Source organism: Eleutherodactylus coqui, chromosome 11 (assembly GCF_035609145.1).
Source record: "Eleutherodactylus coqui strain aEleCoq1 chromosome 11, aEleCoq1.hap1, whole genome shotgun sequence".
In the NCBI taxonomy this organism is placed as follows: domain Eukaryota; kingdom Metazoa; phylum Chordata; class Amphibia; order Anura; family Eleutherodactylidae; genus Eleutherodactylus; species Eleutherodactylus coqui.
Window position 1 is genome coordinate 49,906,023 of NC_089847.1, and position 144,179 is coordinate 50,050,201.

Sequence of the window (144,179 nt, forward strand, 5' to 3'; positions counted from 1 at the left end):
GGGTTAAACATGGAGGAACTCCCAGGTTCTTGCGGGATAAAAAGGGAGGAGGAACTCCCAAATCCCACTGGGTTAAACATGGAGGAACTCCCAGGTCCTTCCGGGATAAAAATGGAGAAAGAACTCCCAAATCCCAGCGGGATATTTATGGTGGAGGAACCATCAGATCCCAGCAACATCAACATGGAGGAGGAACTCCCAGAGCGAAAAACCTGGGCGAGGATTACTAGGTTTATGGGGAGGTGCTGCACTTCTATCCAAGAAGAGAGAAGTGTCGAAAAACTCCCAGAACCCAGTGGGTTAAACATGGAGGAACTCCCAGGTTCTTGCGGGATAAAAAGGGAGGAGGAACTCCCTAATCCCACTGGGTTAAACATGGAGGAACTCCCAGGTTCTTGCGGGATAAAAATGGAGGAGGAACTCCAAAATCCCAGCGGGATAATTATGGAGGAGGAACCTTCAGATCCCAGCATCATCAACATGGAGGAGGAACTCCCAGAGCCCAGTATGATCAAAATAGAGGACAGCAAAGGTAGGATATCATGTACCTTCTCATATAATAGAAAACTATGGTTTTAGTTACAGCCCCCCATTGTTACTGCCAATCATAGATTAATTGATATATTTGGCAAGTTGTATATATTCAAAAAGCAATTAGCTGCCAGGGGTAGTTTTGTACAGCTAGGGACCCCCGGTGGCAACAATCCTTGTGGTGGCATTTAGTTTTTAGATATTTTTATGAAGGATAGAGTAAAATGTTTGTTAACATACATATAATTAGCTGCCAGGGTTAGTTTTGTGCAAGTAGGGCAACACAGTGAAACCAATCCTTGTTGTGGCACTTAGTTTTTATATGTTTTTATGAAGGATAAATTAGAATTTTAAAGTTAACATATGCAGCTGTGGTTTTGGGCTTGCCAGGAGATCTGTCCTTCTTTAACATTTTAGTAAAACTGCCAATGCATGGACTTATACCAATGTAGATGTAGGGGGGTGGGCACAGTACAGCTTATTTATGTAGAATTATATGGCAACTACCATTCCCATACATGGCTGTCCAGGAATATTTGAGTCCATCAGAGCATGAGCTGCTCTTACATGGCAATCACACTTGATGCCCTAATAGGACATATAGACAGGAGTAGTTTTCAAAAAGCATCCCTTTAAAATACAAGTACTTTGGTGAGGTCTTCTTTTCTGAAGTTCTCAAAACATGTATTCCATCATTCCTTAGTTATATCTCCTTTATTACCCATAATGTATAAAGGTTTTTAGGTTTTAAAATGTGACTTTTTATCCTATTTTTATAGACACGTCCTTTACAGCTAAAGTGTTAGCTGAAGTAAAGGTAGAAAATGTGGAGGAAAATCATAACATTCCTACCGACAATGACCTGATCCACAGCCAGGATTATCTGTACATCCAGTACCATACTAGTCAGCAGGAAATACTGGCAGAGTACAATCAATATATTTATTATGATGAGATCCAGATCACAGAGGATCTGCACATCCAGGACTATATTAGTCAGCAGGAAATACTGACAGAGTACAATGAATATATTTATGACCAGATCCAGATCACAGAGGATCTGCACATCCAGGACTATACTAGTCAGCAGGAAATACTGACAGATTACAATGAATATATTTATGACCAGATCCAGATCCCAGAGGATCTGCACATCCAGGACTATACTAGTCAGCAAGAAATACTGACAGATAACAATGAATATATTTATGACCAGATCCAGATCCCAGAGGATCTGCACATCCAGGACTATACTAGTCAGCAGGAAATACTGACAGAGTACAATGAATATACTTATGACCAGATCCAGATCACAGAGGATCTGCACATCCAGGACTATACTAGTCAGCAAGAAATACTGACAGATTACAATGAATATATTTATGACCAGATCCAGATCCCAGAGGATCTGCACATCCAGGACTATACTAGTCAGCAGGAAATACTGACAGAGTACAATGAATATACTTATGACCAGATCCAGATCACAGAGGATCTGCACATCCAGGACTATGATACAGAGGATGAAGAAAAACAGCATGGGGAAGAACCGGAGTGTAAAGGAAAAAAAGAGATACAAGAGGAGCTCTACATATCCATCCCAGATATCCTCTACAAACATAAAGCCTTTCAGAGTGGCAGTAGCCATGATGAGGAACCCTCCACAAGCATGGAGAAACGTGTGCAACCTGACGAGAAAACACTTTCCACAGTACCCCTAACATTAGAGTGTTTTACATTCCATCAAGCACTGGGAGAAGGGGGCTTTGCAAAAGTCTTCTTGGCAAGTGATAAAATCCGCAAAGAATGTGTTGCCATTAAAGTGTTAAGCAAATGTTTGTTCATAGAGGATGAGCACAGTTTCGTAGAGCGCAAAATCTTAGAACTATCTCACGAAAGCCCATACCTGATTCATGGCCTGGCCGCCTTCCACACAGAAAAAATGATGTACTACGTATTGGAATTGGCCACCAAAGGGGACATTTTTAATTTTATTTTTGGCAAGAATGTGTTTCCTGATAACCCCACAATAACATTCATTATGGCAGAAGTGATCTGTGGCACTCAGTTCCTGCACAAGAAAAACATCATACATCGGGACCTGAAGCCAGAAAACGTACTTGTGACCGCAGACGGCCATATAAAAATAACAGACTTTGGCCTGTCTTTAATGAGTGTGTATGAGAGGACCAAAGCAGAATTTGGAGGCACACCTGGATATATGGCCCCAGAAATGGTGAGGAAGCAGGAACATGGACGAGGGGCAGATTATTTTGCCATAGGTGTGATTCTGTATAACCTGTTCACAATGAAGTCCCCTTTTCCTGGAGATGATGATGAAGTTCAGCACTCCGTCCTCCACCATACTCCACTCTACCCAGAGTACCTGACTCCTGAAACAGTGGACATTTTACAAGGGCTGCTGTGTAAGGATCAGGACTATCGGCTAGGAGTAATAGGAGACATTAAGAAGCATCCATTTTTTTCTGACATCAAGTGGGAAGATGTGGAAGCCAGAAGAATGGAACCACCAGCATTCATGACAGAAGATTTTGTTGACCTGAATATGGATCAAACTCTGGACTACATGGAAATGCCAGACATTGAAATACCTGAAGACCAGAAAATATTCACAGAGTTCAGCTTTGTATGTCCAGATTGGTCACAAGACTATCATCCCGTCAACAATGAGGCCACTCAATAAGTGGTCAACAAGCAAAGCTGGTTGACGACCTACTCAAACCAGCAAAGACAATGAAATCCCATCCATATTCTCCTTTTTTTTTTTACATCCATATTCTCCTACTACTTTCCACAAACCCTGCCCCCACTAACATTAAACCAGACTTTCCTATATACCGGACCTGACAGCCCTATTGAACATCCACCACCTAACATCCACATAAATTTGACCTCAGATGACCCAGGGACTCATTCTGATCGCCATATTTGGGGTCAGGGAGGAATTTTTTCCCCTAATAAGAGGGCAAACCAACAATCCTCAGGGGTTTTTCGCCTCCCTCTGGGTCAACATAGCAAGTAATTGCAGGTTGAAATCAAAGGGCTTCTTTCAACCTTACTTGCTATGTAAGCATCTGACATCTCATCTACAAGGTGGTGATGACTACAGAAGGAAGCTGCTAATGAAGGAAGCAGTTCCTTTTCCCATCTGACTTGACAAACAGAGGGCCCAAAGGCTGAATATGGAGTGTTGTAGGATTCCAGGAAAGCGACACCTCTGTGTGATCCAGGCCCGGCTTTCCAAAACACCACAAGAGTAAGCCAAGGCCTGAATAGCAGAATCATCAGCTCATTTCTATTTGCTGTATGATAATAACATCTTTCATGCATTGATAATAAATGTATAAAAACATCTATACAATCTATACAGAATTTGTCTTCATTATTCCCACATACAGTACAAGATGTTTGGCTGGAATTGGTACTGGAGTAAGAGGCGTTATCAACCAAGGAGCTGGCAACAAATATAATTCTTGCTCATAGAGGTGTCACAATTGCCATTTCAGTTCCAGAACTACTAAAGTCATACTATGTATGGCAGCATTACAGGACCCTACCTTGTTCTAATTAACAGCATGCATCCCATTAAATGTTCTCATTTGATGCCGCCTTCTTAATCCGTTTAGGACCAGCCACAGTAAATTTACCGTGGCTGGTCCTGGGCTTAGAGCACTGCCGATAGTAAAATTACGGCGGTGCTTTAAGTCTCCTGGCTCTGCAATCAGTTGTGACAGCTGATAACCCAGAGCAAAAGGCAGGAGGGGTTTTTAACGTCCGAAACAAATAGAGGAACCTATTCCTATACTTTATTTTAGTGGAAATATAAAAATAATTTTAAAAAAATTATAAATGTTAAAAAAATCATTTTTTTTTAGCTTTTTACCCCCAATAAGACTAAAAAACAGATAAAAAAGTCAGTGAAAAAGATATAAAAAATAGTCCTATATGTCACGGAAAAAAAACGCAGCAAAAATTATTTTGGTAGCTAAAGGAAAAAAAATAGAGCAGTAAAACCCCCACATGGGTAAAATCCCTAAAAAGTGTCTGGTCCTTAAGGTACAAAACAACCTTGTCCTTAAGGGGTTAAATGGGTCATACCACAATACACTTATCACCTATCCAAAGTCTCACAGGTGAGACCACCACCATTTCCAAGAAAGGAGGTTTGGTGACCCACTCTTCTTGTCACTGTGGGCTCGTTGCAACCATCCGCAGGGACAGAAGATTAAATGGAGCAGTGGTCGCACATGCGCGGTTCCATTCATTTCAATGGGGCTGATGAAAACCACTGAGTACATAGCGCTCGGCTATCTTCAGCAGTCCATTGAAAATGAATTAACAGTCCCCGGCATCTGCGAGCAGTGCTCCCTTTCAATCTTCTCACTTGCGCAGTGAACCCGCATAAGGAAGAGAGAAGAGCACAAGACAGAGGCAGATACAAGAGACAGGCACATAGACAGACCTCAAAATTCAATATATTTTTACCATTGCTTATTAAATACAGGTTTGTCACACTTCAAAATTTGGTTCAACTTTTCATTCTCCTCTATCACGTCTTCAACTCTTGCTTTGAAATTTTCATTTCCTCCTAATCATGAAGGGGAGATAAAAAAGATATAAGAAAATAAACTAAAAGCTGAAGTAACACACAAGATGCAATGCTGCAGAGACGCACTTCCCTAAGGGCAGTACGGTTGTTTCCATGTGGCATGAGCTGCAAGTTGCAGCAAACTGCTAGGGTTTAGCGGCTAGCACAGATACTGCTTATTAAAGCCCTTAAAACTTGCTGTTCACTTCTGGGATGAGCGGCTGCAACTGCACCATCTGAGAATATATCTTGAGGGTTGAGTTTACCATGGCGGTCTAGTACTGCTCCGCAAAACTTTAAGACAATTTGCATGTCCAAAATTTATTCTCCCCTCCCCCAATTGCCATTTCTTGGTAGTCGTGCTGCATGAAATACGGCATTGTCATCACTAACTACACAATAAGCGCTGCAATGAAGTCCCAGTGCCGCCCTGGAGAGGGAGCACAGCTGGCTAATGATAGCCAAACTCCTGCTCTAAAAGCAGGGATCTGAGGAACATCTGATCCCAGCAACTTAAAGGGAATCTGTCACCTACTATTAGCCTTATGAGATAAGCTTATGGGCTAAAAGTAGGTGACCTGCTGAGTCCGGGGAAGTAAGCGTCATACTTACCTGCCCCATCATTCCCCAAGTGTCAGCGCTGTAAGCTTCCACTCAGTGCATTGAATGGTGCTGCTATGTAGTCTGCCCATTCTAATTTTACAACAGGCGGACTACTTAGCGTGCCGCTCAATGCACCAAGTGGTGGTTTCCAGCACTCATACCAGGGTAATGATGGGGCAGGCAGGTATAACCCTTACATCCCCAGACTCAGCCGCTCACCTACATTTAGCTCAAAAGCTTAGCTCATAGGGCTAAAAGTAGGTGACAGAGTCTCTTTAACTTCTTGATGGCCACTGTCAAGAGAGGCTCTTGCATGATCAAACGGAAACTCTAACGAGGGACTCCAGTGACACAATCATGCAGGAAGCCCTAGGAGCCTTGAAAGGCCCTCGTGGTCTCTGTACACTAAGGGCTCATTCATATGCGCGTATCTAGTTTTAATCCTTCAATATGCAAGGTGTCACTGACCAAAACTGTGCATATTCCCTGCCTATGGCATCTTTTGCTAGTGTATTCATTGCGCTTTTCACACGCATAAAAAAAGAAGCAAAATGTCCCATTTTTTTATGCAAAAATATCCAGTGAATGAGCGTGTATCATGTGCAGTCACTGCGTATTTACATAATCCCATTGGTTTTAATGGGCAATTTTGGTCCATAATAACTACCAAAATAGGATATACGGTTTAGTTTTTTACGCCCCCGAAAAACACCTGTCTGCAAACACCAATACAAATAAATGGGGTTTCTGCTCTCCATATTACATGAGTAAAAAAATACAAGCGTAATACAGATTGCAAGTACGCCCGTGTGAATGAGCTCTTCGCCAGCTCTTTGGGCATACTAAGTGTTGTCTTAAGAACAGTCTGTGTCATAGTGACGCAGACCATAATGCATACAGTCACCGTGGCAGAAACAAACATTCCTTAATGAAATACACCTCACCGAAAGGAACTTATTAAAATATAACGTTTATTAGATATACATTAAAATTGGCGTATCTACATGTATTATTTATTAGGTGACCACAAGTCACTGATTGTGATAGAGAGTATTCGGTCTCAGTTAAGATAACAAAAGTACTAGTCCCTTCCTGTTCACCCATATCATTTGCTAATACAAGTAAGTACTGGGTATATTCAGGATACCATTATATCTGATCTAGTTTATCAGCAGATGAAACAAGGACATCAATAATCCATTCTGCTGATTGCTCTTCAGGCCTCCCTCACACAGGGCGTTTGCAGAAACGCAGCGTTTTTCAACGCTGCGTTACTGCAGATTCCGCCCCGTTTCAGCAGCGCTGGCATACTTTATGCCAGCGTTTCGGCTGCGTTTTCAGCTCGGCTGAAAACGCAGCCAAGAATGCTGAAAATAAAAAAAAAAGTAATACTCACCTAGCCGCTGCAGTCCGGGTCACGGCCGCTGGTCTCTGCCGCTGATCCGGGCTTCCTCGGCACTCCCAAGTCTATTGACGGAGGCCAGGTTTGAGAACCCGGCCTCTGGCAATAGAGTGCTGTGATTGGTTATCGGTGCTGGCTCGATGCCCAATCACAGCCCATCATTGACTGTCTCAGCCAATCAGGGCTTGCTGGCGCTGATTGGCTGAAACAGTCAATGAAGGGCTGTGATTGAGCATCGAGCGTGCCGATAACCAATCACAGCACTCTATAGCCGGAGGCGGGGTTCTCAAACCTGCCCTCCAGCAATAGACTTGGGAGAGTTGGAGAAGCCCGAATCAGCGGCAGAGACCCGGACTGCAGCGGCTAGGTGAATATTAACTTTCTTCTTTTCTGTCTACCTAGCTGGGGCAGATTTTCGGGGTAGGGCTTCTATTGCAAGCCCTCACCCCGAAAATCGGCGAGCGGTTAACGCTGCCAAAAATGCGGCACCAAGTGTTGCCGCGTTTTCAGCAGTGCTAAAACCGCTGCCCATTCATTTCAATGGGCGACGCAGGGCTGAAAACGCCCAAAAATAGAACTTGCATCGCTGTCAAAGCGCAGCGTTGCAAGGCGCTGCGTTTTCAGCCCTGTGTGAGCAGCCCCATTGAAATTAATGGGAGTGTTGTACAGCGTTTAGCGCTGGGCTGAAAAGGCAGCGCTAAACGCTGCACAAAACGCCCTGTGTGAGGGAGGTCTCAGGGTGCATTCACACGAACGTATATCGGCTCGGTTTTCACGCCGAGACGATATACGTTGTCCTTGTGTGCAGCATCCCCCGGGGGGGATGGGAGAGCCAGGAGCAGGAACTTAGCTCCTGCCCCCTCTCTGCCTCCTCTCCACCCCTGTGCACTATTTGCAATGGGGAGAGGCGGGGCAGGGGCAGGGCTAATTCTCTGAACTTAGCCCCGCCCCGCCCCACCTCCTTTCATTGCAAATAGTGTAGAGGGGCGGAGAGGAGGCAGAGAGGGGGCGGGAGCTCAGTTCCTGCTCCTGGCTCTTCCACCCCCCCCCCCCCCTGCACATGAGGAGGACGTATATCGGCTCGGTGTGAAAACCGAACTGATATACATTCGTGTGAATGCACCCTCACTCTGGAGCTTAATACCATTTAAACACTATGCTCTTCTCTTAGGTGCTTCAATACCATTCAGACATTATTTAGGTAGCTCTTCACTTAGGAGCCTGGTATATTTGCCTAGTAGCTCTTTACTTAGGAGCTTGATGTATCCGCCTATACATAGAGATAGCATGTAGCCTTTGCGGGTATGATAGATGTGTCAGAGATGATAAGTCTACCTTAAAACAGGGTTTAAATACCCATGTCTCTGTCTCCGCCCCCTCACCTGTGGGCTCGTGTCCTCCCTCCAATGAGAGACCAGCTCCACTAAACACCTCCTGCCGCAGTCTTAAGATGATCAGCAGAACCACGCATGCGCACTCGCTATGTATTAATACGGTGCCAGGCATTGGCCTCTTATGCTGAAGTCTCGCGATGATCGACAAGACCGCACATGCACACTCGCTAAATTGGTCTATGGCGCACAGCAACTATCACTATATACACAGGGTAGCGCTACAGGACACATGGCTGAGGCAACCACACAGCGTGATTCTGGACACACGTCTGTGTGGAAGCATTATGGTTAGAAGGCAATCCTGTACTACCCCTAGGGGCAGATCATATATAATATCCTGATGCGAGACCAGGCCATAAAACTGTTGCTTATGTAAAAGCAAACATGGTAAGGCATAGGTGTAGAACATGCTGTCATTATAGGGACATAAGTTTTACAGGTGCTGCAATAACAGGTCCAAGTCGATTTAACATAATAGAATTGAAATGGATTCCAACTCCATTTAAACTTTTAATATCCTTTACTTCTTACAATAGTAAAATATTTTTAATTTTTAGCCTTCTAGTGGGAATTCAACTTGCAATCGTTTGATCGCTTATACCAGGGGTCCCCAACTCCAGTCCTCAAGGACCACCAACGGGTCATGTTTTCAGGATATTCTATGATGAGTACACCTGTGGCAATGTCTGAGGCACTAACAATAATTACATCACCTGTGCAATTCTGAGGAAATCCTGAAATAATGACCTGTTGCCGGTCCCTGAGGACTGGAGTTGGGGAACACAGGCTTATACCATATACTGCGGTACCTTAGTAAGAGAGAAAAAAAACAACTAAAAATAAGTTTTAAAAAATGTAACTATTGTAAGAATTAACCCCTTGAGTGGCACGCCCGGAAATTTTCCGGGACGAGCTCCACTGCTCATAGTGACATAGCCCGGAAGATTTCCGGGCTATGTATCACTATGGGAGCTGCAGAGCACAATGCCACAAGCTGTGACAGTGTGCTCTGCCTGCACAGTCCCACAGAGAACAAAGCAAGGGCTTTGGAAAACCAGCAGAAGATATTGCCGGCATATCGGCAACCTCCTGCTTTGTTTACAGGTTGCCATAGAGACCATCGGCTTGTCAGAAGCAAGCCGTTGGTCTCTGTGGCAGGGAGAGCTGGTTGTTAGCTGTCAGAGGACAGCTAGGTACTAGCTCTTACAGCAGAGATCAGAGAAAACCTCCGATCTCTGCTGTGTTAACCCTTTACATGCTGCAGTCTATGTGACTGCAGCATGTAAAGGGCTGTCACTGCAGCATGTAAAGGGCTGTCACCATCGGACCCCCGGAATGTGATCAGGGGGTTCTGATGGGTCCCTGTGGAAGTCCCCTAAAGGGACAAAAAAAAAAAAAAAAGTTAAAAGAAAAAAAAAATGTTAAAAAATTATTTAAAAAAAAATTATAAAAACACTTGTCTCCCTTTACTTTGTAAAAAATCAAAACTACAATCACACATGTGGTATCCGTGCATCGTAATGACCCAGAGAAGGAAGTTAATACATTATTTAACCCCTTAATGACATGGCCCCTTTTTTTCTTTTTTCCCCATTTCTTTTTTTCCTCCCTCCTGTTTAAAAAATCACAACTTGTCCCGCAAACAACAAGCCCTTATATGGCCATGTCAATGGAAAAATGAAAAAGTTATGGCTCTTGAGACGCAACTGCAAAATTAGTTGAAATTCAATGAGTAGACCATTTTAAAAAACCTGCCCTGGTGGGCACGACAGGGTGGTAAGAAACCCGCCACTCAAGGGGTTAAAGGACATTAACAATTTTTTGTACAAAAACCTTTCCCTCTATTATATATAAGAAAAGCAGCTGCAAAAAACTGAGATTGAAAAAAAAAGAGAAATGATTTATAACAACAAAAGTTTATGATATTTCTGCAGGAAATCTATTAAGGCATGCCGCGATCCCCCGGCTACCATGACAGCAAGACGACATCTCGTGATCTAATTATGAAGGGCCGTTTGGGACCTGCAATCGCTAATTGGGAAATTTAAATGCTGCTGTCAGAATATAAAGCAGCAAACAGAGGGTTAACAGCCGTGGTCAGTGTGAGCTTCAGCTTCAGTCATGTATGAAGCAGGCTTGGCTCTCGAGCCTGCAGAATATTAACCCGGTCCACATAAGGTGTACGCCCTGAGACATGAAGTGGTTAAAAGAGTACCTGTCATGTCCTCGCATCAGTGGGGCCAAATGCAGAACTTTACAGCCGCAGCCCTGTTAACTCCACAAATGCTGATCTTGTATTGACACTCACCCCTGTTGCCTCATAGATATTCTTCTTAGATTTGGCTTCCGATGCGCTCAATGTGTCAAGTGGGCGGTCTACATGGCTTACTGTTAATAAAATCAAACCACACCCTTCAACATCAAGTGGTAGAGACCGCCCACCTGACACATTCACAGCGCATGGAGATAAATCTAAGAAATACCTGTACTGGGGAATGTGGGTAAATAAACAGAAATACATTTTTAGGGTCAGCATGGCCGCACAGCTCAGTATCTGGATAAAAGCAATTGCATGAAAGTAAATAAACAGTCATAAAAAGTAAAAGTTTTAGCTCCTCCCATGGATCGGATCCATGAGCTGAACCTACCTGCGTCGGAAGAAGAGCTATATTTCGACAGCGGCGACTCTACGGAGTCGACAGCAGTACGGAGGTTGAAGTAGGGGTTGGGGCAGCAGGGCCAAGTAGTGCCGTGCCTCCCACTATGTGGAATTCCACAGCTTTATTTTCACCCGAAATACCCCAATTTACAGCAACTCTAGGCATTAATGTGAATGTTACTAATTTGGCCAGCCTAAATTTTTTTACCTTTATTAGTGACAACGTTCTGGACTTGTCCTGGAGGCAGGGTACTTCCCGCAACAGGGTGTAAACTTATGTCCTGGGGATAGTGCGAGATCAGAAGAGATCTCAAGCTATTCAGCAGTGGGAGTCGGCTGTCACTGTTAGCGGGGCTTCTGCTGCTGTTAACCCCTTTCCCTGTCATGATCTATGTAGATCGCGGCGTGGAAAAGCTTCACAGAGGGAGCGCGCTCCCTCTGTTATGTTATCGGGCTCTCGAGATGTAATTGCAGAAAGCTCGGCTGGTTGCTATGGTAACAGAATGCCACCTATAGGCATCCTGTATTACCCCTGCCTATGATCGCTGTAATAATCATTGAATGGCTGTGATTGGTTCATCGAGCGCTGGCTCTGATTGGCTTTACGGAAGTGCTGGGGAGCTTCAGGGGAAAAGACACGCAGGAGATTACAGCGCCTCTTAGGTGATGTATTATTATTATTCTTTTGTGTTTTTGATGCAGCTAGGGCTCATTTTAGGGCTTTGACAGGAGGATTTCCTGCTGTAAAAGTTGCATCGCACCATACAAAAAGCGTGTTTTGTTCAATACAATAGAAAGGAAGGTTCCATAGGGAAACATGGGCTACAAAAAAATAGAGAGAGAGCATGCCGCAATTTTGTAGTCTTGTAATGTCGCAGGCTACAAAATATCAAAGGAAAGAATGTTGCATTGCGACAAATTCGCGCAATAAAGTCACGAGTCTGGATGCGGCCCTAAACTACAGTATCATAAATACACATCAGCTCTGTAGACTTCAACACTTTCCAATCCACTGTCTGACGTCCAAAGACATTCTGATTAAAGGCTGTACAGCTCCGATGTCAGAAGACGTCCGGCAGGGCATTCTTACTGTAGATTACTGGCCACTCTGTTGTCGGGGGGCTCTCCAGCATATCACATATCACAGTACTGGTTCTAGCCAGCAGATGGCGCCATTGTATAATGGCAGAAAGAGAAAGCCCCCTAGGAAATCCTGAATCTAAAATTGGATTGAAAAGGGTTAAAGCCCCAGGGTCTTGAAGTGTGACAGTTCACAGCTATTGGAAGTAGCCAAGGGGCTGCAGCTGTAAGGGGGACGAAAGAGGGAGGGGGCGCGTGATGTGCGGCCCCCAATCACGCAATCACTATTATTCAATGGATAATGGCGATCTCATGAAAGTGGATCCGATCTATTCATCTATGGCCTCCGCAAACTCTTGCGGACCTGCCGCTGGCTTCTGCGCATGCATGTCACTGGCAAAATGTCAGGCGCATGCGTAGAAACTGTGAAAGCCATGGAAATTTGAAATCTCCCTTCTCCCAAAGCCTGGAGATTTCAGGGCGGGATATGGTATCCAGTCACGTGATCATGTAAATGTTAAAGTTCACCTCCCATCACGGATCTGATCCATGAGGGATAAAATTACTTACCTAAGGCCCCCGGATTTGTCCCCCAGTGGGTTATTTATCCACAGACCTTTATCTGGCTTCTGCCCATCAGAAAAATGGCGGATATAAGTAGATTTAACCCCTGAAGCAGTAAGCGGGGTGCGGTGAGCAGTCCACGGTCATGTGATCGTCCTTATTCTTTGGTATTATCCATATGTAAAATTTATACATTACTAGCGTACCCGTCGCGCGTTGCTGCGAAGACTCTGCAAATCTAGCCCACACACTTGCAGCGATTGTCCTTGTGCTCTGTTGATGGTCAATGCAAAAGCGAGTCGCACCGGAAACGGTAAACGTCTGAATTCAAATGGCATATCTGTTGGGATAATTGGAATCCGTGGCAACAGGACATTTTCCCCTTGAATTTCCTATTCAAAATTGTAGCTACGATGACATTGTTCATCATCTTTTTCACTGAAAGTCTTGTACCGTTGCAAAGTCGTGGTGGATGGATGTTTCGGAGAAGAATGATAGGCATGCCTATTTTCAATGTTAAAATGTGCGGTGGCATACCTGGAAAATCGAGTGAATTCAAGAATTCCGTTGGGTAATTGACAGCTTCATCTTGATTCATCACAGTATCGATGGACTTATACGTTGTCGCTTCGCCTGGTATTCCGTTTTGAATGCTGAAATTGATGGCATTGACATCGTTGTTGGTAGCTGCTAATATAGCTCGTGCGCTGAGCCACTGATGATTTTGGTAATTCCGCGCAATATTTGGGAACACCTTTTGGATCAATTCGTCTTTGGTTGATGTCATCTTTCCAAAGTTTGTTGGCAATGTGATACATTGTGTAGATCTGTCGATAGGCATTTTCCCATTTCCAATATCCAGCAATTGTTTTGCGAAGCGTTCGGCGGATGCATCATTTTGTAGTTGAACACGCATATTGGTTTTCAAAGTCAATTTCTTTACATGTCGCCATAGAACTGACAGCCTTAATGACATCACAATGCAGCTTTATAGAACATGTTGGGGCATGTTCAAAGGCGTCCGATGTTGATGACATCAGTGATGACATCACAATAGCAGGTGGCTTACTTATTCGATCTACGTGGGGGGGGGTCGTAACTTTCGACGACGCTCGCGCGCCATTTATCGTAGGATAGTTGTACTATGCCTATAATCTTCCCAGGAGTGTACTCAACAACTTCCCAAAGTTTCATGGCGATCGGATGAATGGTGTAGTAGCGCATAAAGGACAAACAGACAGACACGCACGCAGACAGACATACATTCATTTTTATATATATAGATAACTATATATAAAAAATTATTTAGATCGCTACCTGCAATGCCTACATAATTTACAATAAGCCCCCGGGAATGCTTACTCTCCTGCAGTTCCAGGAGCAGCTTGTTGAGTGCCTTCTGTTTGAGACCACCGCACCTCAGCAAGGATACGAGACTGAGGAGTTGCAAAGGGTTACAGAGCGCCACTTTTTACACTCCATCCCTGCCACCATCAAGAAATTTTAAAAAAAAGGAGAAAAACAAAACAAAAAAAAGGCAAAATTTACATGTTTTCTCTCTCTGCTCTCAGAGAAAAAAAAAAAAGTTTTACAAATACATTATATGTATAAAAAATGGTACAAATAAAATCTACTGGAATTTGAACTTCATGTAAAGTCAATGCGTGCTAGTAAATTACAACTCACCTTAACTGCCAGGATCACAATATCCTTCTCAGTAATTGTATCTTCATATGTGGGTAACAAAGCTGACAAATATTTCATCTCCTGCTGCAAAGAAATACATGAGTTACTAAAAGCTAATTGGATTAAAATGTGCCAAATCTTACTTTTTGTGTCAGCCCCCTGGTAAAATATGGAGTTAAAGGGAACCTGTAATCACTTAGAAGCAGTATAAAAAGTCCGGCTGAGGTACGAGAAAGTGCTTTTTATACTTACTGTCCCTGGAAACTGGCACTCAATCTGCAATGGGCTCATCTCTGCAATTAGCGGGTGCATGCACACTCTTCTTTAGTGATGTGGGCACGCACTGACATCAGTGACATTGAGTCCAATGCGCAGACCGAGTGCCAGTTTCCAGGTCCAACAGCAAGGGAATCGGTTTCTTACCACCCTGTCGTGCCCACCAGGGCCGATCATTTAATTTCAACTAATTTTACAGTCGCATTACAAGAGCCATAACTTTTTCATTTTTCCATTTACTCGGCCATATGAGGGCTTGTTGTTTGCAGGACAAGTTGTACTTTTTGATGGCATCGTTTTTGGGTACATATAATGTATTGTATAACGGTTGTAAAAAAATATGTTGGGAGTAGAGATGAGCGAGCACCAAATTACTCAGGTGCTCGTTGCTCGAGTCGAACTTCCCGCGATGCTCGAGAGCTCGTTTCGAGTAACGAACCCCATTGAAGTCAATGGGGGACTCGAGCATTTTTGAATATGAGCGATACTCCGGATAGGTCTTCACTTGGGAAAAACCAGAAAACATCCAAAAGTCATGGAAACACTACAGAAACAGATAGGGCAGGGCTGGGGCAGCATGCAGGGCTACCTCTCAGACTCCCAGGTCCCCCTATTAAGCCACAATAGGGGCAAGAGTCGCCCCCCCCCCCCCAACAATCTTTACTTCGGACAAACCCTCTTTAGCAAGGCACATGTCTTCCTTGGCCCAAACTAGTGTCTCCGATAACTGTGGTAACACGAGAGAAAATACATGATGCGCATTGCTAATCCCCTGACCCCAAGCAGGAGGAGGAGGTGGCCTTACAGGGCCAAGAAACCATGACCAGGACCCGCTGTAGCCTGTGTGGGAAGTATGTGAGCTGGCGCTTGGTCAGGCTCGGCAGCAGCAAACACCTTGTGTGACCCAAGGTGCCTCGACTGACATAGCAATGGGAAAATCCATGTGCCCACACACTATTCATTCTGTGTAGGTGTCGGATAGCTCAATCGACACCGCAAGGGGAAAGCCATCTGCACTCTGCAGCCTACCCAAGTCAGTCAGTGTATTTGTGGCAGGCAGGTCAAACACCGGTATGGGAAGTCTTTGTGCACCCACAGCATAGGCGAGCTGAAGGAACCCAAAGACAGTAATAAACATGTAGAAATCACAGTGCCCAAACATGGCAGACTTGCACTGCGCCGAGGACATAGGACTCTGCACACACCCTCAGCAATAGTGGGCATAGAGCGGACTCCGATGCTAGTACAGCTGTGAACGTCTCATTAATGCAGTAACGCTGCTCTTCTTTGGCCGAAACCAGTGTCTCAGATAACTGTGGTAACACGGGAGAAAATAAATGATGCCCAGTGCAGATCCCCTGAACAGGATCTCTTCTCTCTGCAGAAACCGTTGTGTCTACTGAAATGCCAAGAACAGGAAAGTAGCACAGATGTTCACAGGATTAGTGGGGATCCCAGCAAACCTGTTCCAATGAGACAAAATGATCTAAACCCCTGTAAGGCATTGTCCCACGAATAAACATTTCATTTCTGTGATAGATCCAGGAAAACGTGATATTTTTCCATGTGCAATTAATCATGTAAAACAAATGCTCCTGCGTCTAGAGCATTCTTGTTATGGCGCCCCTGCTGTGCTGTTGATTTACTGTAAGACATTAACTAGAGATGAGCGAATATACTCGTTTCGAGTAATTACTCGATCGAGCACCGCGATTTTCGTGTACTTCCGTACTCGGGTGAAAAGATTCGGGGGGCTCCGGGGGACGGGGAAAGACGTGATAGATCACATCATTTCTGTGATAGATCCAGGAAAACGTGACATTTTTCCATGTGCAATCAATCATTTAAAACAAATGCTCCTGCGTCTAGAGCATTCTTGTTATGGGGCCCCTGCTGTTCTGTTGATTTACTGTAAGACCATAACCTAATGGGTCTAGTTTTGGTGAAAAGCTGTTTCTTGTGCGATTGTCTAATTGGTCAACTTGCACAAAAGCAGGACTCACTCTGTCATCGGTGTACAAAAGAATGTAAGACAGCGCTAGTAAGTAGTGTCATCTTGATCAGGCAGTAAGTAATATAGTAATAAAGTAATATAAAGTAATATAACCACCCTCTTTCCCGTTCCCCTCAGATTCCTTGACAGTATTTTGTCCCAGAACTGACAAACTATTCCAATTAAAAGAAATGTTCTGTTTGTGTTACTATTGTGGGACAACTTACTCCATGATGGAAAAAAATACATCCATGGGAGGGCAATCTTATGATCTGTTCACAATTACGATTTGGGGGCTTGGAGTCACTGCTGTCAATACAATGAGATCTGTAACAAAGACTGGTGCTGCATGCAGTCCTATTCTGGCCATCAAAATGACGCAATGTTGGAATCCATCGTATGGAGAGTGTGACGTAGAACCACTGCTTCCATTAACAGTGACAGAGGTGTGACCAGAGCATAAGGGGTACATTCACAAATAGTGGTTGAGGTATGGTTAAAGCCGCATCTGAAAAAATACACGAGGTTTTATAATGTGGTTATTGGAAACACGTTTATTCTTTTTACAATTGAAAACATAACATAAATATGGCTCACCTGTAAAAAACCATGCGGCTAATTACCATCTCATAGAAGCACGGCAAGACCGTATATGGTTTTTCAAATGCAGCTTTTACTGCACCTGAACAGCTATCTATGAATCTACCTTTAAATAGGCTGTGCCAAGTAATAAAGTTATCCCTTATACACAGGGGGTAATACATGGGTGAGAGTTTTATATTGGTGGGGGTCTAACTGTTGGAACCCTCACCGATCTAGCTAGCTGCAGATCAGGAACATGGAGGGCTACTTCCCTGTAATCCTTTGTGTCTAGTTGCTTTTAATAAAGTTCAAGTTTCTCCTGAACTACTGCAAAAATACACACAGCAGATGTATCACTGCAATCAGTGTGACTGTCATTAACTTATACTGCTGTGATAGGGCTGTGAGAAGATGGTGATAGATTATTTTTAAAGGAACATAATTGTGATAGGTGTTAGACAGTGAAGTTGTTTTGTGTGTGGAGTGTTTTGTGAATCATACACTCAGTTCGCTTTTTTATTGGAGCGGGCACATAGTTATTCGGTCAATAAACCTAATTGATGAGGATGAAAATGATAACTAATGCCAACCTGCTGGACTTTTTCACTGCTTATACTTCAGCTTCAAGGATCTTGTTGTCACCAAAATGGCGGACGCATGCGCAAAAGCCGCAGATTGCCAGGGTACTTTGAAATCTCCCCGCTCCTGGCTACCAAGCATAGCCAAAAGCCTGATTTCACGGGAGGCCACAGTACGTGGTCCCTGGTCACCTGATCGCCACTATCCAATGGATAACGGCGATCACGTAAAAGTAAAAAAGGAGTTAAAAATTCATCTCCTGTCACAGATTCCAATCCGTGAGAGGAGGTGAAATTACTTACCTTAGGCTTTTGGCTATGTCCTCCAATGAAACCTTCATCTGTGGACTTTTATCATGTGCCTGTTGGCAAAATGGTGGACATAATCATAGAAGCTGGGGAGGGCCCATGAAATTTAAAATCTCCTCGCTTTTAGCTACTTAAGGTAGCTGAGAGCCTGGAACATTGACCGAGGCCCATGGTGAGCTGTCTCTAGGCACGTGATTGCCATTATCCAATGGATAATGACGAATACGTAAAAGTAAAAAAAAGAGTTGAAGTTTTATACTTTCGGTTTGGGCCCTGTTGTGCATCCATACATAAGATTAGAGCAACAATGGGTATGTTTCTGAACACAGGACAAACAGTGGTATCCATTTTGGGGTAAAAGTCTTCATTCATATGTGTGATGTACAAAAAAAAACAACTTGTTTTTAAAATAACATAATTGCCCAAAAAAATGAAAATCATATTTTTTTCTTTCTGCTTTGCTTAAATTCATTCAAAAACTGTGGGGTCAAAATGGGCAGTACACCCCTAGATGAATTTGTTACGGGTTCTAGCTTTCAAAATTGGGTCATTTGTGGGCATTCTCAATCGTTTTGACCGCTCAAGGGCTCTACAAGTGTGCTATAGGGCCTAAAAGGCCTTCAAGCAAAATCTCTGTTCTGAAAGCCACCGGCTGCTCCTTTCATTTTGGGCTCCGTTGTGCACCCAGACAAAATTCGGGCCATTGTGGGTATGTTTCTGAACACAGGACAAACAGGGGTATCCATTTTGGGGTGTAAATCCTCATTTCTCTGTTTTCGCTATAGGAAAAAAATATATCTTTTTAAAATGACATATTTGCAAAAATATGAAATTAAATTTTTTTTCTCATCTAAAATTCCTTAACTCCTTAAAAAAAAAACTGCGGGGTCACAATACTCATGACACCCCTTAGTGAATATATTAAGGGGTGTAGTCAGGCATAACTTAAACCTCCTGAGCCCCAAGGCAAAACCTGTAACAGGGGACCCAACTATAATGCTTTATTCATAGTATTGGGCTCCCTACATGGAGAAAAGAGGCCTTATGGGCTACCTAAGGCTCTGTCACTGAGGCACAAAACAGGCTTCATCACTAAGGGGTTAAACATGGGGTAAAAAGGGCTAAATGAAGGGAAAATGAAGTTTTGCTCACCATCATGCTGTAAGAGTTGGCCATTGACTTTGTATTACACTTGCTGTCCTGCTCCTGGCAGTGCCCACATGATCAGAGAGCCTTAACTGCATGGCACAGGCATGGATAGTTGATCATGTTGAGCTGCTGAAAACTTATATACATTATATATGTATGCACATACGAGTAGGTATGTTGGGGCATGTTCCTCAAGACAGATGATGACATCACAATGGCTGCTGACATCACAAAGGCAGTGCACTAAGTGACATCACAATGGCACGAGCCTTCTTATACTGGTGCACGGCTTAGAATCCTTGCATTCACTTGCTGCAGCCAGCAGAGAATAAGTGAGAGCGACTATCCTTACGGATTTCTAGACTTTCAAATTTTTTGTCTTTGTGATAAAATGAAGGCAAAAAAGAAGACAAACCATTTACTGGAAGAAGCTGATATGATCAAGCAGATTCCAGATGAGAACCGGTTCTTAGCACGCCTGCGAAAAACCTGGGCGAGGATTACTAGGTTTATGAGGAGCTGCTGCACTTCTATCCAAGAAGAGAGAAGTGTCGAAAAACTCCCAGAACCCAGTGGGTTAAACATGGAGGAACTCCCACGTCCTTGCTGGATAAAAATGAAGGAGGAATTCCTAAATCCCAGCGGGATAATTATGGAGGAGGAACCTTCAGATCCCAGCATCATCAACATGGAGGAGGAACTCCCAGAGCCCAGTATGATCAAAATAGAGGACAGCAAAGGTAGGATATCATGTACCTTTTCATATAATAGAAAGCTATGGTTTTAGTTACAGCCCCCCATTGTTATTGTCAATCATAGATCAATCGATATATTTGGCAAGTTGTATATATTCAAAAAGCAATTAGCTGCCAGGGGTAGTTTTGTACAGCTAGGGCCCCACATTGGTAACAATCCTTCTGGTGGCATTTAGTTTTTAGATATTTTTATGAAGGATAGAGTAAAATGTTTATGTTAACATACATATAATTAGCTGCCAGGGTTAGTTTTGTGCAGGTAGGGCAACGCAATGAAAACAATCCTTGTGGTGGCACTTAGTTTTTATATGTTTTTATGAAGGATAAATTAGAATTTTTAAGTTAACATATGCAGCTGTGGTTTTGGGCTTGCCGGGAGATCTGTCATTTTTTTAACATCTTAGTAAAACTGCCAATGCATGGACTTATACCAATGTGGGAGATGTAGGGTGGGCACAATAAATCTTATTTATGTAGTACTAGCGTACCCGTCGCGCGTTGCTGCGAAGACTCTCCAAATCTAGCCCACACACTTGCAGCGAATGTCCTTGTGCTCTGTTGATGGTCATTGCAAAAGCGAGTCGCACCGGAAACGGTAAACGTTTGAATTCAAATGGCATATCTGTTGGGATAATTGGAATCCGTGGCAACAGGACATCTTCCCCCTTGAATTTCCCATTCAAAATTGTGGCTACGATGACATTGTTCATCATCTTTTTCACTGAAAGTCTTGTACCGTTGCAAAGTCGTGGTGGATGGATGTTTCGGAGAAGAATGATAGGCACGCCTATTTTCAATGTTAAAATATGCGGTGGCATACCTGGAAAATCGAGTGAATTCAAGAATTCCGTTGGGTAATTGACAGCTTCATCTTGATTCATCACAGTATCGATGGACTTATACGTTGTCGCTTCGCCTGGTATTCCGTGTTGAATGCTGAAATTGATGGCATTGACATAGTTGTTGGTAGCTGCTAATATAGCTCGTGCGCTGAGCCACTGATGATTTTGGTAATTCCGCGCAATATTTGGGAACACCTTTTGGATCAATTCGTCTTTGGTTGATGTCATCTTTCCAAAGTTTGTTGGCAATGTGATACATTGTGTAGATCTGTCGATAGGCATTTTCCCATTTCCAATATCCAGCAATTGTTTTGCGAAGCGTTTGGCGGATGCATCATTTTGTAGTTGAACACGCATATTGGTTTTCAAAGTCAATTTCTTTACATGTCGCCATAGAACTGACAGCCTTAATGACATCACAATGCAGCTTTATAGAACATGTTGGGGCATGTTCAAGGGCGTCCGATGTTGATGACATCAGTGATGACATCACAATAGCAGGTGGCTTACTTATTCGATCTACGTGGGGGGTCGTAACTTTCGACGACGCTCGCGCGCCATTTATCGTAGGATAGTTGTACTATGCCTATAATCTTCCCAGGAGTGTACTCAACAACTTCCCAAAGTTTCATGGCGATCGGATGAATGGTGTAGTAGCGCATAAAGGACAAACAGACAGACACGCACGCAGACAGACATACATTCATTTTTATATATATAGATTATATGGCAACCACCATTCACATACATGGCTATCCAGGAACATTTGGGTCCATCAGAGCATGAGCTGCTCTTAGATGGCAACCACACTTGATGCCCTAATAGGACATATAGACAGGAGTAGTTTTTGAAAAGCATCCCCTTAAAATACAAGTACTTTGGTGAGGTCTTCTTTTCTCAAGTTCTCAAAACATGTATTCCATCTTTCCTTAGTTATATCTCCTTTATTTCTCATAATGTATAAAGGTTTTTAGGTTTTAAAATGTGACTTTTTATCCTATTTTTATAGACACGTTCTTTACAGCTAAAGTGTCAGCTGAAGTAAAGGTAGAAAATGTTGAGCAAAATCCTAACATTCCTACCAACAATGAAGAAGCAGAAGTAATGGTGACAGACAGGTTTGTGGAACAGGAAATTGAAGCAGAACACCAACGTCTTCTTGACCCGATCCACAGCCAGGAAGATCTGTACATCCAGTACTATACTAGTCAGCAGGAAATACTGACAGAGTACGATCCATATATTTATGATGAGATCCAGATCACAGAAGATCTGCACATCCAGGACTATGATACAGAGGATGAGGAAGAACTGGACTGTATAGTAGAAGATGATGAAGAAATAAAAATCAAGGAAGATGGAGAGGATGGACTGGAGAAATCAGACAACACTAAGGAAAGCCAGAGCGCTTCATGTGAAATGCCAGGGCCCAGTCACATCAGCAATAGAGGTAGGAGATCGAGAAGTAACTGGGAATGTTCATGGGAACTTTTTATAAATTTTTCAGATCATATGGTCTACAACCATAGAAACACATAGGTATGGGCAAGAGCTGCAGACATAAGATGGTATTTAGGTCTTTATTTAAGGTTTTACACGTTAGTGAATATAATGTATGTAGGTTGTATATTCCATGATCTGACTACGTATAAATATGTGTTGCTATGTGATAGTAATGAAGACTCTAATAATTGTTACACATATTGCTCCTTTGTTTCCTACAAACAGACAATAAATCATCTAAAGGCAAGGAAAATGAGAACAATAAAGGGGAAGAAAACAGCATTACCATCAATGAACAGAGAGAAGAGTGTGCATCTAAGCAGATGTCAAGCAGTAGGAGCAGTTTTCTAGAAGAGGAGATGCCAGAGGAGCTCTACAAATCCAGCAAAGCCATCCTCTACAAACAGAAAGCCTTTCAGAGTGGCAGTAGCCATGATGAGGAACCCTCCACAAGCGTGGAGAAACTTGTGCAACCTGGCGAGAAAACACTTTCCATAGTACCCCTAACATTAGAGTGTTTTACATTCCATCAAGCACTGGGAGAAGGGGGCTTTGCAAAAGTCTTCTTGGCAAGTGATAAAATCCGCAAAGAATGTGTTGCCATTAAAGTGTTAAGCAAATGTTTGTTCATAGAGGATGAGCAGAATTTTGTAGAGCGCAAAATTTTAGAACTATCACACGAAAGTCCATACCTGATTCATGGCCTGGCCGCCTTCCACACAGAAAAAATGATGTACTATGTATTGGAATTGGCCACCAAAGGGGATCTTTTTAATTTTTTTGTGTGCAAGAATGCGTTTCCTGATACCCCCACAATACAGTTTATTATGGCAGAAGTGATCTGTGGCACTCAGTTCCTGCACAAGAAAAACATCATACATCGGGACCTGAAGCCAGAAAACGTACTTGTGACCGCAGACGGTCATATAAAAATAACAGACTTTGGCCTTTCTGTAATGGGTGTGTATGAGAGGACCCAAGAAGATTCTAGAGGAACACCTGGATATATGGCCCCAGAAATGGTGAGGAACCAGGAACATGGACGGGGGGCAGATTATTTTGCCATAGGTGTGATTCTGTATAACCTGGCCACAATTCAGTACCCTTTTCCTGGAGATGACGATGTCACAGAAGTTCAGCACTCCGTCCTCCACTATACTCCACTCTACCCAGAGTACCTGACTCCTGAAACAGTGGACATATTACAAGGGCTGCTGTGTAAGGATCAGGACTATCGGCTAGGAGTAATAGGAGACATTAAGAAGCATCCATTTTTTTCCAACATCAATTGGGAAGATGTGGAAGCCAGAAGAATGGAACCACCAGCATTCATGACAGAAGATTTTGTTGACCTGAATATGGATCAAACTCTGGACTACATGGAAATGCCAGACATTGAAATACCTGAAGACCAGAAAATATTCACAGAGTTCAGCTTTGTATGTCCAGATTGGTCACAAGACTATCATCCCGTCAACAATGAGGCCACTCAATAAGTGGTCAATAAGCAAAGCTGTGTGATCCAGACCCGGCTTTCCAAAAACACCACAAGAGTAAGCCAAGGCCTGAAGAGTGGAATCATCAGCTCATTTCTATTCGCTGTATGATAATAACATCTTTCATGCATTGATAATAAATGTATAAAAACATCTATACAATCTATACAGAATTTGTCTTCATTATTCCCACATACAGTACGAGATGTTTGGTTGGAATTGGTACTGAAGTAAGAGGCGTTATCAACCAAGGAGCTGGCAACAAACATAATTCTCGCTCATAGAGGTGTCACAATTGTCATTTCAGTTCCAGAACTACTAAAGTCATACTATGTATGGCAGCATTACAGGACCCTACCTTGTTCTAATTAACAGCATGCATCCCAATAAATGTTCTCATTTGATGCCACCTTCTTAAATGGGTCGTACCACAATACACTTATCACATATCCAAAGGCTTACAGCTGAGACCACCACCATTTCCAAGAAAGGAGGTTTGGTGACCCACTCTTTTAGTCACTGTGGGCTCGTTGCAGCCATCCTCAGGGACAAAAGATTAAATGGAGCAGTGGTTGCACATGCGCGGCTCCATTTATTTTATTCGGGCTGATGAAAACCACTGAGTACATAGCGCTCGGCTATCATGAATAAACAGCCCCGGGCATCTGCGAGCAGTGCTCCCTTTCAATCTTCTCACTGTGTGGGTACGCAGTGAACCCGCATAAGGAAGAGAGAAGAACACGAGACAGAGGCAGATACAAGAGAGACAGGCACATAGACAGACCTCAAAATTCAATATATTTTTACCATTGCTTATTGGATACAGGTTTGTCACACTTCAAAATTTGGTGCACCTTTTCATTCTCCTGTATCACGTCTTCAACTCTTGCTTTGAAATTTTCATTTTTTCCTAATCATGAAGGGGAGATAAAAAAGAAATAAGAAAATAAACTAAAAGCTGAAGTAACACACAAGATGCAATGCTGAAGAGACGCACTTCCCTAAGGGCAGTACGGTTGTTTCCACGTGGCATAAGCTGCAAGTTGCAGCAAACTGCTAGGGTTTAGCGGCTAGCACAGATATTGCTTATTAAAGCCTCAAAACTGCAGCAATTTGTGGTAAAACCACACGTGGCTCTTGCTGCTCACTTCAGGGATGAGCGGCTGCAACTGCACCATCTGAGAATATGTCTTGAGGGTTGAGTTTACCATGGCGGTCTATTACTGCCCCGCAAAACTTTAAGAAAATTTGCATGTCCAAAATTTATTCTCCCCTCCCCCAATTGCCATTTCTTGGTAGTGGTGCTGTATGAAATACGGCATTGTCATCACTAACTACACAATAAGCGCTGCGATGAAGTTCCAGTGCCGCCCTGGAGAGGGAGCACAGCTGGCTAATGATAGCCAAACTCCTGCTCTAAAGGCAGGGATCTGAGGAACGTCTGATCCCAGCAACTTAAAGGGAATCTGTCACCTACTATTAGCCTTATGAGATAAGCTTATGGGCTAAAGGTAGGTGACCTGCTGAGTCCGGGGAAGTAAGTGTCATACTTACCTGCCCCATCATTCACCCAGTGTCAGTGCTGTAAGCTTCCACTCAGTGCATTGAATGGTGCTGCTATGTAGTCTGCCTATTCTAATTTTACAACGGGCGGATTACTTAGCGTGCCGCTCAAATGCACCAAGTGGTGGTTTCAATACCACCAATGGTGCTTCAATACCATTCAGACATTATTTAGGTAGCTCTTCACTTAGGAGCCTGGTATATTTGCCTAGTAGCTCTTTACTTAGGAGCTTGATGTATTCGCCTATACATAGAGATAGCATGTAGCCTTTGCGGCCGTGATAGATGTGTCAGAGATGGTAAGTCTACCTTACAACGGGGTTTAAATACCCATGTCTCCGCCCCCTCACCTGTGGGCTTGTGTCCTCCCTCCAATGAGAGACAAGCTCTGCTAAATACCTCCTGCCAAAGTCTCGCGATGATCAGCAGGACCACGCATGCGCACTCACTATGTACGACTACGGTGCTAGGCATTGGTCTCTTATGCTGAAATCTAGCGATGATCGATGAGACCGCACGTGCACTGGCTAAGTTGGTCTACGGCGCATGTCAGCTATCCCTATATACACAGGGTAGCGCAACAGGACGCGTTTCCAAGGCAACCACACAGCGTGATTCTGGACACACGTCTGCGTGGAAGCATTACAGTTAGAAGGCATCCTGTACTACCCCTAGGGGCAGATCATACATAATATCCTGATGCGAGACCAGGCCATAAAAACTGTTGCTTATATAAAAGCAAGCATGGTAAGGCATAGGTGTAGAACATGCTGTCATTATAGAGACATAAGTTATACAGGTGCTGCAATAACAGGTCCAAGTCGATTTAACATCATGAGGATTGAAATGGATTCTAACTAGAGATGAGCGAACGTACTCGGTAAGGACGATTTCGCAATCGAGCTCCGCGATTTTCGAGTACTTCACTACTCGGGTGAAAAGTACTCGGGTGCGCTGTGGGGCGGGGGGTTGCAGGTGTACTCATCATAGGATATCCTGAAAACATGACCCGTTGGTGGTCCCTGAGAACTAGAGTTGGGGACCCCTGGTATAAGCGATCAAACGATTGCAAGTTGAATTCCCACTAGAAGGCTAAAAGTTAAAAATATTTTACTATTGTAAGAAGTAAAGGATATTAAAAGTTTAAATAAGGTTAGAATTAGAGATGAGCAAACGTACGCAGTAAGGGCGATTTCGCAATCGAGCACCGCGATTTTCGAGTACTTCACTACTCGGGTGAAAAGTACTCGGGTGCGCTGTGGGTGAGTGGGGGGTTGCAGCGGGGAGTGGGGGGGAGAGGGAGAGAGAGAGGGCTCCCCCCTGTTCCCCGCTGCAACCCCCCACTCACCCACAGCGCACCCGAGTACTTTTCACCCGAGTAGTGAAGTACTCGAAAATCGCGGTGCTCGATTGCGAAATCGCCCTTACTGCGTACGTTTGCTCATCTCTAATTCTAACCTTATTTAAACTTTTAATATCCTTTACTTCTTACAATAGTAAAATATTTTTAACTTTTAGCCTTCTAGTGGGAATTCAACTTGCAATCGTTTGATCGCTTATACCAGGGGTCCCCAACTCTAGTTCTCAGGGACCACCAACGGGTCATGTTTTCAGGATATCCTATGATGAGTACACCTGTGGCAATGTCTGAGGCACTAACAATAATTACATCACCTGTGCAATTCTGAGGAAATCCTGAAATAATGACCTGTTGCCGGTCCCTGAGGACTGGAGTTGGGGAACACAGGCTTATACCATATACTGCGGTACCTTAGTAAGAGAGAAAAAAACAACTAAAAATAAGTTTAAAAAATGTAACTATTGTAACAATTAAAGGATATTAACAATTTTTTGTACAAAAACCTTTCCCTCTCTTATATATAAGAAAAGCAGCTGCAAAAAACTGAGATTGAAAAAAAAAGAGAAATGCTTTATAACAACAAAAGTTTATGATATTTCTGCAGAAAATCTATTAAGGCATGCCGCAATCCCCCGGCTACCATGACAGCAAGACGACATCTCGCGATCTAATTATGAAGGGCGTTTGGGACCTCCAATCGCCAATTGGGAAATATAAATGCTGCTGTCAGAAGGGTTCATGAAGGGTCGCTCATGTCAGACAAATCTAATCAGTTTCTACGATGAAGTAAGCTCTAGGCTGGACCTGGGAGAGTCTATGGATCTTGTATATCTGGACTTCTCTAAAGCATTTGACACCGTGTCGCATAATAGGCTAATATACAAAATGAGACGGCTCAGATTGGGTGAAAATGTGTGTAATTGGTAAAGAATTGGCTCAATGATAGAAAGTAGAGGGTGGTGATAAATGGTTCGTACTCTGATTTGGCCACCGTTGATAGTAGGGTGCCACAGGGTTCAGTATTAGGCCCAATTCTGTTTAATATATTTATTAACGACCTGATAGAGGGACTGCACAGCAAAATATCAATATTTGCAGATGACACAAAATTATACAATATAATTTATGCAACGGACAACAATGTACGGCTACAAACAGACCTAGATAAGCTGGGGGCTAGGGCAGAAAAATGGCAAATGAAATTCAATGTTGATAAATGTAAGGTTATGCACATGGGCAGCAAGAATGGATGTTACCAATATACACTTAATGGGGTACCGCTAGGGAAAAGTGATATGGAAAAAGACCTCAGGGTACTAGTGGATAATAGACTAAACTGGAGTAACCAATGCCAGTCAGCTGCTGCAAAAGCTAATAAAGACTTGGGGTGCATTAACCCCTTAATGACATGGCCTATTTTGAGCTTAAGGACCAAGCCTTATTTTTCAAATCTGACATCTGTCACTTTCTGTGCTAATAACTTTTGAATGCTTTTACTTATCAAGGTGATTCTGAGATTGTTTTTTCGTGACATATTGTACTTTATGTTAGTGTAAAAATTTCATCAATAAATTTTGTCCTTATTAGGAAAAAAAATCCAAATTTACTGAAAATTTGGAAAAATTCACAATTTTCAAACTTTGAATTGTTTTCTTTGTAAGATAGAAAGTCAAACACCACAACATAGTTATTAAAGGGGTTGTCCCGCGCCGAAACGGGTTGTTTTTTTTTTCAACCCCCCCCCCGTTCGGCGCGAGACAACCCCGATGCAGGGAAGTAAAGAAAGTTTACCGGAGCGCTTACCTTAATCCCCGCGCTCCGGTGACTTCAATACTTACCGCTGAAGATGGCCGCCGGGATCCTCTGTCTTCGTGGACCGCAGCTCTTCTGTGCGGTCCACTGCCGATTCCAGCCTCCTGATTGGCTGGAATCGGCACGTGACGGGGCGGAGCTACACGGAGCCGCTCTCTGGCACGAGCGGCTCCATAGAAGACTGCTGAAGACCCGGACTGCGCAAGCGCGGCTAATTTGGCCATCGGAGGCCAAAAATTAGTCGGCTCCATGGGAACGAGGACGCCAGCAACGGAGCAGGTAAGTAAAAAACTTTTTATAACTTCTGTATGGCTCATAATTAATGCACAATGTACATTACAAAGTGCATTATTATGGCCATGCAGAAGTGTATAGACCCACTTGCTGCCTCGGGACAACCCCTTTAATTAAAATTTCCCATAGGCCTACTTTACACAGCAATCATTTTTTAAGTGTTATTTTACTTTTTGCAGACTCCACAAAGTATATAAATTTAGCAGTAATTTTTCACATTTACTAGCAAATTTCAAAATCTAAATTTTTTAAGGACCAATGCAGTTCAGACATAGTTTTGCCGAGCCGGTATATCAGAATCCCCCATGAATTGCCCCATTTTAAAATCAGCACCCTTCAAAGTATTCAAAATGGCATTTAGAACGTTTATTAACCCTTTAGATGTTTTACAGGAATTAAAGGAAAGTGCATCAAAAATTAGAACAGTTCCTTTTTTCTACTGATTTTCAATATAAAACCTTTTTTTTTATATAAAACAGTAGGAGTTAGCAAAGAAACAAAACTTGGAATGTATTACCCAGATTCCACAGTTTTTAGAAATGCCCCATATGTGGACGTAGCCTGTTGTATGGGCACATGGTAGGTCTCAGAAGGAAAGCAGCGCTTCTTGTCTTTTTGAATGCAGATTTGGCAGGAATAATTTTCAGACCCCATGTAGTGTTTGCAGTGCCCCTGAGGTAGCAGTACATTTGAAACCCCCAATAACTGACCCCATTTTAGAAACTACACCCCTCAGGGAATTTATTAAGGGGTGTAGTGAGCGGTTTGAACCCACAGATGTTTGAGGAATTTTTTTTAACAGTTTGAGTTCAATACGAAAAAATCCAATTTTTCACATAATGTTTAGCTTTAGGCCCAGATTTTCATTTTTCACCAGTGGCAGAAGGAAAAACATACCCCATGATGGTTACCCAGTTGCTCTCGAACACGGAAATGCCCCATATGTGGACGTAGCCTGTTGTATGGGCACATGGCAGGACTCAGAAGGATAGGAGCGCTTCTTGGCTTTTTGAATGCAGATTTTGCTGGAATAATTTTCAGACCCCATGCAGTGTTTACAGTGCCCCTGAGGTACCAGTGCATTTGAAACCCCCAACAACTGACCCCATTTTGGAAACTACACCCCTCAGGGAATTTTTTAAGGGGTGTAGTGAGCGGTTTGAACCCACAGGTATTTGAGGAATTTTTTTAACAGTTTAAGTTCAATACAAAAAAATCACATTTTTCACATAATGTTCAGCTTTAGGGTGCCTGCACACGAACGGAATTTCCAGCGCGTTATTTTAGGCACATTATCTGCCCCAGACCGCAGCCAATATACTCCTATGAGGATCCGCAGTTGTCTCCAGACGGACGGATTTGTATCGCATTTTTTCACGCGCGTGAAAAAATCTGCGACCTGTTCTAATTTGAGTCGGATTCTGCGCGTGAAGCCTCCAATACAAGTGAATGGGTGCGTTTTTTCACTAAGTACATCCGCAGTGCAGCTGCAGATGGAGTCACTGGTTGCTATGACTACAGGAAGTAGGCATGGTAGGAGGCGTCCCAACACACAGCACAGAGCTTCACAGGCAAATTTGTAGAGGGAGATAGGTAGTATTTCTTGCCAATGCAGGATGTAAGAATGCAAAATCTGTAGTAATGAATTCCTCTTGTGAATTTTTTTGCAGTGACTGAAATAAAGTCACGCTGGAGAAGCGCCTGAAAAAAGTTATATGGATCAACCATGCCCACAAAGACATCTGCTCACCGGGTGAAAGCATGTTGCCAGAATAATTTAACGGTGCTCGCACAAGCAAGAGGGACAAAACGGAGTCTGGGTGTTGGTTTTTAAGCTGTTTTCCAAGGAATGGGCAGTTCTCTAGGGGTTGGGTTTACAATAAAGGGTGTCTGCTGGTTTTTCTGCGCGTTTTTTTCCGCAACACATCCGCGTATATCCGCGCGTGATTTTTCACGCATCCGCACCTATCCGCAAGCACATTTAGGTACCATACGCGCGTGAAAATCCGCTAGCGGAATCCGGAACGCTCGTGTGCAGGCGGCCTTAGGCCCAGATTTATATTTTTTACCAGTGGCAGAAGGAAAAAACATACCCCATGATGCGTTACCCAGTTGCTCTCGAACACGGAAATGCCCCATATGTGGACGTAGCCTGTTGTATGGGCACATGGCAGGACTCAGAAGGATAGGAGCGCTTCTTGGCTTTTTGAATGCAGATTTTGCTGGAATAATTTTCAGACCCCATGTAGTGTTTACAGTGCCCCTGAGGTACCAGTGCATTTGAAACCCCCAACAACTGACCCCATTTTGGAAACTACACCCCTCAGGGAATTTTTTAAGGGGTGTAGTGAGCGGTTTGAACCCACAGGTATTTGAGGAATTTTTTTAAGAGTTTGAGTTCAATACAAAAAAATCACATTTTTCACATAATGTTCAGCTTTAGGCCCAGATTTATATTTTTTACCAGTGGCAGAAGGAAAAAACGTACCCCATGATGCGTTACCCAGTTGCTCTCGAACACGGAAATGCCCCATATGTGGACGTAGCCTGTTGTATGGGCACATGGCAGGACTCAGAAGGATAGGAGCGCTTCTTGGCTTTTTGAATGCAGATTTTGCTGGAATAATTTTCAGACCCCATGTAGTGTTTACAGTGCCCCTGAGGTACCAGTGCATTTGAAACCCCCAACAACTGACCCCATTTTGGAAACTACACCCCTCAGGGAATTTTTTAAGGGGTGTAGTGAGCGGTTTGAACCCACAGGTATTTGAGGAATTTTTTTTAACAATTTGAGTTGAGAACGAAAAATTCACATTTTTCCAATAATGTTCAGCTTTAGGCCCAGATTTTCATTTTTCACCAGGGGCAGAAGGAGAAAACATAGTCCATAATGCATTACCCAATTACTCTCGAGCACGGAAATGCCCCATATGTGGATGTAAACTGTTGTTTGGGCACATGGCAGGGCTCAGAAAGAAAGGAGCGCTTTTTTTGAATGCAGATTTTGCTGGAATAATTTTCAGACACCGTGTAGTGTTTGCAGTGCCCCTGAGGTACCAGTGCATTTGAGACCCCCAACAACTGACCCCATTTTGGAAACTACACCCCTCAGGGAATTTTTTAAGGGGTGTAGTGAGCGGTTTGAACCCACAGGTATTTGAGGAATTTTTTTTAACAATTTGAGTTGAGAACGAAAAATTCACATTTTTCCAATAATGTTCAGCTTTAGGCCCAGATTTTCATTTTTCACCAGGGGCAGAAGGAGAAAACATAGTCCATAATGCATTACCCAATTACTCTCGAGCACGGAAATGCCCCATATGTGGATGTAAACTGTTGTTTGGGCACATGGCAGGGCTCAGAAAGAAAGGAGCGCTTTTTTTGAATGCAGATTTTGCTGGAATAATTTTCAGACACCGTGTAGTGTTTGCAGTGCCCCTGAGGTACCAGTGCATTTGAGACCCCCAACAACTGACCCCATTTTGGAAACTACACCCCTCAGGGAATTTTTTAAGGGGTGTAGTGAGCGGTTTGAACCCACAGGTATTTGAGGAATTTTTTTTAACAATTTGAGTTGAGAACGAAAAATTCACATTTTTCCAATAATGCTCAGTTTAGGCCCAGATTTTTATTTTTTACCAGGGGCAGAAGGAGAAAACGAAACCCATGATGTTACCCAACAGGGAAATGCCCCATATGTGAATCTAAACTGTTTTTAGGGCGCAGGGCTCAGAAGGGAAGGACTTAGCATGTGGCTTTATGTACAAGCTGTGCAAAGTACATCAGGGTAAAACGTCAGGGCAATAAAAAAATTAAAATTTCAGGGACGTGTGGTAGATCTTAAAACACTCATTTATACAGAGGCCGGGTTGTGTGGGGCACGTTTCACACTGGTATATGGTGTCTTTTCTTATTCCCTGTTTGTAGCACACTCTGCACCTCTTTTGGGTCCTTCCCTTTGTCGCAGTGGAGGGAATTTCACTGAGAAAATGCTGCCCTGGTACAATTCTTGTGGCCTCGCTTCCAGAAGTACTGGGCCTCTCCCCCACCTCCTGGTCCCCAAATATTAGGTCCTTGATAACTTCCTCTTGAAATTCAAGGAATGTCCCCCTGTGGCCTGCACCTCGGAACAGCACGTAGGCATTATACAGTGCCATCTGTACGAGGTGCACGGCCACTTTTTTGTACCACACCCGTGTTTTCCGCATGGCTCTATAGGGCTCCAGTACCTGGTCTGATAGATCGACCCCTCCCATGTACTTATTATAGTCGAGGACGCAGTCTGGTTTGGGGGTCTCTGCACTGGTACCTCGTACTGGGCAGGGGGTACTGCTGTGGCCGTGTATTGTTGTCAACATAAGGACATCCCTCTTGTCCTTATATTTAACGCACAATACATTGTCGCTGCATTGGGCCCTGCTCTCACCCCTTCTGAGCAGTTGCCCAAGCAGCGTCTTAGGGAGGCTTTTTTGATTTTTCCGAACAGTGCCACATGCCACTGTTCCTCTGGAAGCGAGGCACTGAAACAGGGGGACACTGGTATAAAAGTTATCCAGGTACAGATGGTAACCCTGGTCTAATAGTGGGTGCACCAGTTCCCACACTATTTTCCCTGTTACTCCCAGCACGGGGGGGCATTCTGGGGGCTCAATTTTAGTGTCCTTCCCCTCGTAAATACGGAACTTGTGGCTGTACCCTGATGTACTTTCGCACAGCTTGTACAACTTCACACCATACCGTGCCCGCTTACTGGGCAGGTACTGGCGGAATTTTAGCCTCCCCTTGAAGTGTACCAGGGACTCGTCTACTGCAATGTTTATCTGTGGGGCATACGCCTGGGCAAACTTGGCGTTAAAATGGTCTATTACGGGCCTGATCTTATACAACCGATCGTAATTGGGGTGATCGCTGGGGGGGCACAGCTGGTTGTCATTGTAGTGCAGAAATTTTAAAATACACTCAAAGCGCGTCCTCGACATCGCCATGCGGAACATTGGTGTGTGGTACAAAATATCGGTAGACCAGTACGCCCTGATTGTTGGCTTCTTTATTAGCCCCATGGTTAGTATAAGCCCCCAAAATTTTTTTATCTCTGGTGCATCCACAGGGGTCCACTTATCGGGTCTGGCGTAGCTGGAGGTGGGATTTTCTTCTATAAAATTCTGGGCGTACAAATTCGTCTGGGTAACAATATGGACAATGAACTCTTCAGAAAAAAAAAAACTTGAAGAAGTCCTTCCCTCTGAGCCCTTCCGTGTCAAATTGAATCCCTGGGTTCCCAATAAAATCAGGGATCTGGGGTCTGTAAAAATCTATCCAAATTGGGACTATTTACTCTAGAAAAAAGAAGTATAAGGGGTGACCAAATAACTATGTATAAATACATGAGGGAACAATACAAGGATCTCTCCCAGGATCTGTTTATACCCAGGACTACGACGGTAACAAGAGGGCATCCGCTACGTTTAGGGAAAAGCAGGTTTCATCACCAACATAGAAAAGGGTTCTTTACTGTAAGAGCAGTTAGACTGTGGAACTCTCTGCCTGAGGAAGTGGTGATGGCAAAATCCATAGAAGAGTTTAAAAAGGGACTTGATGTCTTTCTGGAGAGGAAGGATATTATAGATTATAAATCTTAGGTTAATTGTTAATCCGGGTATATAGGAAGGTAGGAACTATTAGGGGTTGATCCAGGGATTAGTCTGATTGCCATTAGGGAGTCGGGAAGGAATTTTTTCCCCAAAAAGGGCTAATTGGCTTCTGCTCTTGGGGTTTTTTGCCTTCCTCTGGATCAACAACACAGGAGGATAAACAGGCTGGACTAGATGGACGTTGTCTTCATTCGGCCTTACAAACTATGTTACTATGTTATAAAGCAGCAAACAGAGGGTTAACAGCCGTGGTCAGTGTGAGCTTCAGCTTCAGTCATGTATGAAGCGGGCTTGGCTCCCGAGCCTGCAGAATATTAACCCCGTGCACATAAGGTGTACGCCCTGAGACATGAAGTGGTTAAATGAGTACCTGTCATGTCCTCGCATCAGTGGGGCCAACTGCAGAACTTTACAGCCGCAGCCCTGGTAACTCCACAAATGCCGTTCTTGTATTGACACTCGCCCCTGTTGCTTCATACGGATTTTTCTTAGATTTAGCTTCCGATGCGCTCAATGTGTCAAGTGGGCGGTCTACATGGCTTACTGTTAATAAAGTCGAACCTTACCCTTCGACATCAATTGGTAGAGACCGCCCACTTGACACATTCACAGCACATGGAGATAAATCTAAGAAATACCTGTACTGGGGAATGTGGGTAAATAAACAGAAATACATTTTTGGGGTTAGCATGGAAGCAAAGCTCAGTATCTGGCCCCACTGACAATGAGGACACTGGATAATGGCAATCACATGAAAGTAAATAAACAGTCATAAAAAAGTAAAGTTTTAGCGCCTCCCATGGATCGGATCCATGACGAGAGCTGAACCTACCTGCGTCGGAAGAAGAGCTATATTTTGACAGTGACGACTCTACCGCTAGCAGTACGGAGGTTGAAGTAGGGGTTGGGGCAGCAGGGCCAAGTAGTTCCGTGCCTCCCACTATGTGGAATTCCACAGCTTTATTTTCACCCCAAATACCCTAATTTACAGGCATTTATGTGGATGTCACTAATTTTGCCCCCTTTATTTTTTTTTACCTTTATTAGTGACAACGTTCTGGAATTGTCCTACAAACCAACATTTATGCTGGACAATTTATTACAGAGCACCCAACCTCTGTGTATTCCAGAACGTGGACCACCACAAATGTCCCAGAGATAAAAAGGTTCTTGGTAATCATATTATTAACCCCTTCCTGCTCCAGGGCGTAAGTTTACGGTTTTTATTGCAAAAAAGTAGAAAAACCTAAAAAAAATAAGAAATGTAATATCATTGTAATCGTACTGATCCACAGAAAAAAATGGCAGTTTTTATGTCGTTTTTTTCTCCGTTATCTTTAAAAAAAAAAAAAAGTTTTACAATATAGTCTATGTACCCAAAAATGCCGCCATTAAAAACTACAGTTCGCCACGCAAAAAACAAGCCCTTATACAGCCATTTTGACAGAAAAATAAAGACGTTGTGGCTTTTGAAAAATGGAGATGAAAATTGGCCAAAAATCGTTCCGTCCTTAACCCCAAAGTAGGCCTGGTTAAAAAAAATCCTGCATACGGTCATAATGGGACTGGTTAAAAAAATTCCTGCATACAGTCATACTGGTCCACTAGTGCCATTCAAGCAACCCCTGTATTTACGTCACTTATGTCTCGTGGGCGAGTGCCTGATGCGTTTCAAGGGCCATGTCTCATTCTGCAGGTTCATACCCTCTAAACGCGCCAGTATGGTTTTAAGTTATATAAGGTGTGCAAGAGCACAACAGGCTATACCTGTCAGTGGGGCCAACTACAGAACTTTACAGCCGCAACTCTGTTAACTCCACTAATCACGTTCTTTTATTCACACTCAACCTTGTTGCCTCATATGGACTCTTCTGAGATTTGGCTCCTGATGCGCTCATCGTGTCAAGTGGGCAGTCTACACTGCTAACTGTTAATAAAGTCGAGCCTTACCCTTTGACATCAAGTGGTGGAGACCGCCCACTTGACACATTCACAGCGCAAAGAGATGAATTTAAAAAATGACGGTACTGGGGAACATGGGTGAATAAACAAAAAGACATATTTGGGGTCAGCACGACCGCAAAGCTCAGCAACTGGCCCCACTGACAATAAAGCCACGACAGGTTCTCTTTAACCCCTTCATGACCACCCATACGTGTTTCTACGTCACGGGTGTCTGGGCTTTAGGCCGCATTCACACAGGCGGCAAAATATCAACACAAGGAAATCTCAGCGATATCGCGTTGGTGATCCTTGCGATATCGCTGCATTTTCTTGTGGCGATATCGCAATTTTGTATCGCACATCACCTACAGGCGCTGTCAAGCTCTGGTGCGGGTCTCCTCTTCAGCCCCGGTCTTAATTCTACTTCCAGCCCTTCCTGGATTGGAGGTTAAAATTCCCACCTTCAGGAACTGCTGGCCGTGATTAGTTTACGAGCACCATGGCTCAGCCAATTAGAGCCGGCACTTGATGAACCAATCACACCCATTGATTGAATGGCTGTGATTGGTTTATCGAGCGCTGGCTCTACTTGGCTGAGCTATGTTGCTCATTAACCAATCACAGCCAGCCCTTCCCAGAGGTGGGGATTTTGATCCTCCAATCCAGGAAGGGCTGGCGGAAGACTTTAAGGAAATGCCAGGGAGCTTCAGGGGAGAAGACACGCAGGAGATTGTTTTTGATGCAGCTAGAGCTCATTTTAGGGCTTTGACAGGAGGATTTCCTGTTGTAAAAGTTGCATCACACCATACAAAAGCCGTGCTTTTGTGCAATGCAATAGAAAGGAAGGTTCCATAGGGAAACATGGGCTACAAAACAAAAGAAAGAAAAAAAAAACGCAACTTGCGGCTTTATAGAGCACGCCGCAATTTTGTAAGCTACAAAATATCAAAGGAAAGCATGGGTTCTACATACATGCGATTTGTAGCGATGTTCCATTGTGACAAATTCGCGCAATAAAGTCATGAGTCTGGATGCGGCCCTAAACTACAGTGTCATAAATACATATCAGCCCTGTAGACTTTAAAGCCCCAGGGTCTTGGAGTGTGATAGTTCCCAGCTATGGGAAGTAGCCAAGGGCCTGGAGTTGTCAGGTGGATGAAAGAGGGGCGCACGATGTGCGGCCCCCTGTCACGCGATCACCCTTATCCAACGGATAACAGCGATCTCATGAAAGTTTTAAAAAAGTTAGTTTCATCTTCCCTCATGGATCCGATCTATTCATCTATGGCCTCCGCAAAGTCTCGCGGACCTGCTGCTGGCTTCTGCGCATAGATGTCATTGGCAAAATGTCAGGCGCATGCGTAGAAACCAGGAAAGATCTGGAAATTTGAAATCTTCCTGCTCCCAAAGCCTGGAGATTTCACGGCGGGATATGGTATCCAGTCACGTGATCATGTAAATGTTAAAGTTCACCTCCCCTCACGGATCTGATCCATGAGGGATGAAATTAAGGCCCCCGGATTTATCCCCGGATATTAAAAAAAATTTTAGATCGCTACCTGCAATGCCTACATAATTTACAATAAGTCCCCGGCAATGCCTACTTTCCTGCAGTTCCAGGAACAGCTTGTTGAGTGTCTTCTGTTTGAGACCACCGCACCTCAGCAAGGATATGAGACTGAGGAGGTGCAAAGGCTCACAGAGCGCAACTTTTTACACTCCATCCCTGCCACCGAGGTCAAGAAATTAGAAAAAACAAAAACAAAAAAACAATGGCAAAATGAATATGTTTTCTCTCTCTGCTGTCAGAGAAATAAAAAAATATGTTTTACAAATACATTATATGTATACAAAATGGTACAAATAAAATCTACAGTTCGCCACACAAAAATACAAGCCCTCATACGGCCATATCAACAAATAAATTAAAAAGTTATGGCTTTTGGAAAGTGGAGTTGAAAATCCCCTAAAAATAATAATAATAAACTTTATTTGTATAGCGCCAACATATTCCGCAGCGCTTACATAGACAGGGGATACAGAAAGACAAAAGTACAAACATTACAGAACCACGGTTACAAAGTAATCAATTGATGGAAACAATAGGGGTGCGGGTCCTGCTCCAACAAGCTTACATACTACAAGTAATGGGGTGATACAGAAGGTAAAGGGGCTGGAGATGTGCACTGTATGGCGAGGTGGAGAGTGAGGGGTGATATACACATAGACAATGGTCAGACATTTAGCCGTGTGACGGCAGAAACAGTATGACTGCAGGCGCGGTTTATGATGGCTGGCAGGGATTGCAGTCAGTAGGTCAGGGAGCATGTTATCAGGCGGAGTACAGCGGGGTTTGTTTAGGGAATTCGGTATGCCTCCCTGAAGAGGTGCGTTTTTAGAGCACGCCTGAAGTTCTGCGAGTCCTGGATTGCTCGGGTAGCCTTTGGTAGTGCGTTCCAGAGGACCGATGCTGCTCTGGAGAAGTCTTGGAGGCGGGAATGAGAAGTTCGAATTAAAGGGGCGCTCAATCTGGTTTCGTTAGCAGAGCGGAGAGCCCAGGCTGGTTGATGGATTCAGATGAGGGAGGCGATATAGGGGGGCGCTGCACTGTGGAGGGCTTTGTGGATGAAGGTTGCGAGTTTAAATTGTATTTAACGGGCAGCCAGTGCAGTGACCGGCACAGGGCAGAGGCGTTCGAGTAGCGGCTGGACAGGAAAATGAGCCTGGCTGCCGCATTCAGGATGGATTGGAGAGGGTAGAGTCTGGTGCAGGGGAGGCCGATCAGCAACGAGTTGCAATAATCGAGCCGGGAGTGGATGAGGGCAACAGTAAGCATTTTTAGCGTGTCCACAGTGAGAAAAGAGCGGATTCTTGCTATGTTCTTGAGGTGCAGCTGACATGTTCGGGCCAGAGATTGGATGTAGGGGGTAAAAGAGAGATCAGAATCAAATATGACCCCAAGGCAGCGGGCATGTTGTCTAGGAGTTATGGTGGCGCCACACACTGAGATGGAGATGTCAGGAGGAGGTCGGTTAGTGGAGGGTGGAAATACCAGCAGGTCAGTTTTAGAGAGGTTTAGTTTTAGGTAGAGAGAGGACATGGTGTTAGAAACAGCGGACAGTTAGTGATATTTTGGAGTAAAGGTGCAGAGATGTCACGGGAAGAGGTGTATAGCTGGGTGTCATTAGCATACAGGTGGTATTGGAGGCCAAATCTCCTGATGGTTTGTTCAATAGGGGCTGTGTAAAAGCATTGAGTCCTCAAGGCTCCTTCACATGGGCGTATTTTTCATCAGTAATTTGTGAGCCAAAACCAGAAGTGGAGAGAAAGTATAATAGAAAGATATGCATTTTTCCGTATTTTGGTCCCACTCCTGGTTTTGACTCACAAAATACTAGTTACAAATATTGCTGTGTGAATAAACCCTAAGGCTTGTTTCACACGGGCTACAAAACTGAAGCTCATGTGTTTGGGTTCTTTCACATTTGGGAAATTTTGTTTTATTGGTTGTGCACCATGCGATCAGAAACTATTTTTAACAAGCTGATACGAATGTCTGTGTGAATACACCCTGGAATGAGAACTTCATGTAAAGTCAATGCGTGCTAGTAAATTACAACTCACCTTAACTGCCAGGATCACAATATCCTTCTCAGCAATTGTATCTTCATATGTGGGTAACAAAGCTGACAAATATTTCATCTCCAGCTGCAAAGAAATACATGAGTTACTCAAAGCTAATTGGATTAAAATGTGCCGAATCTTACTTTTTGTGTCAGCCCCCTGGTAAAATATGGAGTTAAAGGGAAACTGTAATCACTTATAAGCAGTATTAAAAGTCCGGCTGAGGTACGAGAAAGTGCTTTTTATACTTACTCCCCATTCCCTGGCCCTGGAAACTGGCACTCAATCTGCAATGGGCTCATCTCTGCAGGCAGCGGGCGCATGCACACTCTTCTTTATTGATGTGGGCACGCACTGACCGCAGAGTCTAATGAGCAGACCGAGTGCCAGTTTCCAGGGCCAACAGCGAGGGAAGCGGGAGCCAGGCAAATACAAATAGCACATTTCTGGACCTCAGCCCTGCCCTGCAAGCCCATAAACTTATAGTTGATGACAGGTTCCCTTTAACCCCTTCAGTGGCGGGTTTCTTACCACCCTGTCAGACCCTCCAGGGCAGGTTTTTTAAATGGTCTAATCATTTAATTTTAACTAATTTTGCAGACGCATTCCAAGAGCCATAACTTTTTCATTTTTCCACTGACACGGCCATACGAGGGCTTGTTGTTTGCAGGACAAGTTGTATCTTTTAATGGCATGATTTTTGGGTACATATAAAGTATTGTATAACATTTGTAAAAAAATATGTAGGGAGATTGGGGGAAAAAAATAAATTCTGCCATTTATTTTTTGCATTTCATTTTTACGGCATTCAGCGTGCAGAATAAATAACGTGATAACATTATTCTCTGAGTCAGCACGATTCCGGTGATACCAAGTTTATACAGTTTTTTATGTTTTGCTATTTTTGTACATTTAAAATATTTTGTTTTTTTAAAGGTTTGCTTTTGTGTCGCCACATTCCAAGAGCCATATTAATTTTATTGCCATTGCCAGAGCTCTAGAAGACCTTGTTTTTTGCGGGTTGAACTCTAGTCTTCATTTATCTAATTTTTGGGAACATATAAAATTTTGATCGCTTTTTATTTCATTTTTTCTAGTGGCAAAATTAACAAAATCTGTAATTCTGGCATGTTTTTTGTTTTTCATTGCATTCTCTGATCAGTATAAATAATGTATTAAAGTAATTCTACAGGCCAGTACGATTATGCCAATACCAATTGTAATCGTTTTTTTTTCTTTTTCACGACTTTTTCACACTTAAAAAAAAAAAAAAAGTAATAAAAGTTTAAATCACCCTCCTTTTGCCATATCTATAATAAAATCAATCAAAGTAGTGCATTATTGACCCCACACGGTAAACGTAGTCCAAAAAAAAAAAAAAAGAACGACAGAAATGCACTTTTTCAGTCACCCTGTCTCCCAGAAAAAATGCAATAAAAAGCGATCAAAAAGTGAAATGTATTCCGAATTGGTACTAACTAGAGATGAGTGAGCACCAAAATGCTCGGGTGCTCGTTACTCGAGAGGAACTTTTCGCGATGCTCGAGGGTTCGTTTCGAGTAACGAACCCCATTGAAGTCAATGGGCGACCCGAGCATTTTTGTATATCGCCGATGCTCGCTAAGGTTTTCATTTGTGAAAATCTGGGAAACTCAAGAAAGTGATGGGAACGACACAGAAACAGATAGGGCAGGCGAGGGGCTACATGTTGGGCTGCATCTCAAGTTCCCAGGTCCCACTATGAAGCCACAATAGCGGCAAGAGTGGGCCCCCCTCCCAACAATTTTTACTTCTGAAAAACCCTCATTAGCAAGGCATACCTTAGCTAAGCACCACAATACCTCCAACAAAGCACAATCACTGCCTGCATGACACTCCGCTGCCACTTCTGGGTAACATGCTGCCCAACCCCCCCCGCTCGACCCAGTGTCCACAGCGCACACCAAAGTGTCCCTGCGCAGCCTTCAGCTGCACTCATGCCACACCACCCTCATGTCTATTTATAAGTGCGTCTGCCATGAGGAGGAACCGCAGGTAAACACTGCAGAGGGTTGGCACGGCCAGGCAGCGACATTTATTAAAAGGGGTGGGGCGATAGCCCACAATGCTGTACAGAAGCAACGAGAAATCCAATCCTGTGCCACCTCCATTAGGAGCTGCACACGTGGGCATAGCAATGGGGAACCCATGTGCCACACACTATTCATTCTGTCAAGGTGTCTGAATGCCCCAGTCAGACCGGGTTTTTTTATAAATAGTCACAGGCAGGTACAACTCCGCAATGGGAATTCCGTGTGCACCCACAGCATGGGTGGCTCCCTGGAACCCACCGGCGGTACATAAATATATCCCATTGCAGTGCCCATCACAGCTGAGGTAACGTCAGGTTTAATGCAGGTGGGCTTCGGCCCACACTGCATGCCCCAGTCTCACCGGGGTTTTTAATACATAGACACTGGCAGGTACAACTCCCTAATGTGAAGTCCCTGTGGACCCACGGCATGGGTGGCTCCCTGGAACCAACCGGCGGTACATAAATATATCCCATTGCATTGCCCATCACAGCTGAGGTAACGTCAGGTTTAATGCAGGTGGGCTTCGGCCCACACTGCATGCCCCAGTCAGACTGGGGTTCTTTATAAGTAGACACATGCAGTTACAACTCCGTGTGGACCGACAGCATGGGTGGGTCCCAGGAAGCCACCGGCGGTACATAAATATATCCCATTGCAGTGCCCACCACAGCTGAGGTAACGTCCGATTAAATGCAGGTGGGCTTCGGCCCACACTGCATGCCCCAGTCAGACTGGCGTTTTTTATAAGTAGACACAGGCAGGTACAACTCCCTATTGTGAAGTCTGTGTGGACCGACAGCATGGGTGGGTCCCAGGAAGCCACCGGCGGTACATAAATATATCCCATTGCAGTGCCCTGGACAGCAAAGCTAACGTCAGATTAAATGCAGGTGGGCTTCGGCGGTACATTAATGTATCCCATTGCAGTGCCCTGCTCAGCAGAGCTAACGTCACATACAATACAGGTGTGCTTCAGCCCACAGTGCATGCCCCAGTCAGAGTGGTAATATGTACCTTAACAGTAACCGCGTTGGTGGGAATGTGGTGGCGACTGCAGACCTAGTAGCGCGGTTTTATTTAGTTGGTTTTCGGAATGTGGCCAGGATTAAGTGGGCCGTGGCGGGGGGGTGGTGGTGGGGGCTCTCTTGTTGTGTCGGTAAAGGTGAAATTCTTGGACTGCCACCAGACGGACCTATGCAAAGGTATTTGCCAAGAATGTTTTCATTGTTGGAGGAGGAGGGGGATGTTTTTGAGGCACTACGTGTCCTCTCCACATGTCCGTGGTTATAGGCACCTTAACAGTAACCGCGTTGGTGGGAAATGGCCTCGCCACCATCATGTCTTTGGGAAGCCTCCGTTTCCACGCCCCAGTGACATAGCATTAGCAGCGGTATAGGCAGAGTCCAGAATTAGTAACATTTCAGCGGTAGCATTAGGGACAGGCCCCAGTAACATATCACTAGCAGCATTATAGGGGGAGCACAGTATTAGTTCCATTTCAGTAGTAGTAGCAGTCCAGACAGGCCCCAGTAACAATTCCGAAGCAGCAGCATAGGGGGAGCACAGTCTTAGTTCCATTTCAGTAATAGTAGCACTCAAGACAGGCCCTGGTAACAATTCCGAAGCAGCAGTATAGGGGGAGCGCAGTCTTAGTTCCATTTCAGTAGTAGTAGCAGTCAAGACAGGCCCCAGTAACAATTCCGAAGCAGCAGTATAGGGGGAGCACAGTATTAGTTCCTTTTCAGTAGTAGTAGCAGTCAAGACAGGCCACAGTAACATATCACTAGCAGCAGTATACGGGGAGCACAGTATTAGTTCCATTTCAGTAGTAGTAGCAGTCTAGACAGGCCCCAGTAACATATCACTAGCAGCAGTATAGGGGGAGCACAGTATTAGTTCCATTTCAATAGTAGTAGCAGTCTAGACAGGCCCCAGTAACATATCACTAGCAGCAGTATAGGGGGAGCACAGTCTTAGTTCCATTTCAGTAATAGTAGCAGTCAAGACAGGCCCCAGTAACAACTCCGAAGCAGCAGTATAGGGGGAGCACAGTATTAGTTCCATTTCAGTAGTAGTAGCAGTCAAGACAAGCCACAGTAACATTCCCATTGCAGCAGTTTAGGGAGATAACAGTCTCTTGTACATTTCAGTAGTTGCAGTATAGACAAGGCCCCAGTTACATTTATGTAGCAAAAGTGTAGGCCAACCCCACACACCTTGCTGTACCATGAGTGCAGGCGAAGCCCATAAAAATTACTAGGATTACACTGTAGGCGAGGGCCCAAAAAAATTGGTGTACCAACAGTACTAATGTACCTCAGAAAAATTGCCCATGCCCAACCAAGAGGGCAGGTGAAACCCATTAATCGCTTTGGTTAATGTGGCTTAATTTGTACCTAGGCCTGGAGGCAGCCCAGTTAAAATAAAAATTGGTTCAGGTGCAAGTTTCTACGCTTTAATGAGAATTGAAACGTAAAAACATTGTTTACTAAAGTCATATAACTGAGCCTTGTGGGCCTAAGAAAAATTGCCCGTTCGGCGTGATTACGTGAGGTTTCAGGAGGAGGAGCAGGAGGAGGAGGATGAATATAATACACAGATTGATGAAGCTAAAAGGTCCCGGGTTTTGATGGTGATAGAGAACGATGCTTCCATCCGCGGGTGCAGCCTACGTATTGTTTAGGTACCGCTGCTGTCCGCTGGTGGAGAAGAGAAGTCTGGGGAAATCCAGGCTTTGTTCATCTTTACGTCTGACTGCACTGTCAGTTGACAGGCGGGTACGCTTATCCGTGAGCGGGTATGAGAGTGGAAAGGTTCTCCTTATACCGTGGGTCGAGCAGTGTGTACACCCAGTAATCCGTAGTGGCCAGAATGCGTGTAACGCGAGGGTCACGAGAAAGGCATTCTAACAGGAAGTCAGCCATGTGTGCCAGGGTACCTGTACGCAACACATGGCTGTCCTCACTAGGAAGATCACTTTCAGGATCCTCCTCCTCCTCAGGCCATACACGCTGAAAGGATGACAGGCAAGCAGCATGGGTACCCTCAGCAGTGGGTCAAGCTGTCTCTTCCAGAGACATACTGTCTTCCCCGCCTCCGTTTCCGAGCGCAAAGCGTCTGCCTTTATGCTTTGCAGGGAACTTCTCAAGAGGCATAGCAGAGGAATGGTGACGCTAATGATTGCAGCATCGCCGCTCACCATCTGGGTAGACTCCTCAAAGTTTCCAAGGACCTGGCAGACCTGGAGCTGCCATTCCGGGCCGTGGGTCCCCTCCCCCAGTCACATGATCGCCGGCATTTACCGAATGCCGGTGATCATATAAAAGTTAGTAAAAAGTAAAAAAAGTGAAAGATTCAGCTGCCCCGGTGGATGTGATCCATCAGGGCAGCTGAAAGTACTCACCCGCCTTCGCCCCGATGACCAGCGGTGTCCCAGCCTCCAGGTCCCGTCGGCGCCTTCTGCGCATGCGCGCCAGACGTCATACGTCGGGCACGCGCTCAAAAGGCGCGCGCGGCCCGGGAAATTTAAAAATCCTTCTGCTCCCGGCTCCCATGTGTAGCCGAGAGCAGAGGGATGTCACCGGGAGCCGCTGTATGCGGTTCCCGGTCACATGATCGCTGTTATCCAATGGATAGCAGCGATCATGTAAAGTAAAAAAAAGTTTTAAAAAAGTAAAAAAAAATAGAAAAAAAAGTTTAAGTTTCATCTCCCCTCACGGATAATATCCATGAGGGGAGCTGAAATAACATACCTAAGGCACCACATTTATCCGTGGACTTCACCACGGCTTCTGCGCACGCACCCGCCGCCAAGATGGCGGACGCATGTGCAAAAGGTGCAGATTGCCAGGGTAATTTAAAATCTCCCTGCTCCTGGCTACCAAATGTAGCCGAGAGCCTGGAAATTTCACCAGTGCTCGCAAAACGCGGTTCCTGGTCACGTGATCGCCGTTTTCCAATTGAAAACGGCGATCACGTAAAAGTAAAAAAAGGGAAAATTTCACCTCCAATCACAGATCAGATTCGTGAGGGGAGGTGAAATTATTTACATAAGGCCTCCGGTGATGTCCCCCAACGGGATCTTTATCCTCGGACCTTTCCCCAACTTTGGCGCATGTGGCCATTAGCAAAATGGTGGACGCAAGCGCAAAAGCTGTTGAGGGCCCTGGAAATTCAAAGTCTCCTTGCTCCTGGCTACTAAATGTAGCCAAGAGCCTGGAGCAGTGACCGAGGGCCGCAGTGAGCGGTCCCCGGTCACGTGATCGCCGTTATCCAATAGATAATGGCGATTACGTAAAATTTAAGACACAGTTGAAATTTGATGCGCCTTTCCTTTTGAGCCCCGTTGTGCATACAGACATAATATTAAGGCCACAATGGGTATGTCTCTGAAAACAGGACAAACGGGGGTATCCATTTTGGGGTGAACTTTTTCATTCTTATGTACGCTGTACAAAAAAAATGCTTTTAAAATGACACAACTGCCAAAAAAATGAAAATCATAATTTTTCCTTCTGCTTTGCTTAGATTCATTCAAAAACTGTGGGGTCAAAATACACAGTACACCCCTAGATGAACCCGTTAAGGGGTCTAGTTTTTAAAATGGGGTCATTTGTGGGGGTTCTATATCGTTTTGGTACATCAAGGGCTCTACAATTGGGCAATGGGGCTGAAATCGCCTTCAAGCAAAATGACTGTTGTGAAAGTCACCGTCTGCTCTTTTCGGTTTGGGCCCCGTTGTGCATATGGACAGAAGATTAGGGCAACAATGGGTATGTTTCTGAACACAGGACAAACTGGGGTATCCATTTTGGGTGCAAATACGCATTTTCATGTGCATTATAGAAAAAAATCCCATCTTTTAAATGGCATATTTGCAAAAACATGAAATTTTATTTTTTCTCCTCTACATTGCATTAAAGGGGTTGTCCGGCCATAAACATTAGGTCTCATTACTTCTGTTTGCCCAATACAATGCACTTTGTAATATACATTGTGCATTGTAAATTAGGCAAACAGAAGTTATTCAGTTACCTTTAGGGTTGCCCCCCCCTGTGTTGCTCCTCGGTTGCCATGGTTCCTGGTTCCGACAAGTCTCTTGTCCTCTTCTTATCGGGACGACCGGGGACGCGCCTCTCCAGCACAGCTCTGCGCATGTGCAGAAGAACTTCAGCCTGGGAAGCTCAGTTCTGCCTGCAGGGGAGGCGTGTCTGCTGGCTCTTCAACTCCAAGGTAAGAATGAGAGGAGGGGCGGGCTCTCATGGGGGTGGGGGGAGGAGGAGGAGGGAGGATGGATGGATGTGTGCAAGTGGCTGTCAGAAGTCCGGGGGGGGAGGGGGTGGCAGTGATGTGTGTGTGTGTGCAATGTCAGGAGACCCGGCTGTCAGAAGTCCCGGGGGGAGGGGGGAGGGGGGGGGTGCTGTTAGTGTACTTGTGTGTGGGCACTGTAAAGGGGGACTCTGTGGGGGAGGTCACAGGGGGGGCGCTGTATAGGGACGCTGTGGATGGGGGGCATGTGGAGGGGGGCTACTTTGGAGTGCAGTGGGGGGGACTCTGGGGGGGTGGCATGTGTAGGGGGGGTACTGCGGAGGGCACTGGGGGGGGGAATACTGGGGGGGGCACTGTTGAGGGGGGACTGTGGAGAATGCTGTGGTTGGGGGGAATGAGGGGGGCTACTTTGGAGGGCACTGTAGGGGTGACACTGGGGGGCATGTGTAGGGGGTACTGTAGAGGGCACTGTTTGTGGCACTGTGGGGGATCATTAGGGGGGCACTGTGGGAGAGTGCACTGTGGGGGGGGGGTCATTGTGAGGGGGGGTCGCTGTGGGAGGGGCACTAAGAGGGCATGTGTGTGTGGGGAAATGTTTTGTTTCACATTAGCAGGGTGGGGGGGCAGTAGGTAGCCTTGCAGTGGGGGGCTGCAGGAGAGTTCTCTCTGGGCTCTCCCCAGCCCCTCTCCATTCACTATACACTGTGCTGCTGTTTACACTCATGCCAGGATTTTATCCTGACATGAGTGTATAACTCAGTCTCCCCTGGCCACACCCCCTCTGATTATAGTATGCAGCAGGGGGCGGGGCCTGGGCAGGGAGAGACTGTAGAGCAGTTCAATAGAGGTGGGCGTGTCGTGGGCGGGGCTAGGACGTGAGCTGAGGGAGGCCATGAAATCCTGCCTTTTCATGTCTCTTACTACCATCGGGAGCGCGCACACAGAGGAGGGAGAGTGCAGAGCATGTGAGAAGGCAGCACAGAGGCGCCATCTTTGAAAGCTGCAGTGAAGATCAGATTCTAAGGCAAGAAACTGACATTCCAGCTGATCTGCCGGCCGGTTTGAGCCCCTGTATGCTGTGTGTTACTATCCTTACTGAAAGGAAAGCAGCAGCATTATAAAAATTTTTACCCTGTGTGGCCGGACAACCCCTTTAATTCCTGAAAAAAATCTGTGGGGTAAAAATACTCACGACCCCCCCCTCAGTGAATACATTAAGGGGTGTAGTTTTTAAAATCATTTGTGGGAGTATCTATCATTTTGACACTCATGATCCTTTGTAATCTTGGCTTGGTGACGGAAAATAAAGTGTTCCTCAAAATGCTGAAAATCGATGTTAAATTTGCACGTCTCTTAAATGGTTAAAAAAAAATGAACTTTTTCTAATGTGCGCCCAGAATAAAGTAAACAGATGGAAATATATATCTTATCAAGAATTTGTACAGTATGTTTGCACATATTTGAAATATCGCAGTTGAAAATGTGAAAAAATGAAATTTTTTTCAAAATTTTCCCAATTTTGGCGCTTTTAATAAATATACACAAATTCTATCGGACTATTTTCACCACCTAAATGAAGTACAACATGTGGCGAACAAACTATGTCAGAATCACTTGGATAAGCAAAACCTTTACGGAGTTATGCTATGTCAAAGTGACACATGTCAGATTTCCAAAATTTGGTCTGGTCATTAAGGCGCAAACAGGCTTGGTCACTAAGGGGTTAAACCCACGGTGTATTTTTGCTATCGGTCTGGATTAAAGCCCAGGACCGAGCACTGGAAATTTACAGGGCTTAGTCTTTATGGGGTTAAAGTAGAGCTGAATAATGTAACACCATGTTGCAAGAAACCTAAATTTGAAGCATGTATCAAGGCAGTGATAATACAAATGTAACCAGGGACTCACCATTTGATGACAGGGGCCGAGGGGGATGATTACCGGATGATGAGGAATTTTATGAATCGGTCAGTGGAACCTGAAACAGACACTGTGGTACTGAACGAACCACAGAAATGCGATCTCTAATACCGGCTCAGGCTGGATTCACACGAGCGTATATCGGCCGCGTTTTCACGCCCGCCCGATATACGCTGCCCATCTGATGCATTATTTTACAATGCATCAGTTCAGATGGGCATATTCCCGCGGCGTAAAAGCGCCCTGTTGGCCAAGATAGCGCCAGGCGTTTTTACGCCGACCAGATAAGATAGTCCTGGAACTATCTTCTGGCCGGAATATGACGGCAGCTGCTATAGACTCTTATGGGAGCCTATGACAGCTGCCTGAATAGGGAGGTGGGAGCTAATTAGCAGCATGTCTGCCAAATTCCCAACCCCTTCCTCCCTCTTTTGTTTGCAACTGGAGGGATGAGGCGGGAACTAGTTGCTAAGCTTCTGTCCAGTCACTAGCTCCAGCTAAACTGTGTCCCCCCGCCGGACAGTATACAAACCTCGGCGTATATGCGCCAGGCCCGGGCCGTCTGAACGGGTGCACAAACTGCAAATTTATGCGATTTTCGGATGCACTGTCCCTGACACTGTTCCTCAACATCAGACCCGGCTGTCCCTAAGCAGCCTCAAGTTGTCCCTATGGATGACCGTGTTTAAATACCCTCTGAATGGGAGGCATTAGGTCTGAGGATGTCAGAAGCTTCATGAACTGGGTTTCCAAGGAGAAGCAGCTGCACACAAGTCCAAGGCCACTATGAACAATACCAAGTTATGGCTGGAGGGATGTGAAGCGCATTTTGATAGGACTTTGGAGTAATGAAAAACTATTTCCTGGAGTACTGAACCTTCTGTCACTATCTGGCAATTATATGGACGAGTCAGGGTTCAGTGAACACCCGGAGAACACAACCTATAAGGAAGCATAGTGTGTCATATAAAAAATGGTGTAGGAGGAGGATTAATTGATCTAGGCCTGTTTTTCAGAGTTTAGCCGCTTACTGGCAATGAAGCATTAATGTTGCAACAAAGAGATTTCACACAATGGTCATTTACACTGTTGTGGTAACAGTTTGAGGAAGGCCCTTTCCTGTTCCAGCATGACAGGCCCCTGTACACATAGCGAGTGCCATAAAGACACAGTTTGACGAGTTTGATGTGGAATGACTTGAGTGACTGCATGGGGCCCAAACCTCAACAACATCAATACCTCCAGGATGAATGAAAACACAGACTGAGTCGCGCTATCTTCCTCAACATAAGTGCCTCACCTTGCAAATACTTGCATGACGAGACGCACTCCAGAATCTTGTGGAAAACCTTCCCAGAAGAGTGGGGGCTGTTATGGTGGCAAGAAGCGCACTGACTCCATGCTAACCACTTCCCAACATGCACAGTGCATGTATAGCACACGTGGGATATCTATGGATGCAGTTAACTAGAGACCCGAGCATGCTACAGAGGGCTGACATCTGCCGAGAACAGTCATGATCAGTGTTCACGCTAATCATGGTTGTAAGCATGTTAACCCCTTAGTGACGAAGCCTGTTTGCGCCTTAGTGACGGAGCCAAATTTTGGAAATCTGACATGCGTTGTTCAACATAGCATAACTCCGTAAAGGTTTTGCATATCCCAGTGATTCTGACATTGTTTTTTCGCCACGTTGTACTTCATTTAGGTGAGGTAGTAAAAATAGGCCGATATATTTTGTGTATACTTATTAGTGTTTTTTTTAACCATTTAGAGGACGTACAAATTTAACATTACTTTTCAGCATTTTGAGGAACACTTTGTTTTCCTGCACCAAGCGGGTTTGCAAAGGCTCATGAGTGTCAGAATGATAGATACCCCCCCCCCCAAATGACCCCATTTTAAAAACTATACCCTTTAATGTATTTCCTGAGGGATATCCTGAGTATTTTGACCCCACAGTTTTTTTCAGGAATTCAATTTAGAGAAAAAATAAAATCTCATATTTTTGCAAATATGTCATTTTAAAGACATATTTTTTTCCTATAGTGGACATGAAAATGAGGATTGACACCCCAAAATGGATACCCGTTTCTCCCGTGTTCAGAAATATACCCATTGTGGCCCTAATCTTATGTGTGGATGCACAATGGGGCCCAAAATGAAAGGAGTAGTCTGTGGTTTTCAGAACATAAATTTAGCTTGAAGGCGTTTAACCCTTTCCAATCCATTTATTTTTTCTCACCCATTCTCCCCAGCTCCAAATAAATTGGAGCTGGGGAGAATGGGTGAGAAAAAATACATTTTCTCTGCACCCTCCTGAACTGACAGTTCAGGAGGGTGCAGGGAGGGACCTGCTTACCTGTCCGGCGTCTTCCGCATTCTCCTTCTGCCTCCCGGCTCGGCGATCATGTGACCGCTGGGGTCAGGTGGCACCTGGCGGTCACATGATCACCGGGCCGGGAGACAGAAGGAGAATGCGCAAGACGCCGGTCAGGTAAGCAGGTCCTCCCACAGTGCAGGCTCCCGGCTCTCCGTTCATGTGACCGCCGGGGGTCAGGTAACACCGGCGGTCACATGATCGCCGGCCGGAATTTATGCATTGCATAGCGCTAATTGAGCGCTATGTAATGTGTAAAGGAGAAGGCAGAAAGGGTTAAAAACCCTTTCTGCCTTCTCCTCGGGGGTCCTCGATGAGGACCAGTGCAGGAGTGTATCTGCACCCGATGTGTCTTGACGATCGGGTGCAGATCCACTCCTGCACTGCAGTGTCGGGCCTGCCCCGACATCGGAGCTGTGGAGGGAAATTATGTTGTCGGGGCAGGGCCGACATTGGACTGGAAAGGGTTAAGCCCCATAGCACTTTTGTAGAGCTCTTGAGTGGCCAAAGCCAAAGAGAACCCCAACAAATGACCCCATTATGAAAACTAGACCCCTTAACGAATTAATGTAGGGGTGTACTGCCCATTTTTACGCCACGGTTTTTGAATGAATTCAAGCAAAGCAAAAGGAAAAAATTGTGATTTTTTTTTTTTTTACAATTCTGTCATTTTAAAAACAGCTTTTTAATCACACATCTGAATGAAGACTTTCACCCCAAATTGGATACCCCTGTTTGTCCTGTGTTCAGAGACATACCCATTGTGGCCCTAATCTTATGTCTGGATGCAAAACGGGACCCAAAATGAAAGTAGTCGGTGGCTTTCAGAACAGAAATTTAGCATGAAGGTGATTTAGGCCCCGTTGCCCACTTGTAGAGCCATTGAGCGGCCAAAACGACAGAGAACCCCCCACAAATGACCCCATTTTGAAAACTAGACCCCTTAACGCGTTCATCTAGGGGTGTACTGTGTATTTTTACCCTACAATTTTTGAATAAATCTAAGCAAAGCAGAAGGAAAAAAATTGCAATTTTCATTTTTTTGGCAGTTGTATCAATTTAAAAACAGGTTTTTTTTTTTACAGAACACATATGAAGGAAGACTTTCACTTCAAAATGGATACCCCTGTTTGTCCCGTGTTCAGAAACATACCCCTTGTGGCCCTAATCTACTTAAAGGACACATGGCTAGGCCTATAATGGAAGGAGCACCCGTTGGATTTCAGGGTACAACGGAATAAATTCCAGGCCCCATTGCCCACTTATAGAGCCATTGAGCATCCAAAACGATAAAGAACCCCCACAAATGACCCCATTTTGAAAACTAGACCCCTTAACGAATTCATCAAGGGGTGTATTGTGTATTTTGACCCCACAGTATTTGAATGAATCTAAGCAAAGCAGAAGGAAAAAAAATTACGATTTTCATTTTTTGGCAATTTTGTCAATTTAAAAACAGTTTTTTTTGTACAGTGTACCTAGGAATGAAGACTTTCACCCCAAAATGTATACCCCCGTTTGTCATGTGTTCAGAAACATACCCATTTTGGCCCTAATTTACTTACAGGAAACATGGCAAGGCCTGTAATGGAGGGAACACCCGTTGGATTGCAGGGCACAACTGAATAAATTCCAGGCCTCATCGCGCACGTGTACGGAATAAAAAAAAATGGACATGTTAACAAAATTCTCCTCCCTCCCCCCCCCCCCCCCCCCCCCTCTGCAACCTTTTCAGCATTCTCCAAATCTTAGATAAAAGTAATAATGTGAACTGTGTGGTATTTCCGAATACAGGGGTAATTACAGAGGCTGGTTGGGATGGGTACATGGGGCAATAAAACCGTGTATCCCCCTCCTCTCATGCTTTTTGGGGGTATTTCGTGACCTCAGCGGCAGGGATGGGGTGTAAAAAGTGTCACTCTGTGAGTCTCCGTAAGTTTGCTGAGGTGCAGCGGTCTCGCACAGAAGGCGCTCAACAAGCTGCTCCTGGAACTGCATGAAGGCGAGCGTTCCCGGGGCTTCTTGTAAATTACATATTACAGGTAGGGGACTGAATAACGCCGGGCTCACACAGCCGGACGTGGAATCTGCTTGCGGAGGCCCGCAGCAGATCCCATCTGTGAGGCCGGCTGTGACCCTGCGTACGGCCGCGTATTGTACTGCGCATAACTGCCTACTCACACAGGCGGTCATGCGCAGTACACCTATTTTTTTTGTTTGTATTTCCCGCACCGTCGCTTAGCGATGACACAGGTACCCACAGCCCGTACACAATGTAGTTGCGTATGGGCTGCGGGTATATTCGCGACCATGGAGCACAATGGGCTCTATGTTGCGGATATCCGCAGTAAAATAGAACCTGCTGCGTTCTCTTTTCCTGCAAGTGGATTACACAATTCCAACCCACTAATGTGAGTGGAATTTTGTAATCCAATGTGATTGATCCGCGTATTAGCGCGGATCAGACGCATGCAGAATCCGTAATTCCTATCCGGTCATGTGAAACCAGCCTAAGGTAGATCGCTACCTTTTTATCACGTGACCGGGGACCACTCAACGAGGTCACTGCTCCAGGCTCTCGGCGACCGTTGGTCGCTGGGAGATTTTAAGTTTCCTGGACTCCCCGACTCCTGCGCATGTGTCCGCTGTTTTACCGGCAGTCGCATGTGCAGAATCCGGGAAAGTTCACGGAGGAAGATCACGTCGGGGTTCAAATACGGAGGCCTCCGGTAAAAAGTTTATTCTGCTCTCACCAATCGCATCGGTGAGGGGAGATGAAGCTTCACCTTTTTTTTACTTTTACGTGATCGCCATTATTCATTGGATAGCGGCGAATACGTGATTAGGAACCGCTCGCCGCGGTTCCCCGTGAAATCTTCAGGCTCTCGGCTAAGTTTTGTAGCCAGGAGCAGGAAGTTTTTAAAATTACCCTGGCAATCCACTGCTTTTGCGCATGTGTCTGCCATTTTGGCGACAGGCGCGTGCGCAGACGCTGGGGTAAGGTCCGCGGATAAATCCGGGGGCCTTAGGTACGTCATTTCATCCTCCCTCACGGATATTATTCGTGGGGGGAGATGAAACGTAAGCTTTTTTAACTTTTTTTTCACTTTTTAAAATTTTTTCTTTTTTAATTTTTACACTTTTTTTTTACTTTAAAGGATCACTGTTATCCATTGGATAACAGTGATCATGTCTCCAGTGACATCCCTCTGCTCCTGGCTACACATGGCAGCCAGGAGCAGAGGGATTTTGAATTTTCCAGGGCTCAAGCCCCTCTGTGCACGCGCCAGATGAGATTGACATCGGGCATGCATGCGCAGAAGGGGATCTCGGGTCCCGGGAGACCAGGACATCGTGGAGGACCCGAGGTGAGTATTTTCACCTCCCCTCATGGATCTGATCCATGAGGGGAGGTGAAACCGAGACTTTTTTAAACTTTTTTTTAAACTTTTTCGCTATCCACTGGATAGCGGCGATCGCGGTCCGGAGACCGCTCGCCGCGGTCCCCGCTGACATCTCCTGGTTCCCGGCTACCTTCAGGAGCCGGGAGCCAGGAGATTTTAAATTTGCTGCGGGCTCCCTGGCTTCTGCGCATGCACGTGACGTCATCGTCTGGCGAGCATGCGCAGAAGACCAGCAGCAGGTCCGGGAGGACCAGCTCTTCCTGGGACACCACAGACAAGGCGGGTGAGTATTTTCTGCTGCCCTGATGGATCCGATTAATCAGGGCAGCTGAGTCTTTAAATTTAAGTTCGATGTTTGGGGCTTCCGAATGGTCCCCGCAATGCAATGGAGGTGTATTGCTCCATTGTCATGGCAGCCTGGGACCATGTGAATGCCTGAATGATAGCCTGTTAATGATCAAACAAGCGCAAGCTAAGTCCCCCATGAGGACTTTAAAAAAATGTAAGAATGAGTAAAAACAAGTTTTATAAAATATTAGAAAAAAATAAAAAGCTAGTAGAAGTTTAAAAAAAAACTTTTCCAAGTTATCTAATCAAAAAATAAAATGTGGTATTGCTGCAATAGTCTAGATGATTAACATATTACATTATTAATTCCACACAGTGTGCGCCACCGGAAAAAAATTATATATATAATCATTTTTTTTGCTGTAAACTTTAGTTTTTATTAATACTATTTTGGGGTACATACGCTTAGTTCACTTTTATTTATTTTTTCTTGAATACAGAGTGATCACATAAGTGCAGGTCATATATACAGTGGGGAAAAAAAGTATTTAGTCAGATACCAATTGTACAAGTTCTCTCTCTTAAAAAGATGAGAGAGGCCTGTATTTGACATCACAGGTAGACCTCAACTATGAGAGACAACATGAGAAAACACATCCAGAAAATCACATTGCATGATTTTTAACGAATTTATTTGCAAATTATGGTGGAAAATAAGTATTTGGTCACCTCCAAACAAGCAAGATTTCTGGGTCTCACATACCTGTAACTTCTTCTTTAAGAGGCTCCTCTGTCCTCCACTCATTACCTGTAGTAATGGCACCTGTTTGAACTTGTTATTAGTATAAAAGACACCTGTCCACAACCTCAAGCAGTCACACCCCAAACTCCACTATGGTGAAGACCAAAGAGCTGTCGAAGGACACCAGAAACAAAATTGTGGCCCTGCACCAGACTGGGAAGACTGAATCTGCAATAGGCAAAGAGCTTGGTGTGAAGAAATCAACTGTGGGAACCACTGATAATCTCCCTCGATCAGGGGCTCCACACAAGATCTCACCCTGTGGGGTCAAAATGATCACAAGAACGGTGAGCAAAAATCCCAGAACCACAAGGGGGAACCTAGTGAATGACCTGCAGAGAGCTGGGACTCATTACCTGTAGTAATGGCACCTGTTTGAACTTGTTATTAGTATAAAAGACACCTGTCCACAACCTCAAGCAGTCACACCCCAAACTCCACTATGGTGAAGACCAAAGAGCTGTCGAAGGACACCAGAAACAAAATTGTGGCCCTGCAGGACGAGAATGGGAAGACTGAATCTGCAATAGGCAAAGAGCTTGGTGTGAAGAAATCAACTGTGGGAACCACTGATAATCTCCCTCGATCAGGGGCTCCACACAAGATCTCACCCTGTGGGATCAAAATGATCACAAGAACGGTGAGCAAAAATCCCAGAACCACAAGGGGGAACCTAGTGAATGACCTGCAGAGAGCTGGGACCAACGTAACAAAGGCTACCATTAGTAACACACTACGCCGCCAGGGACTCAGATCCTGCAGTGCCAGACGTGTCCCCCTGCTTAAGCCAGTACATGTCTGGGGCCGACTGAAGTTTGCTAGAGAGCATTTGGATGATCCAGAAGAGTATTGGAAGAATGTCATATGGTCAGATGAAACCAAAGTAGAACTGTTTGGCAGAAACACAACTCATCGTGTTTGGAGGAGAAAGAATGCTGAGTTGCAGCCAAAGAACACCATAACTATTGTGAAGCATGGGGGTGGCAACATCATGCTTTGGGGCTGTTTCTCTGCAAAGGGACCAGGACAACTGATTCATATACATGAAAGAATGAATAGGGCCATGTATCGTGAGATTTTGAGTGCAAACCTCCCATCAGCAAGGGCACTGAAGATGAAACGTGGCTGGGTCTTTCAGCATGACAATGACCCCAAGCACACCGCCAGGGCGACGAAGGAGTGGCTTCGTAAGAAGCATTTCAAGGTCCTGGAGTGGCCTTGCCAGTCTCCAGATCTCAACCCTCTAGAAAACCTTTGGAGGGATTTGAAAGTCTGTGTTGCTCAGCGACAGCCCCAAAACATCACTGCTCTTGAGGAGATCTGCATGGAGGAATGGGCCAACATACCAGCAACAGTGTGTGCCAACCTTGTGAGGACTTACAGAAAACGTTTGACCTCTGTCATTGCCAATAAAGGATTTATAACAAAGCATTGAGATGAACTTTTGTTATTGACCAAATACTTACTTTCCACCATAATTTGCAAATAAATTTGTTAAAAATCAGACAATGTGATTTTCTGGATGTGTTTTTCTCATATTGTCTCTCATAGTTGAGGTCTACCTATGATGTCAATTACAGGCCTCTCTCATCTTTTAAAGTGGGAGAACTTGTACAATTGGTAAATACTGACTAAATACTTTTTTCCCCCAATGTATATAGATAGATAGATAGATAGATAGATAGATAGATAGATAGATAGATAGATAGATAGATAGAATCTGCACTTATGTGATCACTCTGTATTCAAGAAAAAATAAATAAAAGTGATCTAAGCCTATATACCCCAAAATAGTATTAATAGAAACTAAAGTTTACAGCACAAAAAATGATTCCTCACACGGCCCAATTAACAAACAAATAAACAGGCTATGGGGGTCAAAATATGTCGACAGGTAGCGATTTAAAAAAAAACGCATTTTATTTTAGGTTGTACTACATAAAAAATAGTATAGAAATTCGGTTTCACAGTAATCTTACTAACAGCAGATCCACGCGGACGGGCAGTGGCTCAGCTTGATATCGTGCTCAAAATGTGAAGTCAAGGCGTTCTTGCATGCAAAAATAATTTTGTGAAGTTGCGATCCTCAGAAACGTGTTTCACGCACTAAAGGATCAAAAGTGTTTCTCATTCATTTTATTGGAAAACATCTCATTGCTCCCACATGCAGATCACACAGCCTGCGAGTGCCATGCGAGGTCTTTAAAGTGTCCATTAAAAATAAAAAGTGAGGCGTTCCGAGGGTTAAAGTGCCGAAAGATTAAAAAAAATAAAAAATCGCTCATGCGAATTAGTCGATTCAAAAGAATGGAGTTCATATTCATGCAAGTTTTGCGTGTCTTGCAAGGTGCAAAACTGGCGTGAGGTTCTCACTTGTGTGAATGCAGTCTAATCCATGGAACAAAGACGAGGCATTTTTACTACATTGGGAACGCTGTAATAGCGAATGCCCGCCGAGATTGTACAGTTGCAATTTTTATCATTTTTTCCCACTTAAATGTTTTTCAGTCCCTTAGCGACGATCCCATAGTGTTTTTACGTCTTGCCTAAGTAGGCTTTAATTCCCAGGGCCGTAAAAACCTGCATTCCCTGGGGATTAAAGCCACGTGGGCTCTGGAGTTGACAGTCCCCTGCTGTTGGCGGTAGCCGACAACCTGAAGCTCTCACGGGAAAGCTGCGATATCCGACCCCTGGTCATGGCTCCCAGCTACTAATCCATGAGGGGAGATGAAAATACTCACCTAATGTTCCCCGAGTGCCAGGCACCTCTGCGGATCTGCACGTTCGCCAACAAAATGGCGGTGCGTGCGCAGTAGAACTATACACCACAGTGGCTTTGGCATAGTAACTAGCAGGGATCACAGTGATTGGTCCCTGGTACATAGATGGCTGTGATATACCCATCACAGCCATCTATGTCATGTGTTTAATGAATACGGCACAGGATTAGTGTTTCTTCTGGTCTTCAGGAACGCAGAGCGTACCCAGGGGATTACGGGACTATGAAAATCACTTAGGCTGATATCAGTGCCGCGCCGAGCACACCAGGTGTCTAGATTGCGGGGTTTTTTCAACAAACACATGGTATGTAGGTATGACTATTTATAGCTGTATTGTATGTCGTTTTTTATGCTTGATAAGGGCGTTACATACATAACGTTATATGTGGCAAGGCTACTATATGTCGCCTTATGAGGGATTACATTTTATTTTGAATATTGTGGAAAATAAAACTATTTGGACTATAAACCTGGATTTGCCCTCTCTGCCGGCATGAGGACCATAACGCGAGCGCAGGATGGTTTTTTGTGTTCTTTTCTGGTGATTGCTATTTCCCCATTTTGAATCTCACATGGATCTCTGTGGACCTGAAAAGATACTATTGTAAAGCCCTCCAGGATCTTCGGTGCGAGCGGGTGTCTCTAACTCTGAGAGACCCGCTCAGCACCAGGTGAGTCATTCTGGCTATTATCATATACAGTACAATTTATATCAAGGCATTGCCCTGTCAGTATATTTGCACATATTTGAGGTATTACAGTTGAAAAATGTGAAAAAAATTCCCCAAATTTTCCCAATTTAGGCACTACTAATAAATATGCACAAATACTATCAGTCTAATTTTACCACCTAAGGCCATGGGGGTAGTGTTTTTCCGCAGCAGATTTCCGCTGCGGGAGAACGCTAAATTCACCATGATTTTTTGCTATGAACCTATCAGTTCATCGCAGTAAATTGCGGCATACCGCAATTTTTATACGTGAGCGGAAAATCGCTGCGATTTTCCGATCGTGTACATTGGGCTGGTTTTCCATAGTTATCCTATGGAAAGTGTTCATTGCGTTACCCGCGTACGGATTATCACTGCAGATAACGCTATGATATACCGCCTGTGGACAGGAGGCCTAAATGAAGTACAATATGTGGTGAAAAAACTTAGATATCACTTAGATATGCAAAACCTTAACGGAGTTATTCTATGTCAAAGTGACACATATCAGATTTCCAAAATTTGGCCTGGTCATTAAGGCGCAAACAGGTTACATGGAATCCCTGAAATATTCAACTCGTCCCATAAAACACAACGCCGCCCCCCAGATGGATATACTTCCCACTGGGAGCAACTCCCACCGCCGGCCCCCAGATAGATACACTTCCTGTTGGAGCAGAAACCACCGCTGCCCCCCTGATGGACAAACTTCCCACTGGGGGCAGCTCCTAACGTCGCCCCCTCTGATTGATATACTTCCCGCTAGGGGCAGCTTCCACCGCCAGCCCCCTGATGGATACACTTCCCGCTGGGGGCAGCTCCTACAGCCGGCCCCCTTGATGGATACACTTCCTATTGAGGGCAGGTCCCATCGCCGATGCCCCTGATGGATACACTTCCCGCTGGGGGCAGTTCCCACCACTGGCCCCACTGATGGATTCACTTCCCGCTGGGGGCAGCTCCCACCGCCGGCCACCCTGAAGGATACACTTCCCGCTGGGGGCAGCTCCCACCGCCAGCCCCCCTGAAGGATACACTTTCCACTGGGGGCAGCTCCCACCACAGGCCCCTATGATGGACATACTTCCTGCTAGGGGCAGCTCCCAGTGATGGCCCCGGATGGATACACTTCCCACTGGGGGCAGCTCCCACTACTGCCCCCTTGATGGATACACTTCCCGCTGGGGGCGGCTCCCACTGCCAGCCCCCGATGGATACACTTCCCACTGGGGGCAGCTCCCACCACCAGCCCCCGATGGATACACTTCCCGCTGGGGGCAGCTCCCACCACCGACCCCCGATGGATACACTTCCCGTTGGGGGCAGGTCCCACCACCAGGCCCCTGAAGGATACAATTCCCACTGGGGGCAGCTCCCACCATCGGCCTCCCCGATGGATATAGTTCCCTCTAGGAGCAGCTCCCAGCGCCAGCCCCCGATGGATACACTTCCCACTGGGGGCAGGTCCCACTGCCGGGCCCCATGATGGATACACTTCCTGCTAGGGGCAGCTACACAGTAAACATAAACAAAACTCTGTCGCTTCACTATACATAAACTGCGGCTTTTATTCTGGATGCACGCAACTGACAGAGTTTTGCTTATACTGTAGAAAAAAAGCTCCACCGACAGCGCGGATACTTTCTCTATCCCCCTCCTCTCAGCCCGCTGTCTCTTCCCATTCTCTGTCCCTCCTCTCAGCCCGTTGTCTCTTCCCGTTCTCTGTCCCTCCTCTCAGCCCACTGTCTCTTCCCGTTCTCTGTCCCCCTCCTCTCAGCCCGCTGTCTCTTCCCCTTCTCTATCCCTCCTCTCAGCCCGCTGTCTCTTCCCGTTCTCTGTCCCTCCTCTCAGCCCGCTGTCTCTTCCCGTTCTCTGTCCCTCCTCTCAGCCCGCTGTCTCTTCCCGTTCTCTGTCCCTCCTCTCAGCCCGCTGTCTCTTCCCGTTCTCTGTCCCTCCTCTCAGCCCGCTGTCTCTTCCCCTTCTCTGACCCTCCTCTCAGCCCGCTGTCTCTTCCCGTTCTCTGTCCCTCCTCTCAGCCCGCTGTCTCTTCCCGTTCTCTGTCCCTCCTCTCAGCCCGCTGTCTCTTCCCGTTCTCTGTCCCTCCTCTCAGCCCGCTGTCTCTTCCCGTTCTCTGTCCCTCCTCTCAGCCCGCTGTCTCTTCCCGTTCTCTGTCCCTCCTCTCAGCCCGCTGTCTCTTCCCGTTCTCTGTCCCTCCTCTCAGCCCGCTATCTCTTCCCGTTCTCTATCCCTCCTCTCAGCCCGCTGTCTCTTCCCGTTCTCTGTCCCTCCGCTCAGCCCGCTGTCTCTTCCCGTTCTCTGTCCCTCCTCTCAGCCCGCTATCTCTTCCCGTTCTCTGTCCCTGCTCTCAGCCCGCTGTCTCTTCCCGTTCTCTGTCCCTGCTCTCAGCCCGCTGTCTCTTCCCGTTCTCTGTCCCTGCTCTCAGCCCGCTGTGTCTTCCAGTTCTCTGTCCCTGCTCTCAGCCCGCTGTCTCTTCCCGCTCTCTGTCCCTCCTCTCAGCCCTCTGCCTCTTCATGTTCTCTGTCCCTCCTCTCAGCCCTCTGTCTCTTTCCGTTCTCTGTCCCTCCTCTCAGCCCTCTGCCTCTTCATGTTCTCTGTCCCTCCTCTCAGCCCTCTGTCTCTTCCCGCTCTCTGTCCCTCCTCTCAGCCCGCTGTCTCTTCCCGTTCTCTGTCCCTCCTCTCAGCCCGCTGTCTCTTCCCGTTCTCTGTCCCTCCTCTCAGCCCGCTGTCTCTTCCCGTTCTCTGTCCCTCCTCTCAGCCCGCTGTCTCTTCCCGTTCTCTGTCCCTCCTCTCAGCCCGCTGTCTCTTCCCATTCTCTGTCCCTCCTCTCAGCCCGCTGTCTCTGCCCGTTCTCTGTCCCTCCTCTCAGCCCGCTGTCTCTTCCCGTTCTCTGTCCCTCCTCTCAGCCCGCTGTCTCTTCCCGTTCTCTGTCCCTCCTCTCAGCCCGCTGTCTCTTCCCGTTCTCTGTCCCTCCTCTCAGCCCGCTGTCTCTTCCCCTTCTCTGACCCTCCTCTCAGCCCGCTGTCTCTTCTCGTTCTCTGTCCCTGCTCTCAGCCCGCTGTCTCTTCCCGTTCTCTGTCCCTCCTCTCAGCCCGCTGTCTCTTCCCCTTCTCTGACCCTCCTCTCAGCCCGCTGTCTCTTCTCGTTCTCTGTCCCTGCTCTCAGCCCGCTGTCTCTTCCCGTTCTCTGTCCCTCCTCTCAGCCCGCTGTCTCTTCCCGTTCTCTGTCCCTCCTCTCAGCCCGCTGTCTCTTCCCGTTCTCTATCCCTCCTCTCAGCCCGCTGTCTCTTCCCGTTCTCTATCCCTCCTCTCAGCCCGCTGTCTCTTCCCGTTCTCTGTCCCTCCTCTCAGCCCGCTGTCTCTTCCCGTTCTCTGTCCCTCCTCTCAGCCCGCTGTCTCTTCCCGTTCTCTGTCTCTGCTCTCAGCCCGCTGTCTCTTCCCGTTCTCTGTCCCTGCTCTCAGCCCGCTGTCTCTTCCCGTTCTCTGTCCCTGCTCTCAGCCCGCTGTCTCTTCCCGTTCTCTGTCCCTGCTCTCAGCCCGCTGTCTCTTCCCGTTCTCTGTCCCTGCTCTCAGCCCGCTCTCTTCCAGTTCTCTGTCCCTGCTCTCAGCCCGCTGTCTCTTCCCGCTCTCTGTCCCTCCTCTCAGCCCTCTGCCTCTTCATGTTCTCTGTCCCTCCTCTCAGCCCGCTGTCTCTTCATGTTCTCTGTCCCTCCTCTCAGCCCTCTGCCTCTTCATGTTCTGTCCCTCCTCTCAGCCCTCTGCCTCTTCATGTTCTCTGTCCCTCCTCTCAGCCCGCTGTCTCTTCCCGTTCTCTGTCCCTCCTCTCAGCCCGCTGTCTCTTCCTGCTCTCTGTCCCTCCTCTCAGCCCGCTGTCTCTTCCTGCTCTCTGTCCCTCCTCTCAGCCCGCTGTCTCTTCATGTTCTCAGTCCCTGCTCTCAGCCCGCTGTCTCTTCATGTTCTCAGTCCCTGCTCTCAGCCCGCTGTCTCTTCATGTTCTCAGTCCCTGCTCTCAGCCCGCTGTCTCTTCCCATTCTCTGTCCCTCCTCTCAGCCCGCTGTCTCTTCCCTTCTCTCAGCCCGCTGTCTCTTCCTGCTTCTCCTCTCAGCCCGGTCTCTTCCTGCTCTCTGTCCCTCCTCTCAGCCCTCTGCCTCTTCATGTTCTCTGTCCCTCCTCTCAGCCCGCTGTCTCTTCCCGTTCTCTGTCCCTCCTCTTAGCCCGCTGTCTCTTCATGTTCTCTGTCCCTCCTCTCAGCCCGTTGCCTCTTCATGTTCTCTGTCCCTCCTCTCAGCCCTCTGCCTCTTCATGTTCTCTGTCCCTCCTCTCAGCCCTCTGCCTCTTCATGTTCTCTGTCCCTCCTCTCAGCTCTCTGCCTCTTCATGTTCTCTGTCCCTCTTCTCAGCCCTCTGCCTCTTCATGTTCTCTGTCCCTCCTCTCAGCCCTCTGCCTCTTCATGTTCTCTGTCCCTTCTCGCAGCCCTCTGCCTATTCATGTTCTCTGTCCCTCCTCTTAGCCCGCTGTCTCTTCCCTCCTCTCAGCTCGCTGTCTCTTCCCGTTCTCTGTCCCTCCTCTCAGCCCGCTGTCTCTTCCCGTTCTCTGTCCCTCCTCTCAGCCCGCTGTCTCTTCCCGTTCTCTATCCCTCCTCTCAGCCCGCTGTCTCTTCCCGTTCTCTGTCCCTCCTCTCAGCCCGCTGTCTCTTCCCGTTCTCTGTCCCTCCTCTCAGCCCGCTGTCTCTTCCCGTTCTCTGTCCCTGCTCTCAGCCCGCTGTCTCTTCCCGTTCTCTGTCCCTGCTCTCAGCCCGCTGTCTCTTCCCGTTCTCTGTCCCTGCTCTCAGCCCGCTGTCTCTTCCCGTTCTCTGTCCCTGCTCTCAGCCCGCTGTCTCTTCCAGTTCTCTGTCCCTGCTCTCAGCCCGCTGTCTCTTCCCGCTCTCTGTCCCTCCTCTCAGCCCTCTGCCTCTTCATGATCTCTGTCCGTCCTCTCAGCCCTCTGTCTCTTTCCGTTCTCGGTCCCTCCTCTCAGCCCTCTGCCTCTTCCCGTTCTCTGTCCCTCCTCTCAGCCCGCTGTCTCTTCCCGTTCTCTGTCCCTCCTCTCAGCCCGCTGTCTCTTCCCGTTCTCTGTCCCTCCTCTCAGCCCGCTGTCTCTTCCCGTTCTCTGTCCATCCTCTCAGCCCGCTGTCTCTTCCCATTCTCTGTCCCTGCTCTTAGCCCGCTGTCTGTTCCCGTTCTCTGTCCCTCCTCTCAGCCCGCTGTCTCTTCCTGCTCCCTGTTCCTCCTCTCAGCCCGCTGTCTCTTCCTGCTCTCTGTCCCTCCTCTCAGCCCTCTGCCTCTTCATGTTCTCTGCCCCTCCTCTCAGCCCTCTGCCTCTTCATGTTCTCTGTCCCTCCTCTCAGCCCGCTGTCTCTTCCCATTTTCTGTCCCTCCTCTCAGCCCTCTGTCTCTTCCCTTCTCTCAGCCCGCTGTCTCTTCCTGCTCCCTGTTCCTCCTCTCAGCCCGCTGCCTCTTCATGTTCTCTGTCCCTTCTCTCAGCCCTCTGCCTCTTCATGTTCTCTGTCCCTCCTCTCAGCCCTCTGCCTCTTCATGTTCTCTGTCCCTCCTCTCAGCCCGCTGTCTCTTCCCGTTCTCTGTCCCTCCTCTTAGCCCGCTGTCTCTTCCCTCCTCTCAGCTCGCTGTCTCTTCCCATTCTCTGTCCCTCCTCTCAGCGCGCTGTCTCTTTCCGTTCTCTGTCCCTCCTCTCAGCCCTCTGCCTCTTCCCGTTCTCTGTCCCTCCTCTCAGCCCGCTGTCTCTTCCCGTTCTCTGTCCCTCCTCTCAGCCCGCTGTCTCTTCCCGTTCTCTGTCCCTCCTCTCAGCCCGCTGTCTCTTCCCGTTCTCTGTCCCTCCTCTCAGCCCGCTGTCTCTTCCCATTCTCTGTCCCTGATCTTAGCCCGCTGTCTGTTCCCATTCTCTGTCCCTCCTCTCAGCCCGCTGTCTCTTCCCGTTCTCTGTCCCTCCTCTCAGCCCGCTGTCTCTTCCCATTCTCTGTCCCTGCTCTCAGCCCGCTGTCTGTTCCCGTTCTCTGTCCCTCCTCTCAGCCCGCTGTCTCTGCCCGTTCTCTGTCCCTCCTCTCAGCCCGCTGTCTCTTCCCGTTCTCTGTCCCTCCTCTCAGCCCGCTGTCTCTTCCCGTTCTCTGTCCCTCCTCTCAGCCCGCTGTCTCTTCCCGTTCTCTGTCCCTCCTCTCAGCCCGCTGTCTCTTCCCGTTCTCTGTCCCTCCTCTCAGCCCGCTGTCTCTTCCCCTTCTCTGACCCTCCTCTCAGCCCGCTGTCTCTTCTCGTTCTCTGTCCCTGCTCTCAGCCCACTGTCTCTTCCCGTTCTCTGTCCCTGATCTTAGCCCGCTGTCTGTTCCCATTCTCTGTCCCTCCTCTCAGCCCGCTGTCTCTTCCCGTTCTCTGTCCCTCCTCTCAGCCCGCTGTCTCTTCCCATTCTCTGTCCCTGCTCTCAGCCCGCTGTCTGTTCCCGTTCTCTGTCCCTCCTCTCAGCCCGCTGTCTCTGCCCGTTCTCTGTCCCTCCTCTCAGCCCGCTGTCTCTTCCCGTTCTCTGTCCCTCCTCTCAGCCCGCTGTCTCTTCCCGTTCTCTGTCCCTCCTCTCAGCCCGCTGTCTCTTCCCGTTCTCTGTCCCTCCTCTCATCCCGCTGTCTCTTCCCCTTCTCTGACCCTCCTCTCAGCCCGCTGTCTCTTCTCGTTCTCTGTCCCTGCTCTCAGCCCGCTGTCTCTTCCCGTTCTCTGTCCCTCCTCTCAGCCCGCTGTCTCTTCCCGTTCTCTGTCCCTCCTCTCAGCCCGCTGTCTCTTCCCGTTCTCTATCCCTCCTCTCAGCCCGCTGTCTCTTCCCGTTCTCTGTCCCTCCTCTCAGCCCGCTGTCTCTTCCCGTTCTCTGTCCCTCCTCTCAGCCCGCTGTCTCTTCCCGTTCTCTGTCTCTGCTCTCAGCCCGCTGTCTCTTCCCGTTCTCTGTCCCTGCTCTCAGCCCGCTGTCTCTTCCCGTTCTCTGTCCCTGCTCTCAGCCCGCTGTCTCTTCCCGTTTTCTGTCCCTGCTCTCAGCCCGCTGTCTCTTCCAGTTCTCTGTCCCTGCTCTCAGCCCGCTGTCTCTTCCCGTTCTCTGTCCCTCCTCTCAGCCCGCTGTCTCTTTCCGTTCTCTGTCCCTCCTCTCAGCCCTCTGCCTCTTCCCGTTCTCTGTCCCTCCTCTCAGCCCGCTGTCTCTTCCCGTTCTCTGTCCCTCCTCTCAGCCCGCTGTCTCTTCCCGTTCTCTGTCCCTCCTCTCAGCCCGCTGTCTCTTCCCGTTCTCTGTCCCTCCTCTCAGCCCGCTGTCTCTTCCCATTCTCTGTCCCTGCTCTTAGCCCGCTGTCTGTTCCCGTTCTCTGTCCCTCCTCTCAGCCCGCTGTCTCTTCCTGCTCCCTGTTCCTCCTCTCAGCCCGCTGTCTCTTCCTGCTCTCTGTCCCTCCTCTCAGCCCTCTGCCTCTTCATGTTCTCTGCCCCTCCTCTCAGCCCTCTGCCTCTTCATGTTCTCTGTCCCTCCTCTCAGCCCGCTGTCTCTTCCCATTTTCTGTCCCTCCTCTCAGCCCTCTGTCTCTTCCCTTCTCTCAGCCCGCTGTCTCTTCCTGCTCCCTGTTCCTCCTCTCAGCCCGCTGCCTCTTCATGTTCTCTGTCCCTTCTCTCAGCCCTCTGCCTCTTCATGTTCTCTGTCCCTCCTCTCAGCCCTCTGCCTCTTCATGTTCTCTGTCCCTCCTCTCAGCCCGCTGTCTCTTCCCGTTCTCTGTCCCTCCTCTTAGCCCGCTGTCTCTTCCCTCCTCTCAGCTCGCTGTCTCTTCCCATTCTCTGTCCCTCCTCTCAGCGCGCTGTCTCTTCCCTCCTCTCAGCCCTCTGCCTCTTCATGTTCTCTGTCCCTCCTCTCAGCCCGCTGTCTCTTCCTGCTCTCTGTACCTCCTCTCAACCATCTACCTCTTCATGTTCTCTGTCCCTCCTCTCAGCCCGCTGTCTCTTCCCATTTTCTGTCCCTCCTCTCAGCCCGCTGTCTCTTCCCTTCTCTCAGCCCGCTGTCTCTTCCTGCTACCTGTTCCTCCTCTCAGCCCGCTGTCTCTTCCTGCTGTCTGTCCCTTTTCTCAGCCCTCTGCCTCTTCATGTTCTCTGTCCCTCCTCTCAGCCCTCTGCCTCTTCATGTTCTCTGTCCCTCCTCTCAGCCCGCTGTCTCTTCATGTTCTCTGTCCCTCCTCTCAGCCCTCTGCCTCTTCATGTTCTCTGTCCCTCCTCTCAGCCCTCTGCCTCTTCATGTTCTCTGTCCCTCCTCTCAGCCCGCTGTCTCTTCCCGTTCTCTGTCCCTCCTCTCAGCCCGCTGTCTCTTCCCGTTCTCTGTCCCTCCTCTCAGCCCGCTGTCTCTTCCCGTTCTCTGTCCCTCCACTCAGCCCGCTGTCTCTTCCTGCTCTCTGTCCCTCCTCTCAGCCCGCTGTCTCTTCCTGCTCTCTGTCCCTCCTCTCAGCCCGCTGTCTCTTCCCATTTTCTGTCCCTCCTCTCAGCCAGCTGTCTCTTCCCTCCTCTCAGCCCTCTGCCTCTTCATGTTCTCTGTCCCTCCTCTCAGCCCGCTGTCTCTTCATGTTCTCTGTCCCTCCTCTCAGCCCTCTGCCTCTTCATGTTCTGTCCCTCCTCTCAGCCCTCTGCCTCTTCATGTTCTCTGTCCCTCCTCTCAGCCCGCTGTCTCTTCCCGTTCTCTGTCCCTCCTCTCAGCCCGCTGTCTCTTCCTGCTCTCTGTCCCTCCTCTCAGCCCGCTGTCTCTTCCTGCTCTCTGTCCCTCCTCTCAGCCCGCTGTCTCTTCATGTTCTCAGTCCCTGCTCTCAGCCCGCTGTCTCTTCATGTTCTCAGTCCCTGCTCTCAGCCCGCTGTCTCTTCATGTTCTCAGTCCCTGCTCTCAGCCCGCTGTCTCTTCCCATTCTCTGTCCCTCCTCTCAGCCCGCTGTCTCTTCCCTTCTCTCAGCCCGCTGTCTCTTCCTGCTTCTCCTCTCAGCCCGGTCTCTTCCTGCTCTCTGTCCCTCCTCTCAGCCCTCTGCCTCTTCATGTTCTCTGTCCCTCCTCTCAGCCCGCTGTCTCTTCCCGTTCTCTGTCCCTCCTCTTAGCCCGCTGTCTCTTCATGTTCTCTGTCCCTCCTCTCAGCCCGTTGCCTCTTCATGTTCTCTGTCCCTCCTCTCAGCCCTCTGCCTCTTCATGTTCTCTGTCCCTCCTCTCAGCCCTCTGCCTCTTCATGTTCTCTGTCCCTCCTCTCAGCTCTCTGCCTCTTCATGTTCTCTGTCCCTCTTCTCAGCCCTCTGCCTCTTCATGTTCTCTGTCCCTCCTCTCAGCCCTCTGCCTCTTCATGTTCTCTGTCCCTTCTCGCAGCCCTCTGCCTATTCATGTTCTCTGTCCCTCCTCTCAGCCCGCTGTCTCTTCCCGTTCTCTGTCCCTCCTCTTAGCCCGCTGTCTCTTCCCTCCTCTCAGCTCGCTGTCTCTTCCCGTTCTCTGTCCCTCCTCTCAGCCCGCTGTCTCTTCATGTTCTCTGTCCCTCCTCTCAGCCCTCTGCCTCTTCATGTTCTCTGTCCCTCCTCTCAGCCCTCTGCCTCTTCATGTTCTCTGTCCCTCCTCTCAGCCCGCTGCCTCTTCATGTTCTCTGTCCCTCCTCTCAGCCCTCTGCCCCTTCATGTTCTCTGTCCCTCCTCTCAGCCCTCTGCCTCTTCATGTTCTCTGTCCCTCCTTTCAGCCCTCTGCCTCTTCATGTTCATGTTCTCTGTCCCTCCGCCTCTTCATGTTCTCTGTCCCTCCTCTCAGCCCGCTGTCTCTTCCCGTTCTCTGTCCCTCCTCTTAGCCAGCTGTCTCTTCCCTCCTCTCAGCTCACTGTCTCTTCCTGCTCTCTGTCCCTCCTCTCAGCCCTCTGCCTCTTCCTGCTCTCTGTCCCTCCTCTCAGCCCTCTGCCTCTTCCTGCTCTCTGTCCCTGCTCTCAGCCCTCTGCCTCTTCCTGCTCTCTGTCCCTCCTCTCAGCCCTCTGCCTCTTCCTGCTCTCTGTCCCTCCTCTCAGCCCTCTGCCTCTTCCTGCTCTCTGTCCCTGCTCTCAGCCCTCTGCCTCTTCATGTTCTCTGTCCCTCCTCGCTTCCACTAACTCCCTAAGTCCTCCATCTCTCCTGCTGGTCCGTTCTTCCTCTCAGTTTTCTTTCTCACCTCCGTCTTCGCGCCTTTTGCTTTCTCCCGTCCCGCACAGGAGTTACGTGCTGCTCTCCCCGGGTGACGCGTAGGCTCCGCCCTCGCTAAGGTGGAGGAGGGCGTGGCTGCACTTTCGCACTGCTACTGATCGAGGAGGACGGCGTCAGCATAAGCGGCCTCACTCATTGATATTGTCCAGCATGTCCTCCCTCGGCGTGCAGGTACGAGACGGGTAACCCGATGTGGGAGCCGCCTCGGCCTCCAGCTCTGCTACGCATGAGGCACCCCCTCCTTCCTGCAGTCACATGACACGTGTGCCCCAATAGCAGTGGTTGGTTCTGTTTGTGACCTCAGTGGTGTGCAGGCAAAGAGACGCTGCGTCAGCTGTGTGTACACCAGAGCTGAGTGCAGCCTGTTACTCTCTTTTATCAGCCCGTAATGTTCATCAGTGGGATGAGTGATAGGAGGTGTAGTACAAGTTCTCGTTCATCAGTAGGACCAGTGCCAGGAGGTGTAGTACAAGTTCTCGTTCATCAGTAAGATCAGCGCCAGCAGGTGTAGTACAAGTTGTCATTCATCCGTGGGACAAGCGCCAGGAGGTGTAGTACAAGTTCTCATTCATCAGTGGGACCAGCGCCCGCAGGTGTAGTACAAGTTGTCATTCATCAGTAGGACCAGCGCCAGGAAGTATAGTACAAGATCTCGTGCATCAGTGGGACAAGTGACAGGAGGTGTAGTACAAGTTCTTGTTCATCAGTGGGACCAGCGCCAGGAGGTGTAGTACAGGATCTCGTTCATCAGTGGGACCAGCGCCAGGAGGTATAGTACAAGTCCTCATTCACAGTGGGACCAGCGCCAGCAGGTGTAGTACAAGTTGTCATTCATGAGTAGGACCAGCGCCAGGAAGTGTAGTACAAGATCTCGTCCATCAGTGGGACAAGAGGAGATGGAAACACAACTGCCAGCAGTCACAGCAGGCTGGGAGTTGTAGTTCCTCATTTTCTGAAGATCTGCAGATGTGCTAAGCGCCCGCCCTCTCCCCACCCCTTGTGCATAGCCATCAATGGGAGGAGGTGGGGTGAACCAGCACTTAGCTCCACCCCATTCCGCCCCCTCCCATTGCACAGAACTAGCGGGGAGGAAGAGAGGTGATGGGGAGGGAGGGGAATTGGGCGATGGCCTGGTGAGCTTGTGCATTTGCGCCGGCCTCACCAGGCCATATGAACGGGAGCACAAACGGCACACAGAGTCCTCTCAACTGGCACGCGCCACCATTGGCTGCCCACCATGTAAGTGAATACTGGCAGGGGCTGCGGCTTCCCTGCCGGTATTCACTCGGCTGTGCTGCTAGCAGCGCTGATCCCGGCACACACTGTGACGTCAGTGTGCAGCGGGGATCCCCCTCCCCTGACATTTCATTTCCTCTTAGGTTCCGTGAGAGGTGGGGAGGAGGTGTCCGGCAGCACACTGACGTCACACTGTGCACCTGGGATCAGCACTGAGCAGAGGAGCAGCGGCGCTTCAGAGAACAAGGAGGAAGGGGGTAAGCATATGGGTCTCAGGGGGGGCCCATATACTTATATTGTGCCCGATTACTACTGGGTGCACAATAACTACTGGGGCTACTGTGGGGTGTCACTATTACTACTGGAGGCTGCTGTGGGGTGTCACTATTACTACTGGGTCCAATGTGGGGGGTCACTATTACCGCTGGGGCCGCTGTGGGGGGGTCACTATAACCGCTGAAAGCGCTCGGGGGGGGGGTCACTAATACCGCTGAAGCCGCTCTGGGGGGTCATTAATAAAGTTGAAACCGCTCTGGGCGTCACTATTACTGCTGAAGCTGCTCTGGGGGGGAGGGTCACTATTACCTCTGAAACCGCTGTGGGGGTCACTATTACCGCTGAAGCCGCTCTGGGGGGGAGGGTCACTATTACCTCTGAAACCGCTGTGGGGGTCACTATTACCGCTGAAGCCGCTCTGGGGGGGAGGGTCACTATTACCTCTGAAACCGCTGTGGGGGTCACTATTACCGCTGAAGCCGCTCTGGGGGGGAGGGTCACTATTACCTCTGAAACCGCTGTGGGGGTCACTATTACCGCTGAAGCTGCGGTGGGGGGTTACTATTACGGCTGGGGCTGCTTTGCGTGGTCACTATTACTGCTGGGGCCGCTCTGGGGAGGGGGTCACTATTACCGCAGGGGCCGCTCTTGGGAGGGGGGGGGTCACTATTCCCACAGTGATCTCCCATCATACACTGCAGGCAGCAGCTGTTTCTTGCAGCTCACATCCAGCGGCAACAACTCTAGTCACACACAGCTCTAATCACCCACGCAGCTGAGCAAAGCTCTTAACCCTTTAAACACGGCTGTCAATTCTAACAGTGGCATTTAAATCCCCCGAACAATGTTCAGGGGTCCCTTATGGCCCTCCCGTGATGAGAACGCAGGGAGCTGTGCGAGTGTCATGGCAGCCGGGGGCCTTCTGAAAGGCGTCAGGGCTGTCCTGACAGAATGCGTATCAAGCCATCCCCATGAGTTGGCTTGATAGACTGCCTGTCCAATAGCAGTATGATGTAATGCTATGGCATTACATCATTCTGCAGGAGCGATCAAAGCATCGCTAGTAGTGGTCCTCTGTGGGGACTAAAAAAAAGTAAAAAGAGCAATAAAGTTTTACTAATTATATAAGGAAAAAAAAGTAATAAAAGTTTAACTCCCCTTTTGCCATATTTATAATAAAAGAATCCAAAACATAAAACAAAAATACATATTTGGTAAATAGTCCTTAAAAGTCCGATTTATTGAAATAATGTATTTTTTACCTCGCATGATGAACGACGTCAGAAAAAAAAAATTGGTCCCCCTGTCTCCAAGAAAAAATGCAATAAAAAGCCATAAAAAAATTATATGTATTCCAAAATGGTACCAACGGAAACTACAGGACGACCCGCAAAAAAGGAGCCCTCACACAGTTATGTCGAAGGAAGAATAAAAAAAACTATTGCGCGCAGAAGATCGTGGCAGAAAATAATTTTAAAAAATTAAATGTTTTTGAAAAAAAATAAAAGTAGTACGGCAAAAAAAAGCTATATAAGTTTGGTATGGTAGTAATCGTACTGACCCATAGAATAAAGTGATCAGGTCATTTTTGTTGCAGTTTGTGCGCCGTAGAAACACGACGCACCGAAAGATGGCGGAATTTCAGTGGGTTTTTTTTTCATTTTACTCCACTTTCAGTACATTATATGGCACATTAAATAGCACCATAGAAAAATACAACTCGGCCCACAAAAGACAAGCCCTCATACAGCGACGTCGATGGATAAATAAAGGAGTTACGATTTTTTTAAGGAGAGGGAGAAAAAACAAAAATGGGAAAAGAAAGGACCGCTTCATTAAGATGTTAATTACATCATTTGGCCCACTGTGTGTGTATATATATATATATATATATATATATATATTTGTAACATGGAAAAGTCTAATGCAAAACAGATGAAAAATCACAAAAAGGTAAAAAAAAAGAAAAATAGGTAAAACTCAGTTACTGCAATAGTAAAAACTGCTTGTGTGAATATTCGCTTAGACTGTGTTTCCACACTGCAGTAGCCCCGCCCTCCGGTGGTGACTTACTAATAATATTGCCCTTCTACCGGCAGGCGCCGCGGGCAGCAGGGGTCTTAGCTGCATGCGGTTACCGCGGCATTAACACTGAGCCCTATAATTGACAAAGTGGCTTAAAATATTTGTATATTTGTGTGTGTATATATATATATATATATATATATATATATATATATATATGTATATATGGTGAGAGCCCTCACTGACTGACTCACTTACTGACTGAGACCGCCTGCAAACGGGCGGAATTTCTGCCCTTGGAAGCTGCCATAGGATTGCGTTGGCAAACCTAATCCTAGGAGACGGCTGCGGTTTGGCCGCGAGAATTCTCACTGCCAGATCCATCCCGTCCGTCTGCAGGCGGCCTGACTCGACACTAATTCTCTAAATTCTCGATGTAGTACAAACATGAAATTTGGGCCGATCATTTTTTAGGTCCTAAATAGGAAAAGTAAAGGGGTCACAACTCGATTATTCAATGCTAAGTGCACAAATAAGTGCACCTCTGTGTAATGTAACTTCCCGATGTCTTACAAGCGTGAAATGTGGAGCGAGAATTCTTTAGATTCTAAATGAGTGGGAGGGGTGGCACATTCTGCAGTGGGACATCGGTACATGCAGCCTGAGGAGAATCTAACGCTGCTCTATGTGTATACATATTTTATTCCTCGGTTACTCTAAAGTAACCATGACTTCATAAAATTTTCCATGCAAACAACAGAAACACCTGTATCTAATTAACTCGGGCAAAGCCAGGTATATCAGCTAGTTCATGGATAAAGCCGATCCGCACTGATTGGCGCAAGACCGGACGTATAGGCAAGTGAAAACTGCCCAGCCGCATCTGACTGCCGGTCCATAAAGTAACCTGAGGGGTCACAAATCTGCTGTCTCTTCTTAAGGTCGGTCTCAAACGAGCGTGTCGGTACAGTGTATTTTACACGTAATTCGCTATATCAATATCCCATAGGCAGCCATGTTGCCACTCAAATGAATTGTGTAAATTATATGTGCAAAAAAAATTGCAGCATCTTCTATCTTGGCACATATTACTTGCTAAGATAGTACATAGTGCTGGGCAGCAATGTCATTATGTTCTGGCCGTGTGCTTATATATTGCAGCCCGCACACTGACCTGCTGAAGGGTGGTAGGGTCAGTTTAGGGGAGAGTGTCTCAATGTACAGTACCATGATCATGCAGGAGAGGGCAGTATTCTCTGACTGGCCCCTTTATTAGAGCCCCGACCCTCTCACAATTGGTGCTTTCCTGTATGTAAATTACCCTCTGTGACCCCGAAGCGCAGCATAAAATTACGTGACAGGTTTTCCATGGATCAGTCTCAGTGTGAACCCTGATGGGAAAATCCATCAATATGAGCGATTTCCAACGAGGCCAGGTCATCGGTGCTAGACTAGCTGGAGCCAACTGCGGGGGGTTTTCTTGCGTAATGGTGTGGCGAGTATATAGAGGATGGCATGTTCGAGGAAATACATCCAACAAAAGGGGATCCTGTGGATGGAAATGAGTCGTCATCAGAAGGGGTCAGAGGAGGATGTCGGGAATCGTTCTGACCAACAGGCGCTACACAGTTAGCCGAATACAACGTTGGAGCTCCAACTAACGTGTCCGAATGCACAACTCGCCGTTCCTTAGCATGGATGGACTATAACAACGGACGACCAGTTCCAGCGCTGTGGTGTGTAAGAGAAACAGAAAGGTGACTCCACTGGGCAAAAGAGCGCAAAACTTGTATCACTGAGCAGCGGAAACGTATTCCCTGGTCAGATGGTGCCAGATTTCTGTTGCTCCGTGCTGATGGGAGGTCAGAAGGTTGCATCACTTCTAACAGGTTGAGGTGTTCGCGCGGCGTCATTAGCCCCGAAGACCCTCGCTGCGCTCTCAGAACCCCGATATTAAGTCCTTATGTACTACAGTGTGCCTTTAAACATCTTATAAATTCAGCTTAAAATCACACTGCCGTATGTACATACGAATAATTATTGGGCTACTATTTCAGTAAGAGGACATCATATCATTAAAAATGGCCTGTTGGTGGGGGCTATTAAACAGCATTTGCCTCTATCACTAGAATGACCAGTCCTTGAGTCTTCTTGTCCTCTGTTATACATCTATCGCTATTTTTGGTACCCAGGTGTGCATACTTCTACTGTGATAGGCCTAATATTTTTATATTTCGCTTGGGATATTGTACTACTCATATCATGCTCATATTAGGTAGTTAGGTTACGGTTTACCTGGTGGTGGATTTCAATTTAGTTTTGTTATAGTTTTTTCTGCCCAGGTATTTTTTCTAATTTTTAACATAAATTCTTAAGTTATTTTTTATTTTTATATTCTTTTGTATCCCCAAGGGATCAGATCAGTGAATTTTTTTTAGTAAATAATGGATTCCTCTGCCTCAGTGAATACACTCCTGTGTAATGTACCAAATCTGATTCTTTAACTTCCCGATGTCGTACAAACTACAAATTTGTCACGACCATTTTTTACATCCTATTAAGAAAAGTAAAGGGGTCCCAACTTCAATATTCAATTCTAAGCATGAAAAACTGAAAATCAGTGATACTTGACATAGTTTTTTTGTCAGAAACCATAAAGCGTAGGAAAATGATTTGTATAGTGAGGAGAATCTAATCACCTCTATATGTGTATGGAGAATCTAACACTTTAAGGCCTTAGTCACACGGGCGTTTTTCCCCGCGAATTGCGGATCGCATGACGGATGCGCATCCGCAAATCGCGTGACCGGGGCCAAAAAATCGCCCGAAAATACTGCTCCTAGCCGCGTTTCAATAGAAATGGGCCGGAGCTGTCCAGCGCATTGAATTCAATGGAGCAGGCAATACAGCCGGCTCCATTGAAAGCAATGCACTGCGACCGATCGCGGGATGAATTTTCGGGAAGGGCTTAAATATATAAGCCCTTCCCTGCAATTCATCCAGAAATGTGTAAAAATAAAAAAAATATATATACTCACCCGGTCCCGGCAGACGGAGTTCAGCCGCGGCCAGCGGCAGTTCTCTGAACTGCTTTCTGTAGTATTCAGCAGCCGGGGATTTAAAATCCCCGCCCTCTGAATGAGCTGCCCCTGATTGGTCCCTGCGCTGAGCCAATCAGAGGCAGCTCTCACTCACACCCATTCATGAATGGGTGTGAGTGAGAGCTGCCTCTGATTGGTCAGGCTGTGACCAATCGGAGGCAGCTCATTCAGCAGGCGGGGATTTAAAATCCCCGGCTGCTGAATACTACAGAGAGCAGTTCAGAGAACTGCCACCGGCCGCGGCTGCACTCTGTCTGCCGGGACCGGGTGAGTATATATATTTTTTTTATTTTTACACATTTCTGGATGAATTGCAGGGAATTCATCCCACGATCGCCGAAAGCCCATTGCTTTCAATGGAGCCGGCTGTATTGCTGGCTCCATTGAATTCAATGGGCAAACATCGTTCTTCTCTGCCACAGCTGTAACAGCTGTGGCAGAGAAGAATGATTTGTCTACTATATGTTCTCAATGGGGTCGGTGCTGCTACCGCCGGCCCCATTGAGCGCATATAGAGAAGAGAACAGGAATCGCAGATAGGTGCTATCTGCGATTTCTGTTCTATAATTTATCGGACGAGCGGATAAAAAGCGCTCATGTGTCCGATACCATTGCAAAGCAATGGTTTTATAAAATCGCCGGACGCATGCAAAAATCGCGCGAAAAAATGCCCGTCTGACTAAGGCCTAAGTGTATACACTAAGGAGAATCTAACTGACCTCTGTGCATATATTGAGGTGAATCTACCTCACCTGTGTGTGTTTGTGTGTGTGTGTGCATATACTGAGGAGAATCTACCTCACGTGTGTGTGTGTGTGTGTGTGTGTACGTGCGTGCGTGCATATACTGAGGAGAATCTACCTCACCTCTGTGTGTGTGTGTGTGTTTGTGGATTTACTGAGGAAAATCTACCTTACCTCTGTGTGCGTGTGTGCATATACTGAGGAGAATCTACCTCACCTCTGTGTGTGTGTGCATATACTGAGGAGAATCTACCTCACCTGTGTGTGTGTGTGCATATACTGAGGAGAATCTACCTCACCTGTGTGTGTGTGTGCGTGCATATACTGAGGAGAATCTACCTCACCTCTGTGTGTTTGTGTGCGTGTGCGTGTGTGTGTGCATATACTGAGGAGAATTTACCTCACCCCTCTGTGTCTGTGAATATACTGAGCAGAATCTACTTTACCTCTGTGTGCGTGTGTGCATATACTGAGGAGAATCTAACTCACGTCTGCGTGTGTGTGTGTGTGTGCATATACTGAGAAGAATCTACCTCACCTCTGTGTGAGTGCGCGCATATAATGAGGAGAATCTACCTCACCTCTGTGTGTGTGTGTGCATATACTGAGAAGAATCTACCTCACCTCTGTGTGTGTGTGCATATACGGAGGAGAATCTACCTCACGTGTGTGTGTGTATGCATATACTGAAGAGAATCTACCTCACCTCTGTGTATGTGCATATACTGAATAGAATCTACCTCACCTCTGTGTGTGTGCATATACTGAGGAGAATCTACCTCACCTCTGTGTGTGTGTGTGCATATACTGAGGAGAATCTACCTCACCTCTGGGTGTGTGTGTATATACTGAGGAGAATCTACCTCACCTCTGGGTGTGTGTCTGCATATACTGAGGAGAATTTACCTCACCTCAGTGTTTGTGTACATATACTGAGAATTTACCTCACCTGTGTGTGTGTGTGTGCATATACTGAGGAGAATCTGACACACTTCTGTGTGTGTGTGCATATACTGAGGAGAATCTACCTCACCTGTGTGTGTGTGTGCATATACTGAGGAGAATCTACCTCACCTGTGTGTGTTTGTGTGTGTGTGTGTGTGTGTGCGTGCATATAATGAGGAGAATCTACCTCACCTCTTTGTGTTTGTGTGTGTTTGTGTGTGTGTGTGCATATACTGAGGAGAATTTACCTCACCCCTCTGTGTCTGTGGATATACTGAGCAGAATCTACTTTACCTCTGTGTGCGTGTGTGCATATACTGAGGAGAATCTACCACACTTCTGTGTGTGTGTGTGTGCATATACTGAGGAGAATCTAACTCACCTCTGCGTGTGTGTGTGTGTGCATATACTCAGGAGAATCTACCTCACCTCTGCGTGTGTGTGTGTGCATATACTGAGGAGAATCTACCTCACCTCTGTGTGTGTGTGTGTGTGTGTGTGCATATACTGAGAAAAATCTACCTCACCTCTGCGTGTGTGTGTGTGCATATACTGAGGAGAATCTACCTCACCTCTGTGTGTGTGTGTGTGTGTGCATATACTGAGAAAAATCTACCTCACCTCTGTGTGTGTGTGTGCGCATATAATGAGGAGAATCTACCTCACCTCTGTGTGTGTGTGTGTGCATATACTGAGAAGAATCTACCTCACCTCTGTGTGTATAAAATAAAAGAAAAAGCCTCAGCGCTCACACCATAGAATATATAAAGTGTACATTGGAAAATTAAGGTTATGTCACTTACTTCAAGGAGGCGCCTTTGGCGTAGGCACCTCCTGGTCCAAGTAGGCGTATCAGAAATGGCACCGGCCAGCAATAATGTGCAAGTTCCACCGTTTAATATAGAAATAATAAAATACTATGCAATACACAATGCGTTTCGGCCGCACGGCCTTTTTCAAGTGTATATGTTATGTATATGTGTATATGATATACACTTGAAAAAGGCCGTGCGGCCGAAACGCGTTGTGTATTGCATAGTATTTTATTATTTATATATTAAACCGTGGAACTTGCACATTATTGTGGGCCGGTGCCATTTCTGATACGCCTCCTTGAAGTAAGTGACATAACCTTAATTTTCCAATGTACACTTTATATATTCTATGGTGTGAGCGCTGAGGCTTTTTCTTTTATTTTATCCATGTTCTTCTCCTTCATGCCATGATCGGAGCATTCCTCTAGTCGCTCTCTCTTATGAGATTGTTCGCAGCACCTACGAATACCTGCCTTTCTTCGGAAACTAGGACTATCTATCAACTACACTCTCCAGTATCCTTCTAGTGAGCGCTTTTCTCCTTATTTATCACCTCTGTGTGTGTGTGCATATACTGAGGAGAATCTACCTCACGTGTGTGTGTGTGTATGCATATACTGAAGAGAATCTACCTCACCTCTGTGTGTGTGCATATACTGAATAGAATCTACCTCACCTCTGTGTGTGTGCATATACTGAGGAGAATTTACCTCACCTCTGTGTGTGTGCATATGTTAAGAATCTACCTCACCACAGTGTGTGTGTGTGTATAGTGAGGAGAATCTACCTCACCTCACCTCTGTGTGTGTGTGTGTATATACTGAGGAGAATCTACCTCACCTCTGGGTGTGTGTGTGCATATACTGAGGAGAATTTACCTCACCTCTGTGTGTGTGTGTGCGCGCGCATATACTGAGAATTTACCTCACCTGTGTGTGTGTGTGTGTGTGTGTGTGCATATACTGAGGAGAATCTACCACACTTCTGTGTGTGTGTGCATATACTGAGGAGAATTTACCTCACCTGTGTGTGTGTGTGTGTGTGTGTGCATATACTGAGAAGAATCTACCTCACTTGTGTGTGTTTGTGTGTGTGTTTGCATATACTGAGGAGGATCTACCTCACTTGTGTGTGTGTTTGTGTGTGTGTGTGTGTGCATATACTGAGGAGGATCTACCTCACTTGTGTGTGTGTTTGTGTGTCTGTGTGCATATACTGAGGAGAATCTACCTCACCTGTGTGTGTGTGTGCATATACTGAGGAGAATCTACTTCACCTCCATGTGTGTGCATGCACTGAAGAGAATCTACCTTTAGAGTCAGGGGAGGGTATGCATGGGCTAGCAGTTGGGCTTGGGGATTTTATTAGTGAGTCAGGTAGGGGGTGATAACTAGGAGCAGTGGAGGGTGGGCCAGGATTGGGACAGATATCTCCAGGAGCTAGTAGCAGCAGGATAGAGAGAGCAGATGGTTAGGAGATTTATGAGGACGACTGTTATGTTTGTTAGTGGCATTAGAGGGTTTGAGGCTAAGCAAGAAGGTAAAGAGTGCATGCGAGCTGTGCATAGGGGAGGGCAGGAGAGAGGGGCTAATGTGAATAGAGTGCCCCAGAGGTTGGCACTTGAAAGAAGTTCTGAAACTGAGGGCAAGGATGGTAACAGAGGTGACAGGATTAGCAATAGCTTTGAAGTGTAAAGTATTTAGGCAGAGTTTGAGGCCTACCTGTCTAACTGCCATGGTCAAGCTGCATCATACTTCATGCAGCTCATATTCACGTGGCAGCCACAAGCGTGGCATGCATGCTTACACTGATATTATAGTGAACGTTTAACCCTTTCCAATCCACTGTCTGACGTCTAAAGACATTCTGATTAAAAGCTGTACAGCTCCGATGTCAGAAGACATCCGGCAGGGTATTCTTACTGTATATTACTGGCCGCTCTGTTGTCGTGGGCCTCTCCAGCATGTCCCATACTGCAGTACTGGCTCTAGCCAGCAGATGGCGCCATTGTATAATGGCAGAAAGAGAAAGACCCCTAGGAAACCCTAAATCCAAAATTGGATTGCAAAGGGTTAAGGTATGACCAGGAAACAGCTGGGAGTGACTAATCAGGTTCTAATCGACAAACCTAATGACCAAAAGGGGGGGAATGAAATTTATTGCTCTCCTTAGATAAGCAAAGCATCTCAGCAAGGATGGGTGAAAGATGCCATATATATATATATATATATATATATATATATATATATATATATATACATATATACATACACACACATACATACATACATACTGAGGAGCATTTACCTCATCTCTGTGTGTGTATACTGAAAGGCCGTAAAGTACATAAGGAAGCGGCCATGGACTGCAGGGATGGAGCATGCCTTTAACCCGGCAAGGACATGGCCTATTTTGGGCTTAAGGACGCAACAATTTTTGGCGGATTTTATTCTCCATTCTTCAAAAGTCATAGCTTTTTTATTTTTATGTCGACACAGCCGTATAAGGTCTTATTTTTTGCGTGGCGAACTGTAGTTTTTATCGGTGCCATTTCGGGTACATAGACTATATTGTAAAACTTTTATTATTTTTTTTATGATCGCAGGGAAAGAAAACACATCAATTCTTCCTTAGATTTTTGGGTTTTTTTTAAAGCGTTAATTATCCAGCATTAATGAAACAATACATTTTTTCTACGGGCCGGTACGATTACAAGGATACCAAAATTCTTATATTTTTTTTAGGTTTTTCCACTTTTCTGCAATAAAAACCCTTTTTTGGATATATTTTGTTTCTAAATCGCTGCATTCTAGTTCTATAACTTTTTAATTTTTTTTATGGACGGAGCTCTGTTAGGGCTTATTTTTTGTGAGACAAGCTGTACTTTTTATTGGTACCATTTTAGGGTACACACGGCTTTTTTGATTACTTTTATTGCACTTTTTTGGGAAGCAAAATGCTAAAAATTACTTTTTAGTATTTTTTTTACGCTTTCTGCCGTGCAGGATGAAAAGTTTGTTCAACTTACTGCACGTGTCGTTACGGACATGATGATACCAAATATGTGGGGGATTTTTGTGTTTTTTTTATGCTAATATGAAAAAAAAGTGTTTTTTTACATGTTTATTTTTTGTACATTATTTTTATCTTTTTTTTTACACCATTCATGTTTCTTTGAGGGACTTGCATCATACCAGCTCTGATCGCTATGATAAGACATTGCAGGACTTCTCTCCTGCAATGCCTAATCACTTATTACAGCGATCATAGGCAATGGCAATACAGGACATCGGCATTTGGAGTCCTATTTCCATGGCAAAAAGCGGGGCTCTCTGTAATTATTTTGCGAGAGCCCGATAACATCACAGAAGGAGCGTGCTCCCTCTATGAACCCTTCCCATAGTTCACGGCAGGGAAGGGGTTAACAGCGGGGGTCCCATCTCCAATTCCCCCCCCCCACCCCCCCCCCGCTGTTGCAGCAAGAGGTCAACTATCAGTGACTGCTGGCTTCTGCTGCCGGATAGTGCAAGTTCGCTTATGATCTGGCGCTATCCACATGACGTAAGGGTACGTCCAGTTGCAGGAAGTGCCCCACTGCCATGACGTACCCTTACGTCATATGGAGGGAAGAGGTTAAGGCGAAGAAGGGACTGCAACCTCCAGTCTGGGGGTAAATTTGAATAATACCTTTAAGGGTGAAAAGTAAGGAGAGTGGTAGTGGTGGCACATTCTGCAGAGGGACATGGGTACATGCAGCCTGAGGAGAACCTAACGCTCTTCTGCATGTAAACATATTCTCTTCCTCGGTTCTTCTGAAGTAACCATGGCGCCTTAAAAGTTTCTGTGAAAACAACACGTAAACACCTGTATCAGATTAACTCGGATGAAGCCAGGTATATCGGCTAGTAATGATGATAAAGTAGCTTAAGACAAAATTGATAATACTTCATTTGTCATTTCCCTAACACAATATAATAGACATTCTGAAATGTATATGATTTATTTTAAATCATTTTTTCAAATTGTTTTTCCTTTTATCCTTTTTCAGAATATGAGGATTAGTGGTTTACCCTCATGAGGACCTCCGCTGCCGTGGTTTGTAGGTTTTAGGTAGACAACAGTGACAAAATTCCTTTTAATCTTATTGCTGGTCATGAAATGTTGATAATTTAGTATGCAACAAAAATTCTACCATGCTGAAATAACAGGATTTTGCCTGATAGTCGAGCACATTGTGTGTCCATGTACAGCTCCCGAGGATGATGGTGAAGTCCCTGATGCACTCCCTTGGGCAGTAGTGTTGATCTGCCGATGCTGGAGGTCTGACATAAGTATGAGGGGCTTCGTCATCATGTTCAGGAGGAGCAGTGGGGCTGGTAAGTATATACAGTACAAGTATATGGGAGCACTGAAAATCACGTTTCTTCAATAGCTATAAAAATGGCATTGCACTCACATGAAAGTCGCATTTGCATGGAAGTACGATGAGATTGTTTTTTCACCTGCCATAAAAGAAAATGGGCAATTGTTACACAAGAATCATCCCAGAGTAGGACATGCAGCGATCTTACTACATCAAACCACTGAACCGAGAGAAATAATTAACTATGTAAATTTACATAATTTAAATCAATAGGTCATTTTCACGTGCGATATCTGCTGATATCACAATCGGTCAGATCTCGCATGTGAAAATCACCCATGTGAATGGACCCTTCAGGCGTATTCCAGAAGCATTTATTGCCCATGAACTGGGTTGGTGATGCATGCTAAATCAGGGAGGATCTGTCCGATCAGCAAGGAGACCTCCAACCCCCATATTCCTCCAGACCACAAAACTGCAGCTAGGAGCTGTGTGAATGGAATGGGAGGCAAGTGTGGCAGCTCTGCAGATATGACTCTTTGGTACGGGAACATTTAGCAGCTTTGTCTGTGCTAGGCAGAGGTTAGTAGGGGGGAATGGAGACCAATTTTAACTTTTCTCTAATTCTTGTTTTTGTCAAATCTAAAAATTCTGTATGTTGGAGAAAGCCGATGATGCCTTCCTTCATAACTGAACAGCCTGTAATGTCATAGGAAACTGTCCTGACTAGAACTGGCATACTTCCTATTGATCTTTTCAAAACCTGGTATTGAGGATTGCAGTTTGAGATGCAAAAACTACTGTTAATCCATGTTTACCAAAGTGAACTTTTATGTGGCTGGATGGGATTCTTTCCATATATCTCCCAGCAGTTAGTAGCATTTCCATATAGTGGGGTTTGAGGCCTTGATCAGGTGTCTCTTCTTGAGTTAGGATGCGTTCACATGTAGCTGATTTGGTGCGGATTTTCGTGCAGATCTGCAGCACATTTCAGTCTTTCAAATTAATTCACATTGAAGGGGTAAAATCTGCACCAAATCTGCAACAAATCAGCTACGTGAACCCATCCTTAAAGCGACCCTGTAGTCCTGGCAGCAGATGACGGGTGTATTTTACCTGCTGCTGTTCTTTTCTACCTTTGTCCCCCTGATCTGCAGGTTCAGGGTCCTACTTTCAGTCATCCTGCCACAATCTTTCGACCACCTAATTTCCACAGTGCTTTGGTGGTGTTAGTCTACTGATTCACTATGCCTGCTCTCTGAATGGTCAGTGCTGCTTATTTGATTGACAATCAGAGAGTAGCAGACAGTTTGCATTAGGTAGTGAGAAGATTATGCTGGTCATCTTGGGACAACTAAAAGCGGGGCCTAGAATTGGGGAAGAACGACAACAGGACCAGAGGCTCGCTTTAAAGGGGTTGTCCCGAGGCAGCAAGTGGGTCTATACACTTCTGTATGGCCATAATAATGCACTTTGTAATATACATTGTGCATTAATTATGAGCCATACAGAAGTTATAAAAAGTTTTTTACTTACCTGCTCCGTTGCTAGCGTCCTCGTCTCCATGGTGCCGACTAATTTTTGGCCTCCGATGGCCAAATTAGCCGCGCTTGCGCAGTCCGGGTCTTCAGCAGTCTTCTATGGAGCCGCTCGTGCCAGAGAGCGGCTCCGTGTAGCTCCGCCCCGTCACGTGCCGATTCCAGCCAATCAGGAGGCTGGAATCGGCAGTGGACCGCACAGAAGAGCTGCGGTCCACGAAGACAGAGGATCCCGGCGGCCATCTTCAGCGGTAAGTATTGAAGTCACCGGAGCGCGGGGATTAAGGTAAGCGCTCCGGTAAACTTTCTTTACTTCCCTGCATCGGGGTTGTCTCGCGCCGAACGGGGGGGGGGTTGAAAAAAAAAAAACCCGTTTCGGCGCGGGACAACCCCTTTAACCCCTAAGGACCTGGCTGTTTTGTACCTTAAGCCATTAAGGACCAGGCGCGGTAAATATACAATGCATGGTCCCAGGCTTAAAACCCCGCTAATAGTAAAATTACGGTGGCACTTTAACCTTCTGCTCCTCAATCATTCAGAGACAGGACGGGTTATTAGCTGTTAGTTTTGGTTGGCATCGGCTTTGGGTTATTTTCTTTCTTATGTATATAATGTTGTTGTATACTGTAATTTTTATTTACTTATGTATGTAATTATATTTTTTTACTATCTATGTCCCCCATGACATCATATAAGACCTCTGGGGGACAGTCATTTTTTTTTCTTTTTTAATGTGATGTTTTTCCACTGTAGCTGAGGCATCCATAGGAGTCCCAGTTACAGGGAAAAACATCCCCTGTAGTAACATTAGTCACTGGCAGAGGTAAACAGGGTCTAGTACGACCCTACAGCTCTGCTATAGCAGGGAATCCCAGCAGTCACGTGACACCCGGGCTCCCATAGTGGAAGTTACACTTCCACTTTCACTTTTCAGTACACCGTGCTCATTGAGATCTCTGTGTTCTCAGAGAAGAAGACAGAAAGGGTTAAAAACCCCTCCTGCCTACATATTAGCCTTTTACTCCATACTTCAGCCCCTAACAACTAATCAGGTTGAATCAGCAAACCCAAACAACCAATCAGGTTGCTGGAATTGTGAATCAGAACCAATCAGGTTGCTGGAATTGCTCCATAGTACTGAGCTAAAGAGTAAGAGGCTAATATGCCTCCTGCCTTCTCCTTCGGGTTATTTTACATATGGCTGGGCTTTAAGCCCGGAACCAATCACCGTTAATTTACAGTGCCTGGTCCTAACCTGGTTAAGGGGAGCTTGCAGGTCAGGGTGGAGGTCCAGTAATGTGCTGTATGTATTTGCCGGGCTCCCACTTCCCTTGCTGTCAGCCCTGGAAACTGGCACTCAGTCTGCGCATTAGACTCTGCGGTCAGTGCGTGTGCACACCAATAAAGAAGAGTGTGCATGCGCCCGATGACTGCAAAGATGAGCCCATTGCACAGATTGAGTGCCAGTTTCCAGGGCTGATGGCTAGGGAATGAGGAGTAAGTATAAAAAGCACTTTCTCGTACCTCAGCCGGACTTTTTATACTGCTTCTAAGTGATTACAGGTTCCCTTTAAGGGCGCCTACCCACTTGCGTTGCCGATTTTCGCGCGTGAAAAACGCAGCGTTTTCGCACGTTTTTCGTGGCGTTTTTTGCAGCCCTCCATTGACAATCATGGGTGCATTAAGAGAAAAATAAGGAGACATATGCAACTGACAGTTCCTATGTGAAAAAAACCCACGAAACGGAAAAAAAACCCCAGATGGACAAGAACACATTCTATACTAATTGCTCTTGAGAAAAAACGCAAAACATCACAGGAAAAAAAATCGCAAGTGGGTAGGCACCCTTACTCCATATTTTACCAGGGGGCTGACACAAAAAGTAAGATTTGGCACATTTTAATCCAATTAGCTTTTAGTAACTCATGTATTTCTTTGCAGCGGGAGATGAAATATTTGTCAGCTTTGTTACCCACATATGAAGATACAACTACTGAGAAGGATATTGTGATCCTGGCAGTTGAGGTGAGTTGTAATTTACTAGCACGCATTGACTTTACATGAAGTTCTCATTCCAGGGTGTATTCACACAGACATTCGTATCAGCTTGTCAAAAATAGTTTCTGATCGCACGGTGCACAACCAATAAAACAAAATTTGGCTTTGCTGTGTGATTAAGCATGACATGCCCTCTGAACGCCAGGGAGATGACTGCTCCAGTAAGAAGGGGAGCGCAGGGCAGGCTAGACAGGTCTTTGTGGCAATTTGCCACAAAGACCGGGATCGTTGAACGGGGTGTTTTCTTCCTGGCACTGGAGTTTGACACATCGTGGATCAGGTTGACAGATTACTAGGAGGGGCTGGTGAGGTTCCATTGGTCATGGTGCACATTGGCACCAATGAGAAGGTTTGTGGTCAATGAAGGACCCTCAAAAATGATTTCAAGGACCTAGGATCTAAGCTTAGGACGAGGACCTCAGAAATAGTTTTCTTGGAAATACTACCTGTACCACGAACCACACCAGAAAGGCTGCGTGAGCTTAGGAAGGTAAACAAGTGGCTACAGAGTTGGTGTAGGAGGGAGGGCTTCAGGGTCCTGGAGAACTGGCCTAACTTTGCTGTCGACTACAGGCTCTACAGTAGGGATGGGCTGCATCTCAATGGGGATGGTGCAGCTGTACTGATGAAAAGGTGGCTCAAGGTTGGGACATCGAAAACCAATATATGGAAATATCGATATATCGCTAATGCTTCGGCGATACTTTTCATCGATATTGTTATGTCCGATATATTGGTAACATCGATAGTTTAAGGTGTTATATCGATTTTTGTAAAGAAGTAGCGTGTCTTGTGGTCTAGTGACCAGATTTTCTTTCTTTACATTCTGCCCTTTCCTTTGTGTTGTACAGGATGTAGTTTTGCTCGCAGCACTAATGAACTTATAAACAAGTTCTAGAAACTTTTAGAAATTGTGAGGTGACTATGTCACCAATAAGGTTTGCTGCAGGCAAAACGACTCTCAGAAAAAGTGGGGTCTTAGGCCCCTTTTCCACATGCGTTTGTTCATCATGTTAGACGAGGCCCTGAATGCTTGCATCTAACGCGATGGCTGTGGGCAATGCTTTCTAAATGAAAGCATTTCCACATGCAGATGGAGGGCTGCGCTGAACGCACGAAGGTCGCATTCAGAAAAGGAGACGCGGCATGTCGTATGCTCAGCGTCTAACGCGAATGCAGTGCCCATAAAAAAGATAAGAGACTCATCTAATGCAATTACAATTGTGTTCAGGGCACTGCGTTCGCGTCACCAGGCCCTGCATTGTTTACAAGTTGCCATGGAAACCGTTGGTCCCTCAGCGGCAACTTGAAAAAATGCAGGGCACGCAGCCCCACAAACACACACAGAAATCATGCTCACATCCCGTCAGGTCCAGCGTCCATCTTTTGGCTTCCTTGTAGCTGGCAGGACCTTCAGTGTGTTTGCCTCCAATCATCTTTTTGCACTCCCAGTCAAGCTGGTAAAATTATGTCTGCTCAAAGTTGGTGAAATTATGTCTGCGCATTTTGAAGGGAGAGCATGAGAGCAAATTAATATTTCTTGGCTCTGTAGATAACGATTATTGGGGCCAATGTTAGAAAACTTCTTTTCATATACCTAATTTTAATTATACGTTTCATCGGTAATTTTTTATTTTCATTTGTAACTTTAGTATATTTTCTTGTTATTAATAGTTATAAGTTAATAATAAATTCAACAGTTTGAAGTTTTGAAAGAAAACTATTATTTTTTTTGTTCATTGTGTTGCTTATTAACCCTAGACCTGTTTTATTTGCATGCAGCATTTTAAAAAGTCGATATATCGAAATATCGATAGTTTTCCACCGATATTTAACAATCTATAGTTTGTTCAGCGATAGTCGATACTATCGACTATTGATATTTTTGTGTCGATGTCCCAACCCTAAGGTGTCTAGAAGGTTGGAAGGTTTGCCCTCCTGGGGGGGGGAGGGCAAAAAGAGTAATAGAGGAGAAAACAGTGTAGACAGAGACCTGAGACCAAGTATTGGGAATGGGGATCGAGTGGGGGGAGGGATAGTACAGTTAGAACAGCTAATATGACTGGTTAGGGAAATCATCATAGATTTCTTAGCATGTTTCATTGCCTGGTCCGAATTGTATGAGAAGTTGTGTACAAAAATCACTGACACACAACACAGTCAGTATCATCTTCTGACAATGATGCTATTCTGGCTTTATTACAAAGCAGACAATGTATATATAAGTTCACTTACATATGATCAGAAATATATGCCCCTCTTGAAATCATAAGAACTCATGATTGGTTTTAGGTGCTAATGGTTTACCACATATTAACGCCTTAAGGCGTGTCACTACCAAACACATAATTCCCAGGAATCTGAAACTAAATTCTGTATAAACTGTTCTAGTAGTTTCTATATGAATGGACAGTTAGAAACCGCTATCTCTAGACATTCCTAAGCCAGGAAAGGGTATAGAGGAGTATGGGCCTGCATCTACATACAACATAAACTGAGTTAACCATTTAGATGCTGGTATCCACTAAGATGGAAGATACCAGTATCTACATTTTATATATATATACACACACACATACGCATGTTTGCCCAGGCTGATGTGAGAAACAATTAAAAATAACTACCCTATATCCAACTTGCGCGTGCGCCAACTAAAGAGAGGGCCATTCTGGACTTATTATTAACTAACAAACCGGACAAAATCACAGGGGTGCAGGATGAGGGAAACTTGGGAAATAGTGGCCACAATATAGTTAATTTCCAACTGTCATTCTATAGGAAGCCTTATCAGGTAGCAACAAAAATACTAAGTTTAGTAAAGCAAAATTTGACCAGCTCAGAACTACTATCGGCAACATTAATTGGGATAGCTCCTTCAAAAATAATAGTATTGGCAACAAATTGGAGAAGTTTAAAAACATCCTTATTACCTCATGTGAGCAGTTCATAGCCTTTAAAAAGAAAAGAACTACAAGTAGAAGTCAACCAATGTGGCTCAACAGGACTGTAAGGGGGGGCTATAAGCAGAAAAAAAGAAAGCGCTTAAATTATTAAAACAAGAGGACAGCGAATAAGTGCTAAAAACATACAGGGAAAAAAACAAAGTATGTAAGGAAAAGATAAAAAACGCAAAAGAGGAAGCAGAAAGACTGATTGCCAAAAATAACCCATTTTTTCAATTATATAAACGGTAAAAGGATTTGCAATGAGAGCACTAGCCCTTTAACAAATAATGCTGTAGAAATGATAGATGATTATGTGGGAAGGCAAATCTATTAAATATTTTTTGCTTAAGTGTAATTATGAAGGAAAAAAAAATGTCACACGAGATGCAGGGGAATAAAATGAACCCCCCACAAAATATCACCTGCCTAACGCAGGAGGAAGTGCAGAGCCGGTTAAAAGAGATTAAAAACGACAAATCGCTGAATATAGAAGATCTCTGCAAGCTGCCCGATTGGACCTGGAACGCCGCCTTGTTGCAGCAGAAGCCAGGCACATACCAGATCCTTCCCCAGAAGCCTACCTGGACTTAAATAACCTACGGCGGGAATACAAATTACTACTCGCCGAGTATACCAAAAAGAAGCTTCTTTACTCCCATCACCAGGTCTTTGACCAGGGAGATAAGAACGGTCATTTGTTGGCCTATTTAAGAAAAGGAGGATCAGACAATGCCGCCAGTCACGGTGGTGCGCGATGCTTCGGGGACCCTGGTGGATAATCCCAAACTGATCAATCTAACACTTCTATAGTAATCTTTATACTTCCAAACTTAGCCGCTCGGATGAACAGCTAATAGCTTACCTTGGTAATATCCCCTTCCCAGCACTGAGCCAAAGTAGTGCCACTTATTTGGATGGGGACTTGAGTATAGAGGAGGTAATGGATGCTATCAAGTCACTTCCCAATAGGAAATCGCCAGGGTTGGATGGACTCCCTGGGGAATGGTATAAAAAGAATGCGGATTTCCTAGCTCCCCGGCTTCTAACGCTATATAATTCTATTCTGCGAGATGGTGCCCTGCCGGACACTATGCGCAAGGCCATAATTGTCATGATTCCTAAAGCTGGAAAAGATCCTGCAGATTGTGGTTCCTATAGGCCCATCTCGCTTCTTAACAACGACATTAAAATTTTGGCAAAAATACTGGCGATGCACATGAACTCCGTTCTTAATGAGATTATAGACCCTGACCAATCTGGCTTTATGCCTGGCAAAAGTACAGACATGAATCTAAGGCGGCTTTTTGACCATCTGACATATGAACACACTAACTGTGGGAAACGCACCCTGGTATTTATACACAAGGCAAAGGCCTTCGACTCAGTAGAGTGGAGGTACTTGTGGGCAGTGATGCAACGGTTTGGATTTGGGCCAGCATTTATTTAGGTGGGTAAAGATCCTATGACTCCCCAGTAGCCAGTATCAAAACCAATGTCCATGTTTCTGCCCAGTTCCCCCTCGGTAGAGGCACATGACAGGGTTGCCCCCTGTCCCCTGCCCTGTTTGCCCTTGCTATAGAGCCCCTTGCAATTCGGGTCCGGACCTCACCAGTAATAAAGGGATTTAAACTTCACAATTATGAAGAGCGCATAGCACTATATGCTGATGACATCCTCCTCTTTCTCCAGGATCCAGAGTCCTCTCTTGATTCTGCACTCGCCATTTTTGACACATTTGGCCTTCATTCTGGTATTCGGGTCAATTGGGACAAAACCCATTTAATTGCGATAGACTCTGCGGCAGCTGAGCTCCCTTTGCCCGCTCCACTAAGCTGGACAGCTCAGACAACCTATTTGGGTATAAGAGTGTTGGTGAGGGTTTCTACCTTCTTTGACCTTAATTTAGCTCCCCTCCTTAAATGGGCTGAGGGAATGGCGACGCATTGGGCCTCTCTCCCGCTCACTCTAGTGGGAGCCCACTTCTACTACTACTATCTGGCCAGCCAGCTGGTGTATGCTGGGTGGTGACTGACTTCATCGGATTACAATCCGGTGGTGGGACTGGAGCACAGGGTGGCGGGCTCCGCCCTGGGATTGAGGGGTCTGCTGATGCGTGGCCCCTCCTCTCCTATTGCCCCCTTACCTAACCCCATGCTGGTAACACTTAAAATATGGCACAAGGCCTTGCACCTGACCCCTGTAGTGGAAGTCACTTGGTCCCCACATACTCCTTTGTGGGATAATCCACACTTGCCGCACCTGCAGCGCTTTACAGAGTCTGCATTCTGGAGAGCTCATGGTATTAATGTACTATCAGACATAGTCAGTGAGGGCATCTTCTGCACTTTCCTTCAGCTGCAGATAATCTGCAACCTGCCTGAGCACTCCTATTTCAGGTACTACCAGCTACAACATGTGATCAGGGCTCAGTTTCAGGGCCTGTCCATACCGCTGTCCCTGACTCAGTTGGAAGGCTTGGCACAGATGTGCAACCTAGTAAGACCACTGTCCAGTTTCTATGCCCACTTGGTGCAGTGTCTTGCCCCGTTGAGGGAGAGGACGACCCAGAAGTGGGTCATTGACATTCCTGATCTGTTAGCGGAGGAGAGTGAAGACATATTGGCGAGCTCTGGTCCTCCTTTGATTAGTGCTAGAGATAGGCTTATCCAGGTGAAGTTCCTACAACCCATCCAGGCTACATGTAATGGGTCTGCTACCCTCAGCGACCTGTCCCCGATGCTTAATTGCCAATGGGACCATCATGCACATGTTCTGGGACTGTGGTGTCATGCGAGACTACTGGGGGGACATTCTTGTATTTATGGAGTCTCGCCTGGGGGCCCCAAGGATCATGCACCCTGGGGTATGCCTCTTTGGGCTTGTTGGAGACCTACCAGTGGCAGCAGCAACCCGCACCTTATATAAGCTACTGTTTTTCTATGCTACGAAGGTGATTTTGTTAAATTGGAAGCACCCTGGTAGGCCGACCAGAAACGCATGGATCCAGGTGGTGAACTCTGTGCTTCCAATGTATAAACTGACTTATATGGCGAGGGGATGTCCTGAGAAGTTTGACAAGGTTTGGGGGCACTGGATGAACTGTCCAGCAACAGCAGCAGAGATGCCTGTCTAGATATTGGGAATGGATATGGTGAGGGATACCCGCTTGAACTGATCTACTGTTTAGGCTAATTCTTTTTCCCCCAGTCGTCTCCACGACAGCACCAATTGAGATTGCCTCCTCCTGATAGGACAGGAACACACTGAGAGGTTAAAAGCTCCCCCCCTTCCCCACTTTCCTCAGTGTCTTCCTGTCCTGCCAGGAGGCAGGATCTCTGAGAGGGGCTGGTGGAGAAGCCAGCCAGAATCTACTCACAGCCGGATCGGAGGGCAGTGGGTCAGCCTGTCCTCCCTTCCCAGCCAGACGACTCCCGGGACGCCACATGGGGTGGTAACCCCCGGGCCAGGTTCCTCCCACGGCGGCCCATGGGGGGTACAAAGTGGGAGCCTCAGTCCCCCTCCTCCTCGTATAGTCACAGCGCGGCGCTCCAGGAAGCCCTTTGACGGCGGGGGGCGGGGCGTCGCGTCACGTGTCCAGCGTGGTGACGTCATCACGCTCGCATCAGGAGCCGCACGGAGGGGGTGGGCCTTAGCGCAGGAGCGCGAAAATTCAAAATAAGGAACCTGAGAGAAGCCAGAAGGTGGACCAGCACTACAGGTTGCAGGGAGTCTGCAGCACCGGTATAGTAATGAGTGCTCCAGCCCCAGAGATAGCTGAAACCTCAGCCTCAGCGGCCGTAAGTAGCCAGTGCGGCAAAAATACAAAATGCAAAATCCAATGTATTGTATATGGAAAAATTGCATATTTACCCGCAAAAAATACTTTACCTTTTTTGTCAGGGGGATAAAAAAGACAACCCCCCCAGAACAAAACCCAAAAAATGTGTGGAGTGCGGGACGAGACTGCCAGCTACGTACCAGAGGCCTCTATGCAAGGCATGCGTAGCTAGGCTAGTCAAAGAGGAATAGGGGGGATTCCTGGATGACGTTAGGAAGCTGGTGAAGGAGGAGGTTCGATCAGCCCTAACGTCACAGCTGGCGCCGCCAGACAAACGCCAGAAAAAGGTGTATGTTCCCGACGAGCCTTCCGACTCCGAGAGCTCTATCGGGTCGGAGCAAGAGGAACAGGCGGCCGAGGAGTCCTCAGATGATGAGGGCCACAAAAGATACTTATTCCATCAAGACGACTTAATGGAATTGATTAAGTCAGTCAGGGCTACATTAAAAATGGAAGAGCCCAGAGAACCACGCACCCTGCAAGATGAGATATTCGGGGGACTAGGGGTGAGGCGTAAATATACCTTCCCTGTCCACAAAAACATCATTAAAATTATCCAAAAGGAGTGGAAGAAACCAGACGCAGGTTCCTTCTCCGCTAGAGGGGTAAAAAGAAGGTACCCATTCGAGGAGGAAGTTTGCGCAACCTGGGAAGAGATACCCAAGGTAGACGTCCCAGTGGCCAAAGTAGCCAGGAGGACGACCCTGCCCTTTTAGGATGCCGCACAGTTAAAAGATCCCATGGATCGCAAAGCCGAAGGCCTTCTAAAAAAAAAATCATGGGAGGCAGCGGCAAATATAATTAGGCCAGGGATCGCAGCCACTTGCGTGGCTCGCACTCTGGGGGTATGGCTCGAACAGCTGGAGCTACACTTAACCAATAAAACGCCAAGGGAACAGATCCTAAATTCCCTACCTATCCTGCGTATGACAACAAATTTTCTAGCGGATGCCGCGGCCGAAACGGTTAAACTCTCGGCAAAAGCTACAGCCCGATTTAACTCAGCCAGAAGAGTACTATGGCTGAAATCATGGTCAGACGACTTAGCCTCAAAAAATAAACTATGCGCCCTCCCGTTCTACGGTCAGTTTTTGTTCGGACCAGACCTAGACAAAATCCTGGAGAAGGCGGCCAACAAAAAGAAAGGATTCCCGGAAGAAAAGCCGCAGAGAGGGAAGACCTTCTTCCGAACCCCAGAGCAACAGCCCGAGGCCTACCGAGGCAAGGGCAAGACAGGCCGCTGGAGTTACCCCAAGTGGGGCAGAGGGAGAAATATCCTCTTTAATCCCCACCAGGGGGAGCCCAAGCAGAGACCCTGACGCCAGCTCCGTAGGGGCAAGGCTGGGGAACTTTGTGGACCAATGGGCCGCAATTTGCGAAGGCCCATGGATCCCAAAGATCCTACAGCAGGGATACCGGATAGAACTGGTGTCCCTCCCCAGAAGGAAATTCATTATCACAGGAGGCTCAGGGCAACAGTTACACTTACTAAGGCAGAGCGTTCGGGACCTGCAACATCTAAACGCAATATCCCCCATACCGCAAAACGAGGAAACTCAGGGCCATTATTCCAGGCTCTTCCTAGTAAGAAAACCCTGCGGGAAACAGCGGATGATAGTGAATCTGAAGCCCTTGAACACCTGTGTCAAGTACAGAAAATTCAAAATGGAGTCCATCTCTTCAACGATAAAGTTGATTCCCAAAGGGGCCTACATGGCATCCATCGATCTGAAGGACGCTTATTTCCACGTACCGATCCACGAGGGGTCCCAAAGGTACCTAAGGTTCGCAGTGGATATGGGCAAAGGAATAGAGCACCACCAATTCAGATGCCTGCCTTTCGGGATCTCCTCAGCACCCAGAATTTTTACCAAAATTATGGCAGAGGTAGCTGCCTACCTGAGGAAAAAGTCGATCCTAATAATACCCTACCTGGACGATATTTTAATAATAGCAGAGTCCAGGGAACTACTAACGAAGCACCTAGAGATAGTGCTAGAACTTCTCCAGTCCCTAGGATGGATCATAAACTGGGAAAAATCCAGCTTAAACCCCGGCAAGGAAAACCGTTTCTGGGCATAACGCTCAACTCAGAATCTCAATGCTCCTGCCTGCCCGAGGAAAAAATACAAAAAATCCAACGGCTGGTCAAAATCTTTCTACGGAGACGATCATGCACAATTCGGGAAGCCATGTCTCTCCTGGGAAGCCTAACATCATGCATTCCCGGAGTAGCATGGGCCCAGGCTCACACCAGAGCTCTACAGGCCTCCGTCCTATCCACATGGGACAAAAAGCAGTCCTCGCTAGGGACAAAAATGTATATCCCAAACACAGTGAAAACATCCCTGTGTTGGTGGACATCCCCAGCGAACCTGCAGGAAGGGGTTCATTGGCTACAAAACCCAGCCACGCACATCACAACGGACGTAAGCGCCTGGGGATGGGGAGCGCATGTGGGGAACCAGTTCTTTCAGGGCCCGTGGTCCCAAAGGCTAAAAGAACAATCCTCCAATTACAGAGAGCTACAGGACGTATGGCGGGTCCTACAGCAGTTAGGAAACTCGCTACGTAACCAGCATATAAAGATACTGTCGGACAATACCACCACGGTCGCCCATATTCGGCACCAGGGGGGCACAAGGTCTCCTGCCCTGCAAAACATTTCGCAGAAAATCTTCCACTGGGCAGAGGGCCGCATCCTTTTGATCACGGCAACACACTTAAAAGGGACGCTAAACCAAAAAGCGGACTTCATCAGCAGGAGGCAGATAGACCCAGGAGAATGGTCTCTCTCCCTGGAGGCATTCAGAATCCTGACCAACCGGTGGGGATCCCCACAATTGGACCTATTTGCAACCAGGGAGAACGCCAAAGTAGGCAATTTCTTCTCCCTCCGGCCAGGAGATCGTCCTACAGCAATAGACGCCCTAGGCCAGGACTGGGGAAATGGGCTAGCGTACGCGTTTCCTCTGATACCGCTGATCCCCAGGGTCTTACAACATTTCAGAACCCAGGTATGCACGCTAATCCTGGTGACCCCCTTCTGGCCCAAGAGAAGTTGGTTCGGTCTTCTGACAACATTGAGTGTCCAGGACCCAGTCACCTTTCCGACCTGGACAGATGTGCTATCACAGGGGCCACTGAACCACCCGGGCTTAGACAGACTCCACTTAACAGCATGGCTCTTGAGGAATCCTCACTAAGGGGGAAGGGATTCTCACAAAGAGTGGTAGAAACGTTAATGTCCAGCAGAAAAAAGACGACCCACCTTATCTACCAGAAGGTTTGGAGAATGTTCTCCTCATGGAGACAGGGAAGGGATTCCGGGAATTCTATCCCGAGCATGCCTTTGATCTTAGAATTCTTCCAGGAGGGCCTACAGATGGGCCTCTCTCCAAGTACCCTGAAGGTCCAGGTCGCAGCCCTTAGCGCCATATGCGACACAAAGTTCGCGGACAATAGATGGGTCAACAGGTTCCTGACAGCAGCAGCTAGATTACGACCTAGACCCATAAAACTTGTTCCAGACTGGAACCTTAATTGGGTTCTAAGGGCCATGTCAGCGGAACCATTCGAGCTGATCAAAGCACTACCGATAAAAATGCTTACGATCAAGACCGTTTTTCTAGTAGCCATCACGTCTGCGAGGAGGGTTAGTGAGCTTCAGGCTTTGTCCATTCGCCACCCATTTCTAAAAATCTCGGACTCCAAATTAGTATTTAAAACGGATCCTGCCTTCATGCCAAAGGTGGTATCACATTTTCATAGGTCCCAGGACGTAATAATTCCCTCATTTTTTAGCAAACCTAAAAAACGAGGAAGAAAAAATCCTAAGCTGCCTGGACGTCAGGAGAGCAGTCCTAGGCTACATAGATGCGACAAGCCACTGGAGACGAGATGACAACCTGTTCATCCAGTTCAGTGGCCCAAATAAAGGGAACAAAGCGGCAAAAAAATCCATAGCCAGGTGGATCCGCCTGGCCATCATAGAGTCCTATAAGGCCCTCGGGAAGGAAATCCCCTTAGCTCTTAAAGCCCATTCTACAAGGGCAGTAGCATCCTCATGGGCCGAACATAGCTCAGCTTCGGTCGAGCAGATATGCAAGGCCGCAGTCTGGAAAAGACCCCACACGTTCATTAAACATTATAGGGTAAAAGTGCAGCAGGACGAGGACATGGCCTTCGGCCACAAAGTCCTCTCGGCAGCAATCCCACTCTAATAAACTTTAGTTGGTACGTCTCAATTGGTGCTGTCGTGGAGACGACTGGGGGAAAAAATGGATTATACCTACCTGATAATCAGGTTTCCAGGAGTCTCCACGACAGCACCCGTACCTTCCCTCCCCTAAATGGATAGAAAAGAAACTATAGAATATAATATAAAAAATAAATAAATATATAATATAATATAATTTTATAATCAACAAAAAAACCCCGGTTAAGGGAAGAAATTTAAGTTGAGCTCCTACCCCGGCAATTCGTTAGAATCCACTGAGGAAAGTGGGGAAGGGGGGGGGGGGGGGCTTTTAACCTCTCAGTGTGTTCCTGTTCTATCAGGAGGAGGCAATCTCAATTGGTGCTGTCGTGGAGACTCCTGGAAACCTGATTATCAGGTAGGTATAATCCATTTTTTTTTCTTTAAGAGTCGCGCAGGGTTGTTGTTTAAGGGGGGGGGGGGTTCTATCTATTCTTTTTCCCCCTTTTTTGGTTGTTTTGTCTTGTTTTTTCCTTCTTCCTTTTTCTCCTGGTGTCTTGGGGCTCCGGACTAGGAGCCCTCCCTGGTTTGGGTTTGTTCCATTATGAGTAGTTGATAAATGTGAAAATGAACAGCCAAGTATTATGTTTTATGAGAAATGCACACAATTATGCGAGACACTCAGTGTTTTTACTTTTGTCTTTTTTTTCAGTTCTCATGTACTGTGATGTATCAGCAAGGTGTGCATTCTTTATGATGTCTGCTGTTACTGTATATTTGTCTTTTGGCTAAATAAACGTTCCTTTGAAAAAAAAAAAAAAATCGCCGGGCCCAGACGGAATATTCCCAAGGGTTCTAAAGGAACTAAATGATGTGATAGACAGACCGCTATTTCGTATATTTAGGGATACTATCAAGACTGGAATTGTACCATTGGATTAGCGTATTGCCAATGTGGTTCTAATATACATAAAGGGATCAAGAAGGGAGCCTGGTAACTACAGGCCGGTAAGTCTCACTTCAATAATTGGAAAATTATTTGAGGGGGTTCTGAGAGATGACATCTTAGAATACCTCAAAGAAAACAACGGTATAACTCCTCATCAGCATGGGTTCATGAGGTGTCGATCACGTCAGACCATTTTGATCAGCTTCTACAATAAAGTACGTTTTAGGCTGGACCTGGGAGAGTCTATTGATCTTGTATATCTGGATTTTTCTAAAGCATTTGACACTGTGCCGCATAATAAAAGCTATTATCTTAATATAGCAAACCCCATTGTTAAGCAATTTAAAAATGTAAGTAAACTATGACACAGAAAGTTATATTAATGCACTAAGTCAACTTAGCCATCTGTAGATGAATTTAAGGTATATAATCAGATTGTAATGCCTGTACTGTGGAACTTGTACAGAACAGTGTGCACTGGTATGGTCATTTCATTTATAGGATGTGGTTAATTTGAATATATTGTTGGGTGATCAAATGCAACTATTCTATTATTTAAAAGGGCCATTTCAGCAAAAAAAAAACACTTTTCCATCCCTGGCCACCTTCCTTTGCCTGATTGTCTGACAAATACTGAAGGTCTCTTATGTATATTGCAGTCACTTCCAGTAGTGCAGCCTCCTGTCTGATGCTTATCAGGCACCGTCTTGATGTTTAGATTTCTCCCTGCTTTTTCCTCCTCTATATTGTTCTAGCAATCCCATGATATATCAGCACAGCATCATATGACCAGCTAGAACTAGAACCATCTCTGCCTGCTGGGAGGATACCACCATTAGCTTCTATAGTCTACTAAAGAACATAATTATACAGTCAGGGAAATCAAACTGTATAACTTCATTATAACTGTGTGAAAGGAGCTCCTAATTATCAGCAGTAAATATGGTAAAAGTGTTTGCCCCCATCTCCCCCACCCACGCAAATAGCCTATGTGGTACAAGCCTATGTGGTACAGTCCATGTAATATCATCAAATAGGAGGTTGTGGTAACTGGAATAGTGACTTCTTGAGAGAACATGAAACCAAATAATTCTCAGATGCTCACAATGAGAGCACATGACCTCCTGAAGAGGAGGACTCCAGGCAGTTTCAGATGGAAAAGAATAGTTAAACAAGTTAATATTAGCTGGCATTTATATCCTGGGGGATTAGTCACATTTTGAATGGACACCCTAGTGTTTCTGTGGACGCAGTGTAACCCAACAACCCATACTACCTCCCTGTTTCTGAAGTTGCTGCTTTTCCCAACCTATAGTCTTGGAAGAACGTGCAGAAACGGTCTAGAAGTTGATAAACGGGGTGAGTAACATCACTGTGCTGTGTTACATGCTAATAGAAAATAAATGCTGTAATAGGTACAATGTCACAAAAACTAACAGATGGTCACTGTTTCCAACTTAACCATATTGGACTCAATAAGCTTGTGAGTGTGCGGCGGACACTACAGAGGATTCATCACCATTACTCATATCAGAGAAGTAAGCTCATCCTGAATCAGCGCATGAATGGCAGAAAGTTTTCTTTTCCAAAATGGATTTTATTCTTAATGGAAAATGGTCAACATGTGTTTATTTGTGCACTTATTTTGGGTATAACTACAACCTACTGGAAGAATTAACTAAGGGATTGTGTAAGAATAACCATTAGGCTGAATCTAGTATATAAAGGGCAAGGGATTGGGGCACATCAAGACGAAGTTCATTTAGTGATCTGTGTTCAGCAATAGTTTGCAGAACCCCTCATAACTTTATTGTTGCCGTTCAAGCTTCCCTTAGAGAAGGATGATCTCTCACATGGTTACTATACTCCCAAGGACGCTATTACATAAAGGGTAGGACTCACATTAAGGGTGGCTTCAGACGAGCATGTTTTTGTGCGTGCATACGCGTGCACAAAAACACCTGTCTATTACAAGCAATGCATTCCCTATGGTGTGTTCACATGTCCGTGTTTTACAGGTGCGTGCCTGTAAAGATAGGACATGCGTGCACAATAAGTAATGCTCCATTGAAAACAATGGTCTGCTGGCACCCCGTAATTGTTTTTCAGGGAAGGGCTTTAATTTTAGTGTAAAAAAAACAAACTTACCTGTCCGCTGCTGCCGTGTCCCCGCGTGGATGAAAAACACATCTGCTGCATGCGGCAGATGTTTCCTTCATCCCCGCGAGGAAAAAGAATTCCCTGCTGCACCTGCCACATCTGTGACAGATGTAGCAAAGGAATTCTTCATCCCTGCGGGGAATAAAGAATTTCCTACCACAGCTGTCACAGATGACAGCTGCGGTAGTGGATCAAGCTGCCGGCATCCAGTAATTGCTTTTCAGGGAAGGGCTTTAAATATAAGCCCTTCCCTGAAAAGCAAGAAAAAATGGTGATAAAAAAAAAAAATCTATACTCACCTTTCTTCAGCTGCTGGGGCTCAGCCGCGTCCAGTCGGCTCTTCTCCTGCACTGCTGTGAGGAGTATTCAGCAGGCGGGGATTTTAAATTAATTAATGAATGGGTGAAAACTGCCTCTTATTGGCTGAGCGCAGGGATCAATCAGTGGCAGCTCTCAGCTGTCATTCAATAGCTGAGAGCTGCCTCTAATTAGTCAGTACTAAGCCAATCAGAGGCAGGCCATTCAGCAGGCAGGGAGGAGAAGAGCCGCCTGGACACAGCTTAGCCCTGGCAGCTGAAGAAAAGGGAGTATAGATTTTTAAAAAATTTTTATTACAATTTTTTTCTTGTTTTTCAGGGGGCGGCTTATATTTAAAGCCCTTTCCTGAAAAACAATTACTGGGTGTTGGCATGATCTGCTACCACAGCTGTCACAGATGCGAATTCTGCAGGGATGAAGAATTCCTCTGCTGCATCTGTCTGATTGATTTCAATGGGTTTGTTCACGAGCGTATTTTTTCACGTGATCTGTGATTGAGTGAAAAAATACACAGCTTATCTTATCTAGGTGTGTATTATGCACCATAGAAGCCCATTCAAATCAATGTATATTCGTAAATATAACAGAAGCCTGCGTATTTGCTGCATATTAACACACAAATTCAATGCAATTTTACACGTACAAATATGCAGGGAATTTGCTCACCAGCCTTCCACAAACCTCCTAGCGGCGAATCACTCTCCCACTTGTTAGAAAAAAGGGTTTTTCGTTACCAGTCTACACACAGTATTGATATATTTTCTCTCTTACAACTTAATTTTATGTGCCATTTTATCTCAATTCATTTTTTTTTTGGTTCTATTCATTACATGTGGATAAATAATACAGAATCATACCGCGCCTGTGTCATATGGAGGGGTTGTGTGCGGAGAATGCAAGGGAAACAGATAAATTCCTGTCAGTATGGCAGCCATGGATAGAATTTGAGTCCTCCACAGAGTTCCAAGACTTGCTCTCTTAGGTATGATGAATGCAGGACCCATCTGTGGGCCATCAGAATGGTAGGGTTAACAATACTAAACCTACCTGCTTTCCCCTCTCCCCTCCCTTTTCTCTCTTGTTTTACGTCTTCAATCTCCCCCCCCCTTTTTTTTTACCCCACTTTCTCTCTTCTCTTTCTTCTTTTTTTTATATTGGTTAAGATAGGAGTTAATTTTATGATCGGGCCAAGTACTACCTGAGGTAGTAAATCTATATCCTCATCCAAGGATATTAGATATTATGAAAGTTAAGAGTGAGACGTAGGAGTTGTTGGCCCGAATTATTCCACTTAGTATTATTATGTGATTTGTTAATTTTCTTTTCACAAGGTCCTGCATGACCTTCTTGATATGTTTATTTTATCTGAAAAATCTCAATAAAACTGATTGAACAATAATACAGAATCATCCGTTGTTATATTATTTTATTAGCACTCTGTATGTCAGCAAAGAAGCTGTTTCTTCCTCATGCATTTCCCTGTTATCAATCCCCATAAGTAACTTTTTCGCCTTTTTTTCTGTACCCATTCCAAAATGTATAAATAAGGACTTTATAATTAAAAAAAAAACGCTGGACTGGCTGAAATAAGCAGGTATAAGCAATTTTCAGTCAAAATGTGCATACGCCCATGTGAATAAGCCCTAACTTCCCAAAGCGGACTGAACCAGTTCAATCCAAACGGGAAGGATTTTATACTTGGTAATTCCACACTCATAGCACAATTTTTAGTCGTATTGTTGCACTGCACCTCAATGTTCCTGGTATGGCTAGCCTTAATGAGGTTGTACCTCGCTGCGGGATTACTGCACTCCCACACTGAGGAGGTGAGTGAATGAAATGATGGTCGTGCAAGCGGACCAGCTCTCCATTAACTGTCAACGGGACTACAAGATACCTGCTCGGGTATTTCCGTCAGTCCCATTGAAATGAATGGAGCGCTGGCCATCCATGTTCAGCCAGTGCTCCATTCAGAGTGATGTCACTGCTGGGGGAGAAGCGACCCTCACAGGGATCGGACATGGGAGGCTTGTTCTCAAGATCGGCGGTGGCCGCAGCGGTGACACCCCCACCAATCAGCAAGGTTTTCCCTATCCTGTGGAGGTGGGATAACTTAAATTCTGGTACACCGCCTTTCAAATTAAAGATACCATTCCTTTGGCCTCATGACCGTTTAGGGCTGTGACAGGATATTTTGGTGTCCTAGACAGATTAGGCAAATTCCATCACCCCCGTCAATTCAAAACTAGCTAACCTGAGCTAAAAAAAAAACCAAAATTGTCACAGCCTCCAGCACACTGCATGCTAACCCTGGACAGAATCAGTAAGTAGAGTGCACTTTAGGTACATGACCGCTCTGGTACACAAAGCAGGAAGGGTCCAGAGAATAATGCCATCCATACTCACTGCTCCCTGGGCTTCCTGTGCCACGAGGAGTAAGTACCTCTGTCACTGATGGAAACACTCGTTGGAAAGATAAACGGTGCAATAAAGCTAGAAATTTTTTTGCAGCAAAATTGCACCCTCTCCTCACTTGTGGCACCCTAGGCAGTTGCCTACCTTTGCTACCCCTCGTCCTGGCGCTTCCTCATGTTCAGATTTTGTAAGGATACTTAATATAGCACCTCCAATGTTATACAGCACATATGAGTCTTTATCCTAATAGTATCACTTCATAATAAAAATGTATTACTAAAATGAAAAATAAGTCATATTAAAGCCACAACCATTAATAAAAATGTTCCCCACCCTGACCTCTGTGTTATGCTGACCGGCAATATATCCAATATTCTAAACAAATCCCCTGCCACTTTAGTCCTGGTAGTCCATATGGTCAGTCCCAGCAATACTCAACCAGGGATGTACACTTATACAGAAGTCACTTTGTATCCAGATGTGTTTCTATATATGTACCAATTGTAGGTTTTACTCAGACGGCAGCACTTCTTCCCTGCTACATGCCTGCGCCCCGGGCGCTAACAGGGCTTAGCTCACACATACGGACTGGCAGCCTAGATGGTCGGCTGGGTCGTATTGTTCTAACATATTCTGTGCACGCCGCATCTTACTGGTGTGAGCGGCCTTGGTATTTGATCTCCATATCAATCCATGAGAGTGTTTCCCAAACTCCAGTCCTCATGACCCCCCCAAGCATGTCAGGTTTTCAGGATTTCTATACATTTTTGCCTGCCCTGGAGGGTTAGGGTTAGGGATTAGTTTTACTGTTAGCCTTACATTTTTTTGCTGTAAATGCTTCCATGTTACCGCTGTAACATGGAAGCATTGACAGCTAATAAAGTAAGCCTAACATGAACAGGAATCCCTAAGCGTAACCCTCCAGCCCAGGCAAAAAGCAATCCACACGCTGCTGCTAGGACCTAACTGAAGGTAGCCAATCGGGAGCTAAGGGTGTGACAGGGACATTCCTGTATTCAAGCCTTGGCAAACCCCTAACTTCTGGTGGTGACAAGATACAATAATACTATTGCACAGGTGATGTGACAATGTCTGATGCACTGACAATAATTACAAGTGTTTTCTCTATTAGAGATCCTCAAATCATGACTTGTTGGGGGGTCATGAAGACTGGAGTTTGGAAAACACTGACCAATGAGGAAAAATATATTGCATGTGTGCCATATTAGGCAGGAATATACACTTTAGGCATAAAATAGGGCCTCAGGGAGTCACTATTGATCTAAAATAACAAGAAACAAGCAGTTCAGGCACTACTAGACTAGGACAATCCACATCTACAGAGCAGTGTGAAGACTGCACGCTCATAAGTATGCACAAGTAATTGTAGTGTGCACCTACCCTTAGTGAACTTACCAATGTGGGACCACAGCATCTGGCATCATGGGCTAGCAGTGCTCAACCTACTTTTTTTCCTTTTTTTTCCCCAGTTCTATATGTAGATGGTTGCAGGTGCTGCATTTTGAGCAGCACATACATCTGGTGTGTGGCGATCCAATGCTGTGCGCTGCATGCTCTGTACATACACGTATGCCTTGTGCTTGAACCCCATGTTATATGCGGCAAAATTGCATTCATGGAACACTCCGGGTTCTGTAGCTGTACAGCCAAGTCAATTAACCCAGAACTTTGAAAAACACTGTGGTGAAATCACGTTATACACACAAAGTTACAGCATTCCAGTTGTAAGCTTCTAGAAACAGAATGGCAGCATAGCACTGATGTAGAACCTAGTGTCTGTATATCAGTGGATTAGAATTTGCTACATACTGCCATCTACCATGGGGGAATTTTGTATTACACTAGCATGAATATACTAGCACTATGGCATGATGTAAGGGACACAACTAGACGGGTTTCAATTTTGCATATTACAGAGCCAAATCTGGTGGAAGGTGAAGAAGACATAATCCAGCTCCATGATTCCTTACATGTAATAAGCCTGTGGATAGCTTCTATTTTACACATATCTATATAGACATATATATATATATATATATATATATATTATATATATAATATATACATACACATATATTATTTCCTGTCTGTCGCTAGTTGAATCTTCTGGAGGTGAAGAATCTAACTAAGAAGGTTATTGGAATTTGTAGTTTTCAATAAGCGGCTAAGGACAGGGAATGGGCTGAAAACCAAGCAGTACTCCCCCATTAGTTTGACCCCAACCTCCTCAGGTCCCAGAAGCTCATCATTCACATGAAAACTGCAACCAATCATGGAGCTCAGCACTCACTTCCCTCTTATACACATGACCACTGAAGCCAGCGACAGATACAACGATACAGTGGTCATGTGAATGAAGAACAGCACATGGCCACTGCAGGAGTTTCCAGGACCAGAACTGAAGGGACATTTAACGAGTACCGCTTTTAATTTTAGCCCATTCTCTGCCCTTAAGTACTTTTTGAAAATTCCCAGAAAACCTATTTAGAATCAGCTCATCAGTTTTAACAGATACTTTCATTAATTAGGAGATAATTTTTGATCATCATACTAACGACAACCTGCCCGTCTGTACGTGGGTTTGTGAGTGACTTACATGCTCTGCCCCTGATCACATGACGGTGTCGTCATCAAAAGGTCATTCATCCCCAGTGAGGGAGTTACAAGCTCCGCCCTCTGATCACATGACTGATATCACAGGTTCTGTACGCACATGGATGCTGTCCGGCTAGGTGTTCGTTAGTATTCCATAGCAACTGAGGCCGCAAGGGTTTGTAGTCCACCCATAATCTACACAACAATGCAGGAACTCTGATGAAGTCAATGTCATGTGATCAGGGGCGGAGCATGTAAGTCATTACCCAGGTATGTGTGTCACCGTGATGTGATCATGGGCGGAGCATAACGGTGATGTCACCATAGAAGGAAGTAAAGCTTGAAAAAGACCGTGGAGGTCAAAACATAGCTTTCGCTCACATTATGTGAAAATAAACTTGTTTTGCACCAGATCTATGCTGCCAAGTCTCTACCTCTTCCAGTGACACTTTGCAGGGATTTGGTTTGGATCCCTACCTTGGCTCTGCATGCTTATCTACCCTGCCCAGAAGAGGGTTACTGTGTGGTGCTGCGGGTGCACTTTTCTGTTTTCACTGGTGACGTCACCACACGTCCTTCATCTCCAGTGCTGTGCTGCTTCTGATCCCTGTTGTATGGGATGAACAGTGTATGTAGCAGAGCTGTGTGTGATATGCATGTAGCAGAGCTGTGTGGCGCCACCAGAAACACTGGTACTATAATTTCCTAATAATTATTAGTCTTTAAGAGCTTAGTGTTGTACCATTTCACTTTTATTCCTCCTTGTCAATAAGGTATGCGTCACATCACTGCCAGCACACTTTATCTACTGTGAGTTCTATCCTGACTAGAGGGTTAATATCTTCTCTCTTGTCTGGTTTAGCTTAGTTAGTTCCGCAGTTATTAGCTGCGGTAGTGGCTGGGGATTGACAGCTCTGTCAGCTAATCAGTTTCTTCCCACTCCCTATATAAACGCAGCTCTTCCTGGCTGGGAGTTGACCAGAGCAACTGAAAAAAAATCGGCAAGTCAGCTTGCTCAGTTCTCCTGTCGCGTTCTTGTTTGTTTGGTATTCATAGAACCTTGGACCAGTCCTCATGGAAGTACTGGGGTCGTCCCTCTTGGGACGGGTGCTCTGCTGCGAGGTGGGTTCTGTGAGAGGGGTTTAGAGTGCCCCGCGCTGATCACCACCTCTTATTTGTGTCTGCTCCTGTGTCTAGCCACCTGTGTAGCAAGCTAACACACCTGTCCTGACTGCTCCAGTGCCAAATCTCTACACGGTTTTGTCAGCAGTCCAGGACAAACGTAAGCGTATGTTCCTACACAGTCTCATAAGTCAAGCATTTCCAGCAGGAACAACAGAGGAACAGCACAACAGAGAGTCCTAAGTAAATATGCTCAGTTCTCCATGCCAAAGGGGAATAAAATAATTTATGACATGAAAGCTGTTACCTGCCTGAATGTCCTGCATCAAACGCAACAGCAAAAAAAAACAAAAAACACACACAACACATGTAGCAAGAGGTCACAGCAAACAGCGAAAATCTTGTGCATCCAGATGTAGTAGTTGGAATTGCATGCCTCAAACTAAAAATGGATGATATAAACCTACACCATTAAAAATAAATGCAGATATTTAAAGTAATTACCTGTTTTAACAGGATTCTCCCATCTCAGACATTAAGGGTATGTTCACATAGTGAAATATGATGCTGATATTTTCAGTGCGAATTGCAAAACTATGGCATAAATCTATGGTTATGTACATGCATATCTGCAGATCTGTGCAATAATTAAGCCCTTTTTAACCCATTAAGGACCAAGCACAGTAAATTTACAGCGCTTGGTCCTGGGCTTAAATCCCAGATGATAGTAAAAATACGGTGCAGGATTAAAGCCCCTGCTTCTGCAAATCAATCAGAAGCAGGTCAGGTTGTCAGCTGTTAGTCATGACTTTTAACCCCGAGGAGGAGGGAGAAGTGGTTTTTAGCCCCTTCTGTTGCCTCCTTTTCCTAGTACACAGCGCTCAATAAACGCTATGTACTAAAGAGTGAAAGGGTTTCTTCCAGTACCCAAGACAGCAGTCTCGTGACCGCGGGGATCCCGTCACAACAGAGCTGCAGAGTCCTTGCAAACCCTGATCAGCTCTTCCAGTGACTATTGTCACTACAAGGGGATGTTTTCCCTGTAACTGGGGCTCCTATGGATGCCTCAGCTACAGTGGAAAAGTGTCAAATAAAAAAAATTAAAAAAAAGGGTAATGTTCCCCAGTGGTCTTATATGACATCATAGGGAACATAGATATTTATGTAGTTATTTTCTTTAAGTAAAACAAAATTACAGAATAAAATAAAAATATATACCGTATATACACTCGAGCATAAGCCGAGTTTTTCAGCACATTTTTTTGTTAGGTTAAAAAAAAACAACAACAAACAAACAAAAAAAACCGCAATACTCCGCCTCCAGCTGGCATCTGTATCCCTGGCTGTGCGGCAAGTTGCTTGAGACTTCTCCCCACTGTCATCTCCCTGCACTGCTTTGAACCCCCCCCACCCACCCACCCAGTCAGTGCTGTGTCAATAAGCGCTGTGATTGGATCGAGCGCCAGCCAATCACAGCCGTCGCGATCATTCACAGCCATTCAGTGAATTACATCATTGAATGGCTGTGATTGCTTTTATCGAGCGCCAGCTGTGATTGACTGGCGCTCGATCCAATCACAGCGCTTACTGACACAGCACTGACGGGTGTGTGTGTGTGTGTGTGTGTGTGTGTGTGTGTGTGTGTGTGTGTGTGTGTGTGTGTGTGGGGCGGGGGTATTCAAATCAGAGCAGGGAGATGACAGCGGGGAGAATTCTCAAGCAGCTTGCCGCACCGCCGGGGACACAGACGCCAGCTGGGAAGTGAGTATTGTGAGGTTTTTTTAACCTAGTATATAGTCAAGTATAGCTAGGCTTATACTCAAGTCAATAGGTTTTACCAGGTTTTTGTGGTAAAACTTACTGACTCTGCTTATACTCGGGTGTATACAGTACATAAGAAAGAGAATAACCCAAAGCCGACAGCAACCAAAACCGTCACCATATGCGCCGTTATCCAAAACCATACATATTATATATCAAAACGTCCGAAACAAAATGAGGAACCCATTCCCATACTTTATTTTACTGTTTGGTATCGTAGTAATCGTACTGACCCATAGAATAAAGTTATCATATCATTTTTGTTGCAGTTCGTATGCCGTATAAACAAGACGCACTGAAAGATGGCGGAATGTCATTTTTTTTTTTTATTTTACTCCACCTAGAATTTTTTTTACGTTTTTCAGTAAGTTATATGGTACTTTAAATAGAACCATTGAAAAACATAACTCGTCCCGCAAAAAACAAGCCCTCATACAGCGACGTCGATGCATAAATAAAGGAGTTACCATCTTTTAAAAAACAAAAATGGGAGGGAAAAAAAGCCGCGTCCTTAAGGGGGTTAATGGGCAAATACACAAGTGGGATTCCTCATTTAAAATCGTCACCATGAAAGGACATGTCCCTTATTTTTTCCCACATGCAGATTTGAAATCCATGTACGTTAAAAATCTGTGTCATGTAGACTACAGAGTGGATTCCCATTACAGGTAACGGGCAGCAGATGTCACACCAATTCAGCACAGATTCCACATCAAATCTTTGTCAAAACATCGCTGTGAGAGCATACCGTTAGACCCACTGTACTCACATTCATGACGGTGGAGGGTCAGTGTGATGTCACTTCCTGTCAGCAGGCTTGGCATGTGGCAATGAGTTTGGAATGTTTGTATGTAAACTTTTTGGCCTGATTAAGTGGACCTCTTAACCCCCGCAACAAGGACTTTGACATGTAATGTACAAGAAAATTGTTGGTGGATCACTAAGGACCTATCAATCAGATAATTATCGGGGGAAGGGAGGGGGACTTCTACCATAAAGTGGTTAGAATGAGACTGAGCAGCAGTACCAGGCACATCCTCTATAGAATGATCAGAGCTGTGCCTGGTAAACCATGAAGGACACCCCTTCAATCAGCTGACCAGCGGCAGGAGTCGGATCCCTTCCAATGCAATGCTGATGGCCTAGACTATCAATATCAAGCGTCCTGGAAACCCTTTTTATCCAGGGGACTTATCAGAAACTCCCTCTGGTTATGTGGGCTATGGGACAGGGTGCAGTGTCCTTCCGATGGAGCCTGCACATAGGGATAGTAGCTCCCTATATCATTCTTTACAGAGTAGAGTGTCTTTCACAACAGCTATAATTACAGAGAAATGAAACAGTAAAATGCAATATTATAAAATATAAAAAGAATTTATTAAGAATAAAATGCTTATAAGTCTTCATAGAAAAGAAAAAAAGTTATAGCTACTTATCAGCACTGATGGAGGGCAAAACCTCTGCATTAGTGATGGAAAGAACCTGCTCTCCTTCCTTGCCCTTTGCTACCCACATATTTTTGTAGCAGGTCTCCTGTGCTTTGGGTTCACCAACAAGTCCATTGGACACGGGTCTTCCGCTGCTCTCACTGACAAATACAGATGGAGTTTTTGGAAGAAGTTCAAACCTTTGCAAATTTCCAGGCCAGAAGTAACCTTGTCTTGGTCCATGATCACACTCTCTCACTATGTCTTTGGTACTTCTTGGTTTGATAAACAGGTTTTCGCTCATAGAAGAGCTGCCAAGATGTGTCTGGGCTACTGGAATTTCTTCCATGGACTCGGCAGAATCAGAGTGATATTCTGCGGGTGGCCCAGCGGCCTGGATTGGATGCAGGTTAATGGGAGCCAAAACAGGTAAAGACCGTAATGGGAAGTTGGGAGAATGGATGGCCAATCCTGTAGGTGCTGGGGAAACAGGAACTTCTAGAACGAGAGAACATTATTTGTTTAATAGCTTTGCACAATTTACAGCTACTTAAAAAGCTGAACAACTTTGCAGTTACTTTGCCGTTTTGTACAGATTTGCTCTAATCATATCCAAATTACTTTCCACATCTTGGAAAGACACAAAGAAGTTTGTTTCCACTGTGCAGTAAGCTTAGACTAATTGTAAGACTACATCTGAGCACCCAGGATGGTTATCCTTGTGGTAACTTGCAGCCATCTATGTATCTACCCTGCAATCACCTGGGCATGGCACTACATAGAAATGCCTGGTCTGCCAAAGCAAAAGCTATGTACAATCATAGAGGGGTTCGCTTTAGTTATTTAGACTGAATTAGGAGCATCATTCTGTGATACGGCTATGTATTACAACTACATTGCTCAAAAAAAAATAAAAAATATTATTAATAATAATAAATAATAATAATAATAGTAATAAGACTTAAAGGAGTTTCCCGCTGCTATAGATGGTTTTCTAAACTCCTGCAGACTTCATAAACTTACGTGTATGCGCCTACTATATGGTCTGTGGTTTCCACAACAAAGTCCTACCTCTTTTTTCCTCTAACCCCTGCACTTTCAGTATGTTTTTCCATTCGAAGGCTGAAATGGGCGGTCCAACAGAGATGACCACAAGACTCCCATTGTAATGTGAGAAAGTACATCACCCATGACCACCTTACAGTCCTCGGTGTGTCAGCCCTATAGATTATCACAGAGAACAGCTCCGCTGTGATCCTGATGGAGAGGTTGAGTGCAGCTGCAGAGAAAGCCAATAAAGCGTACAATGACGGGCCGAGGCAAGATGAAGTAGGAGTGAAGTCCATCGGTACTATCAGGGTTCACTAAAACTTAGCATGCATGTTGCAGCTTATTGCAGATTTGCAGTAGTCACAGCCATAAGGAGTGTCATACCCTGGTAGCTCCAATGGATTACACCATTTTCCTTGTTTTTCCGGGAAGGGCTTATATTCAAAGCCCTTCCCTGAAAAACAACTGCAGGATGTCGGCAGCTGGATCCCCTACAGCAGCTGTCATTTGTAACAGCTGTGGTAGGGAATTCTTTATTCCTCGCAGGTATGAAGAATTCCTTTGCTGTATCTGTCACAGATGTGGCAGATGCAGCAGTGAATTCTTTTTCCTTGCGGGGATGAAGGAAACATTTGCCGCGGGGACGCAGCAGCGGCAGACAGGTAAATTATATAATATATATAATATTTTAAACACTAAAATCTTATATTTTAATCTTATATTTAAAAGCTCTTCACTGAAAAACAATTTTACAAGGTGCCGCCAGACCATTGTCTTCAATGGAGCTGCTGGCAGCAGCCGCAGCTCCATTGAAGACAATGCCTGCACTCCCTGTGGTGCACCCATGTCCTATCTATGCAGGCACACGCCTGTAAAGTACGGACATGTGCACACACCATAGTGAATGCATTGGTTCCAATAGAAGCGTGTTTTTGTGCACGCGTATGCACGCACAAAAACGCGCTCGTGTGAAGCCACCGTAAGACATGGATGTGCACTTTAGAGCTCCGGAACACACCAACATTACCATCATAAGGTTTTACTTATGTCTCACCATTTTCTACGTGGAATGGAGGAATGACACGGACACCCGGTATAGTCCTAGGTAGTTTAATAGAGGCCTCTGGAGAGATTTTGTTGCTTTTTGTCCTTTTCTTTTTCTTTTTCTGGTGGAGGATAAATTACATATATAACTGATAGTTCACTTAAAACATCAAAAGCCATCAGGTGTTATGCAAGTGTATGGACTAATAACAGGACATACTGGAGGGACACACATGAATGGGAAAGAATTATAAAAAAGTAATGCAAAGAAAAACAGCAATATATCTGTGCGCTACAAGAACATCATTGGTAGCAGTGGGGAGACAAAGTATGTAATAAAAGAAGAAAACAAAACCCCTTACATGATCACTTCCCACCATGCAGTACCGACTCGGTCTTCTATTTACATCAGCTGCAGTGGTGATGGTCGTTTACCCTCATGACCCTTGCAGCCAATCAGAAGCTCGCAGGGACGTCATCAGTGATGTCCCATACACCTGCCTCAGGTCTACAGGACATCACCAGGCCTTCGGGCTGGGTGGTGTCACCTGTCAGATGCTGTGGTCATAGTGAGTATATTACTTTTATATAGTTTGGGGCACGGGGTGAAGGTGTGTAATCTGCTGCAGATCTGCATGAAAATCCACAACAAAATCTGCAGTGCTTTGTTCACATGGCGGAAACCATCAAAACTGAGGTATCCTGTCATGGATCAGCATGTGGTTTCAGCCCGGTCAATGGATCTGTGTACAGAATATCTAACACAATTTCCTGTGGATTGCCATCAAGAACTGACATGTCACTTCGTCACCTGGGTCCACATCAGAAATGCTGCGTGCAGTTTTGCCCATGGACATAGTTAAAACAGTTTGCGGATCTGCTGCAAAATGTGCGACAGAATAATTGTGGATTTTTGACGCACATATCGTGGCGAAAAATTGTGAGACAGATTCTGTCGTGTGAACATGGCGTAAAGCGCCACACTAGGAAAAATGAAAAGGTTAATAGTAATGAACTGCTGTCCACGGGCCGTTTAAGTTTTTGCAGCTCATCTCAATTCAAGTGAAAAAGTGACCTGCCAGACAGCGCCTCGTTTTACGTGGGAAGACTATCAGCTGAATACTTCAATAACGTGAATGCAAACAGCAGTCGTTCTATGTAAATACCAGCATCAGCTCGCTCACCAGTCGCTAGTGGTTAAATTTCATCTCATCTAAGATTAAGTCACCGCTTGATCACAAGTCATCTAGCATAAAGTCACAGACGAATTTGCATTGAGAGCCTCCCTACAAATAATATGTCGGCAAACTAATGTACAATGGGGGAGGTTAATTAAGACCAGCGTCTCATACACCCAGTATTATTCCTGTTGGCACCATATCAGACATGCCACCCCCAACAAGCCACGCCACCCTTTCAGGAAAACTAGATTTTGTGATTTTTTTTACGCTTAAGAAAGAGGATAAATCTCCCCAAATAAGCGGTGTGTAAAAGTTTTCAAACAACTATCGTTTGTACGCTTCAACGACTTTTCTAAATGACTAACTGAACGATAGTTGCTCAGTGACAAATTTTTCTAACCTCTACATTTACAGTGCTATTATATACATTCTATTGTTCTCTGTCATCAGCCATTCCAGGCTGGGTAGAGGCTGATCGTAGGTCTAATTTCTACACAACAGTTTTGATTTATTTTTGTGCTTTCTTCATCCTCCATTGAAGGTAAAAGTCAAAAAGTAAACAAGAGTCATAATTTTTATTATATATTTCCCCCCCCCCCCATGAGATCAGTGATGCTGTACCAATAAATGAGCTCTCTATCATGTATACTATATAAAGAAAAATCTTGCCAAAATAGGTCTACATCTTTTACAGTGAAGATCCCCATCCCAAGATCCTGCCAGAGTTCAGTAACAGAGGTGGTCATTATCTGTGCAGAAATTTTCTGCGGTCACGATCCTGTGACCAATTAGATGTGTGGAAGAAGGAGTCATACCAGCAAGCGAGCAGGAAGGTGCACACGCCGGCTGCTCCAAAAATAAAATCAGAACTGAATGCAGCAGGGCTGTGTGCACGCCTGGCATAGCAGAGCTGTGCGCGCCCCTGGCATAGCAGAGTACAATGTACGTGAATGGGTTTTAAGAAACAATAAAAAAAAAAGATGCTGTATCGGTTGCAGAGAAGTGATGGATTTTCACAGGGGAAAGTGAAAGTTGTGATAAAACTCTGCATCAAAGAAAGTCATGTACAGATTTTGATGCAAATTTATATGTGGAAAAATTCCACTAGCTGCTCTTATATCCTTATAGAAGTGGACTGTTGCCCGTTACCCCCTCAAGCACTTACCCAAGAACACCAAAAAAAATAGAGTGCCACACTGGACCACCAAAGTTAGTGACATTGACCCCTCCTCTTCCTCAGACCACCAGGAATGTTTTAATTAGTATGAAATATCTATTCCCTCTCGTTGTCTAAACCTGCGGTGCGTCTTACAGTCTGAAAAATATGGTGTGTACACACACACAGACACACAATCATTTATTGCTTAAGCATCACTGATCTCAGGGGGAAAAAATAATTTGGTTATTTGTGCTCACCTTCTTTGGCCTCTTCTGTCCTGCTGGTGATGTTCTCGGGTCACATTCAGGGTCTCTACTCTCCTGGTCCGCATTCATGGGCACTGGTGAGCTGCACCAAGACACACAATATTGTAAAATGTCAACAAAGACTATATAACTCATATTGGAGGTCATCAACTAATGGAAAAAAAGGAAAGTACACAAAAAATAATGCACGTACATACAGCAGCTCACTTTTAAACATATTGCAAAATAGACATAGAAAAGTACAAATCAGAATTTTGCTTTACCCACGTACATTACTTAATTAGCATATCTGCCTACCTACAAGTCTAGTAAAACTAAGTAAAAACGGAACAAGGCCAGAAAAGTAGTCAGGGAGCCCAGATCTCCTCCTAGCTCTGATGCCCCCCTTCCTTTGGACATGTGCCCCCAACTGAAACTATATTTACGTTTGCTAAAGATTTTACCAGGAAAGGAAGATTGAAGTCTCTCCAATGGGAGACAATTAAGTTTACAGGCCTGGCAAAGGAAAGGAGCTGTAACCACACTGCGAGGCTCTGAGACCACAATTTGTGATACATAACCAGGAGAAACATACTCTAATAAAGGCTTACAAGTGGTTAATCCAGAGGAAATAAAATGGTTAATAAATAGAGATGAGCGAGCATCGGTCTTCTCGAGTAACTGATAACTGATTACTCGTCCAAGCAAATGCGGCAGAGGCGTGTGGGGTGGGGGGTGGTGGGAGAGAGATCTCTCTCTGTCTTTCTCTCTCCTGTCGCCCGCCACACCCCCGCATTTGCTCGGACGAGTAATCAGTTACTCGAGAAGACTGATGCTCGCTCGAGTATCAGCCTTAAACGAGCGTGCTCGCTCATCTCTATTAATAAACGAAATCTGGCAAAATAAAAGGGTATATTCACCATTGTGACCACCTGCTGTACATTGCTGAAGACAGTGGTTAGATAAACCGACAAGTCATTGCTGCGGCCAGGTAACTAGAGCCCAGCAGGGAGCTGAGCTGGCGAATATAGCTTATTTTCTACACTTACAAAAAAAAAAATCTTAAAATGTGAGCCTACACTTTCAGATGACTTTTCAGATTTCACATTAGGAATAACACTATTTCTGGACATATGACTTGTATCCTGCTGTTTACACCAACTTTCTCCTCTACAGTGTGCATCTCTAATTCTCAGTTCTCTCTGAGCTCGTGGTTGGAGACTAGCTGCTATGATGTCTTCCATACACTGTACAGAGAAACCAGCAGGTTCTGCTCCCAACTCTCTGTGGCACACACAGATAAAAGGACATTAGCATGAAAAACTGTGTAAAGCAGTAATAAGAAGTGAAGATGTGACTTAAGTAGCTGTAACACAGTAAATAATTTAGCAGCATTCATATCTATGCAAATATCTCCCTCCTCTTCCCCCTCCGCTCTCCATAGACTTCTGTGGACAGCATATGACAACACACAACTCCACTTCCTGTTATGCATCTTTGTGTCTCTGTTACTAGAGGTAGACTTCACATGACAACAGGCAGTGGATAGCAAATTAGAAAAGGAAGCCTCCTAGTGGCCAGCACGTTAGAGCGATTTTTCAGCACAAAAGCATCATTTTAGATAAAAGGATTTATACTTTTGTTAGTTATCATATTGGATATCATGTTCACACACGTTGTCTCAAAGAACAATGGCCACTTAAATTACAATATAGAACACTGATGTTCATGTATCAAATCTAGTATAAAGAAAACCATCCTTGTCTTCCATATATGATGGACTAGCTGATATACCCGACTTCACCCAAGTTAATTTGGTACTGGTGTTTATTTGGTGTTCACACGGAAAATCTTATGAAGTCGTGGTTACTTTAGAGATACCAGAAAAACATATGCTCACCATTTTGCATAGTTCTCTGCGTTACCCCGGAAACACCACGTGGAGGCAACCATGCGATGTTTCCTTTATATGAAATGACATCAGGAAGTGAGAGAATTAGATTCCATACGTAAAATTTGGACACTAATTCTTTTGCACTTAGAATTGAATAATCGAGTTGGGACCCATTAACTTTTCCTATTTATGACATAAGCAATGCCCATGCCAAATTTCAAGTTTCTATGACATCGGGAAGTGAATTAGATTTCGTACGTGAAATGTGGACGCTAATTCTTTTGCGCTTAGAATTGAATAATTGAGTTGGGACCCATCAGCTTTTCCTATGTATGACATAAAGCAATGCTCATACCAAATTTCGAGTTTCTATAACACCGGGAAGTGAGAGAATTAGATTCCGTATGTAAAATTTGGACGCTAATTCTTTTGCACATAGAATTGAATAATCGAGTTGGGACCCATTAGCTTTTCCTATTTATGGCATAATCAATGCCCGTGCCAAATTTTAAGTTTCTATGACATTGGGAAGTGAGAGATTTAGATTCCGTACGTACAATTTCGATGCTAATTCTTTTGCGCTAGAATAGAATAATCGAGTTGGCACCCAATTACTTTTCCTATTTTGGAGAGAATCTATGCTTGTGCCAAATTTCATGTTTCTAGGACATCGGGAAGTTGGAGAACTTTTGGCGAGTCAGTCAGTGAGTCAGTGAGTCAGTCAGTAAGTGAGTGAGTCAGTGAGGGCTTTCAGCCTTATATATATAGACTAGCTGATATACCCGGCTTCGCCCGAGTTAATTTGGTACTGGTGTAGGTGTTCACACGGAAAATCTTATGAAGTCGTGGTTACTTTAGAGATACCGGAAAAACATATGTTCACCATTTTGCATAGTTCTCTGTGTTACCCAGGAAACACCACAGGGAGGTAACCATGCGACGTTTAATTCATATAAAATGGCATCAGGAAGTGAGAGAATTAGATTCCGTACGTAAAATGTGGACGCTAATTCTTCTGCACTTAGAATTGAATAATCGACTTGGGACCCACTAACTTTTCCTATTTATGACATAATTAATGCCCGTGCCAAATTTCAAGTTTCTATGACACCAAGAAGTGAGAGAATTAGATTCCGTATGTAAAATTTGGACACTAGTTCTTTTGCGCTAGAATTGAATAATCGAGTTGAGACCCATTAACTTTTCGTATTTATGACATATTCAATGCTTATGGCAAATTTTGTTTCTATGACATTGGGAAGTGAGAGATTTAGATTATGTGCGTAAATTTTGACGCTAATTCTTTTGCGCATAGAATTGAATAATCGAGTTGGGACCCATTAGCTTTTCCTATTTATGACAATCAATACTCCTACCAAGTTTCTCGTTTCTATGACACCGGGAAGTGAGAGAATTAGATTCCGTACGTAAAATTTGGACGCTAATTCTTTTGTGCTAGAATTGAATAATGGAGTTGGGACCCAATTACTTTTCCTATTTTGGAGAGAATCTATACTTGTGCCAAATTTCATGTTTCTAGGACATTGGGAAGTTGGAGAACAGTCAGTGAGTGAGTCAGTGAGGGCTTTCGTCATACATATATATATATATATATATATTTAGCTCTTTGAGAAGAGTAGAGGACAGCCAAGAGAAAAGAAACAAAAAAAAATCACGTCCTCACTTTCAAATTTATGCCTATATATATATATATATATATATATATATATATATATATATATATATATATATATATAGGCATAAATTTGAAAGTGAGGACGTGTTATATATATATATATATATATATATATAACACGTCCTCACTTTCAAATTTATGCCTATATATATATATATATATATATATATTAATTATATAGGCATAAATTTGAAAGTGAGGACGTGATTTTTTTTTGTTTCTTTTCTCTTGGCTGTCCTCTACTCTTCTCAAAGAGCTAAATATGGACAATCTATCGACTATGGCCCATGCTCTGTTCCCCAATGAGAGCAATTTAAAGCTGTCGGGAACCAAAGCAGATTGCCACATGACTTTAAAGGGGTTTTCCCAGGACTAAGATACTAATGGCTTATCTTCAGGATAGGTCAATCAATATCAGATCGGCGAGTGTCCACTGCTTAGGGACTCTGACTATCAGCTATTTGATGAGGCCGTGGCGATCAAGTGAGCACCGCAGCTTTTGCTCAGGCCGTGGACATCACATTAATCTGTCACATGGCCCAAACGCAGCTCAATCCAATTAATCGGGGTGAGCTGCTACAAAATATATGGCACTGTGTCTGGCAGTGAAGTGGTCACAGCACTCACCAGCTACTTGGCAAGGATTGTGTGGCAATCCCCCACCGATCTGAAATTGATGACTTATCCTTAGCATAGGTCATTGATAGCTTAGTGTCAGAAAATCCCTTTAAAAGGGAAACGGTCACCTCGGAACAGCAACATAAACCAAACTATGGAAGAGCACATTCACGTCACTCAAGAAAGACATATTTTTGTGCTCAGCGCCATCTTCACCGGTGAACACAGTGGGAACCAGTAAGCGGGTGAGCATAAAAAAAAAAAAATACATCCCGACTCCCCGTCACCTTCCGGAACAGCACTGTAACTTAGTTTATGGCGCTGCTCCGAGATGACAATTCTATGTTACAGGAAAAGGTTCTGCACTTGTGGTTCTACAGCAATCACAGTGAATTATCAGTAAGTTCCATCTTATGGCGTAATGTAGATGTTCAGTAGACTCACTCTGCATTTAGAGATCCAGATGAAGGTCCTTCAATTAGAACATCTGGATTAGTGTAGATCAGACTTCCACCATAGCTCTCATTCTAAGGAGAAATGCAGAAAGATAACCATACAGCAAAGAGTGCAAAAGATAGAAACAAGGTGAAAGCTAAAACCTTTGGCACAGTTAAACTAGATGACAGATCTAGGGGCCCTTGTTAGGCTCCAGTTGGGTGACAGATGGACCCCCCTCCCTGTCTTAAACATTCATATATGGTAATCATCAGTGACTGCAGCATCAAGGAGTAAAATGGCTGGGTTAGGAGCCATCACCAATCCCAGTGGTTGCGACAGGAGAATGGCTGTGTAATACATACCCACTCCTACCACCAATCTCGCAGGTTACTTGTGAGAAAACCATGACTAAACATCATGAAACGGATCGAACAGCCGCCCATGATCATGAAGATTTTTATCAAGAGTTGTTAAGGGGTTTTATTTACCTGAGCCCGAACTGTGGGAGGCGTTCCTGCAGCCTCCAGCTCCCTGCTGTTTGATTTCATCTCCTGCCTCTGTCGCTGGTGCATTATATATTCATAGGTGCTAAGTTTATTCCACACTAGAAAAATAATGGACAAAAAGGTTTTTCTAAAAAATGTATTTATATAAATGGGACGATGAATATCCTGATGCAATGTCATTAATATGAATTACAATAATAATAATAATAATTCTAATTTCATAATGCATTTGTCTTTTAAAAGAATGTGTGCCCAGTGTAGGAATACATCTCACCTACTCTGGCAAATGCATAAATAGTGGTTAAGGGTAGGCAATATGGTTTCACCTTAAACGTAAACTCTACATTTTTGAAACCCTCTTTGGGGGCTGCGTACAGTAGTGACAGTCATGCTGATTACAGTAATATTTCTGCAGGGTGAATCTGTGCAGCAGTTTGGAAGAAACTTGGATTCTACTATTAGCAACCGCACACAGAAAACATGACCAACCCAACCTCCAGCCACTGATTGACAGCTATCTCTCTATGCACAATGAGTGGCAGGAGGGCTCGGCTGCAGCTCATGACTATTAAGGGCTAGTCCTCCGTGTGTGGCTGCTACTAATAAAATGCAAGTTTCTCCCAAACTACTACACAGTTATGTACAGCAGACATATCCTGTTAATCCCCATGACTCATGATCTTATGCGCCCCCAAGAGAGGGCTCCAATACGATGGTGACAGATTCCCTTTAAAAGCAGCGAGTGCCAGATTGTAGAGGTGTATATCAGGTGTAAAGTACCTACAGTACATATTCTCAATTAAGTAGCAAAAAAAAAAAAAAAAAAAAAAAAAAAATTGAAAATTATTTTTTTTAAATCTGCTATTAACATAAAAAAATACACTCGCAAAACTAAAACTAGTGGGCAATTTTAGTTAAAAAAATAAAATGTTGCCGGAGTCTAAAGTCCTACACTTGGAAAAACTCAAAAATGTGTAACTGTGCCCTCAAATACAGGAGTAAATAGTTGTGTTTCATGTTGTTTAGTAAATTTAAAGACCCTCTTTTCTATATTTTACATAAAAGGCGTCTATCTTGTACCTTGCAGTGTATAGTCTTACAAGAATGATACTTACAGAGGTAGATGTGAAAGCAGAGTAACTGTCCTATTAGCAGGATTGTAATGACTCCCAGCACGCAAACAAGAGCTGCCAAGCCCAAAATGACAGATGCTTGGGTTTCCACTGGTGCTGCAGGGAGGAACACAAACCACACGTCTGAAAGATTCTGGATGGCTAGGAAACAAGGAATCACGGTTATCATCTGAAAATACATCTAGATAACGATTGCAAATGTTGTGAAATACAGTACTTTAAAGTCCAAAAGTTTATGGAAACCTCTGTATGGAAAAACAAACAAAAAAACTTTTTGCATTAAGTTTTTTTATCCTGCATTTAAAAAGCCTCATACTTTGTTTGCAGGCTTTCCTACATTCAAGTGTCTGGCTTGGACGCATTCCCAGCACTGAACAACTAGTCTCCGTCATGAACCTTCCTCCTCCCGTCTTTCAGAGGCTGTGCAGCATAACCACGCCCACTCAGTAATACACAGCTATATCTCTCCCTCCATCTCATCCTCTCTATGACTAGCTGTTTGTTCTGTTCCTCCTCACTGTTAAGAGCTCCTGATCTTCTCCACCATCCCCAGCACTGTCATACAGCCCTCTTTAATAGCTTAATGGAAAGGCAGTGAATGCAGCTTCACAGCAGGGAAGAAGGCAGTTTACTATGACAGGCAGAATTTGCTGAGATTTCAGTCCTCCAGTCTGCAGTGTCTTGGAAAACAATACAAGCATAGAAATCAAACAGACAATCTGCTTTTTTTATGTAAACTAAATTACAAAAAGTCTTAATTTCCAAAAACACATTGATAAGAAAGACAGAATGCAAAAGGTGTACATAGTCTTTACATAGGAGTAAAGCTTGTCCTGCACATTGTAGTCAAAACCCATGCAGCAAATGCTGTCTAGCTTAGGGCCTCTACCACTGCCATTCTGCACCAGTCAGAGAGCATGGGACGAGAGCAGAGTCAACCACTTTCAAGGGTAAGGAAAAAAGGGTCTCCCTTAAATGCCATCTTTGTTTATGGCGTTAGGTCCAAGCACCCAGTGTAGCAAAAGGGGCTTTTAAAACAGGACATCATCATTCCCTTTGAGCCCTGTATTCTACGTTTTGGGGCTCAAAAGGTGAGGGAATGAGGAAACAAGAGCTGCGTTTCTTACGCACTGGGCGCCCTGTTCCAGTGCCAAGTCCTTGTGAAGTTGGTGCATGCCAGCAGCTTGACTTTATGCACACCTCTCAGAGATGAATGAGAAATACATGCACAAAAAGAGTCAAGCTGCTAGCATGCCAAAGCACTAGAACATGGCGCCTGGTGAATATGAAACAGCTCCCGGGACTCCCGTTCTCTCAACTTTGAGCCCCATTACGTAGTTTATGGATCTCAAAAGGTGATGACAGATTTCCCTTTAGCTCAGCAAGGTAGATATGATTATGCAGTAAATGCTTTTGAAATCTGTTGCAATATCACAAGAGGGTAAGTGGAAGAAAAAAAAAACAACACATTTTCTAAGGCCAAACGCACACGGGCGGAAACTGTAAACAAATCACGGCAGGTCCTATTTCTGTGCGAGCCTCGCAGAGGCCCACGCGGAAACGTCACTGGTGGCGCGCCGGCTGCAACTCTAATCTGCATATCTGCCTGAGATGTAGATGCATGACGAGTTTTGCAGCACAATGACAACTCCTCCTAGATGCTTCATTGTTTTTTGACTAATAGTGTAGATTATTTCCAATGTTTGGCTTTGATAAACAAACATACTCAACACTTTATTGTTTTACACAAAAAAAAAAACAAAAAAACAAAAAGACAAAAAACACACATCACTTTCTGTAAGAAGAGTGAGACATTTTATAAAAAGGAAACCGTCACATCCTATGAGCCACAAACTCAAAAGTTCTGGGCCTTTACTACAAGTGATGTGATTTTTATACTCATCACCTACCTGTTCCCTTGCTAACCATGTACAAAACCACTGCAGGGTGTACAAAGCACACCTCTCTTCATTTTGTGTGTATGCCCAAGAGAAGAGGCGTCTGCTCAGTGCATTGAGCGTATACCTCTTCTCTTGCTCCATACACGGAGCAGGGGTTTTGCGGGTGGTCAGTGAGGGAACAGAGACAGGTGAGAATTACACACAATCAATCACAACCCCAGACCCAGCGATCCCTCTCCTAGAAGCACAAAACTTTAGTTTATGGGGCTCATAGAACAGCACAGGTTCCCTTTAAATTACAATTCATCAATGGGCTGGTCCCCCCCCCCCCCAAGTGTTGAGGAGGACATTTCTAACGTCTTAAATCCACATTTCTATCACCATTGTTATAATAAAAGCAAAGTAACAAAAGAAGAAAGATCACCATTGAAATGCTGGTCGCTTCTTAACGTTGCTGGGTCGACGAAATATGCAATAAATACATATGAAGAAATGGAGCTCAGCAAGGCTGTGCCAAGGAATGCAGATGTAAGACAGTTGAAGAACAGCCTGAAACATTGGAAAAAGCAGAAGCCTCTTTAATTTCCCAAACATTAGCATATACATTATCAGATATTTAATCTGAAACCCAACATTGGGCCCAATCTATAAAATAACTTCAAAATCACTGCAGAAAGCTGTACCACCACCGCAAAGACCTGCATGTTTATATAAGCAATTTTATTCATGGCGATTGCCAATTGTTCAGAGCGTGATATAATTATACATCTCGGGCCACATTTATATAGATGTGTCTGTGTTGCACCCATAAATTTAAAAAAAAACAAAACAAAACACGTGCAAAACACATTGGAAAACACGTGGACACCCGTCCGTGTGCTCTCTGATGTTCATGCAAATCAGAAAGAAGAAACAATACCTCTGCAGTGCCACCTATTGGATGGCAGCATTCCTGCAAATCAATGTCCAACCCTTTATACAGGTCTGTAGAGCAATGAGTGGGAATTGAAAACCAAGCCAGATTCTATACACAGACAGCCGTTTCAGGGGTTTTTGCCCCCTCATCAGTGTGCAGTAGGATCCTGGCTTGGCTAGCGACAGGCCTGTGATGCCGGTCAAAGGGTATGGTCTCTCCTTGAGGAGAGCACCTAGAAGGTGAGTGAGGAGACTTATAAGGCCATTCATGCTTCTCTGAGTAATATATGCAAATGAGGAAGATTATTGCATACACCTGTATAAAAGGTCCGACATTAATTTGCAGGAATGCTGCCATCCAATAGGTGGCGCTGCACAGGTATTGTTCCATCTTCTTCATTTGCATATATTTCCCAGAGGCACATGAATGGCCTTATAAGTCTCCCCAGTCATCTTCTAGGTGCTCTCCTCAAGTAGTAAGAATACCCCTCCCGACTCACTTTCTTTTTTTTTTTCTTGAAAAAAGATAAATGTCCACCCCCCCGCCCTTCCCTTCCTTGTTGATCCTTTCCCGACTCCATAATGGCAGTCAGAGTAATTCCCGGATCAACGTTTAAAAGTTCCTACCCAACTCCAAGACCCGGATCAGTAACTCTTAGTTATTTAATGTCTATATCTTGTAATATCATAGCGCTCTAAAAAGACGTCTAGGCCCCTCTTAAACTCCTCTATAGATTTTTTTTTTATTTCTTATCTTCTACCCTGCCTGTTGATCCAGCCTCTGCTTTGATCTACCATACCAAATCCTGACTTAACTCCTACTGTGGCCTGGTCAGAGGGTTCGCTCACCAGTCACTATACGTATTCCGTTAAAGGCATGCTCCTCTTACCAGTAATTCTTTCCTCCCACGCAGTTATTGAGCCATTTGCAGTGGTGATCAAAATTACTGACACATTTATTGCATAAGCTGCAGTGCTTTGATTTGGCACCCCTGCGGAGAGAGAACAGCAAAATATGTATAACCTGTGAACTATAGATACAGCAAAATAATTCATGCACATGAACATAAGCCAACACTATAAAAACGTACAAAATGGGTTTCATGTGGACAGACATAACATTTCTGATTAACTCATTAATGGGCATAATGCAGCAATCCAGTTTTCAAGAATACACATCAGTACTAGTTTGTGATGTAAACCTCGGCCATGTTACCCATCTTCCATCTTCTGATTTCTCTGCTCCCCGGTAATCCCCTATTATTAAATGGGAAAGCTAACTCTGGCCATTTGAGCTAGGGGCGCAACTACTGGGACTGCCACCAATCACTATAAAGGGGGACCCCACCTCTCACCACAACTGCTGCAACAATGACTTGTAAAGTTCAGCGGGCAAGCATGTGCCCTGCCGCTAACAAACTATGGGAGTTACAGAATCAGTGAGGGTTAACCGAACTAACTAGATGACTTCCAATTGCTTGTCAGCTACATCCTGCATATTCAGGGTATGTATGGAGGGGGAAATCACAGGTCGAACCCGCTCCATACAATCTGGAAGACAATTGTTTCTTACAGCAGACACCTGCCCGCAACAGCTCAAATAAGCTGCAAAGCTTATCGGACAGGTTAACCTTTAAATGCCCCAACCAATGGTCAGGGGTCCAGTATGGCCTCCCGTGATGACATTGTGTGTTGCCGTACAGCTGTCATAATGGACGGGGCCTTCTGAAAGGCCCCAGGGCTGCTATTGCAGATCGCTATAGCATTACATCATACTGCAATCGGGCGGGCAGTCTATCAAGCCACCCCACGGGGATGGCTTGATAGGCAATCTGCTAAGACAGCCCTTGGGCCTTTCAGAAGATCCCCGGCTGCCATGACACCCGCATGGCTTCCTGCAATCTCATCGCAGGGGGGGTGAGGGGGGGGGGGGGGGGGAGCGTACGGGACCCCCAAACATTGTTCAGGGAATTTAAATGTTCGGGGAATTTAAATGTCGCTGTTGGAATTGACGCGGCATTTAAAGGGTTAATGGTGCCAATCAGCTGCACGGCTGATTGCAGTTATTGCCGGCGGGTGTCAGCTGTAGTAAACAGCTGACGCCCGTGCTGTATGAAGAGGGGTCGTCCCGCAATCTCTCTTCATACATACCCTGACCCCGCAAGGTGTAACTGTACTTCCTATAGCGGGAAGGGGTACTTTTTATTTTATTTTCTGTGGAAGCATTTAGATGCAAGGGTCAGCAATGACTGCAGCATCTGTGGGGTTAAATAACAAAGAGAAGTAATAAAATGAGCAAATCCTCATCATTTCACTTCTTTTCTGGGGAAAAAAACCCCATATGTAAAAATCAGAGAGCAAATATGCTCTCTAACTGATGTGTGGGGTAAGAACCTGACCACCAATTCATGTCACCCCTCCACAGGGATAGGGGGATATACAGGAGAATCACAGATCTTTTCTGCTGTGGGCTGGTCTCCCCTCTGTACACACTAATAACTGATACCTGTAAAAATCAGTAATCCTGACCCTACTTCAAACAGCTGTAGATCCAGTTCTGTAAGGGCTATGGACAAAATGAAGAGAATACTCACCTATTTTGGCGGCTCTGCGTCTAGTGCTGCACCCCTGGAAGAAGCAGTGGGCAGTCAGTGCTATTCATTGTGAGGATGGCTACGCACGGGACGGAAATCTTGCGGCTTGGCCGAACCGAAAAGTCGTAAGATTTCCAAGAGAGAGACGCAGCTTCAAAAACCTGCAGCATGTCACAACGGGTTTCGGTGTGTTTCGGACACCAAAATTCCGTTGCGGCTTTCTCTCCCCACAGAGAGGAGTGAGGCCGTAACGGCAAAAAAAAAAGAATTAACATGCTGCGGCTGTCAATTCCGCGCTGCATCATCGGTTCTGCCGCAACGCATTAGCTGCCCTGTGTGGACGAAATATTTGCAAAATCTCGTCCACCTAATCCCGGATTTAGGAGCTGCGGGCGGATTTGCCACACAGAAATACCGCATGGAATTTCTGCAGCAAATCTGTCCTGTGTGAACCTAGCCTGAATGGACGATGTAGCTGCAGTGCGGGAACGGAAGCCGCTGGTATAGAGAAGAGTTATTTTGTCTTTTTTAACCCTTTATTGTTTTTAATGTCCAAGAAAACCCCTTTATATTTCACCAGACATTGTTAACTTTCATCACGATTTCCATAACTGATTAAAAGTAGACAGGGACAAACATTCCCCAGCAATCCCCACTACTTCAGAGGACTAGTGTGGTAAATCTGCTTTTCAGGTGTTTTAGTGTAACATTTGTGCTCCTAGAAAAGGCACACAGAGCTCACCTACTGTAAAATGGGGTTTTATAGGTGACATGAACCTCGCACACAGATAGTCCTATGTCACCTATAAAACCCCATTTACACTGATAGATGATCGCTTAAAAAAAAAAAACCAAAAAAAAAACAACCCATAAACGACAGTTTGAGTGATCATCTTAGCATAGTCTATAGTAGCCTTAAGAGCTATGCAGGTTGAGCGGGACACTGCTGCTACCATTTGCTTATGCAAAACAGCTGTATTGTACGCCAAACAGCTGTATTGTTCTCCGTGATTACAGCTCGCGTCCCACTGTGAACTACCAGCGGGACGTGAGCTGAAAGAATATTATCAGCGCTGCTGACTGTGATAACAGCCTGCACTGCTGATAAGAGTTCATTGCTCAATTCTAGTGATCTTGAATTGAGCGAGGATTGACTCGTGCACGAAAACTGCACGATGTCTGTGCATTTAAACCCAGTGATTCTTGCTCAAAAGACCGCTTTGAGCGAGAATTGTTGGGTCTAAATGGGTCTTAAGACTAGTACACAAACAAGACACGAGAACTTCTACTTACACATCCACCTCACAGATGTAACAATGCATGTTTTCAATGACATGAGCATGCTTGGTCCTATCGAACACAGGAAGTGGACCAGGGGAGCTCTTGGCACGTACATTCTCATCTGCTGGATCGATGGTTACAGCCAGGAAATGGACAATCAAATGTAAGAAGAACAGCGCTCCCATACACTGAGTAGAGAAGATTAAGGAAGAATAATGTAAAAGTGTACATCGGCGAGGACACATGATGAGAACCACGTATAAAACCAATTTGAGCACCGCCACACTTTGCTTTTATTAAAAAAAAAAATATATATATATATATATATATATATATATATATATATATATATTTTTTTATTTTTTTATTTTTTAGAAAAACTGTGGATAAAGTGTTGAAATGCACTGTGTACACTCACCAGTCTTTTTCAAAGCAATTTCCTGTATCTCTCTTGGTAAATTATGCCTTTAATTACAGGATGCATAAAATTAAAGGGCTTGTCCAACTTCTAGCTGTTTTTCTGCAGGAAGCAGACAGCTCTGTACATTGCACAGTAACCAAGTTGGGTACTGCAGGCTAAGTCCTATTGAACTAAAAAGAACTCAGCCTGCAGTACCAACCCAGGCCACCTCGCAATGTACAGAGCTGTCTGCTTCCTGAAGCACAACAGCTAAAAGTAGGACAACCCCTTTAAGCTAGCCACTCATTATATACATATAAAAAAATACTGGCTGGGGAAACAAACATTGGACGTGTCAAGTGGCCCATTCCATCTCCTAGTAACAGTAGATAAGTACGCTTGTTCAATCAGGGTATACATATTTACAGGGAATTGAGGGGCCATAGCTCAGGGAGAATAAGGTGACCTAATCCAAAGCAATGGATGTGACTGTCGCTGTTTTCATACTATCTGTTTCATGGATGAGAAATAGGGCATACTAATACAAGTCAGCGTTCATTGTTATAAAGCCTTGTATAAAAGGGTCTGACATTGTTTTGCATAAATGCTGCCTTCCAATAGGTGGCGCTGCAGAGGTATTGTTCTATCTTCCTCATTCGCATAAAAAATTTTTTTAGAGGAGCTTGCATGGCCTTGTAAGTCTCCTCACTCACCTTCTAGGTGCTCTCCTTTAGAAGTGACAATACAATTCCCAACCCACATCTATAGGCCTCTCACTAGCCAAGCCAGGATCCTACTACACACTGATTGAAAATCAACCCGGATTATATACTATTACCAATTATTGTCATAAGGGCCTGTATAAAGGAAGGGTCTGACATTGATTTGCAGGAATGCTGCCATCCAATTGGTGGCGCTGAAGAGTTATGGTTCCATCTCCCTTATTTGCATATAAGGGGGAAGTAACAACGGAATGGCAGAACGCAGTAAAGGAGCTCCGGCATTTTTATTTAATTGGGAATCCAAGTATTTACTAACACATATCAAGAGAATGGATACCCTTTAATACAGTCATTATGTCACAATGTGTAGCCTCATAAAAGAGGGTGACTAGTCGCTAGTCCGGGTTTGCAGGAATTATTTTTCTGGCTTTACTAGACTGTAAACTCTAATAAATACATTGTTTCATCACATATTGTCTTTAAAAAAACTCAAGTGTAAAAACCTCCAGTGATTCACCAGCATGACTTCGGACTCGTGAAAATATTTTTGTAATGCTGTGAGGCCTGCAGTTCTATTTAACGGTTTTATTTTCTGTACATTGAGTGCATTGTGCGCTCTGCCGAACTGACAACTATTACATAATGCTATAAAGGAGGACACTCCCTTCAGGCTGGTGATAATAATAGGGAGAGCAGGGGAGAAGTAGAAATCACTGTTTCGCTACTGATCTGTCAACAGGTTATAAACTGCCATTTATAGCAACCTATAATCTGCTAACCTGAATACCGAAACATACATGGTACAACGGCCTGTGCAGGGGAACGATAACAGGCGTATCGGGGCGGCCCTGAATGCCATTATAGAAGACATCTCATCTCGCCATAACATCAGGAATGTGTTCGCTTGCATCTTCCCTCTATATAAATATTTGTGTAACCTTATAGCTTTAGCATAAGACAATCTTAGTCATTCATATTAAAAGGATACGACATAACCAGCAGCTAACCAATGCCGAGGCAGGAGCGGGACCAGAATTCCAAATCCTATGATGGTGAACAGAAGATAAGTGAGCCAGGCCACAAACTGTAATGGGTGCGGTGGCCAACTCCAGCCATTCTTCCGAGAGTGTTGAGGGGGCTCCGTTACAGTGCTCTCCCCCTCCTGGTCAGGCACAGTCTTACCGGATGGCTTCCTGCAGACGGTCATCTAAGTAGAAGTGAAAGTGCCATTATTTTACATACTTATTTCTTCAGCGTAAATAAGTAAAGCTTCATTTGTCAATGATATACACTTAGAAAATACCAAGAACACACTTGTTAAAAGGGTTTTCCGGGACTTGAGTATTGATGACCTATACTTAGAATAGGTCATCAACAGTTGATTGGCGTGGATCTACCACTTTGAATCCCCACCAACCAGATGTTCACCAGGCACACGGTCATTGCTTCTGGCTCTGTAGTGACCCATGTTGGTATTGTGGGGGCTGTTCCCATTGAATTCAATGTACTGTGCCTGCACTACCAAACCAGGCGCCTGCACTATGCACAGAGCTGTATGCTTCCAGCTCTACCTGCAGGCCCAGTATCAGCGGTGCCCCCAATCAACCATTGATACGCCATCCTCAGGATAGTTCAGAACAGTTAGGTCCCGGACAATCGGTTTAGATATTATGTCGGCTATAGACAAGTACTTCCCAGATCTATTAAGACATGTAGCAAATAAACGAGAGCTCTTACCGAACTCAAAGGACATGATGGACATCCATTGATTTTTGTTGTACCTTCTCCTTTCAGCATCACTACAGGGAAAATTTCACATCGCCTTTCAATCTGCAGGCCGGTTCCCAAGACAATAAGAGACCATCTAAAACAAGATGACAAAAGGGTTTGATTCCCCACAATACCATCTTCTATACTGAGAAAATCGACAGATTGGTGTCCGATCTACACCATCTCAACAACTAGTAACCAGTGGTTGGTAAATGTATTACGTAGGCCGGGCTCACACTAACGGGTAAGATTCTGCATGCAGATTTTCACAGCGGAAGACCTGTGATCATTCGTGAAAAGTCATTGCAGATCACGGATGCAAGCGTACCGCCCGCGCAGAAGAAAGATTTCTCACTCCTCTCCAGCGAGCATTCTGGCTTCACCATCTAATTTCCTATGAAGTACTGAGTGTTTTTGCCGCTCGTATGCAATGTTAAATGCATATGGGCAACAGAACACTTGCATCCATTAACTTCAGTGGAGGCTGTCCGCGCAAAATCTGCAATTCCTACAGGCATGTCTGAGCGAACCCGCAACAGTTTATGCCTTTTAATGCCCGCGTATTACCATGGATGGGGATCTACAATTCAAATCCGCCCGTGCGAGTCTGGCCTTATGCAGTATTCACTCAGGTAAATTCAGTTTTGGTCAGTAAGAAGCGGAATGATTTGCGTGAAATAAGGATGTATTCACACGGGCAACTTTTTTTTTTCCCCCCAGTATGAGATCTGTTCGCTCCGAGACCAAACTCACATGAAAGGGAACCCAATCATTTGAATGGCTTAATTCACACCAACTTTTTTATTTAGGGCTCCTTCACACCGGCGATCACAATATTGCCACCAGAAAATCGTGGCAAAATTGCCATTTTGTCTGAGGGCCAACTATGTTTTTTTTCTTGCAAAAACATTACTGCCACTTGCAAATTTTCTTGCAATAGACGATAGGATTTTCTAATGTTAAAAAAAAATGCAAGTTCGTGTTTTAAGTTGCGATAAAAAAGGAGGTTCCGTAGGGAAACATAGTTGATAAGGAGCAAAAAAATACAAGATGCAGAAAGATAGGACATGCCGCTGTTGTTTTTTCATGCAACATCGCATGAGTGAAAAGAATCGCAAATGTGAAGGAGACCATTGAAAAGCATAGGTTTCATAATTCTGCATTAACCCCTTGAGTGGCGGGTTTCCTACCACCCTGTCGTGCCCACCAGGGCAGGTTTTTTAAAATGGTCTAATCATTGAATTTCAACTAATTTTGCAGTTGCGTCTCAAGAGCCATAACTTTTTCATTTTTCCATTGACATGGCCATATGAGGGCTTGTTTTTTGCGGGACAAGTTGTGATTTTTTAAACAGGGGGAAGGAAAAAAAGAAATGGGGAAAAAAGAAAAAAAAGGGGCCATGTCATTAAGGGGTTAAATAATGCATTAACTTCCTTCTCTGGGTCATTACGACGCATGGATACCACATGTGTGATTGTATTTTTGATTTTTTACAAAGTAAAGGGAGACAAGTGTTTTTATAATTTTTTTAATTTTTTATTTTTTTATTTTTTTTGTCCCTTTAGGGGACTTCCACAGGGACCCATCAGGACCCCTGATCACATTCCGGGGGTCCGATGGTGACAGCCCTTTACATGCTGCAGTCACATAGACTGCAGCATGTAAAGGGTTAACACAGCAGAGATCTGAGGTTTTCTCTGATCTCTGCTGTAAGAGCTAGTACCTAGCTGTCCTCTGACAGCCAAGCACCAAGCTCTCCCTGCCACAGAGACCATCGGCTTGCTTCTGACAAGCCGATGGTCTCTATGGCAACCTGTAAACAAAGCAGGAGATTGCCGGCATATCGGCAATATCTTCTGCTGGTTTTTCAAAGCCCTTGCTTTGTTCTCTGTGGGACTGTGCAGGCAGAGCACACTGTCACAGCTTGTTGCAGTGTGCTCTGCAGCTCCCATAGTGATACATAGCCCGGAAATCTTCCGGGCTGTATAGCTATGGGCAGTGGAGCTCGTCCCGGAAAATTTCCGGGCGTGCCACTCAAGGGGTTAAACACGATTTTATTGTCCGTGTGAAACCGACCTTACAGTGATTATTCGTACTCTATATTACTAGGTCTTATTTTCGTATGATTTTTTCCAAATTAATTATATGGGAGCATTAAAAACAACCAAAAAAAAAACAAACACCACCACCATTATATACTATGCAATGTTTACGCAAGAGCAGCACCTTTGTAATGCGGGTTACTATTGGGACTACATGGGGAAAAAGACAAGAGCAGAGGAAACCTCGCACATCCTGTAGGTTGGCAATAAACAATGATTATTGCTTAAATACTCTTTCAAACTTCACTAATTCGGTTTCACGGTTTATGTCCCATAGAAGAACCGTCTGCTTTACTCTTGGGACAGAGTTGTTTCTTCTCACCCACTCACAATCCTGCAGGCTCCTCTTGGATCCAGGCAGTCAGATCCAACACCTAGAGCCGTGCCGTGTCTGGCTATGGCATTTGGCCTCCATTTAATGTTTGCACCAGATTAAAGTTTGGTACGGTGTTAACCAGTAGAGCAAAATGGGATTGTTCTCAGGAAGAGAAACCGAGTAATCTTGGTATTTTATCTACAAGATTACTTGGTTTCTCTTAGTGAGAACAATCCCATTTTGCATCTGATTAACACACATACTTCATGGGTTATTCATGACGTTCAGTAGAAGAATGCCATAATAGCCTATGGGTGACCGATATCTATTACCCATCAGCTATTATGGCATATGTGTAACAGCTACATCATGGAAAGCTCATGAAGTATATGTTTAGGAGATGCCTGTGGCGTCCAGCGGCTGCCATGTTTTTAAAAAAAAAAAAAAATGCTGGATACTATTTTTTTACTGGACTGTGGCGGATGACATAGCATAGGCTACTACTCTGTCCCTTCCCCTTTTTTTGTGGTATACTTAGAGAAGTTGTGTCATGATGACAAGTTATCCCTAATCCCGAGCACAGGGCCCTGGAGCGTCCCATCGTTGGAGCAGCAGCAGTTGTGCACGTGCGCCACGCTAATATGAGACTGCTGGAGATAGTCGAGTTCAAGTGCTGCGCTACCCCCGGTGGTCACACTGCAGCAGCAGCTCATATGCACAAGTGCTGCGCTACCCCCGGTGGTCACACTGCAGCAGCAGCTCATATGCACAAGTGCTGCGCTACCCCCGGTGGTCACACTGCACCAGCAGCTCATATGCACAAGCGCTGCGCTACCTCCGGTGGTCATACTGCAGCAGCTCATATGCACAAGTGCTGCGCTATCCCCGGTGGTCATACTGCAGCAGCAGCTCATATGCACAAGTGCTGCGCTACCCCCGGTGGTCATACTGCAGCAGCAGCTCATATGCACAAGTGCTGCGCTACCCCCGGTGGTCATACTGCAGCAGCAGCTCATATGCACAAGTGCTGCGCTACCTCCGGTGGTCATACTGCAGCAGCAGCTCAAATGCACAAGTGCTGCGCTACCCCCGGTGGTCATACTGCAACAGCAGCTCATATGCACAAGTGCTGCGCTACCTCCGGTGGTCATACTGCAGCAGGTCATATGCACAAGTGCTGCGCTACCTCCGGTGGTCATACTGCAGCAGCAGCTCATATGCACAAGTGCTGCGCTACCCCCGGTGGTCATACTGCAGCAGCAGCTCATATGCACAAGTGCTGCGCTACCCCCGGTGGTCATACTGCAGCAGCAGCTCATATGCACAAGTGCTGCGCTACCCCCGGTGGTCATACTGCAGCAGCAGCTCATATGCACAAGTGCTGCGCTACCTCCGGTGGTCATACTGCAGCAGCAGCTCATATGCACAAGTGCTGCGCTACCTCCGGTGGTCATACTGCAGCAGCAGCTCAAATGCACAAGTGCTGCGCTACCCCCGGTGGTCATACTGCAACAGCAGCTCATATGCACAAGTGCTGCGCTACCTCCGGTGGTCATACTGCAGCAGGTCATATGCACAAGTGCTGCGCTACCTCCGGTGGTCATACTGCAGCAGCAGCTCATATGCACAAGTGCTGCGTTACCCCCGGTGGTCATACTGCAGCAGCAGCTCATATGCACAAGTGCTGCGCTACCTCCGGTGGTCATACTGCAGCAGCAGCTCATATGCACAAGTGCTGCACTACCTCCAGTGGTCATACTGCAGCAGCAGCTCATATGCACAAGTGCTGCGCTACCTCCAGTGGTCATACTGCAGCAGCTCATATACACAAGTGCTGCGCTACCTCCGGTGGTCACACTGCAGTGGCAGCTCACATGCAAAACTGCTGCTTCTGAAACTTTAGGCCGCTCAGGGCCCTGGCAGTAAGCTGTCCCTCATTTCAGAGTTTGAATTGCGTTCCCTGCGGCGATAATCCAGCCACGGGGAACGCAGTGAAAGCTCTTCATAGTGTTGCTATGGAGAGCGCAGCCGCCCTGTCCACGAGCGGAGAATCATTGCGATTCTCCGCTCGCAGCCGGCAAATTGCAGCATGCTGCGATTTGCCGCGATTCTCCGCAGTCAGCCTATCTGCAGATAGGTTGACAGCGGAGATCTGTCTGCCAGCTCCTGCTCCCAGGCGGTGGCTCCTGTGGTGGATCTCCGCCGCTGGACACCGCAACGCCCGTGGACAGGCAGCCTTAAAAAATGGACTGAAACTGAATGTCTTCAGTTTCTATAGCAGGGCGTTTTCTTTCTGTTTTGCGTCTACCACAACGGATCCGCTCGTGTGAAATGGCCCTTACTCAACAGTTTGTTACGGTCTGGGTAAATATAAACGGCAATGGACATTGTAATAAACTCCGACATACTTACCAGAATCTACTTGGATGAGGCTTCTATCCCGACAATCACTTACTGATATTTCTTCCAGAATTGAGTGCTCTGACTTCCAAGCATTAGGACCTTTCTGGATGGGCTGATGCATGAATACCAGGAGCAGCAATAGTTTATAGTATATGTAATTTAAAAGGGTTTAATAATCAGATTACAGGGAGTTGGTGCCATAAAAGGGTAACGAAAAAGTCCATTCTGGAAAGACATCCTTTATCGTCAATACAGGGTTAATCCTCCACTGTTATGGTACTTGCTCTGGAGCAGAACACATTAAGGCACTTCCCCTGCGTCCAACGCTGGGCTCCAATGCCAAAAATGAACTGCTATTTTGATCTCTGCGTCATCTTCTGAAAGTCTATAGATAAGAAAGCATAGAAATCATCAGTAGGGGCCGAGTGAATATATGAAGATTTACTTCACAGAATAAAAAAGTAAGACAGGCTGACAATTATTGGTATTGCAGGCACAGCTCCATGCGACTCAATGGGAGATGTGCCTGCAGTACCAACTCGTGCCACTACACTACAGACAGAGCTGCCTACAACGACAGCTGGCTCAATATCAGCTCAGCGCTTCAATTCATTCATTGCTGGTCTTTCACGGGGCATGGGATGCCCGCTCTGGTGATCGGAGAGGGTCCCAGCTTTCAGCCCCCCCCCCCCCCCCCAATGATCAGCTTGTTTTGCCGCCATGCTGTGGATAGGAAATAACTGTATATTGCCAGAATACCCCTTTAAAATAGAGTTTTTTGCAGAACTACATGTAAACTTAAAAGTTGTCGCCCAGGTCTGAAGTATTGAAGATCTATCTTTAGGTCATCAATAGTTGACTGGTGGAGTCGCCCACTTGAGGCCCTTGCTATTCAGCCTACTGTCAGTGTGTACGGAGACAGAAGCCGATAGCTCTGGCCACACTGAATTCAATGGCAGCGGTGCCTGTATTACCAACAAGTATGGAGCCGTCTGCTTCCGGCTTCCTACACGCTGGCAGCCGGCCAGCTCATCACTGGGATGCCTGAGGAACAAACCTATCAAGTATGGATGGCCTACCCTGAGGATAGGTCATCGATAGTTCAGACCTGAACAACCCCTTCAAGGCTATTTTCACATCGACATTTAGCTTTCCATTCTTCTATTCCGTCGTATATAGAGGGGGTGGACAAAAATATGGAAACGCTGTATGAAATGCATGCCTTAAATGACATGGGATTATAAATTATATTTTAATAAGACATATAGAGACCGGTTTTAAGTGGAGGTGGTATGACACAGATGCTGCACAACAAGGTTTAGGTGTTTTAGCCACTCAGCTGCGGTTACCAGCTGGCTCTCCAAACCACCCAGAGCAGGGCAAGAGGTGAAGTAAACACAAATTTGGTGGGAAAGCTCTCAGCCAAGCAAGAAAATCACAAGGACAGCTCAGTGCTAATGAATAAATATCAAATGTATTTTATAGTGTTTCCATATTTTTGCCCACCCCCTGTATATATACACACTGAACATACAACTACATGCATACATTTGTCAAGCTGGATTATAAACATATTAACAAGGTGGAGCTACTCTGTATTTTGGCTTCTCCTTCAAGCCCTGAGATTACTAGCGCTTTTCTTCGGAGTACAGGCTGCTCCTAGGTGGTAGGTTTCTGTGTACAGTCACCTGGTGACCAGAAGCAAACCAGCCCATTGTGTGTGCAGGGTTTGTCCCTAGAGACGGCTCAGCTTACGGTATGGTGAACATATCTGCGTCTACATCGGAGGTCCTGTCAGCATTGCAGATTCCAAGATGCACTATTGTGTCCAGCATGCTGGCCACTCCACTGACCCCATTATAGGCAGTGCAGTTTGTTAGGCACAATGGCGTCGGTGATGTGCCGGATCCAGCGCTAGCTATGACAGAGCAGAACAACGGAAATCAATAGTGCAGATGGGAGCAGAGTCTTATATAGGTGAATGAAGTGATGGCAACCCGCCACCACCGCTCTGGGGTCGGCAGTCAGCCGCCTGGGGCTCGTCACAGTAGGGGCGCCCCTTGTTAGACTCTTTCCACCCCACTTTTCTATCCAGCGCTGACTCGATCTTAGGTTTCGGTCTTCTATGCTGTTTTTAAATATATGAGTTCGAGCCCCCCATCCCCCGATGTATCAGGGCTTGTTTTTTGCGGGACAGGTTGCATTTTTAGTTGTACTTTTTAAATGCTATCATTTGATAACTCATATAGGACTTTATTATTTCTTTCTATGTTTTTTTTAAAGAAATCCAAAATTAGCTACTTTTGCCGCGCCAATTTTGTTTTTTACGACGTGCATCAAGCGAATTACATAATGCACAAATATTTTTTACTCGTTCAGACAAGCGATGCTTTAGAGACACGTGAAAAGAGCGCTTCTATAGGACCAATGGGTTCCCATAGAAGCGATCACATGAGCGCTTGTTAGACGTGCTGAATTAGCGCATCTAACAAAGATGGACGTGCGGGTGCAAACTCACATGTTGGCTCCGTGGTGCGCTCATAGATAAGACCTGTCCTGTCTCTGCTGCGTGCTTTCCATGCACTCCTATGGGAGCCTGAAAGCACGCAGCCCGCGCCTCGGATCGTGTGAACGGCTGCTTCAAGTAGCGTGAAGTAACCCGTTCACGCGGTCTTTTCAGCGCTGCAGCTGCGCTATTTTCTCAATGCTAACAGCGCTCGCCTGAACGAGCCATGAATGCAGCAATACTGAATTTGGGGTTCGTTTTTTTAAACATAGAAGAGAGTAGAAAGGTGGGTTTTAAAAAGTTTTTATTTTTGTCCCACAAGGGGGCTTGAGGGTCAATTGTGATCGCAATACTTCAGTATTACAGTGTATTATATGGTCCAAAGGCTGAGCCTCATAGGCCACCATAGATGGCACACCCAGAAGCCATCTTCAAGCCTCTGGGCGCCACAGCAACGCAGCGGGACTCCAATGGCTGCCAGGATGATTTACGTGCCAATCGTTGTACAACTACTTTTACTAAACAGATAATAACAACATATAACATAACATAGAGCACCCCCTCCACCCCCACATGCGCACAATAAACAAAGAATAGAGCCCATTGATTTCAATAGGTTCATTCTCATGGGCGCGTTTTGTGTGTGCGCAAGAAAATAGGCCCTGCCCTAATTTACTACATTTTGCGCAGGGAAACTGCCATAGAAGCCTATGAGATGTGCGAAATTACACAGGAAAAGATGGCAGTGAGCCCTTATCAGGCGTTAATATGTAGAGGGTCTCATGGGCATACAGACAGCCCATCCTCCATATTAGTTATCAGTGACTGCGGGGTGGGGGCCGGCACCCAGCAGGGGCATCAGGGTGGGAGGATGCCCGGCACCCAGCAGGGGCATCAGGGTGGGAGGATGCCCGGCACCCAGCAGGGGCATCAGGGTGGGAGGATGCCCGGCACCCAGCAGGGGCATCAGGGTGGGAGGATGCCCGGAACCCAGCAGGGGCACCTAGGATGGTTACCAATAGCAACCGGTCAGCGCGCAGCTTTTGTCCGGTGAAAATTAAAGCAGCCATTTGATTGGTTGCCTCCAGCCGGGGTCTTCTCCGCATTCGTTTGAAGCGACCATATGATTGGTTGCCGCGGGCCGGGGTCTTCTCCGCACTAGTTTAGAAGCAGCCATTTGATTGGCTGCTGCGGGCCGCGGTCTTCTCCGCACTAGTTTTGTACACAGCGATGCAATAAACACAAGGATAACCATTACTTACCGGTAGAAGCGTTGTCCCGGCGTCGGGGAGCCCGCTGGCCGCGTCACATACACACCTGAGCAGCAGTGTATACAAGCAGGTCACTATAGCACTGCTGATCCGCTGTGTACAGCAAACTGTACGGCGTCTGACGAGGACCAAACTAGTTCAGCCGCAAAGGCGATGTTCTGTCGAGGAGGCGTCTGCCCAGTGCCGGTGCTGATCCTGGGACTGTGATAGTAATATGTGTGGGTCGGGGTGTAGCCTGCATTCTGCTGATGCCTTCTTATTAGCGTAATGCACAAAGAAAATACTGATACACTGAGTCATTGCAGTTATTTTCCGCCATGTACTATTTCTGCTGCCCTGTAATTATCACACAAGGCAGTGATGGAGCTTTCAGATTTACTGCATGATTTGCCAACAAAAAAATAACACAGAGAGGAGCAAAGAGCTAATTATTCAGTAATTGGAAGTATGCTTACTGCACAGGTACGGTACCAGAACCAAGCTGGGGCGTAACTGGAAGCATCTGGAGCCCAAAGAAAATCTTTGAATGGGTCCCCCATCAAGGCCGCCTGCACACAACCAGGTTTGAATCTGCGATCTTCTCCTGCGTGGACGTTCCGTGGCATTACACACCAATTCAGACCAATGGAACATTCGCATGTCCGCTCCCACGAGCGGACAGCGACGGCAATTTTCCGCTCATGGAGGAAAAATCGTAGCTTGTTCCATTTTTGTGCGGGCAACGGACTACAGCAGGCCCCCCGTGCACGTGCTGCGTGCGAATCGCATATCCTGTACTCGCCGTCACACAAACCGGAAACAGTCGCGATGCGGTTTCTTTTTCACATAGACCGATGGTCCAAGTATTAAATAAGTGCGGACCGAAAGTGACTAAGCCATCAGGTGATGGTTTTCAGGTTTTCACTCATCCACTGGATAGTTGGTGGCGCTCCATTCGCTGGGACCTGTGCCGATCGACAAAACAAGGGTACCAAAGTTCCCTAAGTGAATAGAGCTTTTTTTTACATTTTACACAGAGTCCCAAAATTTTTAGAATTGGGGTTGTACTTCCATGGATCCACAGTATTGGCACCTCTATTTCTGACCTGGCTCTAACAGCAGGTCATGCAGTATGGCCCCTCTCTTCTTCAAGTGGGCTGGCTGTTCGGCTCAGTTCAATAATTAACCTGTTTCTGTAGTATATTAGCCTTAAAGGCCTTGTCCAAGTTGTAGCTTACATGGGAAACCCCTTCTATATGCGCTAATGTAACTTCCCCAGGATCCTGCTGTCCCATGTCGCTGCTCCAGGTATCACCTCTTACATCCCGTTTACAGGCTTCCCCAGCCTGATTACGGGATGTCACAGACACTGCAACCAATGACAGAACAGCATACAATTGCCGAGCTCCGTGATTGGCTGCAATGCCTGTGACGTCCCATAAAGAAGGCAGGACTGTAGCCAGTAAACAAACACAGGTGCAGAGTTACAACTCGGACAACCCTTTAACAGAGAATCGGGCTGGGGAGCCCCCTGGTGGTCTGATGGGCACAGGTTGAAAGGCATATCACATTACCCAGTCTCTGAATCAGGACGGAAGTGGAGGTTTTGGCACCATGGTTACAACTACTTTAGGACTTAAGCTCTTTGGACAACCCCTTTAAGTAAAAAAAAAAGTCAATGTGTATGGTAACAGCATGAATTCATACTTTGATTCCCATATGACCCCAACCTGTATTACAGCAGTATGTGTCTGGTTCGACCAACTGTCCTTTGGACAGTAAGCAGACAGGTCTTACAGAGCTGGTCTCCACAATGTCTTCATTTAATTCTACTAAGCCAATATCATAATCCACCACAGCTATGTTGTAATGTGGATGAAGGATTAGAGTCTTGGGACGGGCTCACATGAGCGGGTCAGATTCCATGTGCGGGAGGCCTGTAGCGGATTCCAACGGCGACCCTGCGTACGGTTGAGTAATGTACTGAGTATGACCATGCACTAACGCAGGCAGTCATGTGCAGTACAGCTTTGGTTTGTTTGTTTGCATTTCCCGCACCATTGCTTAGCGATGATATTGGTACTCGCAGTCCATGCGCAATGGGACCACTTCCGAAAGAAGGGCCTGGAGACCCAGCAGTGAAGCCCACATCCTGACTGGTGGGGTTATAAGGTGAAGAAGACAGTTCCTCAGGATAGGACCCAAAGCCAAACCATTCTCTGGTTCAGTGGATCCACATTCGCTGGTCCAGCAAAATCAAAGTTAATAAAACCTGTTCAAAAAAGAGCTTTCCGCAATCATTTTCGGGTTTCATTCCCAGTCTAAACATTTGCGTAGTTACATTTTTGCTGTCATGTGCTCTTCCATCACACCGTGTAACGTAGTCCCTTTGGGCCAGTTTCACATGGCCGAGAATCTTACTCAAGATTTGCACGTTTCGAGACGCACGAATATGAACCTCATTCTTTCGAATGGGGTCATACACATGAGCGGTGCGATGCGGGAAAAGAAATCACGGCATCTCCTGTTTTTGGGTGTGCCCTCGCATCGCCCATTGTTTTCAATGGGGCTAGCCAAGAATTGCACAGCATACTAGGTGCACGTGAGTGCAATGTGAGGTTTACTATTGAAAATAATGGGAAACAAACCATGATCCTCTACGGGAAGATCGCTACACCAGTGATGCGAGACATTGATGTAAAAACGCATCGCATTCGCAGGGAAATCGCATGTTGGCAAGCACGATATTGGATTGTTTCACGGCCCGATATCGCACTCGCCTATCTGAAATTAGCTTTATAGTGTAAAGACGCTTCAACAGCACAATATATATATATATACTGTAAAACATATATCTTCATGCATTATCAGGCCCGTGTAACACTCACTGGGCATAAGTCTGTTAAAAAAAAGTTAAATCAAAAACTTACTTGTATTTTCTGGCACTCTATATGCTAATGACCTGCCTTGAGTAATGGAGGCTGACGGAGACACGAGTCACTGCGTCCTGTCCTTAATTCTGCGTAACCACAACTATATTTCTCATTTCAGCTCCGGAAGAGAAACCCGGCCAAGCGTCTAGGAGTCAACGGAGACATCCGAAAACACAGTTTTTTCCAGCAAATCGACTGGATCTCTCTGGAATCCCTTAGGGTGCCCCCACCGCACATCCCTGAGGTAAGTAAATGAACATAAATTGTAATAGATCCTAAATGGTGAGTGTCCTCCCCCAATATGCTATTGATTGCCTATCCAGAGGATGGACCATCAATAGTTTATGACTGAAAAATCCCTTTAAACATTAATGACTTATTCTTGGGATAGGTCCACAATATTAGATTAGTGGGAGGTGAGCACTGCAGCATCTTCCTTGTATACCAAGCACAGTGCCATATATCATTTAGTGGCTGTGCCTGGTATTGCAGCTCAATCCTATTGATTTGAATGCAGTCAGCAAACAGGTCCAGATTTTCAAGAAATCAAAGCCTTAAAAGGCTATCCTGGTCATCAGCATATATGGTGTATTCACAGGATATGCCATATTAGCCTAATTGTTGGAGGTCCCACCTCAGTGACCCCCAGCTACTGGCATAACTGCGGTGTCCTGTCACCAGTTTTCTACTGCAGAGAGGAGCTAATGGTCACTTGTTGGACATGTTACTCCTATTTCTGCAGTGAAGTCCAAGGTAGTTATTAAAAGAGCGGAGCAAGCATCACTAGTCTTTCTCTCTAGTACAGCCAGAACCGCAGATACGTCATAACTGTCTCACATTGGAAAACTCTTCTCTCAATAATCAGAATTGTTTCTCCTTTTTCTTGCAGTCATCTAAGCCTGAACATCTAGAGCCATTCCATCTGGACGCCGTGGAAGCAGCAGAGGCCAAGGACTTCCATCCGTCATCTAAAGACCAGGCCATGTTCAGGGGGTTCTCATTCTCCACCTTGAAGACCCTCTTAAACACCGGCTCTAAGACCACCAGAGCGAGTGGCCCTCCTGAGCCCCCGTGAGAAT

General features: G+C 45.5%; 1 protein-coding gene and 1 long non-coding RNA gene across 2 annotated transcripts; both read right to left on the reverse strand.

Annotated features, from left to right (window-relative positions):
- Positions 1 to 5,044: 5,044 nt before the first annotated feature.
- LOC136582640 (uncharacterized) lies at positions 5,045 to 70,310 on the reverse strand. The gene is made up of 5 exons (XR_010787205.1): positions 70,103 to 70,310; positions 40,260 to 40,343; positions 24,819 to 24,921; positions 14,529 to 14,612; positions 5,045 to 5,140 (listed from the first exon to the last, which is right to left on the reverse strand). It is a non-coding gene; the product is annotated as an uncharacterized lncRNA (long non-coding RNA).
- A 40,659-nt stretch (positions 70,311 to 110,969) lies between these two features.
- Positions 110,970 to 140,395, reverse strand: ZDHHC1 (zinc finger DHHC-type containing 1). Its single transcript, XM_066584051.1, has 13 exons — positions 140,180 to 140,395; positions 136,421 to 136,796; positions 131,558 to 131,684; positions 130,809 to 131,027; positions 128,711 to 128,886; positions 125,714 to 125,815; positions 124,333 to 124,457; positions 121,990 to 122,148; positions 120,857 to 120,972; positions 120,375 to 120,457; positions 115,735 to 115,825; positions 113,148 to 113,259; positions 110,970 to 111,541 (listed from the first exon to the last, which is right to left on the reverse strand). The coding sequence occupies exons 3-13, from the start codon at positions 131,615 to 131,617 to the stop codon at positions 111,045 to 111,047; spliced, it is 1,740 nt and encodes a 579-aa protein (XP_066440148.1). The 5' UTR covers positions 131,618 to 131,684; positions 136,421 to 136,796; positions 140,180 to 140,395; the 3' UTR covers positions 110,970 to 111,044.
- Positions 140,396 to 144,179: the final 3,784 nt, after the last annotated feature.

Excerpts from the sequence above, each read along its gene's own strand:
- ZDHHC1 (XM_066584051.1), bottom strand. The coding sequence starts at position 131,617 with ATGCTGAAAGGAGAAGGTACAACAAAAATCAATGGATGTCCATCATGT. Across the intron at positions 120,458-120,856 it reads CTCCCACAGTTCGGGCTCAG|AATGAGAGCTATGGTGGAAG; the intron begins GTAAATAAAACC and ends ATTTCTCCTTAG. Across the intron at positions 115,826-120,374 it reads TCTGGATCTCTAAATGCAGA|CTCACCAGTGCCCATGAATG; the intron begins GTGAGTCTACTG and ends GTCTTGGTGCAG.